The sequence below is a fragment of the Schistocerca serialis genome, chromosome 4 (assembly GCF_023864345.2).
Source record: "Schistocerca serialis cubense isolate TAMUIC-IGC-003099 chromosome 4, iqSchSeri2.2, whole genome shotgun sequence".
Taxonomy (NCBI): domain Eukaryota; kingdom Metazoa; phylum Arthropoda; class Insecta; order Orthoptera; family Acrididae; genus Schistocerca; species Schistocerca serialis.
Genome location: NC_064641.1, coordinates 135,629,134 through 135,740,572, shown reverse-complemented (window position 1 = coordinate 135,740,572; position 111,439 = coordinate 135,629,134). Strand labels below are relative to the sequence as shown.

The 111,439-nt window shown below is 42.1% G+C and overlaps 1 protein-coding gene across 2 annotated transcripts; it reads left to right on the top strand.

Moving 5' to 3' along the window:
* The first annotated feature begins 1,806 nt into the window (after nt 1-1,806).
* On the top strand, nt 1,807-59,034 carry LOC126473687 (isoaspartyl peptidase/L-asparaginase). Of its 2 annotated transcripts, XM_050100923.1 has the most exons (7): nt 1,808-2,062; nt 38,811-39,011; nt 41,458-41,535; nt 41,606-41,831; nt 52,608-52,726; nt 57,012-57,122; nt 58,474-59,034. In XM_050100923.1, the coding sequence occupies exons 1-7, from the start codon at nt 1,993-1,995 to the stop codon at nt 58,677-58,679; spliced, it is 1,011 nt and encodes a 336-aa protein (XP_049956880.1). In that variant the 5' UTR covers nt 1,808-1,992; the 3' UTR covers nt 58,680-59,034. The 2 variants fall into 2 exon arrangements, with proteins under 2 accessions (XP_049956881.1, XP_049956880.1); XM_050100924.1 differs by lacking the exon at nt 38,811-39,011 and having other exon boundaries at nt 1,807-2,062.
* The last annotated feature ends 52,405 nt before the right edge of the window (nt 59,035-111,439 follow it).

Below are 111,439 nucleotides of genomic sequence, written 5' to 3'. Positions count from 1 at the left end.
TTATCTATACAATGTCCGACGATGTGCGACCTGACTTTTCTGCGGCTCTGATGATTACTCTTACAAGTCACGCTTGCAAAATTGCTGGCAAGAATAACACAGAAGAACAGTAAAAAAGCTGAAGACGTACAGAACAAAGATCACTTGGGTTTCCTGAAGCGATAAGGCGTCAAAATAGCATTCTGACATGTGCTTAGTAATAGGAGACAGAAGAAAAATCACGATATACTCTCAGCATTTATGGATATAGAGAAGACCTTTTACAATTTTAAGCTGGAATAAGACGTTTACAGTCCTACGAAGATAGAAAGGAAAGCACAGACGCAAAATAATGATATACAGTAAGCAACTCCAAATGATAAAAGCAATGGTTCAAGGAAGACAAGTTTGTGTTCAGTAAGGTACGAGGCACGTTTGCAATTTATTGCTGCTGTTGTTCAAGCTGTACTTCTATTACTCGCAGTAACAGAAAGAAAATTTCAGAAGAGTAATTGAAGAGCAACGAAAACAGGCACCGATGGCAAGAGAACAGCATACTGCACTTCAAACAAAGATGATGATCAAGCGTAGTGGAAAGAAGAATTACCACGTATTTAACATTTTGGCAACAACGCAAAAGTGGAAGAAATAAATAAATTCTCCTCTCTTGGAAACAAGCTTACACAGGATGGTCGAAGCAAGGATATTTTCCGAAGCAGTGATATTCCGGCATAGGACAAAAGTTTTCTTCAATAAACGGCCTCTACTGGTATCAGATATCTGTATGATATCGAGGAAGAATTGCTCGAAAATATATATCTGAAATACATAATTGTTGAAGTTGGAGAGAACAGTAGAGCGAAATAACTGTAGGGACAGGCAAGGACTAGACCATTTAAAGCAGATTGTAGAATCGGGTGTAGCAGTTACGTCAAGATGAAAACATTAGTGCAAGACAGGGAAAGACGGAGGATAATCCCAAACAAGGTGCAAGATCGATGACTAGCGGAAAAAATGCTGTACGTTGAAGGTGCTTGCGAAGATGTCGCCCAGCTTAGTTTTCTTAAAAGTAAATATGACTGAAAAAGACAATATGAATTAGAATCTTTGTCTGATCTGCGTTAGCAAAACGTAACATCGAAGAAAGAAGTATCGTTCCTGAAAACGGCAATCCTCTCTCGTGCGTCAAAAATAGCTTTCTTATAAAATAAAACATTCTTAACATGAAACAGCAGATGAAGAAGTGGAACATGTGCAGACGGTAAAATTGTGTACATGGTCAGAATTTAGAAGCATCTTAGAAGAGTAACGCACTATATATACGATACACAGTTTCTGGTGTAGAAGATAAATGTATTTTCATTCAACCCACCACACCTACAACCTACTTTATTAATATTTCGTTACGTTATTATTTAAGCTTTCTGTAGAAGGTTATAAATGATAGAAGTATTTGAGCCAGCGCCTTGACAAATGTCTGCACGAGCTACACTTCTTTGGAGATTTTAGATGACAACGGTCTTTCGTCTGGACGTGTACTCGTAGGAGACTGAACGTTTAGATCATTCGGTGAAAATGTCTTACATCTGATGTAAATGTAAAACTTACGACATGCTTTTTCACCTTATTTCACGTTTCCCAGTAGGCTTTGGTGTTAAATATATCCTCTTGAGGTCTAGCTGTGAGCTAGGACGCTCGGAAAGAAAGTGCAGTGTCAGCTGCTGAGGTAAAAGAAAGTCGAAAGAGGCGGCGGAACTGACCAGTCGCTGACGTCACAACTGGCTGACCAATCACAGTGCGTTGCTGTGGAGTGGCCACCTATTGAGTGTTACGAATGCTGCGATAATGAGGTCGCGGAATCTAGAGGCAGCGATACGTTAGCTAGATAGTCGCTGTAATTGCTTGCTCGTTCACCCAGTGCCACTTTAAACTGCGGTGTTTAATTCCGTTCAGTGAATATCACGACTGTTGCATAGGATTCTAGTACAAAGAGTCTGCTGTGTGTTATTCAGCATGGAGTTAGCAAAAGTTCTTGTTCTGGTGATTATCATCTGCATCAGCCGTGTGGTCGTTGGCGACGAAAGTATGTAGCTCTAAAGCAATATCATTGTTGTAATCAGTTTTCTACCAGTCAATTATGATCTTTAGTGTGTAGTATATTTATTGTGTACATGTAAGTGGCTGTCCTATAATAGCTCAATACAGCTTACACTTAACACAAAAACAAACACAATTCATACTCTTTTTAAACTGAATATTGCGGCGCTTTTAGCGTTATGCAGTTGAGTTATTGAGGAAGGCTGGCTTTAAACGGCACATATATCGACCACCAGAAGCTTTCGACGTTCGAACTAAGCAAAAAGATCTGTTGCACGTATATCTAACATTTATAGAATAAGTTAGTGTCCTGTTCATAAATCAAAGTCGAGGTATTTTTTTCGAATAATAAGAGACACAGAAGTTTTATTGTTTTTTATATTAATTCGTCTATAAATTCATCTTTTTTCCGAAGTTTCTCGACTATAAAAGTTACGAGTGCCTTTAATAATTCCCTTCATATTACATGGGATAATTCAATAGGTAGAACACAGGACATATCAGCCGTGTAGTGTGTCCAATATTATAGTTTTATAGACCATCAAATTAAACAGCTAGGTGAAATTTTCAAAATTTCATTCGCTATGAAAATGAAGGAAAATTCTCTCTTTGTCATGACTTGAGGTTCACCGATAATTTTCCACGTGAAACAAAAAACTGTAGTAGTTTACGTACAGACCATATTTGTGCAATAAATCAGCTTAAAACAAAAGGTGGAATAAACTTCGCGAGTACGTTGTGTAATAATAGAGGTTTTTTATTATTAAGTTATATTACTTTTCTCCAGTTGCCGCTCAGTGTTATCAATACAGTCTTTGAGACTACTGTATATATTAATTCAATAGTTACTTATTAACTACAGTAACTTTATTTGCTGATAGAAAACGAGAGATGCGGTGATCGATTACTTTTTTCTGTAAATGTATGTTAAATCTGGCTCCTGCCTCCTTGCTGATACAATAATCTCGGAAGGCATAGTCCATATCAATTCAGGCAGGCTAGGAAAAAATCTTACCTCCATAGTCTCGGATGTTATTGAATTCAGCACATGTTAAAATGAAGGACTAAGTAAGGAACACGTCTTTTTTTGTTTTCTCCAAAAACATTTCTGCTCCGAGATACAGCCCTCCAAAGATGACACTGCGCATACCATTCTGAAGATGTGAATTTTGGAAAAAAATTTAAAATTCTGTATCTCTGGAACAGTTCTAGATATTTTGTTGGTTTTTTTATTTGAAAGATAATTGCTTTATCATTACAAAGTAATCCTCCATTTGGACTTATCTGTCAAAGTTCGTTTACTATAGGGTTCTGAACTATTTTTATAATTTATGGATTTTTTTTTTCAAAAATACCAATCAATAAAATTTTGATTTTTTTCTGTTGATTAGTATCATATAGTTCTACATTCCCAGAAAAGGAGAGCTTCCACTTTTAGGTTGAACAGGTTTTATAAACAATTGAAATTTTTACCATACATAAACCTGTTTTATTATTGCATTATCACAAAACAAGCCCATGAAAATCAAAACATAAGCTTATTTAACATAATTTTAGTTTTGAATGATGAGTAAGAGACTCATTTTTCACACATTTTCAGTGGTTCCAAAATGTATGTGAAAGGTCCAAAGGTTTCAACTGGCCACCCTGTTTTGTACTAAAATCAGCCAGTTAATGAACTAAAAATGTGTTCCACTGCTTCAGTATCTTCCTTTGATATAGAGTGATGCCTTCCTGTTGAACCAGTAGGAACTGGAGCACTTACAATCTTCAGAACATTGTGAACAGGAAGTAATCACTGATGGCATTGGTGCTGTCCTTCAGCTGGAAACCTATATCCAGCAGCTGGTCCATGTAGTAGCATAATGTTCACTACAGTTTCGTTTAACTCATAACTGCTGTCGATAATCTCTGCAATCCACCAGTCACAGTCATACACACACGCCACAAACATCCCCATTGTCAGGTTGTGAATCTGAGTATTATCCTGCTGTTTCTGAGGTGTTGGCCGAACGAACGAAATTTATTCTTTTTTGCTCTTTAAAGTGTGTGCAATATGAATTAGCCCATCATTTTGAGTCCAAAAATGTGTCATCTGAATTTCTTTTATAGGATTAGTTTATTTGGACCATCCTTCTTTTCTCTGCTCACGGAAATCATCGGTTTCCTCTTTGGACAAAAGAATGATGGCTGTGGCTGCGTAAGATTTCACGAATCTTGTAAAATACTCAGCATTCTGAATTGCAGCTGTATTTGGTCTGGAAGTACTATGTTTTGTAGCATGGTGCTTCAGCAGGCCTCCTACACCATCACAAGGCCCCTTCCCATGACCAGTAGCACTGTATACCGAGTCAGTTGGCACAAGCGACTTACTCATCTCAAACTGCTGGTAACGATTTTTAAAACGACTAAGAGCACCATCAGAAATAATGATGGTCATCTCTGCCCCTGTTTGTAGTTCAAGAGTTTTGCGCATTGCCAGCAAAGCATGTGCTGAGTCATGACCTGTGTCATCACTTATAACTGCAACACTTGTGGTCTTGTTTTGAAAATATGTCACTCCTGTAAAAATTGAAACCTGGTCATTACTCCAATGATACCCTTGTACTTCTTATGGGAGAATTACAAGCCAATTCTCAGCAAAACCACAGTGGAGTACTAAACATAGCTCTTCGGCCTGTATACTTCACTTCTGCAATGTATTATTGTTGCAATTTCTTCAGATGCTAGTGCGTTACTGCTTTCACTGACCATTTACCAACTTTGTCAATGAAACTGTCAAAGGCAATAGTTTTCTTAATTAGTTTATTTTCCTCCCATATCGCATAAGTAATTTCTGCAGAGTTATCTGCTACATCTTCCAGGCCAAGTGTCTGTAAAGACAGCCCTTCCTTTCCAGGGCAGTCACCACATTATAGAAACAAACAAGTCTCTCGGTTTACATCAAAGACTACAAATGACTTCACACCCCAACCAAGGTGTCATATGTCATGTGCTCCATTAAGTTCTTCAAAGTTACCACACAAAGTTCAAAATTCGTGTAGTAGACACATAAACAGACATCTCTAGGTGAGTGTGGAACTACCCACTTAGGTCGTAGTGCATAAAAATTTGATCTTTCAGTATGTGAAATTGTGTAGTTGCTCTTATAAATTGCAAAAGTTTCTTTAATACTTCGAGTCATGTACCTCTTCACATTCACAACTTTATGACCTTCAACTGTTACAGTTATAGTGTCTTTTTTGTTGGCACTCTGGCAAGAACAGTCCTATTTATCTTCCAGATAAAATGAGTGCACTATTTTAACTTGAGCTGCTTCTACAGGATGACTATAATAGGGATCTGATCTTCCAAAGACTCCTTTTACAGACCTCACATTTCTTTATTTGTCTACCGTGTACTTTGATACTGATTGAATGTGGTTTAAAATTGTTTTCTTCGAAAATGTCTCTGAAATAATAGTTAAAACTTGTACCTTTTCGCTGTAGGATGTACAATATTTAACAGGTGAATTGATATTTGTGAAAAATTCCTTCCAAGAGTGCTTTGGTTCATTTTCTTCTGAAGATGGAATTTCTTCTTTGAAGATTGTGGTCAGTTTTGCTGTAGTGTATTCATCCATAGCTTTAGTAATTTCTCTGCGCTTTCTAGATGCATAGAGCTTATGACACGACTTCACTGATCTCGGTTTCTTAACGGAGCTAACACCTACCTCTGTAGTTGACTGATTCAGGGTATTTAATTCTTCCTCTACTGATGCAAAATCTGCTTCACTATCATTGATGTTACTCTGTCAAATCATTTACAACACAAAAAGTCGTCCCTGGAAACATCTTCACTTTCAAACAGAGTCTTCAAATGAGAACACTTATTCCTAACCTGAACAAAGTCTATTTTTTTTGTCTCCTATATCACTCTTTTATGGATATTCAAATAGTCAGCACACTTCACTCTCCTGTGATCTCAGTCATAAGACATTTCAAATAGTCCTTTTCACAAAACACACTGCAACTCTGTCAACTGGCAAATTACTCACGAAAACACAGAACACACTGTATGGTCTCAGATTTCTTAGAGGCCTCTTCAGTAAACAAATTAGCAGTGAACAACTACAATACAGAAACCTGCAATGAACAACCACGACAAAAGAAACTAAAAAGAAACTACAACAAAGTGTAAGAAGTATCTGCAACAATAAAAGTGAAAAGAAACAACTGCAAAAAAGAATGTGATAAGAAATAACTGCGACAAAGACAATAGAAATAAACACTGTAAAAAAGAAAATAGTAAGAAACAACTTCAGTGAAGACATACATTACCCTTGAAAGTTAAAAAAATGATGTTTTAAAATAAAACCTTTCCAACTTAAAAGTGGAAGCTCTCCTTTACGGAAAATATAGTACTACATGGTACTAGACAACAGAAAAAAATCTAACTTTTCTGCTTTGGCATTTTTGAAAAAACAATTTTTTTCTGTATATTATAAAAAAATTCAAAAGGCGACAGTAAAAGAACTTTGACAAATTTGTCCAAACGGTAGATACCATTGTAATCATAAAGCAACTATGTTTCAAATAAAAAAAACTGTAAAAAATATCTAGTGTTACAGAGATACAGCATTTAAAAAAAATTTCCGGAATTCGCATCTTCAAAATCGTGTTCGCAGTGTCATCTTTGGGGACCTGTACCTCGGGGCAGGAATTTTTTTGGAGAAAACAAAAAAAAAATACTTTTTTCTTACTTACCCCTAAATTTTAACATATGCTGAATTCAATAACATCCTGCCTTCTTGCTGATACCATAATCACTGAAGTTACTCTCATTTTGCGTTACGCATTGGTGGATGTACACACACAGAGCAGCTAGAATTAACAGCTTGCTGCTCGATCTTTACAATATGCCTCATTACTATTTCTGTTGTTGTTTCTCTAGCTTAAAAATTGTGTCCGATTATTGTCTCATTGATCCTCGATAAATAATTCCATAATCAAAGATCGAAAGTTTATAGATGTCACATCTAGTACAAGGTGCGGGCTGTCAAATGTTTGTGGCAACATACGCCGATAAGATTCTCTTTATTGTTGCTGCTTCTTTGTTTATTACAATTCAAATGCCCGTAGCCTATCTAACTGAACATCAACTGACCGAGTTGGCGCAATGGTTAAGACACTAGACTCGCGAACAGGAGTAAAGAAAATCCGTGACACGGATATTAAGACATAAACCTTCCGTTATTACCCGAAATTCATGAAGGATGCATAGATGGTTCCTCTGAAAGAGACACGGCTGATTTCCTTCCCTAATTAGCTCTTTGTATATAGCGCTTTAAACCTTATTCTTCCTTTATTTTTCTTCTGTATTCTTCCCTAAAAATTTTGCTTTTACTGTACAGCGAAAAAAACATAACATGTGGTGCAAAAGGTGCCCTCAGTCACGTATTTTCTAGTTATTCGTTGAGAACAAATGTAGCTGTTGATTATTGTACGAGTACTTTGTCACGAGCAGTAGTTGCTAAACCTCTTCGGTGGCAACAAGCACAAAACGATCTATTAACGACTGTATTATAGTATTTGAGAGTTGTAGCATCGCGTTTTAGTACCTGAATAGTGTAAATTCGCGTAGTCATTTGTCTTCTGTTTTTGTTTTGAACGGCCAGTGTCGGTTGGTCACAGTCAGTGTGCTCCCTGCCGCCGTTGGATAAGCAGCTGCAGCAGCAAGTCGTATACTCCTAGCTCACTCATTTGTTACATAGTTTAATTCTTAATTTCTTTGCGTGTTTTTGGTACTTGCATTGTTTAATTCATAAATTTCGGGCGTATTATAGTATTTGAGAGTTGTAGCATCGCGTTTTTAGTACCTGACTAGTGTAAATTCGCGTAGTCTCCTTCCGCCGCCGAGCAGTGTCAGCAGTGCGCAAGTAGCAGCATTACTGCATTTACTAGGCAATCTTGTATTTTAATAACCGTTTAAATTTTGTCGATTTGTTTGCGCTCTCTGTAGATTAGTTCAGACGTTCTTTGCAAAACAGTTTTTAGCATGGATAGGGACTGCAACTGCTGTGTTCGGATGCGGGCTGAGTTAGCATCCCTTCGCTCCCAGCTTCAGGCAGTGTTGGCTTCGGCCACACAGCTTGAAGATGTTGCCAATGGGCATCACTGTGGGGGTCCGGATGGGGGTTTGTCGGGGACGGCCAGCTCGTCCCACGCATCCCCTGATCGGACTACGACTGTGATTGCCCGGGATACTGCCCGCATTGAGGCTGATCCCTCACCTGTGGTAGAGTGGGAGGTCGTCTCAAGGTGTGGCAGGGGGCGAAAGACATTCCGGAGGGCTGAACGGAAAGCCTCTCCAGTTTGTCTGGCAAACCGGTTTCAGGCTCTGTCTCAGGCTGATACTGATCTTCGGCCTGACATGGCTGCTTGTCCTGTTCCAGAGGTTGCCCCTCAGTCTGCAAGATCCGGGCAGTCGCAGAGGGTGGGCTTACTGGTAGTTGGGAGCTCCAACGTCAGGCGCGTAATGGGGCCCCTTAGGGAAATGGCAGCAAGAGAGGGGAAGAAAACCAATGTGCACTCCGTGTGCATACCGGGGGGAGTCATTCCAGATGTGGAAAGGGTCCTTCCGGATGCCATGAAGGGTACAGGGTGCACCCATCTGCAGGTGGTCGCTCATGTCGGCACCAATGATGTGTGTCGCTATGGATCGGAGGAAATCCTCTCTGGCTTCTGGAGGCTATCTGATTTGGTGAAGACTGCCAGTCTCTCTAGCGGGTTGAAAGCAGAGCTCACCATCTGCAGCATCGTTGACAGGACTGACTGCGGACCTTTGGTACAGAGCCGAGTGGAGGGTCTGAATCAGAGGCTGAGACGGTTCTGCGACCGTGTGGGCTGCAGATTCCTCGACTTGCGCCATAGGGTGGTGGGGTTTCGGGTTCCGCTGGATAGGTCAGGAGTCCACTACACGCAACAAGTGGCTACACGGGTAGCAGGGGTTGTGTGGCGTGGGCTGGGCGGTTTTTTAGGTTAGATGGCATTGGGCAAGTACAGAAAGGGCAACAGCCTCAACGGGTGCGGGGCAAAGTCAGGACATGCGGGGACCAAGCAGCAATCGGTATTGTAATTGTCAACTGTCGAAGCTGCGTTGGTAAAGTACCAGAACTTCAAGCGCTGATAGAAAGCACCGAAGCTGAAATAGTTATAGGTACAGAAAGCTGGCTTAAGCCAGAGATAAATTCTGCCGAAATTTTTACAAAGGTACAGACGGTGTTTAGAAAGGATAGATTGCATGCAACCGGTGGTGGAGTGTTCGTCGCTGTTAGTAGTAGTTTATCCTGTAGTGAAGTAGAAGTGGATAGTTCCTGTGAATTATTATGGGTGGAGATTACACTCAACAACCGAACTAGGTTAATAATTGGCTCCTTTTACCGACCTCCCGACTCAGCAGCATTAGTGGCAGAACAACTGAGAGAAAATTTGGAATACATTTCACATAAATTTTCTCAACATGTTATAGTCTTAGGTGGAGATTTCAATTTACCAGATATAGACTGGGACACTCAGATGTTTAGGACGGGTGGTAGGGACAGAGCATCGAGTGACATTATACTGAGTGCACTATCCGAAAATTACCTCGAGCAATTAAACAGAGAACCGACTCGTGGAGATAACATCTTGGACCTACTGATAACAAACAGACCCGAACTTTTCGACTCTGTATGTACAGAACAGGGAATCAGTGATCATAAGGCCGTTGCAGCAACCCTGAATATGGAAGTTAATAGGAATATAAAAAAAGGGAGGAAGGTTTATCTGTTTAGCAAGAGTAATAGAAGGCAGATTTCAGACTACCTAACAGATCAAAACGAAAATTTCTGTTCCGACACTGACAATGTTGAGTGTTTATGGAAAAAGTTCAAGGCAATCGTAAAATGCGTTTTAGACAGGTACGTGCCGAGTAAAACTGTGAGGGACGGGAAAAACCCACCGTGGTACAACAACAAAGTTAGGAAACTACTGCGAAAGCAAAGAGAGCTCCACTCCAAGTTTAAACGCAGCCAAAACCTCTCAGACAAACAGAAGCTAAACGATGTCAAAGTTAGCGTAAGGAGGGCTACGCGTGAAGCGTTCAGTGAATTCGAAAGTAAAATTCTATGTACCGACTTGACAGAAAATCCTAGGAAGTTCTGGTCTTACATTAAATCAGTAAGTGGCTCGAAACAGCATATCCAGACACTCCGGGATGATGATGGCATTGAAACAGAGGATGACACGCGTAAAGCTGAAATACTAAACACCTTTTTCCAAAGCTGTTTCACAGAGGAAGACCGCACTGCAGTTCCTTCTCTAAATCCTCGCACAAACGAAAAAATGGCTGACATCGAAATAAGTGTCCAAGGAATAAAAAAGCAACTGGAATCACTTAATAGAGGAAAGTCCACTGGACCTGACGGGATACCAATTCGATTCTACACAGAGTACGCGAAAGAACTTGCCCCCCTTCTAACAGCCGTGTACCGCAAGTCTCTAAAGGAACGGAGGGTTCCAAATGATTGGAAAAGAGCACAGATAGTCCCAGTCTTCAAGAAGGGTCGTCGAGCAGATGCGCAAAACTATAGACCTATATCTCTGACGTCGATCTGTTGTAGAATTTTAGAAAATGTTTTTTGCTCTAGTATCATGTCGTTTTTGGAAACCCAGAATCTACTATGTGGGAATCAACATGGATTCCGGAAACAGCGATCGTGTGAGACCCAACTCGCTTTATTTGTTCATGAGACCCAGAAAATATTAGATACAGGCTCCCAGGTAGATGCTATTTTTCTTGACTTCCGGAAGGCGTTCGATACAGTTCCGCACTGTCGCCTGATAAACAAAGTAAGAGCCTACGGAATATCAGACCAGCGGTGTGGCTGGATTGAAGAGTTTTTAGCAAACAGAACACAGCATGTTGTTATCAATGGAGAGACGTCTACAGACGTTAAAGTAACCTCTGGCGTGCCACAGGGGAGTGTTATGGGACCATTGCTTTTCACAATATATATAAATGACCTAGTAGATAGTGTCGGAAGTTCGATGCGGCTTTTCGCGGATGATGCTGTAGTATACAGAGAAGTTGCAGCATTAGAAAATTGTAGCGAAATGCAGGAAGATCTGCAGCGGATAGGCACTTGGTGCAGGGAGTGGCAACTGACCCTTAACATAGACAAATGTAATGTATTGCGAATACATAGAAAGAAGGGTCCTTTATTGTATGATTATATGATAGCGGAACAAACACTGGTAGCAGTTACTTCTGTAAAATATCTGGGAGTATGCGTGCGGAACGATTTGAAGTGGAATGATCATATAAAATTAATTGTTGGTAAGGCGGGTACCAGGTTGAGATTCATTGGGAGAGTGCTTAGAAAATGTAGTCCATCAACAAAGGAGGTGGCTTACAAAACACTCGTTCGACCTATACTTGAGTATTGCTCATCAGTGTTGGATCCGTACCAGATCGGTTTCACGGAGGAGATAGAGAAGATCCAAAGAAGAGCGGCGCGTTTCGTCACAGGGTTATTTGGTAACCGTGATAGCGTTACGGAGATGTTTAGCAAACTCAAGTGGCAGACTCTGCAAGAGAGGCGCTCTGCATCGCGGTGTAGCTTGCTCGCCAGGTTTCGAGAGGGTGCGTTTCTGGATGAGGTATCGAATATATTGCTTCCCCCTACTTATACCTCCCGAGGAGATCACGAATGTAAAATTAGAGAGATTAGAGCGCGCACGGAGGCTTTCAGACAGTCGTTCTTCCCGCGAACCATACGCGACTGGAACAGGAAAGTGAGGTAATGACAGTGGCACGTAAAGTGCCCTCCGCCACACACCGTTGGGTGGCTTGCGGAGTATAAATGTAGATGTAGATGTAGAATGGGAGGAAACGGTCGATCTTTGTGAATGTGGTCTGTCGCAAGGCGAAATTGCGTCACGTAGGGATCGTAATAGTACTACGTGGGCTGCAGAGAAATAGGTTGTTCGTGAAAAAGGCATTAGACTATGACGTTAACGTGATATGGCAGACGGAGACTGGAATGTCATAACAAGTGTTGGCAAAACGGTAGAGCTCTGCCCGTGGCTTTATGCACAGATTCCTCTCCTGTGGGTATAGCGCTTTTCCTTGTACCCCGTGAGAAAGCGTACGGTTAACAACGAAACTTCTTTTTTTTTTCCTAAACCAAGACTGACTAAGAAGAAAATCGCACCAAACAGAAACATAAAACACACCAACCAAGACACTGTAGCAAAGTAGACAGGCTAGGACAGGAGCACATGACAATAAATAAACGAAGGGAGGGGCATAACATGAAAAATTCGGCGTTGCAGATTTACTACTTTCAGTGATAATAATGCCTTCCTACAGGCAGTCAAAGCCATAAAATCAGCTCAGTGGCTGACAGCACAGTTACATTAGACAGTGGGTGGCTGAGACACCGCACATAGAAGACTGAAACGAATTCAATGACGCAATATTATGGAGAATGGACAACTGAATGAAGATACGTTTGTACAACGTCAAGAGTAATCGCGACCCTTTTGTAGAATGTAGTGACTCAGGTCTATCCAAGCACATACAGAGAGAGTCAGAGTATGTTCCCGATCTTTTCGACTTCAGTTAGCCTTCAAGGCATGACAGACTAGTAGTTATCGCAGCCACAAGATGACCCTCCCGTGTTGAAACTGCTTTTCTTAAAACTCTTCTCAGCAGATACGATAACGAAATCGATTACAAGAATCTACTTTAAGGAAGAAGAAATAAGGATCTAGTACAGGCATGCTGAAAAGCTTGCCGAATCAACAATCACCTTAAGCTGTGAACATTCTCAACTTAAGCGATTTACGTCGTCCTAAATTTAATCTTAATACGAGAACGGTAATCCAAAATCTTCTCGCTACTGCAGGTCGGTCATCATTTTCTCTGTTATATTCACAGCATACCATATTAATGATGAACAGCAGGCTTGTATTAAAAAACAATGACCATGTGCGAGGAGGACCCCCGCTGGAGGGTTAGGTGCAAAATTAATTACATATATAGACATTTCATCCATCCCGGGAGTCGAGAAACTCGATGATTTTTTTGCATTTTGTCGTCAGTAATACTGACAAGACATCGGTTTGGGGAATTCCCACACTTTCGAGAATATTTTAATTGCAAGTATAAAGTTGGTTAACAAATGAAAAAAGAAATATTTTTTCGTCTGATATTATTACAAATTCATAATTTTCGGATTTTTTCGTTTAATTGTACTGTGAAACCTTGCTTCCTGCCAAATTTTATGATTCCAGGCCAACTGAAAGTACCCTACAGGTTTTGATGAGTGGGTTTGGGAGTATCAAATTATGTGACATGAACGACCGTATCTTTTGATTGCTTTGACTTTAGAGCTTCAATTTTGTGACCGCCAAGTGACCACAGACATAAATTTCAACTTGATGTGCCTACCCGTTATTGAAAAAAAGGATTTTCTACTGCCGGACAGGCAGACGAGAGAGTGATCCTATAAGGTTTCCTTTTCACAGATTGATGTTCGGAACCCTAAAAACAATAAAGAAGATACCTACAAGGAAGTAGGATAGTGTCAACTTTCGAAAGACTGAGAAGAAATGAAAATACTTTGAAGCACTTACCAATGACAGAAGTAAAAGCGCTATGGATTGTTTAACAGAGAAGTGAAACGTGAAATATACGTAAATTCAACTGGACAACACCAACAGAGACGAATAAAATGTGAATAACTAAAGACATACTCCGAATTATTAATGACTAGAGTAAACGCAAAAATATGTATTATGAATTGATAAGCAAGCAGTATAGGTTACTAAGAAGTACGATTCATCACTGGAAATTAAAATAAAGCATAATGACGAGGGCCATTTTTAAAATAAGAACCGATAGCACATCGTGCCTGCACTTTCTGTCACGTGACGTCCATTCATTGTCGGCCACTCTTGACCAGTCTCGCACTACGCCGCCATTACGTTTCACGTCTCTGCCCGAGTTTGTTGTAGGGTTATACTGCTTCGTTTGTCGCTGTCAGTCAGTAATCCCATCGATTGTTAAGTGCACTCGGTTATTCGATTCTTAAATGCAAAACAATTTGGTCCTCCTGAAATTCACCAGCAGCTAAACGGTTTATAGTGCAGATGTTCGTCTTGCTGAAATTCACCAGCAGCTTATTGAAGTTCATGTTTTAGGTGAATAATGGAAATGTGCGTAAATGCTGTAGGCTGTTTAATGAAGGAAGGATAAAAGTTCATGATGGACAACGATCTGGACGACCTACTGCCATGAATGAAGACTTGACACAAAACGTTCATGAGGCAGTTCGCCAAAACGGTGCTTCACTATTGACGAGCTGCATCAAAATTTCACAAGTTTCAAGATCAGTAGTTTTTCTCACATTGTTACTGATAAACTTCACTACAGAAAAAAGCGGACAAGATGGGTGCGGAAAACGTTGACAGAAGAACACATAAAAAAGCGAAGGAGTGGATGAACGGTTCTAGGCGCTACAGTCTGGAGCCACGCGACTGCTACGGTCGCAGGTTCGAATCCTACGTCGAGCTTGGATGTGTGTGATGTCCTTAGGTTAGTCAGGTTTAAGTAGTTCTAAGTTCTAGGGGACTGATGACCACGCCGGCCAGGGTAGCCGAGCGGTTCTAGGCGCTACAGTCTGGAACCGCGCGACCGCTACGGTCGCAGGTTCGAATCCTGCCTCGGGCATGAATGTTTGTGATGTCCTTAAGTTAGTTAGGTTTAAGTAGTTCTAAGTTCTAGGGGACTGATGACCTCAGAAGTTAAGTCCCATAGTGCTCAGAGCCATTTGAACCATCTTTGAACTGATGACCTCAGACTTTAAGTCCCATAGGGCTCAGAGCCATTTGAACGATTTTGAACAAAGCGAATGGCACATTCTTTGTCCATTTTGGAGCACTATCACGAGGATGGTGACCAATTCTTGAGCTATAATGTGACCAGCGCTGAAACATGGATTGCGCACTACAGTCCACAGAATAAACGTCGATCCAGTGAGTAGCATTATTCAATCTCCCCAACGAAACCGCGAAAATTCAGACAAAAGTCTTCAACAAAGAAAATCATGGCAACGGTTTTTTGGGACCGGGAAGGCATTCTCCTGTTAAATTTTTTTGCCAAAATGAGTGAGAATAAACGCTGAGAGGTACTGTGAAACATTATTAAAGCTTAGGCGAGCTATTGAAAATCGCCGTTGCGTACAGCTCTACAGCGGTGGCGTTCTGCTTATGTTGCGACAAGAACAAAGACGCAACTGGTCAACTTTCACTGGGAATCACTGGATCATCCACCATACGGCCCTGACTTAGCACCATCAGAATTTCAGCTGTTTCCAAAACTGAAGGAATTTCTTGATGGAAAGCGCTTGGAAACTGATGACATGTTGAATGGAACTGTTACTAAATAGTTTAATGTTCAGGTGGCAGAGTTCTTTGATGCTGGTATCCAAAAGCTGCTGCCACGAGTTGCAAATTTTTAAATGTTCATGTTAACTATGTTGAAAAGTGAAAAAAATGTGCGTACTGTAGTTTGTGATGCAATTTACGTTCATAAAGCCCACCCGGCTAGCCGCGCGGTATAACGCGCTGCTTCCCGAGCGGGAAGGCGTGCCGGTCCCCAGCACGAATCCGCCCGGCGGATTAGTGTCGAGGTCCGGTGTGCCGGCCACCCTATGGATGGTTTTTAAGGCGGTTTTACATCTGCCTCGGCGAACGCGGGCTGGTTCCCCTTATTCGGCCCCAGTTACACTAAGTCGGCGATTGCTGCGCAAACACTGTCTCCACGTACACGTACACCGTACTTACTCTACCACGCAAACATAGGAGTTACACTCGTCTGGTATGAGATGTTCCCAGGAGGGGTCCACTGAGGGCCTAACCGCAAAATAACCCTGTGTTCGGTGTGGGGCGGCAGTGGGGTGAGTGGACTGCTGTAGCCTGTTGTGGGGTTGTGAACCACTGAGGGCTACGGCGGGGACGAAGCGCCTCCGTCGTTTCTAGGCCCCCAGTTCAATACACAATACACATACACACACACACACACACACACACACACACACACACACACACACACACACACACACACGATAGGTTCACAAATAAAGTTTCTCTTACTCCATTGCTAAACGATTCTTAATTTAAAAATGACCCTCGTAGAATTGATGAGGGAGGCAGGTAAAGGAACTGGAAATGAAGTGGTCTTGAGAAAAATTTATGCAACATACAGGAGAATTAAGACTTATTACAGAGAATAAAAACCCATCACATGCGTATGGAATCCCTCTGTTACGTATAAAACAATGACGAGGTTGGCAGCAGATGGTACGACAGAGAAGACATGTCCCAATGCTTGAAAAAAGAGACGGAGCCAGATGTGGAACAAACAGGTGCTGCGATAACACGCTGAATGTCTGATGAAGCACTTCATAATTTGAGGTCAAAGAAGCTCAATGTTTTTGAAAGTGTCACAAAGTCTTATGAGGAGGCTCTGGAGACTGTTCTGAATCAGAAAATTTCCAGACGATAGCACAAGCCTAGAGTAACTGCGAAATCAACCGATGCCTGCTATACAACGGTCTGTGTATCTTTAACGCTGTGTAGGCTGTGGCAATCCATCGAACTATGTATCGGAGGCTCGGAGGAGTTGGTGTGTATGCCAAATATCCAGCAATGTGTGGCCCGCTCAGGACTGGGCCATAAATGTGTGAAGGGATGTAGTCTTCTCGTATGAACACTGATTCAGCTTGTGTTACACTTTCTCACCTTCCAGTTTTATGTTACACATATTCAGCAAGTCGCAGCATGGCAGGATATTCTTTGTACTATCGTTAGTAGTTCCATTTTCTGTTCCACTGTTCCATTCGCAAATGGGGCCAGGGGAAAGATTGTTGTATACCTCTGTACGAGTCCTAATCTCTCTTATTTTGCCCTTGTGGACTTTGGAAGCGGTAGATCGTTCTTCAGTCTGTCGCAAATTCTAGTTGTCTAAACTTCCTCAGTAGAGTTTCGGGTAAAGATGGTCTTTTTTGCCTCCCAATATATTTATCTAAGCTCATGAACAATTTTCGTAACTCTCTCGTATCGGCAAGCCTCTGAATTACTTCGATGTCTTCCTTTAAATCGACCTGCAGGGCATCACCAACATTCGAGCAGTACTCAAGAATGGGTGGTACAGGTGTTCTGTGTGCGATCTTATTTATAGTTACGCCACACTTACCCAAACCTCTCCCAGTAAAATGTAGCCGGCCTTTCGTCTTCCCAACAAGTGATCTTATGTGCTCCTTCCATTCCAGTTTGTTTCGTAAGGTTACTTCTAGATATTTAATCGAAGTGACTTTTAATACCGTATTCGAACATTAAAGGAAATTCATTCTAGCCATCCACATTGACTTACATTTTTCCATCTTTGAAACTAGGTGTAGTGCATTGCACCAAATAGAAATTCTTGGGTGCATCCATTCTTGCTCTGCTGGATGGCGGAACAGAAATCGATATGTAAGTAATAAATATCAGAAGAACCGTAAGCTCTAAGTTCTTTTCCAGTTTATTTTGTAGGCTACCGGTTTCAGCCATAAAATACGGCATCATCAGCCCTCTATTCTAGATGGTGACTGAAAACTTCAATGACAAAACTTATGTACTTCATAAATGGAAAAAACAATCTTCGCGCCGGCTGATGTACGCACGACTGTAGCGCACGTCGACAGCCGGAACACAACTCGAAACTAAATAAAAATTTTGTCCAAGTCTTCCTAAATATCGCTACAGTCACGCAAGGAAGACACTATTCCGTATACAGCATTGTCATCTGAAAATAGTCTCAGAGTGACGCATACCCTATACAACAGATAGTTTATCTACACTGAATACAAGAGCGATCCTAGCAGACTTGCCTGAGACACTCCGGGCGTTACGTTTGACTCTGATGAACACTCGCCATCCAGGACAACGTAGTGTGCTCAATTATTCGAAACGTGTTCGAATTGGCCACTTATTTCAGAACGTATGCCGTATGCTAGAATCTTTGTCAACAGTCTGCAATGTGGCACAACGTCGAGAGCTTTCGGGAATTCTAGGAGTACAGAACCTGCCTGTTTGCCTTCATCCTTGGTTCACAGGATATCGTTTGTGATAAGGGTGAGATCTGTTTACGTGAGCGACGACGATTTCTAGATGTATGTTGATCCTGTCGATATATCTCTCTCTAAGGAACAAATTATAATCTAGCTTACTGCTGATCTACATTAAGGATGTTGGTCTACAACTTTGTGCTTCCATTCTTTTTCCTTTCTTTATATATTCAATTGAATGGAAAGTGATTGCTTGTACAGGGCAGGAAGATCTTGGAAAAGTTAAAAATGGTTCAAATGGCTCTGAGCACTATGGGACTTAACTTCTGAGGTCATCAGTCCCTATAACTTAGAACTACTTAAACCTAACTAACCTAAGGACATCACACACATCCATACCCGAGGCAGGATTCGAACCTGCGACCCTAGCGGTCTCGCGGTTCCAGACTTTGGGAAAGTGATCAAGCTGGTGAAGGTAGGCTTCTTATATGCAGAGATACCACATTGGGTGTATGCAAGGAGTTTTACGTCTTCTTTGGAGATCACAGAAATACTGTTAACGCCAAAAGCTGCATAAACCACGTACTGCAGTCAGAGGTTGTGCGACTTTACAGAGGTGCAAATGGTCCGGAGTTCCTCTTCGTGGACAAATAATGCTCATTCACATCAACTATTTGTTGAGTGAATTTCTCATGCACAAACAAAAGCACCACGTAAACTAGCCATCGAAATCTGTGGATCTGAAGCCTATACATCATATCCGTTCCAAGAGTCGGACACCAACGGTCTCATGTCAATCAGTTGCGGCGATGACACACTCTTCTACCATCACTCACACCAATGGCCAGTACAATGTCTGACTTCAATCCATCAATCTTAACTATTAAAATAATTCACTAACGGGTCGAAAATAATTGATGAACCAGATGTGTGTAGCTCCTTATTTTTGGCCTAATGTTTTAGCGTAGCAAAAACAATAGCCCCTAGAAATTGCACAATGGATTTTTGTCCGAATTTTCATAGCTAAACGAAGAACGGGAAATGAAAAAAAATTGAGCATCATATTGACAAACGTGATATCTAGTTTTGCTGAAAAGATTTAATTGCTTGAGTGGTAGCTGAGAAAAGTTTAATTAGTGATTTGAGAGAAACATTTTGTCTGAAGTTTCAAACGAAGTGTAGGAAATTGACAAATGGAGTATGAAATAGATCAGCGTAAGGTCTACTTAAAAAAAAACAGTTTTAATTGCTTGAAAGTAATAAGGGAAATTAGTGATACGAGGGAAAATTGAAATACCTCATGAACAGCTGCTATTAGCTATGTAAATAAAGTGTCAAAAATATCAAATCACAGCTGGAATTGAAACTTCTGTGCTTTCTCTCGATCTATATACCCTTAATAAAATTGAAACTTCTCTGCTTTCTCTCGATCTATATACTCTTAATAACAATACAAAGGGCAGTCAAATGGAAACGAGGCAGATGAGAAAAGAGTAAGTAAACAGTTTATTATTTCGAAAGCAGCCGCCATTACTGACAATACGTGGATTCCACTGTGAGACAAGACGGTCAATGCCTTCATAGAAAAATGTTTGCGGTTGACTACGGAACCTAGATTGTTCCTAGGCATGCACGTCTTCATCCGAAACAAATCGAAGCCCCTAATGTCTTTTGTCAGGACTCCAAAAATATGGAAATCGCGTGGGGACAACTCGGGACTGCATGAACTAAGTATAAGGATTTCACACTGAAAATTCTGCAGTGTGGTCGAAGTGTCTTAGGCAACGTGTCAGCAGACCCCGATGACATCTGGCTCATTAAATTTACTATCAGCTGAAGATTATGGAGTTGCAGTGGTTTGGAACTTGGGTGAATTTCTTATGGGTACCGTCAGTTCATATTGAGTGTAAATGAAGGTAACATAGTGCGTATAAAAAAGCGAAGGTCTCCGTTACTGCGCCGTACATTACTGATGATACATCACCGGAAACGGTAACAACCGTCAAACACCGAGGCGTAACCATCTGTTTGAGTCCTAATGGAATGGTCACATACATATTGTTGTAGGAAAATCAGATGAAAGGCTGAGATTCACTGGAAGAAGGAAACCTGCACCTCAGTTGATTTATTAGTTAAAAAAGCTCATGAATCCCAAAGACAGTCCGGCACCATAAAGTCACAAAGGCCACAGGCAGTGTCAGACGTCCCCCATGGTTCGGTATTAGGTTTATACTCTTATCATTGTATATTAATGATCTGTAATTAGTTTTGTCCTACTGTAAATATCCAATGTATGCTATGATCTCCAGTTGTGTCTAAGTAAAAAACCAATAAAATTGAGGATGTCTGTCGAGGATTTCAATACAGACCTGTGTGCACTATCAAACTGGGTACAGAATTTGGGGTTAAAGTTCAACCCATCGAAATCACGAAAGGTCCTGACTGGTCTTTCTAGGCTCATTAGCCTGAAATATCGGAAATTCCTACCATATTTAATGCTCAATGGAACAAACACAAACTTCTCTCCTTCAGCAAAGAGCCGAGGAGCAATAATACGTGGAAAACTAAATGAGGCTGAACGCAAAGCACCAGCGGCTTTCCAATGCCGTACGAAAATATAAAAAGCTATTCCCTCTTGACTGAGAAAGAAACTTGTACAAACACTTATACTTCCAGCTATTGGTTACAGCGATGTTACTCTGGAAGGCCTTTCTCAGGAAAACTCACGGCATCTGGAAGTGGTGATGAACGCCTGCGTTCGATATACACTACTGGGCTTTAAAATTGCTACGCCAAGAAGAAATGCAGATGATAAACGGGTATTCATTGGACAAATGTATTACATTAGAACTGACATGTGATTACATTTTCACGGAATTTGTGTGCATAGATCCTGAGAAATCAGTACCCAGAACAACCACCTCTGCCCGTAATAACGGCATTGATACGCCTGGGCATTGAGTCAAACAGAGCTTGGATGGCGTGTACAGGTACAGCTGCCCGTTCAGCTTCAACGCGATACCACAGTTCATCACGAGTACTGACTGGCGTATTGTGACGAGCCAGTTGCTCGGCCACCATTGACCAGACGTTTTCAGTTGGTGAGAGATCTGGAGAATGTGCTGGCCAGGGCAGCAGTCGAACATTTTCTGTATCTAGAAAGGCCCGTACAGGACCTGCAACATGCGGTCGTGCATTATCCTGCTGAAATGTAGGGTTCCGCAAGGATCGAATAAGGGTAGAGCCACGGGTCGTAACACATCTGAAATGTAACGTCCACTGTTCAAAGTGCCGTCAATGCGAACAAGAGGTGACCGAGACGTGTAACCAATGGCACCCCATTGATGCTGTAAACAGAATCTGTATTCATCCGAAAAAATGACGTTTTGCAATTCGTGCACCCAGGTTCGTCGTCGAGTACACCATCGCACGCGCTCCTGTCTCTGATGCAGCGTCAAGGGTAACCGCATCCATGGTCTCCGAGCTGATAGTCCATGCTGCTGCAAACGTCGCCGAACTGTTTGTGCAGATGGTTGTTGTCTTGTAAACGTCCCCATCTGTTGACTCAGGGATCGAGACGTGGCTGCACGATCCGTTACAGCCATGCGGATAAGATGCCTGTCATATTGACTGCTAGTGATACGAGGCCGTTGGGATCCAGCAGGGCGTTCCGTATTACCCTCCCGAACCCACCGATTCCATATTCTGCCAACAGTCATTGGATCTCGACCAACGCGAGCAGCAATGTCGCGATACGATAAACCGCAATCGCGATAGGCTACAATCCGACCTTTATCAAAGTCGGAAACGTGATGGTACGCATTTCTCCTCCTTACACGAGGCATCACAACAACGTTTCACCAGGCAACGCCGGTCAACTGCTGTTTGTGCATGAGAAATCGGTTAGAAACTCTCCTCATGTCAGCACGTTGTAGGTGTCGCCACCGGAGCCAACCTTGTGTGAATGCTCTGAAAAGCTAATCATTTGCATATCACAGCATCTTCTTCCTGTCGGTTAAATTTCGCGTTTGTAGCACGTCATCTTCGTGGTGTAGCAATTTTAATGGCCAGTAGTGTATCTGTAACGTTCGACTCTTTGATCAACGTCACAGACATAGTTCACTATTTTGTACGCAGCCGCCCTGGCTTCGTGCAGATAAGCGCAGAAATATCCATACACTCTATCTCCGCTACTGTCTTATCAACGTATACTGCCCGTCGTATCTCTCCTCGAACTTAACGCTCTTGGCTAAGCAACGTGGTAGAAACACTCGTTCCGATAAGAACAAAATTCATTCTGTCCCACGTCATCGGTCAACCGCGTTTGCGAAATCCTTTTCAGGATCAGGAATCCGACCCTGGAATACTTCCGTCATTATATCAGAAAACTGAGTAACAGCTCCAGCATTAGAAGACTGTTAGTGACATATGTACTAAAGCAGCAATAATATCTTCCTTAGTCGCTGTAAGCACTCTTTACCCCAATATATACTTCTTTCCTATTAGATCTTCCTCATTTCGCAATTCTCTTAGCTGGAGTGGTCTACCTAAATTTATCTCCCACAGAACTCACTACGTAAGAAAACATCACTTTCGTGTACCTGTTAGTACATATCGTATCGGCCGCTTCTATTATTATTATTAGCTGCAACAGTAGTTAGTCTTAACTTCATTAATTTTTATTCAGTATATTGACTCTACATACGTACTTTCAAATAATTTTAGGTCAACAGCAGTAGTATTATTTCATTACTGTCTGTCATATGAAAATTATTGTTATTTCTTAGGTAACTAAGATTTTTAAAAAAGTACTGTGTGTGAAATCCTGTTCCGATGTAAGAAAGAGGTAGAACATCCTACTGTGAATTGTTAATGAGTTAATAATTCGTCTACTAAAGAAATGACTTAAAACAGCCGTTAATAAATTCATGAACGCTGCTCATCAGTCTAGAACCCTTACGAGGGTGGTTTAGTAGAAGAGATAGAGAAGATCCAACAAAGAGCGGCACGTTTCATCGGTGTGAGAGCGTTACGGAAATGCTCAACAATCTCTAGTGGCAGACATAACAAGAGAGGCGTTGTGGATCACGGACAGATTTCCTGTTGAAATTACGAGCGCGTACGTTTCAAGAAGGATCGGGCATTATACATTCCTTCCTCCCAGACAACGACGAGAAAGTCAGAGATTTAGGTCTTCTCACGAATCATTAGCGCAAGAAACTGGAAAGGCGAAAGAACATAGTGGTGGCAAAAGAAACGCTCGGCTGTACACAGTACGATAGCATGCGGAATATAGATGTAGATGTAGATACCATCGCAAACAAATTAAAAAAGGGACGAATTCCTTAACCTCCCCATAAAGGAAGTGACGCAAGACTGGCACTTACTATTTCCGGTTACAGTTCTCCTAAACACATCCCTGAACTTAAAGCCAAGGCGAATGAGAAGAAACACAATGGGAGAAAGGCCTCCAGCACATAACCTGCAATCTTCAACTCTCTCCCTCTTTCTCGTCCCATACGTACCGAAGAAATGAAAGAGGAAGCCGCCTGGTAGAATTTTGCACAGAGCATAACTTAATCATAGCTAACACTTGGTTCAAGAACCATGAAAGAAGGCTGTATACGTGGAAGAACCCTGGAGATACTAGAAGGTTTCAGATAGATTATGTAATGGTAAGACAGAGATTTAGGAACCAGGTTTTAAATTGTAAGACATTTCCAGGGGCAGATGTGGACTCTGACGACAATCTATTGGTTATGAACTGTAGATTAAAACTGAAGAGACTGCAAAAAGGTGGGAATATAAGGAGATGGGACCTGGATAAACTGAAAGAACCAGAGGTTGTACAGATTTTCAGGGAGAACATAAGGGAACAATTGACAGGAAGGGGGGAAAGAAATACAGTAGAAGAAGAATGGGTAGCTTTGAGGGATGAAATTGTGAAGGCAGCAGAGGATCAAGTAGGTAAAAAGACGAGGGCTAGTAGCAATCCTTGGGTAACAGAAGAGATACTGAATTTAACTGATGAAAGGAGAAAGTACTAAAATACAGTAAGTGAAGCAGGCAAAAAGGAATACAAGCGTCTCAAAAATGAGATCGACAGGAAGTGCAAAATGGCTAAGCAGGGATGGCTAGAGGACAAATGTAAGGATGTAGAGGCCTATCTCACTAGGGGTAAGATATACGCCTACAGGAGAATTAAAGAGACCTTTGGAGATAAGAGAACGACTTGTATGAATATCGAGAGCTCAGATGGAAACCCAGTTCTAAGCAAAGAAGGGAAAGCAGAAAGGTGGAAGGAGTATGTAGAGGGTCTATACAGGAGTGATGTTCTTGAGGACAATATTATGGGAATGGAAGATATGATACTGCGTGAAGAGTTTGACAGAGCACTGAAAGACCTAAGTCGAAACAAGGCCCCGGGAGTAGACAACATTCCATTAGAACTACTGACAGCCTTGGGAGAGACAGTCCTGACAAAACTCTACCATCTGGTAAGCAACACGTATGAGACAGGCGAATTTCCCTCACACTTCGAGAAGAATATAATAATTCCAATCCCAAAGAAAGCAGGTGTTGACAGATGTGAAAATGACCGAACTATCAGTTTAATAAGTCACAGCTGCAAAATACTAACGCGAATTCTTTATAGACGAATGGAAAAACTGGTGGAAGCCGACCTCGGGGAAGATCAGTTTGGATTCCGTACAAATGTTGGAACACGTGAGGCAATACTGATCCTACGACTTATCTTAGAAGATAGGTTAAGGAAAGGCAAACTTACGTTTCTAGCATTTGTAGAATTAGAGAAAGCTTTTGACAATGTTGCCTGGAATACTCTCTTTCAAATTCTGAAGGTGGCACGGGTAAAATACAGGGAGCGAAATGCTATTTACAATTTGTACAGAAAGCAGATGGCAGTTATAAGAGTCGAGGGGCATGAAAGGGAAGCAGTGGTTGGGGAGGGAGTGAGACAGGGTTGTAGCCTCTCCCCGATGATATTCAATCTGTATATTTAGGAAACAAAAGAAAAGTTCGGAGTAGGTATTAAAATCCATGGAGAAGAAATAAAAACTTTGAGGTTCGCCGATGACATTGTAATTCTGTCAGAGACAGCAAAGGACTTGGAAGAACAGTTGAACGGAATGGACAGTGTCTTGAAAGGAGGGTATAAGATGAACATCAAAAAAGCAAAACGAGGATAATGGAATGTAGTCGAATTAAGTCGGGTGTTGCTGAGGGAATTAGATTAGAAAATGAGACACTTAAAGTAGTAAAGGAGTTTTGCTATTTGGGGAGCAAAATAACTGATGATGGTCGAAGTAGAGAGGATATAAAATGTAGACTGGCATTGGCAAGGAAAGCGTTTCTGAAGAAGAGAAATTTGTTAACATCGAGTATTGATTTAAGTGTCAGGAAGTCGTTTCTGAAAGTATTTGTATGGAGTGTAGCCATGTATGGAAGTGAAACATGGACGATAAATAGTTTAGACAAGCAGAAAATTGAAGCTTTCGAAATGTGGTGCTACAGAAGAATGCTGAAGGTTAGATGGGTAGATCACAGAACTAATGAGTCGGTATTGAATAGAATTGGGGAGAAGAGGAGTTTGTGGCACAACTTGACTAGAAGAAGGGATCGGTTGGTAGGACATGTTCTGAGGCATCAAGGGATCACAAATTTAGCATTGGAGGGCAGCGTGGAGGGTAAAAATCGTAGAGGGAGACCAAGAGACGAGTACACTAAGCAGATTCAGAAGGATGTAGGCTGCAGTAGGTACTGGGAGATGAAGAAGCTTGCACACCATACGTTCCAGCAGCTTACAGAGAACGTTTGTGAGGCTGATGGGCTGACAGAGATCCACATCAAGCGGATTTTTACCGGATTTTAGCTCCGGAATGATGGTGCTCTCCCACCATTGCGATGGAAAGACGCCATCGTTCCAGAGCCTGTTGAAGATGACGAGGATACATCGCTTGTAGTCAGACGAGAGATGTTTAATCACCTGACCGTGGATCCGATCCGTCCCAGGAGCTGTGTGCAAGGGCGGTGAGGAGCTGCCACTCTGTAAAGGGGCGTTGTAGGGTTCACTGTAGCGTGTAGTGAACGAGAGGACTTTCCTTTCCATCCGCCGTTTGAGGGTGCGAAAGGCTGGGTGGTAGTTCGCCGACGCAGAGGCTCGAGCATAGTGCTCAGCAAAGTGTTCGGCAATCGCGTCAGCGTCGTGGAGAGCACTCCAGGATGTTTAAAACTTCACCTGCGAGTGCTGGAAAACACAGGCCGTCACGGGAATTACTCGTCCTTGAGCTGAGACCAGTCGTCCCCGACCATTGGTCGTTTATGGGGATTAGGGAATTTTTCAGATGAACAGAAACCCCATTCCCCCTGCAAGCGGAAACATGCCGAGGTTGCACAAAGCGAAACAGGGCTAGTAGCATACAGGGAAGGTCAGCAAATGACATGGTACAAGGTTGCAGCATTAGCCATTAAAATCGAAACATCGGGAAGGATAGGAAATAACGTAGTTTAAATCATTGCGTTGATACGGTATAGTAGCAAGAACATATGGTCAAATTTGCAGGTGATTTGTTGTTCTACAGGACCCAAAATTTGGAACACAGGGCTGACAAATCCGATAGCAATAATGGCTATCGAGTGGCGTGGCATTCTGTGAGTAATTGCACCCTGAGGGGTAAGATGAAATTTTCTAAGGGGTAAAAACTTAACAATTCGATTCTGTTTCAGTCACGAAACTAAATATTTTCAAAAGATCATTACTATTATCATAATTTTGTAAGACACTAATACTAATTACATAGGTTATCAATAATTATTCTTCTCAATTGGTAGCATTAATGTAGTGGAGATTACATGTTCCTCACACAGTCCACCCACAACACACATACGTTGTGCTTTGTTCCTTATATCACTGATGATAAAAGTGGGATGTGTGTACGTAGCAAAAGCTAAATATCTGAAGAAAATACCTTCTCCAAGTTGTAGATAGGAACTGGAGTAGTCCGGAAATTGCTTCATTACTCGCTTCGAGACAGATAATTGAATTAATTGACAGCACGGCACAGCAGTAAGTACATAACGGTTACTACACTGAAGCGCCAATGAAACTGATATAGGCATCCTTATTCAAATACAGAGATATGTAAACAGTCAGAAAACGGCGCTGCGGTCGGCAACATCTTTATAAAACAGAAAGTGTCTGGTGCAGTTGTTAGATCGGTTAGTGCTGCTACAATGACAGTTTTTCAAGAGTTAAGTGAGTTTGAACGTGGTGTTGTAGTCGGCGCACGAGCGGTGGGACATAACATCTCCAAGGAAGCGATAAAGTGGGGATTTTCCCGCACGACCATTTCACGAGTGTACCGTCAATATCACGAATCCGGTAAAACATCAAATCTCCGACATCGCTGTGGCCGGAAAAAGATTCTGTAAGAACGGGACCAATGACGACTGAAGAGACTCGTTCATCGTGACAGAAGTGCAATCCTTCCGTAAATTGCTGCAGATTTCAATGCTGGGCCATCGACAAGTGCAGTGTGCGAACCATTCAACGAAACATCTTCGATATGAGCTTTCGGAGCCAAAGGCCCATTCGTGTACCCTTTCTGATTTGCACGACACAAAGCTTTACACCGATATTGGACTGTTGATGACTGGAAACATGTTGCCTGGCCGGACGAGTCTCGTTTCAAGTTGCATCGAGTGGATGAACGTGTATGGTTATGGAGACAACTTCATGAATCCATGGGCCCTGCATGTAGGCAGGGGATTGTTCAGAGGCTCTGGCTCTGTAATGGTGTGGTACGTGTGCAGTTGGAGTGATATGGGACCCCTAATACTTCTAGATGCTACTCTGACAGGTGACATGGGCGTAAGCATTCTGTCTTATCACCTGCATCTTTTCATGTCCATTCTGCATTTCGACGGACTTGGGCAATTCGAGCAGAACAATGCGCACCCAGCGCGTGCAGAATTGCAACCAGTGGCTCCAATAACACTCTTCTGAGTGTAAACACTTCCGCTGGCCACTGGACATCCCAAACATCAGCATTATTGAGCGTAGCTGGGATACATCGCAACGTGCTGTTCAGAAGAGATCTCCACCCCCTCGTTCTGTACGGATTAATGGACAGCCTTGCAGGATTCATGGTGTCCATTCCGTGTCCATTCCCTCCAGCACTACTTCAGACATTAGTCGAGTCCACACCACGTTGCGCTGCGTCACTTCTGCGTGCTCGCGGGGGCCCTACACGATATTAGGCAGGTGTACCTATTTCACTGGCTCTTCAGTGTGTATGCTATACACAGTATTATTATTATTATTATTGTTAGAGCGGCTAGACACAAAACATTAAGAACCTGAAGTCGTCAAATTTCTGCCAGACAGCAATCAAGTGATTTATAAACAGTAAGTATAGTGCACATACATGAACCTGTTTGGTTTTAAATAGGGTAGATCAGGCAAGTGTAGCAATGGAGAGGAGTAAAGCAGGGGAAGTATGTTTTGTAACAAGTGTCTTCACTGTGAATAGTTAGCTTTCTTATCCGAGAAGGAGTTGTGGGTAGCACTTGCGATCCACCACGCATTCCTTCGTCATTCACTGTAACTCGCGCCTGCGTGCTCTCTCTCTCTCTCTCTCTCTCTCTCACACACACACACACACAGACACACACAAACACACACACACACAAAGTATCATTCATCACTCTAAAAATAAAAGTGTTCCAAGAAAACAGTTTCATTCTACAGTTTAGTTAGCTGCTAAAGTAGATAATACTGCGAGTGGGGGGCAAGAGACAGCGGGGGAAAGGGGGGGGGGGGCGAGGGCACTAGCTAATGTCTGATTACACTCAGGGGTAATGCTCTAAGAAATGTTGGGAACCACTAGTCCGGAGTAAGCGTGGCCGGGACTACAGTGGAACACCCTCTGAATCGAGGTAGATCAGGACAACAGTCCCAAGAAGCGGTCTTGCGTTATCTTGCTGTAAGATGTCACGGAGACCTCAAAGACAGGACACAGCAGCCAGTTTCAACATGATAGCAATGCAGCGAGTGCTGTCCACGTTATTTGCTGTGCAAACCAGGGGTGACCCAGTTGTGAACACAGTTTCATACGCTCCAGGTGCTGGAACCGTATGACGGTGTCAAATGCAGCCTAGCACCGTTCGTTCTTCAGCGAGCTACCACACACGGATAAGCAGAAGCAGGACCTGTTTGAAAAGAAATGTGGTATCAAGCCTGTGACCAGTGTTGGCGCTAGGCACACGATTGTCGGCGCACCCCTCTATGCCACTGCGTCAAAGGAAAGCCGCAACAATGATCGCCGTTGCGACAGTCCTTGCTGCTCCCGAAATCGTCGAACTCTGCGGGTCAATACTTGTCTTTTTGCAAACAAGCCCATTTCCTGACTCGACGTACCTGATGTCGCTGCACGATCCCACACAGCAGAGCGAACATTACATCCATCCGCTCGGATACTTGTCTACATCTAAATCTGCATCTACACAGATACCCCGCAAGCCACCGTACGGTGGAGGGTGCCCCGTACCACCGCTGGTCTTTCCCCCTCCTATTCCACCCGCGAACAGAGCAAGGGAGAAACGATTGTCTATATCCCTCAGTATGACCTCTAATTCTCGTACCTTATCTTCGTGGTTCTTACGCGCAATGTATGTTGGCGGCAGTAGAATCGTTCGGCAGTCAACTTCAAATGGCGGTCCTCCAAATTTTCCCAATAGGTTTCTCGAAAAGAACGTGGCCTTCCTTCTAGGGATTCCCATTTGAGTTCCGAAGCATCTCCGTAATACTTACGTGTTGTTCTAACCTACCGGTAACAAATCTAGCAGCCCCTCTCAGAATTGCTTTGATGTCTTGCTTCAATCCAACCTGGTACCGATTCCAAATACTCGAGCAGTACTCAAAAATAGGTCGCACCAGCCTTCTATGTGCTGTTTCCTTTACACTAACCACTCTTTCCTAAAATTCTCCCAGTAATGTGAAGTCTACCTTTCGTCTTCCCTGCCACAGTTCTCACACGCTCGTTCCATCTCATACAGATTTGCAACGTTACACCCAGTCATTTAAAAGACTTGACTGTGTCAAGCAGGGCCATAGTAGTACTGTATCCGAACATTAAAGGTTTGATCTTCCTACTCATCCGCATTAAATTACATTTCTCCACATTTAGGGCTAGCTGCCATTCATCACACCAACTAGAAATTTTGTCTAAGTCGTCTTGTATCATCTACAGTTACTCAACTTCGACATCTTACCGTACACCACAGCATTATCAGCAAAGAACCGCAGATTGTTGCCCACCCTGTCCGCTAAACCATTTATGTATATAGAGAACAACAGAGGTCCTATCACACTTCCCTGCAGCACTCCTGACGATACCCTTGTCTCTGATGAACACTCCCGTCGAGGACAACATACTGGGTTTCAATTACTTAATAAGTCTCTGAGCCACTCGCATATCTGTGAACTTAATTCCATGCGCTCGTACCCGCGTTAACAGCCTGAAATGGGGCGGCGCCGTGTCAAATGCTTTCCGGAAATCTAGAAATATGGAATCTGCTTGTTGCTCTTCATCCATAGTTCGTGGTATGTCATGTGAGAAAAGGGCAAGCTGAGTAGGCACGAGCGATGCTTTCTAAAATCATGATAATTCGTGGACACAAGCTTCCCAGTCTCAAGAAAGTTTATTACACTCCTGGAAATGGAAAAAAGAACACATTGACACCGGTGTGTCAGACCCACCATACTTGCTCCGGACACTGCGAGAGGGCTGTACAAGCAATGATCACACGCACGGCACAGTGGACACACCAGGAACCGCGGTGTTGGCCGTCGAATGGCGCTAGCTGCGCAGCATTTGTGCACCGCCGCCGTCAGTGTCAGCCAGTTTGCCGTGGCATACGGAGCTCCATCGCAGTCTTTAACACTGGTAGCATGCCGCGACAGCGTGGACGTGAACCGTATGTGCAGTTGACGGACTTTGAGCGAGGGCGTATAGTGGGCATGCGGGAGGCCGGGTGGACGTACCGCCGAATTGCTCAACACGTGGGGCGTGAGGTCTCCACAGTACATCGATGTTGTCGCCAGTGGTCGGCGGAAGGTGCACGTGCCCGTCGACCAGGGACCGGACCGCAGCGACGCACGGATGCACGCCAAGACCGTAGGATCCTACGCAGTGCCGTAGGGGACCGCACCGCCACTTCCCAGCAAATTGGGGACACTGTTGCTCCTGGGGTATCGGCGAGGACCATTCGCAACCGTCTCCATGAAGCTGGGCTACGGTCCCGCACACCGTTAGGCCGTCTTCCGCTCACGCCCCAACATCGTGCAGCCCGCCTCCAGCGGTGTCGCGACAGGCGTGAATGGAGGGACGAATGGAGACGTGTCGTCTTCAGCGATGAGAGTCGCTTCTGCCTTGGTGCAAATGATGGTCGTATGCGTGTTTGGCGCCGTGCAGGTGAGCGCCACAATCAGGACTGCATACGACCGAGGCACACAGGGCCGACGCCCGGCATCATGGTGTGGGGAGCGATCTCCTACACTGGCCGTACACCACTGGTGATCGTCGAGGGGACACTGAATAGTGCACGGTACATCCAAACCGTCATCGAACCCATCGTTCTACCATTCCTAGACCGGCAAGGGAACTTGCTGTTCCAACAGGACAATGCACGTCCGCATGTATCCCGTGCTCTAGAAGGTGTAAGTCAACTACCCTGGCCAGCAAGATCTCCGGATCTGTCCCCCATTGAGCATGTTTGGGACTGGATGAAGCGTCGTCTCACGCGGTCTGCACGTCCAGCACGAACGCTGGTCCAACTGAGGCGCCAGGTGGAAATGGCATGGCAAGTCGTTCCACAGGACTACATCCAGCATCTCTACGATCGTCTCCATGGGAGAATAGCAGCCTGCATTGCTGCGAAAGGTGGATATGCACTGTACCAGTGCCGACATTGTGCATGCTCTGTTGTCTGTGTCTATGTGCCTGTGGTTCTGTCAGTGTGATCATGTGATGTATCTGACCCCAGGAATGTGTCAATAAAGTTTCGCCTTCCTGGGACAATGAATTCAAGGTGTTCTTATTTCAATTTCCAGGAGTGTATATTCGAACTGAGAGTATGTTTAAGGATTCTGCAGAAAACAGAAGTTACGGATATCGGTCCGTAAATTTACGAGTCTATTCTTTTACTCTTGTTATACACTGGAGTCACCTGCGACTTGAGAGCGTTCAAATACTTCACAACGTTGTTGGAGCCCTCCTAAACCCACAGATTCCATTTCAGCAACCGTGCCATCCCCATCACTATGAGCAGAAACATCACAGAACGATAAACTGCAATCTCAGTAGACCACGAGCCTGCCAGAATCGAAATGCAGTACGTGCTGGTAGACTTTCCTCCTCCTTACACGAGGTATAACGCAGTATTTACCCTCAGACTTCAAGAAAAATGTTTTTGACTAACATTCCAAAGAAAGTGAGCACTGAATAAGTTTTCAACTGCCAAGATAGCTATAATCATTTATTCATATAGATTACCGGTTGCGGCAATTATCTGTCGCATTTTCGGATCTGCAAAAGATGGAACAGAAAACGCTGGGATACGCCACTAACACAACGGCATACGTAATTATATCGAAGATTTCCAGTACATGCCATAACAACTTGCCCATATTTACGTCACTGCACAATCTTCTCCTTCAGCACAGTAAGTGGTGCTATGTAACGTATCTTCACATTGGTATCGTGAACTATACCAGAAGTGGGCATGTCAGTCTTAAAATAACAACTATGTATACACATGTTACTACGCCGATTACAAGTGTGCACATTCATCACTACTTTACAAATGACGGAAGATTCATAGTGATACATATGAACATCAGGTGGCATAGTTGTAGTACCATCTCACGTTAAGGCATGGATATACTATTCCATACAATTACATATGCCTAAATTGTTATCATAACATACACTGCTGACCATTAAAATTACTACACCAAGAAGAAATGCAGATGATAAATGGGTATTCATTGGACAACCATACTATACTAGAACTGACATGCAATTACATTTTCACGCAATTAGGGTGCATAGGCCCTGAGAAATCAGTACCATGAACAGTGACATCTGGGCATAACAACGGCCTTGATACGCCTGGGCATTGAGTCAAATAGAGCTTGGATGGCGTGTACAGGTACAGCTGCCCATGCAGCTTCAACACGATACCACAGTACTGGCGTATTGTGACGAGCTAGTTGCTCGGCCACCATTGACCAGACGTTTTCAATTGGCGAGACATCTGGAGAATGTGTTGACCAGGGCAGCAAAGTTCAAAATGTCGTCAATGCGAACAAGAGGTGACCGAGGCGTGTAACCAATGGCATCCCATACCATCACGCCAGGTGATATGCCAGTATGACGACGACGAATACACGCTTCCAATGTGCGTTCACCGTGATATCGTCAAACACGGATGCGACCATCATGATGCTCTAAACAGAACCTGTATTCATCCGAAAAAATGATGTTTTGCAATTCGTGCGCCCAGGTTCGTCGTTGAGTACACCATCGCAGGCGCTCCTGCCTGTGACTCAGCGTCAAGGGTAACCGCAGCCATGGTCTCCGAGCTGAAAGTCCATGCTGCTGCAAACGTCGTCGAACTGCTCGTGCTGATGGTTATTGTCTTGCAAACGTCCCCATCTGTTGACTCAGGAATCGAGACGTGGCTGCACAATCCGTTACAGCCATGCGGATAAGATGCCTGTCATCTCGACTGCTAGTGACACGAGGTCGTTGGGATCCAGCACAGCGTTCCGTATTACCCTCCTGAACCCACCGATTCCATATTCTGCTAACAGTCATTGGATCTCGACCAACGCGAGCAGCAATGTCGCGATACGATAAACCGCAATCGCGATAGGCTACAATCCGACCTTTATCAAAGTCGGAAACGTAATCGTACGCACTTCTCCTCCTTACACGAGGCATCCCAGCAACGTTTCAGCAGGCAACGCTGGTCAACTGCTGTTTGTGTATGAGAAATCTGTTGGAAACTTTCCTCATGTCAGCACGTTGTAGGTGTCGCCACCGGAGCCAACCTTTTGTAAATGCTCTGAAAAGCTAATCATTTGCATATCACAGCATCCTCTTCCTGTCGGTTAAATTTCGCGTCTGTAGCACGTCGTCTTCGTGGTGTAGCAATTTTATTGGCCAGTAGTGTATTAAGCCAAGTCAAAATTCTACAGTTGAAAAAACAGTCTATAAAATCTTATGCAGCATTAATAAAACACAATTTTTTACATACATTTTTGCATCATTTTAGAAATTTTTAAAAAAATATTTTATAAAAATTCTTAAAACGTCTTTGCCAAAATATTACTTGTACAAAATTATAAACAATATGACATATAACCACTTAAAAGATGTCTATGTACTACTAATGATATCACATGTAGGTTGATGTCAATTTGTACTATCACTGCGACGTTGTAATCTGTCAGTTGTAAATTGGTGTTGAATGTGATCATTTGTAATCGGCCGCCGGCCAGGGTGCCCGAGTGGTTCTAGGTGCTACAGTCTGGAACCGCGCGACCGCTACGGTCGCAGGTTCGAGTCCTGCCTCGGTCATGGGTGTGTGTGATGTCCTTAGGTTAGTTAAAGTAGTTCTAAGTTCTAGGGGACTGATGATCTCAGCAGTTAAGTCCCATAGTGCTCAGAGCCATTTGAACCATCAGATACGATTTTTACCCTCCACGCTGCCCTACAATACTAAATTGGTGATCCCTTGATGCCTCATAACATGTCTTACCAACCGATCCTTCTTCTAGTCAAGTTGTGCCACAAATTTCTCTTCTTCCCAATTCTATTCAATACCTCCTCATTAGGTATGTGGTCTACCTATCTAATCTTCAGCACTCTTTTGCAGTACCACATTTCGAAAGCGTCTATTCTCTTCTTGTCCTAACTATTTATCGTCCATGTTTCGCTTCCGTACATGACTACACTCTATACAAATACTTTCAGAAACGACTTCCTAACACTTAATCTATACTCAATGTTAACAAATTTCTCTTCCTCAGAAACGCTTTCCTTGCCATTGCCAGTCTACATTTTATATCCTCTCTACTTCGACCCTCATCAGTATTTTGCTCCCCAAACAGCAAATCTCATTTACTACTTTAAGTGTCTCCCTTCCTAATCTAATTCCCGACTTAATTCGACTACATTCCGTTATTCTCGTTTTGCTTTTTTTGTTATTCATCTTATATCCTCCTTTCAAGACACTGTCCATTCCGTTCAACTGTTCTTCCAAGTCCTTTGCTGTCTCTGACAGAATTACAATGTCATCGGCGAACCTCAAAGTTTTTACTGTAATAAGCTCCATTAATGCGATTTGCTTGAGTTGTTGTCTAGAGATCCGATAAAACAACTTCCTAGGCACCCTATATTAGACGAGTGGGCAGACATAACATTAATAATTTTTATTTTATTGTTATTTTATGGCCTTTGGCCATTTTCAATTACAAAAACTTGTTTGTGTGTTAAAAGGCATTGGTCTAGTACGAAGTACAAGTTCTTGTCGAGAAGGCATATCTGGACATATGGGCCAGATCTGTCATTAGCAAAAGTCAGATGTTCCCACTTTATGACCAGATATGCTTTTTCAACAAGGATTCGTATTTCATACCAGTCTGATGTCTTTTGACATACAAATAATCTTGTACTCGAAAATGGCCTAAGGCCGAAATCTGAATCATATAACAATAGAATAAAAATTATTGCAGTCGAATGGCTGCAGCATCAGTCTTGGGGTGGAGGGGTAAAACTGCGGAGGGAGACCAACAGGCGAGTACAGTAAGTAGGATGAAACGGAAGTCCATAGCAGTAGTTATTCTGAGATGTGGGGGCTTGCTGAGGATAGAGTAGTGTGGAGAGATGCATTAAACCAGTCTTTAGACTAGGACTGCTGATATTTTTACAAATATCGGGAATCCGATATATCGATATCTAAAAAAGGTATATCATAACTGTCTCCCGACATATCGAAAGTTGCTTCTGTATATTGATACATCGACAGAAAAAATATCGACGTACCTGCCTATAAAAATTGTTAACACTCGTATACTGCTAGACTTAGAGCCTATATTTTCGTAAATACATACATTTATTTATTATTAGATATTCTGTATATCAACAGACTGGCAGCCTGCCTATTTGTCTTAGAGCAAGAACTGAAAGGGGAACGATGCATGTTCACACTTGGCGATAACTACTTTGCTAACAATGGCAACTGCATGTACATAGCACAGTAGAAGGTGTTCGATGAGTATGTCATTCGGTTTCGTCACCTATCGGGTCTGTCCAAACACTTCATATCGTTTTCCCTGTTTTCTCGTGTATGCCAACGCCAGCGACTTGGCAATCGCAGCATCAAAATTGAGTGGCTAAGCTAAACGTTGCAATTCTTGTTGATGGCACCGAGCGCCGATTACGTCAGCATTTCCCCTCACACGTCTCCGCCCACCGCAAAGACCAACCTTGTCATTTAGATTCTTGTTCATCAGTTTCAGCAACTGCCGAAGAATGCCGATGTGAAAAAATAGCACAGCGTTATTTCTTCACTTAGGAAATCTTGATATTTCATTCACACTGCAATTCCCCCAATGCAATCGGACTTCTTTTGCGCTACATATAATTACTTTACATAGTGAAGGAGAAATATTGCCCGTGATGTAAGCTCAAAAAGTAGTAAGACGCCTTCACACAATGAAAGTAAAATTATGTTCTACTACAATTTCAAAAGAACAGCTTCGAATAACTACTAAAAATTGTGAAAAAATATAATATGAAATAAAAAAATCGGCACTCGAAACAGCCATTCTGATACAGAAGTATCGATGTATTGATGGTAAAAGGTCATCGATGTGTATCAATGTAATCTAGGAAAACTATCGATACGAGGGTCACTCCAAAAGAAATGCACACTATTTTTGTAAAAATGCAGTTTTAATTCTGCATTTGTAAAAGTTTTAGAGTGTGTAGATACATCCTTCTCGTTTGTTTTCAAACTTAGTCCAACCTGTTCCCGTGAGTGGCGCCGTCGCAGCATATCTTCAAGGTGGCTGCTACACTTGACGTTCGTCAGAAGCAACGTGCTGTCATAGAATTCCTGTGCTGTGAATACGAGACAGTGGGAAACATCCTTAAGAGGTTGAAAAAGGTGTATGGAGACGCTGCTGTCGATCGCAGTACAGTTAGTCGGTGGGCAAGCAGGTTACGTGATGAAAGCGGGCACGGCAATATTGAGGATTGTCCTCGCAGCGGCAGGCCTCGTATTGCCCACACTACAGACAATGTGCAGAGAGTTACCGAGTTGGTGACAGCTGACAGACGCACCACAGTGAACGATTTGTCTCGCTACGCTGGGATAGGGGAAGGAAGTGTTTGCAGAATACTGAAAGTGTCGACGTTAAAAAAGGTTTGTGCCAGGTGGGTTCCCAGGATGTAGACAGTTGCTCACAAAGAAACAAGAAAAACGGTATGCAGCGAACTTTTGGAACAGTACGAGAATGGTGGAGATGAATTTCTTGGAAGAATTGTGACAGGTGATGAAACATGGCTCCATAATTTTTACCAGAGGCGAAGAGGCAATCAATGGAGTGGCATCCTGCGAATTCACCCAAGAAAAAAAAAATTCAAAACCACGCCTTCTGCTGGAAAAGTTATGTCTACGGTGTTTTTCGATTCCGAAGGACTTTTGCTTGTGGACATCATCCAAGTGGAACCACCACAAATTTTGATGCATGTGTGACGACAGTGAAGAAACTTCAAGCTCGACTGAGTCGTGTTTGACCACATCGGCAAAAGCAGGATGTTTTGCTGTTGCATGACAATGCACGGCCACATGTCAGTCAAAAAACCATGGAAGCTATCACAAAACTCGGATGGACAACACTGAAACACCCGCCTTACAGTCCTAACCTGGCTCCATGTGACTATCATCTCTTTGGGAAACTTCGTGGAACAAGGTTTGAAGATGATGACTCCCTTGTGCACGCTGTCAAACAGTGGCTCCAACAGGCTGGTCCAGAATTTTACCGTGCGGATATACAGGCGCTGGTTCCAAGATGGCGTAAGGCAGTTGAGAGGGACGGAAATTATGTAGAGAAATGAAAATATTGTTCCCAAAGGATGTATCTACACACGGTAAACCATTCAAACATGTAGAATAAAAGATGGATTTAAAAAAAATAGCGTGCATTTCTTTTTGACCCTCGTATATCGATATTTTATGTATTGCCCTACTTCGCACTCAAGACAGCCACAACAAAAACGCGATCTTCTCACAATCAAACAACATTAAAATAAGGTTTCTGAGTGAGAAATCCGTTGAGAAATTTTTTCTTGTATACAGACGGTAGATGATGTTACGCTGGCTACTTTGCGTTGGTACACTTCGATGTTTGTTGCATGCCAGGTTCGTGGTTGTGCTGTTTTAAAGCCAAACAATGTAGAAAGGCAGTGCTGAGTAATTGCGCTGTGTTCTGTGCGGACCCGCTCAGTGTGCCCCAGGATGGTGGAGCCGGTGGTGCTGGTGCATGGCGGCGCCGGCGACATCCCAGACAGCCAGGACCAGCCCAAGCTGGAGGGCGTGAGGCGGGCCGCCAAGGCGGGCTACGCCGTGCTGGAGCAGGGCGGCAGTCTGCTGGACGCCGTGCAGGCCGCCGTCGAGGTCATGGAGGACGACGAGGCTTTCAACGCAGGTACCCGCACACCACAGCGCTCTCTCTCTCCCTCTCAAACTGGATCTTACCTAAAATGCTTTTTTATTCCAGACTCTGATCACAAACGAATTCTTTAGACGGTTTCAGTCTGTAACGACCATCCTCAGATCTTTTTTACACCATGTCCTAAAGTGATACGGCCATAATGGCATCGTCAAGACATATAAATATAATCAGCATAGCATCGTGACATAGATTTAAAATATGTGATCACAGACTGGAATAAAAAAGCATTTTACAGTACTGGGTCACTGTTTATATACGCGATTATGTCGCAGTTGGTGGATCTTACCTGCTTGCTTGCATGTTCTTCACAATGAACATCTGTAATTTTAAGGTATATTTCATGCATGATGATACAATGAAGAGCCAAAGAAACTTGCACACCTACCTAATATCGCGTAGAGCCCCACGAGCACGCAGAAGTGCCGCAACACGACATGGTATGGACTCCACTAACGCCTGAAGTAGTGCTGGAGGGAATGGACACCATGAAACCTGCAAGGCTGTCCATAAATCCGGAAGAGTACGAGGGGTTTGAGATCTCTTCTGAACAGCGTGCTTCAAGGAATCCCAGAAATGTTCAATAATGCTCATGTGCGGGGAGTGTAGTGGTCAGTGGAAGTGTTTACTCTCAGAAGAGTGTTCCTGGAGCCACCTTGTAGCAATTCTGGACGTGTGGTGTGTCGCACTGTCCTGCTGGAATTGCCCAAGTCTGTCGGAATACACAATGGACATGAATGGGTGCACGTGATCAGATAGGATGCTTACGTACGTGTCACCTGTCAGAATGGTATCTAGACGTATCAGGGGTTCGATATCACTCCAACTGCACACGCACTACACAATTACAGAGCCTCAACCACCTTGAACACTCCCCTGCTGACATGCTGGGTCCGTTGGATTCATGATGTTGTCTCCATACGCGTACACGTCCATCCACTCGATACAATTTGAATCGAGACTCGTCCGACCAGGCAACATGGTTCCAAGTGTCATGAAGGGGTGTACGTGGTCTGCAACCAGTATATGATACTGTCTTGCACGAGCTCCAGTGGACCAATGGATGTCCACATTAATGTTCCTCATAGTATAATGGAGCCCTCGCCAGCTTGTCCCCTGGAAGACGACTGATTCGCGACCTTCCATTGGCATTATGAAGAAAATATCGGGATTAAGCAGGCCATGTAACACTCTGCCACTGCCCCAACGTCTAGTGCCGATAGTCACATGCCCATGTCAGTCGTAGTTGCCGATGTTGTGGTGTTAACATGTATGGGTCATCGCAGCAGAGGCCTGACGCTAGGAGTGTTCAGTGTACTGTGCATTCAGATGCACATGTACTCTGCCAAACGTTAAAGTCTGATGTTAGTTCCTCCACAGTTCGCCATGTATCCAGTTTTACCAATCCTTACGACATCTGGATATGGTTTCACTTTGGTTTCGCCACGTGTCCAAGACACTCACTACAGCAATCCTTGAACACCGGACATGTCCTGCCGTTTCCGAAATGGTCGTGCTGAACCTGCAGGCCGTCAGAATATGCCCTTGGTCAAACTCAGACAGCTCGCGCGCCTTCCCTGTTCTAAATACTGACAGCACACTCACTGAAACTATGTTTATGCACCATGCATGTGTCTGTCTAGCAGTCATTCCTCGCCAGATGCTGCTGCTATCACCTGGACGGGTTTGTATCGATAGCAGATCGGTGGTCATAATGTTCTGGCTGATCAGTCTAAATGACGATTTATTATCGAGCATTATAACCTACACAATGTGCGACCAGCACATTACAAGTCAGAGAGCAGACTGTCATACCAAAGAGAGTCCATACGATACACTGCTACTGGGAACCAGAGAGGTATTTTTCCTTCATAGCAGCGGTGCTATTAGTCCAGTTCCCAGCAGTCCTTATGTTTTTAATATAACGTTATTAACATCACTTCTTTCCTGTCTTGAATGTTAGGTCTCCTTTTTGGCGGGAAAAAGTCGTGATAAAGAAGTGCCGCTAACTCACTAATAGTAAAGAGGTAAAGACTTTATCAACATTAATCCATTACAAAAAGTCCTCTATGTATGTTTTGTTGACAGAATCAAGGAAAGCTTTGGAGGAGACTCAACGATGAATGAGACTTGTGTTGACAATGTTTTCCAGATACATCAATCATTAAGTGGCTCACATTATTATATCACAAGACAGAGGATATTGCACCCTGTAGTGTCTTCTACACATCTATAAAGAAGTTTTCCTGCTTTCTAAGTAATTTGAGTGGTGGTTGACAGCAATGGAACTTCTATATCAATAAGAAATTTCCTCCTTGCATTGATCGGTAAATGAACTGTTCGCAATATCTCGAACAAACTATATGTGGAAAGCTTTATCATTACAATAATACCCTACTCCACATCGCTTTCTTTTTCTCAGGACATGGCTCTGTTCTTAATGCTGACGGAGAGGTTGAAATGGATGCCATCGTTATGGAAGGAACGGGACTTAATGCAGGTACAACAATTCATTTTAGTAATACAGAATACAGAGAAATTATCTGTACATTAAAGAGATTAATTTTCAGGAGCTGTTGGTGCCATCAAGAATGTATCTCACCCAGTGTATGTAGCCAGACTGGTGATGGAAAACACATCGCATGTTTTACTCGTTGGTGATGGTGCAAAACGTTTTGCTAATGATATGGGAGTTCCAGATGTACCTATGGAATCTCTGATAACGCAGAAAGCAAAAGATGCTTTGGAGAAATTTAAGAAGAGCAAAAGTAATGATCCAACTCGAACAGAACTGGGGTAATGTAAATGTCATAGTATCTTGACTGATTTTTCGCATTGTATACAAATGTATATACAGGGTGTATCCGTAAGAGCATGCAAAAATTTAGCACGACGTAGAGAATGTTCCACTGAACAATTTGAGGCAGGGAACCTGGGATCGGAGAAGCCAGCTTAAGTTTATATGGAAGTAAACTTGTCTTCCGCTTTTTCTAGTATTACTGTTTTCCGGCTTACTTACAACTAACATGCGTACAAGTTTACGTGTAATGTGCTGCTTATTTACATGTACATTCTTCATTTCCTGCAAGGTAACAAGGAGGACGAGCCTGATTACCACGAAGTCATGATGCAGGTTTTCTTTACTTTGCTTGTCCGTAAGATGGCTTTGTTGCATCGTATTTACATTGTCCCATGACAAAACGTGCTATGAATCAGTGACAGACGCATTCATTACTCAGTGCTATTCAGAGACGTACAGTACAATATGATGGAGCGGGATCGGTACTGTATTTCCTGGTCGCTGGATTGGAAGGGGAGTTCCAATTCCATGGTCTGCAAGGTCACCTGACCTGAATCCCGTCGATTATATCTAAAGTCGTTTATGAGACCCCAGTGTATACGGAGATGGAATTAGATGCCAGAATTGTAGCTGCCTGTGATGTGATTCGAAACACTTAGGGGATATTTGTCAGCATGCGTCAGAATCTTGTTCGCCGGTGTTGCATTGAGGTTGATGGCTGTCTGTTTCAGCACACATTGTAAGATACAGTACAAATCGTACGTTCATTGCGCCAATGACGGTATTTGCGGTTAATTAATGTAAATAAAAACGTACACAATAATGTGATTTTATTCCTTTTATTTCCTTAAACTGGCTTCTCCGATACCAGGTTCCCTACCTCAAATTGTTTAGTGGTGCATCCTCTATGTCCCGTTAAATTTTTGCACGCTGTTGCGCGAACACCCTGCGTATCTATGAGGCGTCTGTTCTTTTGGACATCGTTTTGAGCTGCGTGGTCCGGGGCGCCTTGCCACGGTTCGTGCTGCTCCCCCCATCGGAAGTTCGAGTCCTCCCTCCGGTGTGTGTGTGTGTGTGTGTGTTGTCCTTAGTATAAGTTAGTTTAAGTTAGATGAAGTAGTGTGGATGCCTAGGGACTTATGACCTCAGCAGTTTGGTGGCACAGGAACTTATCAGCACAACACAATTTTGATCTAGCATCCGTTATGAATTGAGGCACAAAGGAATTACAGAAATTGGCTGTGAGAAAGTAGTGATAAAAACCAAGGGGCCAAGTTGAAAATATGTGATCAGGATTCGAACCGGGTCAGACCCAAATTCTCAACTGCCACTCACACTACTAATGTAGTGCCCCTTGCCCATTATCCTCATTAAGAGCGGCATTTCGACGATTCCCACAAGAGGGCGAGCCAGGAGTGCATCTTCACTAATTAGGTCATTGGCCGTCTCGCCTCAGTTATATATATATATATATATATATACTCCTGGAAATGGAAAAAAGAACACATTGACACCGGTGTGTCAGATCCACCATACTTGCTCCGGACACTGCGAGAGGGCTGTACAAGCAATGATCACACGCACGGCACAGCGGACACACCAGGAACCGCGGTGTTGGCCGTCGAATGGCGCTAGCTGCGCAGCATTTGTGCACCGCCGCCGTCAGTGTCAGCCAGTTTGCCGTGGCATACGGAGCTCCATCGCAGTCTTTAACACTGGTAGCATGCCGCGACAGCGTGGACGTGAACCGTATGTGCAGTTGACGGACTTTGAGCGAGGGCGTATAGTGGGCATGCGGGAGGCCGGGTGGACGTACCGCCGAATTGCTCAACACGTGGGGCGTGAGGTCTCCACAGTACATCGATGTTGTCGCCAGTGGTCGGCGGAAGGTGCACGTGCCCGTCGACCTGGGACCGGATCGCAGCGACGCACGGATGCACGCCAAGACCGTAGGATCCTACGCAGTGCCGTAGGGGACCGCACCGCCACTTCCCAGCAAATTAGGGACACTGTTGCTCCTGGGGTATCGGCGACGACCATTCGCAACCGTCTCCATGAAGCTGGGCTACGGTCCCGCACACCGTTAGGCCGTCTTCCGCTCACGCCCCAACATCGTGCAGCCCGCCTCCAGTGATGTCGCGACAGGCGTGAATGGAGGGACGAATGGAGACGTGTCGTCTTCAGCGATGAGAGTCGCTTCTGCCTTGGTGCCAATGATGGTCGTATGCGTGTTTGGCGCCGTGCAGGTGAGCGCCACAATCAGGACTGCATACGACCGAGGCACACAGGGCCAACACCCGGCATCATGGTGTGGGGAGCGATCTCCTACACTGGCCGTACACCACTGGTGATCGTCGAGGGGACACTGAATAGTGCACGGTACATCCAAACCGTCATCGAACCCATCGTTCTACCATTCCTAGACCGGCAAGGGAACTTGCTGTTCCAACAGGACAATGCACGTCCGCATGTATCCCGTGCCACCCAACGTGCTCTAGAAGGTGTAAGTCAACTACCCTGGCCAGCAAGATCTCCGGATCTGTCCCCCATTGAGCATGTTTGGGACTGGATGAAGCGTCGTCTCACGCGGTCTGCACGTCCAGCACGAACGCTGGTCCAACTGAGGCGCCAGGTGGAAATGGCATGGCAAGCCGTTCCACAGGACTACATCCAGCATCTCTACGATCGTCTCCATGGGAGAATAGCAGCCTGCATTGCTGCGAAAGGTGGATATACACTGTACTAGTGCCGACGTTGTGCATGCTCTGTTACCTGTGTCTATGTGCCTGTGGTTCTGTCAGTGTGATCATGTGATGTATCTGACCCCAGGAATGTGTCAATAAAGTTTCCCCTTCCTGGGACAATGAATTCACGGTGTTCTTATTTCAATTTCCAGGAGTGTATATATATATATATAGGGTGATTATAACTAAAGCTAAACTTTCAAAACGCTGTAGAAGTAACACCACTGGTCAGAATGACGTCAAATTGAAACGGAATACTATCTGAGAAGGGGGAAAACGTGTGGCAGAAGAAAAAAAATACTGTGAAAATTGATCAATAGATGGCGTTGTATGTGTCAGAATCTGTCATGCGCATTATCCATTGAAGTTGGTATAAACACGCCGAGTACACGGCTTTTCCTCCTTCCGCGTCTGCGGCGTTCGCCATGACTGTCTCAATGCAGGATCGCGCCCTGCTTGTAAAGCTGTATTACATGAACGATGACTGTGCGCACGTCGCTCTGCAGAAGTTCCGGACACTGAAGGGTTTGAAAAAAGGCATTGGTCCGATGATTGCCGTGGGTCTGCAGAAAATGATTAGGAAATTCGAAAAGACGGGTTCTTTTGGTGTGCAACCTGGTAGAGGTTCAAAATGGCTCTGAGCACTATGGGACTTAACATCTGTGGTCATCAGTCCCCTAGAACTACTTAAACCTAACTAACCTAAGGACATCACACACATCCATGCCCGAGGCAGGATTCGAACCTGCGACCGTAGCAGTCGCGCGGTTCCGGACTGAGCGCCTAGCCTGGTAGAGGGAGGAAACGAATTGATTCGACGTCATTGGAAGCAGTGGCCACAGGAGGAGACGAGTGGTGGTGTGGAAACGTATAGTGCACGGAGAATTGCCCGAGCTTTGGACATACCCATGAGCACGGTGCGTAAAATCCTACGAAACATCCTTGTTTGCTATCCATTCAAAATCACCAGCGTGCACAAGTTTCTTCCTGTTGACCTACCAGCAAGAGAGATCTTTGCTTTAGAATTTCTTGCTTGCATGGAAGTAGACAATGATTGGCCGTGGAAGATTTTGTGGACAGACGAAGCCCACTTCCATCTCACAGGATACGCCAATACACACAATTGTCGAATATGGGCAACGGAAAATCCACACTCAAATCAACCAGTACCACTTCATCCTGAAAAGGTCACTGTGTGGTGCGGGTTTACGGCATCATTTATCACAGGGCCACATTTTTTCGAAGAGACAGGTGCTTCCTGTCCCGTTACCTGTACCGTCACTGGTAAGCGCTATGATTGTCTTTTGCGGCCGAGCCGTTCTAGGCGCTACAGTCTGGAACCGCGCGACCGCTACGGTCGCAGGTTCGAATCCTGCCTCGGTCATGGATGTGTGTGATGTCCTCAGGTTAGTTAGGTTTAAGTAGTTCTTAGTTCTAGGGGACTGATGACCTCAGAAATTAAGTCCCATAATGCTCAGAGCCATTTAAACCATTTTTGTCTTTTGCGCAACCACGTCATTCCAGCTCTCCAACAGCGTCGATGTGTGGATGGGATCATTTTTATGTAAGATGGCGCACCTCCGCACATTGCAAATCCAGTTAAGCAGCTGCTGAAGCGCCATTTCGGAAAGAATTATCAGTGGCCATTTACCTACAGCCTGGCCGTCCCGATCACTTGATCTAAATCCGTATGACTTCTGGCTGTGGGGCTATCAGAAAGATGTGTTCAATGTTCCGATCGCAGACGTAGCTGCATTGAAGGCACGCACTGCGCAACACATTCAGAACGTTACCCCAGAAACACTTCGATCAGTTGGGTAACATGCTGTTTCTCGATATCAACTTGATGCAGAAAACGGTGGACAACATAGTGAACATGTTTTGCGCCAGTCACACGGAAATTAATAATCCGATTTGATTTTGATTGATGCTTTTTATGCCGTTTTTGGCCTCGGGACTATTAAAAAGCAATTTTTCCCATCCGATGTGATACAACTTTGCCGTGGTGGATGGGCTTACGTAACAAACAGTATCACACCTGTACACCCATACACACTGAATAGTACAGTTTGTTTAACGCCAAACGTACGCCTTGGCCAGTGTTGTATGATACATTTGTCATTTGTAGTCGACCACTATTAAATTATGATGCTTACAGCGCGATCTATTGCTACGTTTTGTAACTATTTGTTTTGCATCTGCCATATGTTTTACCCCTTCTCCGATAATATTCCGTTGCAATTTGACGTCATTCTGACCAGTGGTGTTATTTCTACAGCGGTTTGAAAGTTTATCTTTAATTATGATCACCCTGTATATACACTCCTGGAAATTGAAATAAGAACACCGTGAATTCATTGTCCCAGGAAGGGGAAACTTTATTGACACATTCCTGGGGTCAGATACATCACATGATCACACTGACAGAACCACAGGCACATAGACACAGGCAACAGAGCATGCACAACGTCGGCACTAGTACAGTGTATATCCACCTTTCGCAGCAATGCAGGCTGCTATTCTCCCATGGAGACGATCGTAGAGATGCTGGATGTAGTCCTGTGGAACGGCTTGCCATGCCATTTCCACCTGGCGCCTCAGTTGGACCAGCGTTCGTGCTGGACGTGCAGACCGCGTGAGACGACGCTTCATCCAGTCCCAAACATGCTCAATGGGGGACAGATCCGGAGATCTTGCTGGCCAGGGTAGTTGACTTACACCTTCTAGAGCACGTTGGGTGGCACGGGATACATGCGGATGCGCATTGTCCTGTTGGAACAGCAAGTTTCCTTGCCGGTCTAGGAATGGTAGAACGATGGGTTCGATGACGGTTTGGATGTACCGTGCACTATTCAGTGTCCCCTCGACGATCACCAGTGGTGTACGGCCAGTGTAGGAGATCGCTCCCCACACCATGATGCCGGGTGTTGGCCCTGTGTGCCTCGGTCGTATGCAGTCCTGATTGTGGCGCTCACCTGCACGGCGCCAAACACGCATACGACCATCATTGGCACCAAGGCAGAAGCGACTCTCATCGCTGAAGACGACACGTCTCCATTCGTCCCTCCATTCACGCCTGTCACGACACCACTGGAGGCGGGCTGCACGATGTTGGGGCGTGAGCGGAAGACGGCCTAACGGTGTGCGGGACCGTAGCCCAGCTTCATGGAGACGGTTGCGAATGGTCCTCGCCGATACCCCAGGAGCAACAGTGTCCCTAATTTGCTGGGAAGTGGCGGTGCGGTCCCCTACGGCACTGCGTAGGATCCTACGGTCTTGGCGTGCATCCGTGCGTCGCTGCGATCCGGTCCCAGGTCGACGGGCACGTGCACCTTCCGCCGACCACTGGCGACAACATCGATGTACTGTGGAGACCTCACGCCCCACGTGTTGAGCAATTCGGCGGTACGTCCACCCGGCCTCCCGCATGCCCACTATACGCCCTCGCTCAAAGTCCGTCAACAGCACATACGGTTCACGTCCACGCTGTCGCGGCATGCTACCAGTGTTAAAGACTGCGATGGAGCTCCGTACGCCACGGCAAACTGGCTGACACTGAAGGCGGCGGTGCACAAATGCTGCGCAGCTAGCGCCATTCGACGGCCAACACCGCGGTTCCTGGTGTGTCCGCTGTGCCGTGCGTGTGATCATTGCTTGTATAGCCTTCTCGCAGTGTCCGGAGCAAGTATGGTGGGTCTGACACACTGGTGTCAATGTGTTCTTTTTTCCATTTCCAGCAGTGTATGTATATGCGGTGTCTATACTTTCGAACGTATATGTAATTCCTTTGTGTCTTAATTCATAAAGGCTGGGGAAGACAGCCAATGATCTCTTCACTGCAGATGCACACCAAGCTAGAACTCTTACAGGAATCGAAATGTCTTGAGTAATGATGATAATGGGCAAGGGGCACAACGTTAGTAGTGTATGGGTAAGGTGAGAGTTTAGGTCTGATGGCAGGCGTGTTAGGGCAGCCCATGCAATCACGATGACTATTGCGTCTAGATGGCTCAGCTTTCAGAGCATCTGCCTAGTTAGCAGGAGACGCAGGTTCGAATTCCGATCTGGCACAGATTTTCCACTTTCCCACTGACGGCCAATGTCTTTAATTCATTTGTGTCTGTATACAAATAACTTCAAGAGTACAAGCTAAAGTTTATTACTTAGGTTAGTTGTGTTTGGTTCATTGCCATATGACTGGAGCAAGTACACGGTATTAATTATTCTTTCTTCCTGTGAAAGACATGATTTTATCCAAGTAATAAAACTGTGTGTTTTGTGGGTGAGGATGCTGCAATTTGATATGGTATCATTTCAACAAAAGGATGCAATTTCTCTAGAGATATGTTGAGATACAGTCAGAAAATGTGGCAGTCTGGTTTAATTTGAAATGTGACAGATTGCGTTAATGCCAAGTCTGGGCATTCAGACTCCCCCTTCACTTGAGTGCATTCACACATTCCGATACGCCATCACTGTAGCAAGAAAGACAGGAGAAAGGGAGCTAATTTTCTCAAAGTGCGTTTTATATTGAGCCCTATTAATTGGTCTGAGCAGAGAAATTCATGAGATATTCCATGCAGTGGGAAGTTATTTCACATTTGTACCCAATACTGACTATCAACATAGCTCAATGAATGAACAACCGAAACTGCAGCTTCGTGCACAGGGCCTATTTAAAGATGAGGTGGAACAGTTATCATAAAATGTTAAAATACAAGTTAGTATTTTAAGATAGTTAGTTATGTGATCTATCCATCTTATCTTCAGCATTCTTCTGTAGCAAAACAGTTCAAAAGCTTCTATTCTCGTCTTGTCTAGACCGTTAATCGTCCATGATTTGTTTCCATAGAAGGCTACACTCCAGACAAATTCCTTCAGAAAAGACTTTCTAACACTTGAAACTATAATCGATGTTAACAAATTTCTCTCCTTCAGGAACGCTTTTCTTGCCATTATCATTCTACATTTCACGTCCTTTACTCTGGCCATCATCATTTAGTACTCTGTGCACTTCTTCTACTTCTTTAAGTGTCTCGTTTTCTAATCTAATTCCCTCAGCAGCATGTGATTTTAATTCGACTACATTTGATTATCCTTGTTTTGATTTTGTTGAGTATATTCTCTTTTCAAGACACTGTCCATTTCGGTCAACTGTTCTTCCAAGTCTTTTCCTGTCTCTGGTAGAATTACAACATCACAGACAAACCTCAAAGTTTATATTTTTTCTCCATGAGCTTTCATCGCGTCTCCAAATTTTTATTTGTTTACTTATACTGCCTCTTCAATCCGCAGATTGAGTAACACTGAGGATAGGCTACAACCCTCCCTTCTCAACCACTGTTTCTCTTTCATGCACGTTGACTCTTGTAACTGCCGTCTGGTTTCTTTACATAGGTAAACAGCATTTTGCTATTTTTCCCTGCTGCCTTCAGAATTTCGAAGAGCATATTCCAGTCACTATTGTCAAAAACTTTCTCTAAGTCGGTAAGTGCTATCAAGGTAGGTTTGCTATTCCTTAAGCTATCTACTTATATAAGTCGTAGGCTCAGTATTGCCTCACGTGTTCCAGCATTTCTCTGGAACCCAAACTGATCTTCTCCCAGTTCAGCTTCTACCAGTTTCTCTATTCTTCTGTAAATAATTCGTGTTAGTATTTTCCAAACATGACTTATTATACTGAAGTTCGGTAATATTCACAGATGTCAGCACCTGCTCTCTTTAGAATTGTTACGTTCTTCTTGAAATCTGTGTCACACATCTTGCACATCAGGTGGAATAGTTTTGTCTCTCCCAAGGATATCAGTAATTCTGACGGAATGAAAATACATATATGTATTTTGACTAACAATAAATTGTACATTGTTCAGATGGTAAAAGTAATATGTATTACTTTCATATGCGTCATTTTATATGCACACTTTTACTGTGGGATTTATAAAAGCCAACCAAAAATGTTCAAGAACCTCAAATTTTCTAATTGAAGATTTCATTAAATAACATGTTATTCCAGTAATACTGCACACTTTTGGAAAGAGAAAGACAGGACTACGGACTATGACGTTTTTGAAAGAATTGCATTCTGAGTTTCTAACATTCTGAAAATCAACAACTTTGATAAAGATAACTTTTTAACTTTTCAGAAAAGATCAGATGTTCTTTAGAAGGACGAGAATGAGGGCTTTTTTACAAGGTAGTTCAATCACAAAACAAACAACTGTGAGTGGGCTCTGATTTTCAGGAGCATTTATTTTTTACCACTCGTAAATTTTGAATATTTTTAAATAAAGTGTTTCTACATGAACTATTTACGTTGTGTTTATCAGCAACTTGAAAGCAAATACATTGAATAATAAGTTTTAGAATAATGCATCTTGTATAGGAATTGGTTGTAGTAAAGAGTGTCCCATAGAGAACACACTTTTAAAATGCCTGCCATTCCTGTTATAGTATGTTGACAGCAGTGATGGTTGCATGATTGACATTTGTTCTCTTTGTGGTAAGTAATAAAGCAGTACACGACATCATACTGTGTTGGCCTAGTGAAAACTTGTCGCTAATGCGGTGAAGATTGCGCAGAGACACTTCGTAAACTCCGTGGAATGTTGTCAATGTAATGCACCGAATAAGTTGACTATGATGAGTCTGACTGCTAAATTTGAGAAAAGCTGTATGGCGTCCTTGTATTAGTCGTTGTGCACAGAACGTCACCATTATGTGTAATAATATAGCTCTTGCTGACGTTCACAACAATTAGATATTCCCAGAACCAGCGTGCAACGAATTCTCAAAGGTGGTCTGTGCCTTCGGGTTCATAAAATCCAACTGGCACAAGAAGGAAATTCGAACGATCACGAAAATCGCCAAGCGTTTGCGTGTTCGGTGCTCGCGGAACAAAGAGCGGGCAAACAGTTTCATCAAAAAACTATCGTTCACTGACGAGGCGCAGTTTCTGTTGAATAGCTTCACGAACAAGCAAAACTGTAGGATTTGGGACACAGAAAACACTCGAGTAATTATGGAGAACCCATTACATCCACAACGAGTGACTGTGTGATGCAGCATTTGGGCTGAGGGTGTAATTAGGCCGTACTTCTAAGACTGCGCCAGAAACGCATAAGCGCTGGACGGTGTATTGCTACCGTAATATTTTAAGAGAGTTTCTGTGGTCCGAACAGGATCGTGTGAATACTGAACAGATTTGGTTTCAAGAATATGGCACAACCCGTCAGACATCGTTTTCAACAAAAAAATGGTTCAAATGGCTCTGAGCACTATGCGACTTAACTTCTGAGGTCATCAGTCGCCTAGAACTTAGAAGTAATTGAACCTAACTAACCTAAGGAATCACACACATCCATGCCCGAGGCAGGATTCGAACCTGCGACCGTAGCAGTCCCGTGGTTCCGGACTGAGCGCCTAGAACCGCTAGACCACCGCGGCCGGCCGTTTTCAACAGTCGACCTGCTACAAGACAGGTTCTGTGGCAGATGACATGAATTGGCCACACAGATCTTGTGATCTGACACCATGAGATTTCTTTCTGTGGGGATATTTGAAATCTTGTGTGTGCACCAACAAACTACGAGCACTTTCACAACTCAAGACCAAGATTCCGCTTGTAACTTCAAAACTAGAGGTGCAAATATGGCGAAAAGTTATGGAAAATTTCATAGAAAAAACGAGAGCTTGCCTGTAGAGTCATCGAGGGCATTTGAATTGTATGATGCAGTAATGTGAAAATTGCTTAATTTCTTCAATAAATTTCTATGTTATTATGCTCTAAGAAGTTGCTTTTATTGTGGGGACACATTTGATATGACTAACATACGAGGAAGACAGAAAAATGAAAAGAAGAAAATAATGCTCGTGTTAGGACCGGCACTATAGCAAATGGAGCTGGTACACCTTTCTGTTTCAAGATTTGTATGGATTACTTGTTACATTTACACAATAGCACATTTATATTTTATATTTTGTTTCTCATTTATTTTTTATAAAATTATAATATAATTTGGAAATCCACAGAGGTGTTGGCACTGTAGGAGCAGTAGCTGTGGATTCTGAGGGTCATGTAGTATGTGCAACCTCCACTGGTGGAACGAGTGGCAAAATGGTTGGACGTGTTGGAGACACTCCTATACCAGGTAAATTTATTTTATATTGAGCGTAGTCGAAGAAAAATTAGTGGAGAAATAATTTGCATCCACTGACTGGCTTTCAAGTTTTACTGTATGTTAGTATCTTGAAAATTCCAAAATATCACCTTTCATCAAATGATTATCAGAAAAAGCACACAAAAAATTTCCCAAAAAGTTGTGTGTACATTTTCTTCTATGTTGCCTAAAACATGTCAAAAATGTGAAACAGTTCTTAATTATACATCACAAGTAAATATACTGTTAAATATTGTGGTTTAACACACTGCTTGCGGATGTGCTATAAATGGTACTTATCACTGATGCAGCAATGATGATTAAAAACATTAATTATGGTAATTTGACGAGAACCTGAACCGTGCCACACCATTCAGTGCACAGTCTTGAACACGTCGCTTGGCAGCAAACAATCCCTACATACTCCCATATTGACCGAAATGGCATCGTCAGTTACGATTGCAGAGGGAACAATATCTTGAAGACGCAGCCGTGGATCAATCGGCACATGTCACCTGGTAACGAATAATGTTTCATGTTACACTAGTTTGATGAACGAGACCAGGCGAATGAATGCTCGAAATATACACCATGCCACGGACGCAGGCCGGTTGCTGCACGAAACATTCTCCTGGGCTTTCAAGGGACCTGTGGTAGTAATTGAAAGCACCAGGACCGCTGTGGAATAGACGAACATTATTGCTGACCACTCGCACCTTTTCATGTTTGATATCTTCATCGACAGTGATGATATTTTCCAGTAGTAAGTGTCACAAGGCTGTAATCGTGCTACAGTGAACTCACGTTGATGTCCTAGCCACCGAATTCACCTAGTTTGAATCCGATTCAACACATCTAGAGTGCTGTCGAGTGCCAGCCTTGTGTCCCAATTACTGGCATGTAATTTGCAGGAACTGTGTGACTTGTGTGCAGACAACAACCGGTTTGACGAATGAGCTCAGAGGAAGACAAGGGCATAGCTACCTTGTATGATCATATCTTAGAAACCACAGTGATGTTCACAGCAACCTTTGATAGCAGTCTCTTAAGTAAATTAGTATATTACAGTGTCACCGGCAGTGCTGCAAAATGGTTCAAATCTTACCTAACTAACAGGAAACAAAGGGCGTCCTTGTGAAACACATGTAGAGTAAGCAATCAGTCTTCATCTGATTATTTACATGTGGTGTTCCTCAAGACTCCCTCTTGGGTCCGTTGCTTTTTCTTGTCGTCATTAATGACCTCTTGTCTGTTACACTGCCATGTGCTAAGTTTGTTTTGCTTGCAAATGATACAAAGATTGCAATAAGTAGCAAGTCATGTACAGATTTAGAAATAGCTGGTAATCAAATTTTCTCTGACGTTAATAAATAATAAATAATTAATAAGCTAATTCACAGTCATTAAACTTAGACCAGACCTACTACATGCAGTTCCATCATGTGTATAACATATGAAGACATGCAGATCGAAGAGGTTGACAGTGTTAAATTTCTGGGATTACAGCTCAATAGTTAATTAAGTAGTGAAGAGCATACTACCGAATTGCTGAAACGCCTAAAGAAGTCTGTATTTGCAGTGAGAATTATGTCAGATGTAGAAGAAATAAATATAAAAAATTGCGTACTTTGCTTAGGTTCATTCTATTATGTCATTCTGGATTATATTCTGGGGTAACTCGTCAAACCAAGCAAAAGTTTCTAGTGTGCAAAAACGTGTAATAAGGCTAATTTGTGATGTAAATTCAAGAACATCATGTAGAAACCTGTTCAAGGAACTTTGTATTCTAACCACTGCTTCTCAGTATATTTATCCCTTAATAAAATTTGTTGAACGTAATATATCTCTATTTCCAACCAAAAGCTCAAAAAATAGCATCAATTCTAGGAATCAGAAGAATCTACATTAAGACCAAATATCACTATTGTGGTCCAAAAAGGGGTCTAATATTCAGGAACACACATTTTCAATAAATTGCCAGCAACCATTAAAAACTTGGTTTCAGATGAAGCACGATTTAAACAGAGTTTGAAAGACCTTTTGATAGGCAACTACTTCTACTCTATAGATGAGTATCTTACAGGGACTGTTAGACCAGCTTGAGTAAATACACTCCTTGAAATTGAAATAAGAACACCGTGAATTCATTGTCCCAGGAAGGGGAAACTTTATTGACACATTCCTGGGGTCAGATACATCACATGATCACACTGACAGAACCACAGGCACATAGACACAGGCAACAGAGCATGTACAATGTCGGCACTAGTACAGTGTATATCCACCTTTCGCAGCAATGCAGGCTGCTATTCTCCCATGGAGACGATCGTAGAGATGCTGGATGTAGTCCTGTGGAACGGCTTGCCATGCCATTTCCACCTGGCGCCTCAGTTGGACCAGCGTTCGTGCTGGACGTGCAGACCGCGTGAGACGACGCTTCATCCAGTCCCAAACATGCTCAATGGGGGACAGATCCGGAGATCTTGCTGGCCAGGGTAGTTGACTTACACCTTCTAGAGCACGTTGGGTGGCACGGGATACATGCGGACGTGCATTGTCCTGTTGGAACAGCAAGTTCCCTTGCCGGTCTAGGAATGGTAGAACGATGGGTTCGATGACGGTTTGGATGTACCGTGCACTATTCAGTGTCCCCTCGACGATCACCAGTGGTGTACGGCCAGTGTAGGAGATCGCTCCCCACACCATGATGCCGGGTGTTGGCCCTGTGTGCCTCGGTCGTATGCAGTCCTGATTGTGGCGCTCACCTACACGGCGCCAAACACGCATACGACCATCATTGGCACCAAGGCAGAAGCGACTCTCATCGCTGAAGACGACACGTCTCCATTCGTCCCTCCATTCACGCCTGTCGCGACACCACTGGAGGCGGGCTGCACGATGTTGGGGCGTGAGCGGAAGACGGCCTAACGGTGTGCGGGACCGTAGCCCAGCTTCATGGAGACGGTTGCGAATGGTCCTCGCCGATACCCCAGGAGCAACAGTGTCCCTAATTTGCTGGGAAGTGGCGGTGCGGTCCCCTACGGCACTGCGTAGGATCCTACGGTCTTGGCGTGCATCCGTGCGTCGCTGCGGTCCGGTCCCAGGTCGACGGGCACGTGCACCTTCCGCCGACCACTGGCGACAACATCGATGTAGTGTGGAGACCTCACGCCCCACGTGTTGAGCAATTCGGCGGTACGTCCACCCGGCCTCCCGCATGCCCACTATACGCCCTCGCTCAAAGTCCGTCAACTGCACATACGGTTCACGTCCACGCTGTCGCGGCATGCTACCAGTGTTAAAGACTGCGATGGAGCTCCGTATGCCACGGCAAACTGGCTGACACAGACGGCGGCGGTGCACAAATGCTGCGCAGCTAGCGCCATTCGACGGCCAACACCGCGGTTCCTGGTGTGTCTGCTGTGCCATGTGTGTGATCATTGCTTGTACAGCCCTCTCGCAGTGTCCGGAGCAAGTATGGTGGGTCTGCCACACCGGTGTCAATGTGTTCTTTTTTCCATTTCCAGGAGTGTATGTCTGTTAGGTTTCAGTTTTGACAGCACTTGGTCACAACAGTCAAGATTAGATAATTTGTGTATGATGAATTTATTAAAGGTGCATAACAATGTTTCAGTGTATTAATTCTGTAAATATTAGCAGTTCCAGTTTACTGTAATTTATTTGCCTATTTTACTATCTCCTGACAAATGATCAGGGTAATGAGTATTATACTCAAATGTTTCACGTTTTTTAAGTTATATATTGTGACTTGTTCCACACCCATGAGAATCATCTCATTTTTGGGTCTACAGAATGATAGCTGAATCTAATCTAATATAATCTTACCTTAAGTTACTAGAATGAGACATATAAGATGAAACACTGATTTCATCAACACGTACTACTCTCTTTTTAGCTCTTTTTTATGTCAGTATTATTTTCAGATATGCTTCTTACTTCACATAACGTCACCCAGCTTTTGCTATATTTCATTGTAGTGTCTTTAGATAGGTGAAATATGAATCACGCTTATCTTCACTCACGCATGAGGCAGAGAAAAATAACAGCAGTGGTGGTACAATCTTGTTTTATGAATTTCAAAAAAGGGTCTCATTCTGACTGAAATTACTACAAGTGAATGTATAGAATAATACTACATAATTGTTGAAAACTTATGTACTGAAACTGTGTTGTATTATGCTTAGTTTGTAGTATTTACATAAAGTAAAAATAATAGGGAAAGTTAAAAGAAGCTAATCCAACAAATTAACTGCAGGTTCAGGAGGATACAGTGATGATCAGATCGGCACTGTATCCACTACAGGTGTTGGTGAATCTATTATGAAAGTTAATCTGGCCCATCTCGTTTTGAATATTATGAAACAAGGTAACACATTACAATTTATTTTCTGTCTAATACGTAATTAGGTGATCAATATATTACCTTATGCATAACATAACAATAAAATTCAGATCTGTTTACCATCAAACATGGCACCTGTACAGTGCATTCCTGTTAAAATATAATTCGATTCTTACTTTCAAGTTGTCCCAGTTACAAATATGCAGGCATTCTTACCTTCCTTTTTCGATCAATATCTTTCCTAATTATAATTTATAAACATTTACCGAGTTTGGTTTCGTAAGCCTACATGGATAATATAGTATCATTTCATACCTTCGCTGTCTTGAATCTTCCTGTTGCTGAAATTGTGATAGTCTCACTGCCAATACCCCAGTCTTGTTCTAAAAGTAGAAAAACACACACAAGCAAAGGAAGTGTCACTTGTGAGAGGGTACAGTTAATCTCTCAAATTTTTAGGCTGGAATGGCTATCATGGAGCCTGTAGGTAGGTTTTATGACCACCAATGTATTGACTACACTAACAACATAGAGTACCATATTTTGGGGACACTATGGTAACAGGAGGAAAATGAGTGTTTCAATATGAAAGTCATTTGCATCATTCTTCCCAGCACAAGTGGAATTGGGATTCTGAATTGCAGTTGTCTGCTGCCAATTACTTAGCGATATTATTATATATTTTAATAGCATCTTTCCATTTTTGGATCCTATGTAAATTTTTGTTAATTTTTTTTCCTACATCTACTTAATTTTTGTTTCAGTTTCTTACTCATATTTATTTTTAGTTTATGCTGAAATTTAGCTGTCACAAACGTTTTCCAATTTTCCCATTTTCAATGTATACATCTATTTTTGACCACCATGCATACTCTATTGATGCCATCATAGTTGAACAATGTAAATAATATGCAATAGGAAAAAGTGTCACCTAGATAGTAATAAAATAGTTATTCATTGATCCCTGTTGCAGGAGGCATTTATATTCTGAATCTTAAATACTACTGTTACTCCATTCTTACATCGTAATTACATTATATGTATTATCATTATAACTGATACAAAACTCAAAGCTACTTTCCCTTCACTTCATCCATCACCTGAGCGTCTCCCTTTATTTTCTTACAAGAAAAATTTTAAGTAATTCTGAAGTCTATTGCCAAGCTTCAGTTGTTTTTGTTTTGGCACTTTTTAATAGACATTTCTTCACTTTCAAACAGTATTTTTGAATATCATAAAGTTATTTTTAGTTTATATATGATATCTCCCTATCAGAGGATATAGTAATGATATGTCAGACAAACAATGAATCAATAGTATAATAAGTTTGAAGTACCCACGAAAATGTGCCCTCATGAACTAAATTATTTTCCAGGTAAAACTGCTCAAGAAGCAACAATCGAAGCGGTTAATGAAATGACAAATAGGGTTGGTAAAACAGCAGGTGCTATAACTCTTTCTAATGCAGGAGACATTGGGATTGGGTTCAATTCAAAGAAAATGGCTTGGGCATACCAGAAAGGCAATGAAGTACATTATGGTATCAGAGATGGTGATGACTTTATAGAACAGATCAATTAAATTTTAATTTTGCCTTCCAGAATCACCAGCTTTATATCCAGTTGAGCAACATCAGAGTTATGTTAAAGTTTATTTTCCACACAACATAATTGTGTATTATGGCCACAATAAACAAAAATTAAGAACTGCAGTTACTCATATGTAGTTGCATGATGTATGAAACATCGAAACATGTAACAACACAGGCATCTTACTTCCTATTGAGCTACAGCACTTTTCTTAGTACATGTATATATTTCCTCAAATACAGTTCTACAGACACTCAGTCACACTGACTTGTGGTCACACTGCAACTGACTGTTTCTGCTTGTAACCTATTTCTCGATCAATAAAAGATCTTAATAAGTAAATCTGATTTATGTAATATTGTTTACTGTTATTATCACTGTGTAACATCTCTCCTTATATTATTGTTTACCTCAAATTATGGTATTACTTATTAACTACATTAATGATAAATTAATTGTACAAACCACTTACTGTACTTGTGGCATGCCATGTTTATGAAAAATGTGCTTAAATTATTTACAAACCATAGAAAAATTAAATACTAGTAATTGTTCAGATTTTATGTGGTGATGTGCATTTCTATGCACCTACAAATCTATTGGCTACTGATTGCTTTTCCTCAGTTTTGTTCATGTATCCATTGTCTTGTAAATTCTGTTATTAATGTAATATGCGCATTTATTTAATTTAAAATAAGCTTTTATTCTTTTTTATCATTGCATGTCACAGAGATTATGAAAACTCATATTATAAATTGCATAGAAGTTGAACAGATTCTTATAAAAATAATTTTTTTCATTAATTCTTTTGTTTTTCATTATAATACACTTATCTGAAGCTAATTACCAATAGGTAACTACACAAAGGCACTATTCTGAACCATAGTGAATTGTCATCATCCATTTTCTAAATTTCTACCATTCACATCAGTACAAAAATAATAATTCCATGAATGTGTTATAGGTTGTACACATTTATGTCAGAAATGAAGAATGCAGATGCAAGAACTGACGCAATAGAATGAATGTTGAGGATTTTTTAAGTAATACCTAAACTAAACATTATCTTTTCTTCTGAACAGTAAAGTGTCAAAATCAGAGCAAAAAATGATGCAATTACAATGTTATTGTATCAATTCAATCTCTGTTCACAAACTGTTTGTTACCTGAGACAGTGCTGTGCCAATAAAAGCATGTTTGCTTCTAGTATCGGTGTCTAAGTAGGAGTTACATCTTACCTCACAAAATACTTCTTTGCTCATCTGTATCTGGACTACACTGGTTCTCACTGGAAGACAATTCTCTTGGTTTTATCATCAGTGGGTAACTGACAATATCCTGGCATTACAACCCTCCTTACATTCATCATTTGGATGAATCAAGGTGAGAAATAGTAGCAGAGACCATCATCATAACTGGAGTATTGTGTTTCAACCACTTCATACAGTGAGCCCCGGCTGTGTCTAGTACCAGTGTTAGCCAACACTACAGTACACAGGTGTGGGGAAAATCTATCTCTTAACGGGGGTAGACCCTCCAATTGGAGTAACATGTACCACCACTGACTGCAGATTTGTACCCACAGAACAGCACTTACAGGGAACTGTCTGGAATGTGTACTATGTCAGCCAAGTCACACTACATCATTCACTGATGTAACCATTTTGGTATCTGTTCAGTGAACACTGCATTCTGCAGTAGCTCATAGAAAGCCACAGAACATTCTTGACTGTAACTACTTACTGTTAAGCCCAGCAGCGTTTTGATAGGAAGTCTTGGATCTATTCATAAATCGGGTCCAATTCTGAGTAAGCTTGTGTTTTGTTCAATAAGTGTCCAGTGTCAAGTTCAGGATGTCAGGGAATATGCCATCAACCTCATTATCATCGTCTTAGACGCTCTGGATCTCGTTCCGAGAAACGCCATAATCCATAGAGGCGTTCCGAAACTGTACAACAGATTGACTTCAACGATTAGCTGCATAGTTATCTGCATGTGTCAACCGACTCTCCTCAAAAATTTTAATGACCTGTGCTTTTTTTTCCAAACGCTAGGAATCTAATGTTGCTCCAGCGAGCCACAATAAATTTCTGGGAGAAGTGGATCAAGTTCTTTCGCATAATCTGTATAGAATTTTACAGTTATCTCGTCCATATTACACTGTTCTGTTGGTCGATTTTAGTTGATTTTCCATCCCATTACCGCTTTTCTCATCTATAAAAAACCATAATTTGCACCGTGTTTGAAGGGAGGAACTGCGTTACGATCTGCAGTGAATCACTTACAGAAGACTGAATTCAGTACTTTCTCTATCTTATCTTACGTTTTGGTGCCAGGGTGGTCATCTGAATAGATGATTCGTTTGGCCAATTTTGAGGTAATTCTTTTGCTAAAAACACAGCCAATTACGGTCCTCATCCTTTCCCAGCCCTAGTTAGTGTTCCACCTCTAATTATCTTGTGATGCACAGGACATTAAACCCTAATTTTCCTTCCTTCCTTCTGGGCCATACAAAATTCTGTCAAATTGTAGTAGGGGGAAATTCGAAATTAATATAGCGATTACAAAGGGTCATAACCATTCATTGCATAACGGTACATAAATAAGAATTACAGAGAATCTAAAAGAAAATTCTATTTTTTTTTTTACATACTTCATAGGTGGTTAGATGGCTTCCCTCATTCACACGAACAACTTCAAAGCTATGATCCACTTCACGTCATACATCCTGAAGTTTAAGTGAAGGCGCCGACGACAACACATTATAAATGCACATTTTGAATTCTGGAACTGTTTTCACTAAAGGAGGCATACACAGGGTCTTTCAAGTACCCCTATAAAAAGAAACCCATCCTGAAGTTTAAGTGAAGGCGCCGACGACAACACATTATAAATGCACATTTTGAATTCTGGAACTGTTTTCACTAAAGGAGGCATACACAGGGTCTTTCAAGTACCCCTATAAAAAGAAACCCATAGGTGTTCAAAATGGTTCAAATGGAGCACTATGGGACTTAACTTCTGAGGTCATCAGCCCCTAGAACTTAGAACTACCTAAACCTAACTAACCTAAGGACATCACACACATCCATGCCAGAGGCAGAATTCGAATCTGCGATCGTAGTGGTCGCGCGGTTCAAGACTGAAGCGCCTAGAACCGCTCGGCCATACCGGCCGGATATCCATAGGTGTCAGGTCTAGAGATCCAGATGTCCAGGAGCAGAAAACGGCGTCATCATATCCAGTACAACTGATCCAACGGTTTGGAAGATGATTTAAATATGTGCGAACTACCATATCCCAAAGGAAAGAAGCTAGTTTCACTGTCCACTTAAAGTGAAGTGACGTCAGAACTAGGTTTCACTCGATGCGACCACCAAACTCGATAGTAGTCGACCCAGTAATCGGTGACACAAGCTTCTCCTGTGTGAGTGGGCCCACGGAGATCGCGACATGGAAATAAACAGCCATATACTTGTGACAAGCAAGAATGAAGAACATAAATGTCAATGTAAGCTGTGCCCTTAGGTTCCTGCCTAACAAAACCCTCGGAAATCGTGACATATTTGGAAATAAACAACCAAATATTTGTGAAAAGCAAACATATAAATGTCGCCTTTCGTTTTTTAATCAGACCAAAGTCACAAAATTGAACAAATTCACTCCTCTGAGAGAAAGTGCTCTTGTATGTAAATAACGTCGAATATTGAAAAAAATACTTTTATTACATTAATAAGAAAGTCCCAGAATCTTTTACAAACACGAAGATATATAAAATAATATGAAAATATAGTAGGGCACGAAATTATCCCTTTTAACTCTGTAACTCCACCTCTAATCATTACACACAGAAGTTTTAACAACAGTGCCTCCTAACTTAGGATTTCCTGTAAGTTTTTGTCATCGACGTGCCATTAACTGACATTTAATTATAACAAACGGTTGCAACAGTGACGGTTGGCGATAAATGTTCAGTGCGCCGTTTCCTTGAAATGCCATACTGCCGCAACACGCGAAGTTATAATATGAAAACACAGATATATGTAATATAGCGCCTCCAGAGTTCTTCATTTGCCGACTGCTATCGAGGTTCGTGTTCGTACAACACCACCTTGATGGAAAGGCCGAACAACAGTAAGAATTGGAAACTGTGACGGCACCAAGAAACGGAGAAAGTCTACAGCTGTCTTGTGTTGCATCAACAACGTGTTCATCTACATCTACATTATACTCCGCAAGCTACCTAATAGTGTGTGGCGAAGGGTACTTTCGGTACCACTATCGGATCCCTCCAAACCTGTTCCACTCGCGAATAGTGCGTGGGAAGAACGACTGCCGGTAAGCCTCTGTATTGGCTCTAATTTCTCAAATTTTCTCCTCGCGGTCAATACGTGAGATGTATGTGGGGGGAACTAATTTGTTGCCCGACTGCTCCCGGAAAGTGCTGTCCCGAAATTTCAATAGTAATTCTCTCGGTGATTCACAACGCTTCTTATGTACCGTCTGCCAGTGGAGTCTGTTTAGCATCTCCGCAACGCTCTCTCGCCAGCTAAACGATACCGTGACGAAACTTGCCGCTCTTCGTTGGATCTTCCCTATCGCCTATATCAGCCCTGCCTGATAGGGATCCCAGATAGATGAACAGTACTTAAGGAAGGGGCAATTAAGCGCTTTATAAGCCACTTCTTTCGTGGATGATTTACATTTCCTTGAGATTCTTCCGATAAATGTAAGGCTGGTATCTGCTTTTCCCACGATCTGTTTTATGTGCTCATTCCACGTAAGGTCGGTCTGGATAGTTACGTCTAGATATTTTACGGCAGACACTGTCCCCAGCTGTTTGTCGCCAATAGTGTAGGGGTACTCTGGATATTACCTTCATATCTATCGATTTAGTTCCGTTATGAGCGACGTGTTGAGTTTTATCTGCGAGAAATTCTTGAATCCAATCGCAAGACTGCTCCGATACTCTGTAAGCTCGTATTTTTTTCATTAAACGGCAATGCGGGACGGTGTCAAATGCCTTACTAAAATAAAGGAACACAGCATCAACCTGAGCGCCGTTGTCCACTGCGCTGTGGATCTCATGGAGGGACAGAGCGAGTTGAGTTTCGCAGGATCTCTGTTTGTGAAATCCATATTGATTTTTACAGAGGAGATGTTCATTTTCCAGAAACCTCATTATTCTTGAGCATAAAGCATGTTCCATAATTCTACAAAAGATTGCCATCAACGATATAGATCTATAATTGTGTGAATCTGTCTTTCGGCCTTTCTTAGAAACGGGAATGACCGCCTTTTTTCCAGCCGTTAGGTACCTTTCGTTGCACAAGCGAGAAGAGGAGAAAGTTCTTTTATATAATCTTTATAGAATGTTGTTGGTATCTCACCTGGTCCTGACACCTTTTTACAGTTAAGCGATTGTAACTGCTTTTCAATTCCGCGAACGGTTATCTCATTACACAGGTCTACAATATTTTTTTAAAGTTGTTTGAAATTCGATAACTGACTTTCATGTACTTTTATTCACAAATCATGTTTAAACTACTTTTACAGTACACTTCAATTTCTCTTTATCTCATAAGTCCTTATAATAACGCTTTCTGTCGAAGCTTCTTTTATTGCCTTTCCGGCTGTGAACTCGTTAAGGATCATCTCTTTTTATCATCCAGCAGTAGTCCGCTATCATGTTGACGTTCCATCTTCCTTGATACTTTCTTTCCATTTCTTTGAAATCTTGGTGGAATCTTTCGCCCTGCTCTTTACTTACATCACCAACGTTTGCAGGGAAGTAGTCAAGATGTGAATGGAGAAAATGAACTTTAATGCTCATGTTACAGCCCAGCTTCTTAAAGTTGTCGAGAATGTCTGCGACGATTGTCTTGTAGTTTGGATCTCTTTTGTTTCCTTCGAAACCGGTAATAACTAATTTAAAAGTTGGAATCTGTCATTAGTTTTCTAATGTCTGGTCCGACAAAGATTCCTTCCTTTAGCTTTGCCTCGGATAAACCAGGAAACTGCCCAGAAAGATATCTGAAACACTCCCCTTCTTTTGGCAATGCCTTAACCAATTGTTTCATCAGCCCCAACTTAATGTGAAGTGATGGAAGTACCACGTTTTTGGGATCCACGAGGCTTTTTCTCTCAACATTTTTAACCCCTACCAGTAAGGTTTTTCTCAAGGGCCAAGCTTTTTTTATGTAGTGTTGCTTTTTGTCTCTACTGTTCCATTCACAGAGAAAGCAAGGGAACTTTGTATAGCCACTTTGTTGACCAAGCAGCATTGAAATCACTTTTAAATCACCACATAGTGTCCATTTGTGGTCTGAATAGCAGAGTTTGCTTAAAACCAGTTCAAGGTTTTCGTAACATTCTTTGAAGTGAACCGAGTGTCCAACTGGTATAGAAGCATACTTATTGCCATTGTGTAGAAGTACTGCTTTAAGGCTTCTTTTTGAAGAATCAATAAAAAGTCTCCACTCATCAGGAGCATATTCTATTTTGAAACGTGCCATAAGTCCAGGAGCATCATTGCAAAACACCAGGTCACTTTCTTGAGAGAAGAAAGATACAAACTCCTTTTCTCTCGATCGATACCAAGTAAAGGATGTACCCAGAGCCAACGTATGTTTATCTTTCAATGTAGATCCTAAAAACTCTGCCGAATCTTTAGAAAGGCCTAGGTCTCTTACTAAATTGTTCAGTTCAGATTGTGAGAATGGAATGGGATCGGTTGTGCCAGGATCGTAGCAATCTCTGTCTTCTTGACTATCACCTTGCTGAGCCAATGGCTCGCGATAATCTATATCATCCAAAGAATCTGGAGGAGAGGGTATTGGTACTTCAGGTCCATGAGGAACATGGCGAATGGCTGATTGAGTGTTAGGGTAAGAAATATCCTTTTTGTTTTTCAAATTGAAACCTCGTACGTTCCAAGAACAAAAGTAGCAGTCATCACTATGATTTTTGGGCTCCCTTCAAACCACTGGTATTCCAAAACGTAAGGACTGCTTTTTACGTTGAAACCATTGCCTCAGTTCTTCAACACACACTGAACAAACTTTTGTGTGGGGCCCAAGGCTTATCTTGATCGCCTAACTTTATACCAAAATAGGCGAAATATACTTTTGCAACAAAATCGGAAATGTTTCTTTGTTGCTTTTTAACGGTATAGTTACCACAAATGTAACAGAAGCAATCTGGCGAGTTTATACATCCTCTGGTAGCCATTATCCATAAAACAACTTCACAACACAAGAAAACAATCACTACTTTAAAGCACTAGTAACAACAACACGTGAACAGCACAGAGTAAAGAGGTACTGTGAACTGAAGGACAATAGTAGAAGCTCACTGCGTGATGACGGGAGAAGGGGCAGCGCGACAGACAGGAACTGACATGAAAATACTGCTGGTTTCTCCTAATTACTCTTTGTTTTACGTATATCTAGAATAAAAACGGCTAAATAACAGTTTACGAAGATCCTAAAAACCAAAATTCAAACACACTAGAGTGCTGAAATATCGAAAAAAATCTAAAACTAGATAAGCAGTTTGTGAATTAACTGTACGTGATGGCATTTTTCACTATTTTTTCCAGAAATGAGCGTTGAAAGCACTATAAACATGACTTAATAAATTTGAAACAATTTTAATGTCGCAGACCTGTGATATATCTGCCATTTCGCCGTTTGTACAACAGTTGAAATGAGGGACAGTGTTACGATCTTTCACGGTGAAACAACTTCGGAAGAACGAATTCAGTATTTCGGCCTTCTCTCTGTTATATTCCGTTTCGGTGCCGGTGTGGTCGCTGGGAGAATGAATAGATGATTTTGACCCATTTACCGATTTTACATTCGACCAAAATCTCTTAGGGTTTTTACTCAGGTCGGTTGACATCATCTTACTTTCAGAATCATCAAACGCTTCTCTCATTTCTCTCCTTACACTCATTTTCGCTGTTGGGCTTTTGTTTGTCATTAGACTTTTACTTCTCTTGAATCTGAGATGAAGTGCTCTTTGTTTACGTAGCGCTTTTCTAACACGGCTGTTAAACAATGGCGGATATTTCCCGCCGGCTGGTGTGGCCGAGCGGTTCCAGGCGCTACAGTCTGGAACCACGCGACCGCTACGGTCGCAGGTTCGAATCCTGCCTCGGGCATGGCTGTGTGTGAGGTCCTTAGGTTTAGTTAGGTTTAAGTAGTTCTAAGTTCCAGGGGACTGATGACCTCAGAAGTTAAGTCCCATAGTGCTCAGAGCCATTTGAACCATTTTTTAATATTTCCCATCCCTTAAAACCTTACTCGGAACATACTTGTCTAGAGCATATTGAACGATGCCTTTGAATTTTTTCCATTTGTACTCCACATATTCGTCCTCATCACCGAATATTTGGTGGTGACTGCTGAAATATTCTGAAATTTGTAGCCTGTCACCCTTTCCGAGCAAATATATCTTCCTGCCTTTCTTAACATCCTTGTAGAAGCCGTCGTCATAGATGCTGCCACAGCCTTATGATCACTGATACCTTCCTCTACTTTAACTTATTCGATAAGTTCAGGTCTGTTTGTCGCCAGGAGGTCGAAGATGTTACCCTCACGAGTTGTTTCTCTATCTGCTCAAGGTAATTTTCAGACGAGATATCCAGAACAGTGCCACACAAATCCCTATCTCTGGCACCAGTTTTGATGGCATAACACTCCCCAACTTTACCCGGCAAGTCGAAGTCACCCACTATTACAACGGCATGATCAGGAAAATTACTAATGATATTCTGCAAGTTCTGTCTGAAGCGCTCTAAAACTACAGATCCTGACCCAGGTGGTCTGTAAAAGCATCCGATCACCGTTTTTGACCGTTCTTTGATATTTAATTTCACGCAATTAATCACATTCGGAATCCGTGATAACCTCGCTAGATTTTATCGAATTTTTTACTGCAATAAACACGCTCCACCTTTGGAGACTAACCTATCCTTATGATAAACATTCCAGTCTGAACGTAGGACTTCGTTGTCATTGACGTCTGGTTTCAACCAGCTTTTTGTTCCCAATATTATGTGAGCATTATAACCTTCAGTAAGCGATACTAGTTCTGGGACCTTCCCTCGGATGCTCCTGCAGTTCACTAAAATCACAGTAATCTTTTCTATTTCTGATCTGTAAGGAACAAGATTCTCAGAGGTCACTGTGGCTGATTTAGCAGGCCACACGTACTCCGATACCCTAGTAGCCGCTTCCTGCGTGTAGTGCACGCCTGACCAATTAAGGGGAACCCTACAATTTTGCATCCGATAGCGGAGGTCGAGAAATTGGCATCCGATACCGTCGCAGATTCGTCTGAGCCTCTGGTTTAGACCTTCCACTCTGCTCCAAACCAGAGGATCGCGATCAACCCTGGGTAAGACGCTACAGATAGACAGCTTAGCCTGCCCCCCGCGTGCGTTGCTAGTTTCCTTAGCAAGCCGCCGAAAGGAGCCGAGGATGGCCTCAGAACCCAAGCGGTAGGCGTCATTCGTGCCGACATACAACATGCAGCCGGTTGCACCCAGTGTGCTCGATAGCCGCCGGCATGGCCTTCTCCACATCACGGATGAGACCTTCCGGCAAACATACTGAATGTATACTGGAATTCTTTCCCGCCTTCTCTTCTGTCTCTCTGAGGGGCTTCATCACCCGCCAAGCATTGGAACTCTCAATGATTGGCATACCCAACCTCTTCACTTGTCCGGACTGGGTAGGAAAATCAACCGATGGCCCAACAGGAAAGGCTTCCCGTGTTGGGTCAGAGTTATCATCAACACTGGGTAGCACCTCGTACCTGTTGCTAAGACGTAGGGAGCCAGCTACACGGCCTGCTCCCTCTTTCTCCTCCCGCCCAGTGACACGTGAACCCACCACTCTCTGCCACCCACTCTGGAGTGAGGACGGACCGGTCAGATGTTGCGTATCGGAAGCCACATAGACGCCCGGGCCAGCAGGGGAGTCCAGTGGCGCCAAAGGTGTCAGAGGTCTCGCCACTTGCAACCCGACGTCACCCAACTTTGAGCAATAGGTAGGAACTTGTCGACGGTAGCCAACGCAGCTTCCAGTTGTTTATGGACAGCGGCCATCTCTTCTTGTGTCCGCTCACAACAAGTACAGTCCGTAGCCATATCGTACTATGTATGTGTTCAGGAACCTTTTTTGCGAGGCGGGAAGATTTCAAGGCTCCCCTTACATTAGATCACAACAGCAGGAACACCGAACGTGAAAGCCGCGATAATAGTAGTTAATAAAAACCTTGTGAGTTACACAGATCGCCCAGTTTTGCTCTGAACACATCGCCACAGCAGAAATAACAGACCGACAGGATGTATGACTCATGTTGTCTATTTACGCTCAATGCACATATGATACAGAACCTTTCTTAGACAAAGTAAAAGACATAGCACAACATTCAGAAAGAAAAAGGCTGCACATTCTAACCAATATCAACGCAAAATCCCCCTTGTGAAACTCAGATAGAACTGACGACAGAGGACAACTAGTGCTTAACGTGGTAAATGACTGCATCCTCTTCATACTGGATAGGGAGGGTCAGCCACCTACCTACTGCGGAGACGCCGGTGGCTTAAGTGACATAGACCTTTGTCTAGGAAAGGTAAAATCTCTTCCACTAGTCGACACATGGAGGGTATTGGATAGAGCCACGCGCAGCGACCACAACGCAATCGACATAATCACAGACAGATTTGTCAGTACACACGTGTGAAGGAAGAGCCGACTGGTAAAAAGTTCGAGATATAGTTGATACGTCCTCACTAAACATTGTTCAAGGCAGTATAGATGACAAAACGCATGAACTGACAGTGGTCCTGCAAAGAGCACAGGAAGCAGCTATACCACGGGCAAAAACCTGGTGGGGACAGAAACAACCGTGGTCGATAGAACTGGCAAGCTAAGGGACAAAAGAAAGTACTACCAACAAGAGGAGACATCTCCTTAAAGACTTGACATGTATCATGACGCTAAACAGAAATGCAAAAAAACAACTTAAGACAACAAGGCAACACTACTGGACCAATTTCGTCAAAACCCAGTTACAGAACGACATCTGAGAACAACCCTTCAAAATATAAACAGAACGAGTTAAGGCGACGACAGTTCTGTCAACACTAAAACAAGCTGACGCCAAAATGACCAGCAGAATATCTTCTGAACAGGCTCCTCCCAGATGACGACCCCACACAAGACGAGCGACACCACGCTGTCCTAAGAGAAAGCATGAGGCAACCATGCCATTCTCACAAGAAGAGGTCGCGACGGCAATTAGCGGGCTTAAAAACCGAAAAGCACCTGGGCTAGACAAAATACTTTCAGAAACATTGAAACAAACAGTAACACGAATCACACCTTCTCTTACTAACATGTTCAACGAGGCACTACTAACAGGAAGAATTCCAAACCTCTGGAAAACTGCTAATGAAGTAATGATCAGGAAATCACAAGACAAAGAGCTAACAGATCCCAAAACATACCGACTAATCTGCTTCTTAAATACTCACGGCAAAGTACAGGAAAGGCTCCTGTGTGACCGCTTACAGTCGCACAGAAGCCTCCTCGGGCTAAAGCCCCATCAGTTCGGCTTCAGGGAAGGTACATCAATAGAAGACGCCGTCAACCAAGCACTGACAGTTACAAATAGCATCAGTGACAAATACATGGCCACCTTAAGGGAAATGAGGCTATCAGCTTCCTTCTACAATTGCCTCCTCGATTACTGCAGAGGCAGAGTGGCAGAGTGGAGGGCTGGTACACGCAAGGTTGTCAAAAGAATAACGAAGGGTTGTCCACAGGGCTTGATCTGCGGACCATTATTCTGGGATATCGCAATCGAGCCCTTTCCGAACACACTGGACGGTGACGATAGAGTAAGAGGCGTTGTGGCGTACGCAAATGACCTGCTCGTAGTGGTGTCAGCCAACTCGAGAGCAGCACTAGAGCCATAAGGCACGCAACTGCTTCAGAACATTAACACTTGGTGCAAAAAAAAAAAAAAAAAAAAAAAAAAAAAAATTTAATTAAAAATCGCTCCCAACAAAACTGAATATTTTCTGCTCTGAGGGGCACTATAGAGGAATCCAATTCTAAAATTAGACAATACAAGCATACAGAGGAAGGAAGCCACGCGTTATCTAGGACTGCATCTTACTTTTAAATATCATACCAAACTGACAATTGACAAAGCCTCCAAAATTATGCGCAAGCTAACAAGACTCAACACAACTCAATACAAATTACCTATTAAAACGATAAGGACCTACTACACTGCAATATTTGAATCCATCGCATGCTTCGACACAAGTGCGTGGGCTCACGGACTGAACATACAGACTAACAAGACAATTGCAAGACGAGGTCAACGTGGTGTACTCCTTAGAATGAGAGGAGCCTTCAACACCACATCACTAGAGGCACTTTGTGTTGTGATGTCCTATAGACATAACAATACGGTATAGAGCTGCACTTTGCTGGCTTAAGAGGGACAGGCTTGATAAAGTCACCGAAATTACAGGAACTAACATTATGAACAAAACACAAATGAAACAGTGGTGCATTCAAACATGGGAGAGAGAGTGGGACGCATTCGACAAGGGTCGCCGAGTACTCTCTTTCCTTCCGGACGTACGTGAAAGACTGCAACTGAAACATGTCGACCTAAGCCGGGTGATGGTCCATTTCCTGACAGGCCATGGGCCGTATCCGGTACATGTAAATCATATAGGACTAACTAACAATGAAATATGCATTTGCGGAAAAACTGGGACACCAGAACTACTGCTAAGCAACATGCTTGCTCAAGTGAGACCTATACAGAACGACAGTGATATCACCAGAATAATACGTAATCCCGACGATTGGAACACAATAAACAGCGTAGCCGATAATGTATCGAACACACTGCATGAAGAATATAAGCCGCAAAACCCATATGGAAGGGGGTGTAGACAAGCACAAACAACACAACAAACCACATGGGGGGACACAAGCACGACCACAGATTCCAAAACCGAGGAAGGAACTAACACACTAAGTGAACATGACTCAGAAGTGATCAACACGTTAGGGACCCAAACCAACAACGCATGACACTGAATGCCACAACAGAGTCACAAACAACACAACAGGTGGTAACAGTCATAAAACAAACAAACACTGGCACCGCATACTAAGATTCTAGTAATAACATAATGTCGCTTGGGATGAGAAGGCTCGAAGAAATTTTTTTTCTGAGGCTCCTACTCGCCAACGACATATTGCATAGTCTTTAAAGTATACTACACACAAGCAGTAACGTATTGTTCGTCTTATTATGGGTAGGTAGAAGTATATTCTCTTCTCTATCTAAAGCTACAATGAATTAATTTTCTACATCAAATGTATTTTCTGTATAAAAGATGTATAAAACTAAAAAGTAATGTATTAAGTTATTTAAGGAGTAATGCATTCAGGTAGCAGTGAACTACATTCTATTTCTACTAACAAATTTACAAACATATGTGTATTTCTCATGTAAAGCTAAAATTCATGTATTCCATGTATCAAATGCTCAGTCAGTATTTAATCTGTAAAATACCAGGTGTATGTATGTAAGGTATCATATAGAATATACCGCAACTACCAACAACAGGACAAACAGCTGCTGAATAACAAGTAGAGTCCTGACTTGCAACACTCCTAGCACTATACCAATACACACAAACACAGTAAACATACACAAGCACAAACCATTTCAAAGTAGAATAGCGCGAGGTTCTACTGAGACCTTCTCACCTGAAATAGGTAGGAATTGGCTATTACCAACCAACATGCTATACAGGCTATATTACACATCCAGACATAGTATATCACTTCCCTATACATATTGCAATTATTTTCCTCACACTCAATGTTTTACATTTTCCTTTTTCTTTGACATTTGCATTGTATAAATTATATTCTCATCAAATAGGCAGAAACAAATTATTTAGAACCATTTTAACAACTATGAAGCACTCAATTCACTGTTACCTTAGAGAAAATTTTATACGTTATGTTCTTTATATTAGTTAAAAATAGCATTAACAACTGTTTACCAATAACATTGTAATAATGAGAAGTGTTTGCTATTGGATTCCGAAGCTTCTGACACACCTTACATTTTAAGTCAGTGGGTTAATCTGTACTGTTAACTAAATAATGAAATAAATGTGTATAAAATAGAAATAAGGTCTCAAATGGCGCTACTGAGTTTGAAATGTTTTAGATTAGATTAGATTAGATTTACTTTCATTCCAATTGACCTGTAGTGAGGAGGTCCTCCAGGATGTGGAACATGTAAGAAAAACAACAATACACGACAAATATTTACAACTAAAACAAGTAAGCTAATGTACCATTCCACAGGTCCCAAGTGGAATGATCATCATTTTTTAATGAACACTAAGAGTCATTTTACAAATACTAATGCACTGAATTTAAAATAAAAAAGTTTTTTATTTATTTATAAGGTAATAAACATGTAATACAACTACTGTAATACTTATTTACAATGAACACATTACTGCACTGAAATGGTGCAGAAGTTAGATTATACTTACACACACACACACACACACACACACACACACACACACACACACACACACACACACACAAATTTTCAATGGACACATTACTGCACTGAAATTGTGCAGAAGTTATGTTGTACTTATATCCAAATCAGTTGGTTTTACTAAGAAATTCATCAATGTAGTAGAAGGAGTTGGCCACCAATAAATCCTTTAGGCTTCTCTTAAACTGAATTTCATTGGTTGTTAAGCCTTTTATAGCTGCTGGCAAGTTATTGAAAATGTGTGTTCTTGAATAATGCACACCTTTTTGTACAAGACTAAGTGACTTTAAATCCTTGTGAAGATTATTCTTATTTCTAGTATTGATTCCATGAATTGAACGGTTGGTTTGAAAAAGTGGTATAATTTTTAATGAGAAATTTCATTAAGGAATAAATATATTGGGAAGCAGTAGTTAGTATCCTTAGTTCCCTAAACAGGCTTCTGCAGGATGTTCTTGAGTTCACACCACATATAACTCTTACTGCACGTTTTTGTGCCCGGAAAACTTTAGCTTGGTTTGATGAATTACCCCAAAAAATAATCCCATATGACATTATGGAAGGAAAGTAAGCATAGTATGACAGCTTTTTCATTTTTATATCCCCTATATCTGACAAAATTCGCATTGCAAACAGAGATTTGTTAAGATGCTTCAGCAGTTCTGTGGTGTGCTCCTCCCAGTTGAATTTATTATCAAGCAGTAATCCCAAGAATTTAACACTGTCCACTTCTTCTATCATCTTGTCATCATATGTTAGACATATACTCTTGGGACACCCCTTACAAGTTCTGGACTGCATGTAGTGTGTTCTTTCAAAGTTTAGTGACAAAGAATTGGCTAGGAACCAGTGATTAATGTCCACAAATATTTTATTGGCTGATCTTTCTAAGAATACACTCGATTTGCTATTTATTGCAATGTTTGTATCATCAGCAAACAAAACAAACTTGGCATCTGGTAATGTTACTGATGAAAGGTCATTGATATACACAAGAAAAAGTAAGGGCCCCAAAATGGAACCTTGTGGGACCCTACATGTAATTAGTTCCCAGTTGGATGATGCCTGATAGCTTGATACATGTCTCTTTCCTAATAACACCCTTTGTTTCCTGCCAGAGATACAAGATTTGAACCATTTTGCAGCATTTCCCGTCACACTATAATATTCTAGTTTACTTAAAAGGATATTGTGATTTACACAGTCAAATGCCTTTGACAGATCACAAAATATACCAGTCGCCTGCAATTTTTTGTCTAATGAATTAAGCACATTTTCACTGTAAGTGTAGATAGCCTTCTCAATATCACAATCTTTTAGAAATCCAAACTGTGACTTTGACAGTATGTTATTTGAGATAAGATGGTTATAAAGACGACTGTACATTACTTTTTCGAAAATTTTTGAGAATGCTGGCAACAGTGTAATTGGTCGGAAATTTGATGCTATTTCTTTATCTCCCTTCTTAAACAGTGGCTTAACTTCAGCATATTTCAGCCACTCAGGAAATATTCCAGTGATAAACGACTGGTTACACAGATAGCTTAATATGTTACTTAGCTCAGAATCACATACTTTAATTAACTTTGTTGATATTTCATCACACCCACTAGATGTTTTTGATTTTAAAGATTTTACGATGGACATTATTTCTGTTGGGGTAGTGAGGGTCAAATTCATATTATGGAAGTTACTTGAAATCTCTGGTCTAAGGTAATCCATAGCAGCATCTACCGAACCTGACAACCCCATCTTTTCAGTAACAGTTATAAAATGTTTGTTAAAAAGTTCTGCAACACTATACACATCTGTCACCAATGAATACAAAACATACGAAAGGAGAATAAAGTAACACTAAATACTGCTGTGCAGATTACTCACTGTACTCTGAGGCCACAAACTATTAAACAGAAATAGATTTCTCAACTGAAGTTGATGTATTTACAGGTACCTGGTATTAGAAACCCTGTTTACGAAAAGTTACTGCACGTGATAAATATTCAAACTAGCATGCACTGATTTAAACTGTACACTGTCTACTTTCACACAATTAAAAATTAGTGGCGTGACGGTGTTTCTGTCGACGGGAAAGTTTACGCTAGGAAGTATAAAAGAAACCCGTTGTGTTCTGTGATGGTTACGAAATTGTCATTTAAGTACATAGGGAACATCTTGTGTCTTACTAAGCTTTGTGTGTGTGAGTTTGCGCAACATAATATCCGGTTATGCAGTTTCATCTTCAATAGGGTTATAAAGTGTTGCATACTGAAAGCTAATGGAAATTACGCAGCAGGAAACAAGGTTCATGTCTTCAAATTTCCTGAAGACGATGTGACGGAAACGGCTTCATTCAATTCTGAGGCGGGATTTCGCAGTTACTAATTATTCAGTGGTGAGTTCTGTTTTGAATGTAATTTAGTAGTGCGTCTTACAGATTGTGGTATACTTGTGCCCGCCAGATTGCTTGGCTTGAATATATTACGATTAATCTACTCCACTCCTCGTTTTTCAGGTGTGTCACAGGCATTTAGAAGCTAGCGACATTATCTGCAAAGAATCAGACACAGACGCAAAAATCGTAACTGCTTCACTTTGGAAACCACGGCTTCATTCAAGTACCGTGCGAGACATTTTTCCGATCTGTCGAGCCCACCTATCTTCAGCTGCAGAACTATACAAAGAAAGACAAGAAGGAAAAAGGAGCGCTTGGAGGCAGCAGCAGTGCAGGAAAGCATCAAGATTAGTGTAGCCAGCGATAATGATTATTTAAAAAGAAATTCATATATCAGCCGTCAGGAACTGGTAGATAAAAACTGATGTAATATCTTTACAGAAGAATATAGTGAAAATAGTGAAAGAAGAGTGTATTATTTTTGTGTGTATTGATCTATGAACATGTGCATATTGTGATTCATAATTGAAATTTCCTGGCAAATTAAAACGGTGCGCTAGACTGAGACTCGAACTCGGCACCTTTGCCTTTCGCCGGCAGGTGGTAGAGTTCGTGTTTTGGTCCGGCACACAGTTCCATATCAGCGCGTAGTCTTCTGCAGAGTGAAAATTTTATTCTGGAAACATCCCCCAGGCTGTGGTTAAGCCATGTCTCCACAATATCCTTTCTTCCCGGTGTGCTAGTTCTGAAAGTTTTGCGGGAGAGCTTCTGCGAAGTTTGGGAGGTAGGAGACGAGGTCTGGCTTTGAGGACGGATCGTGAGCCGTGCTTGGTCAGATCAGATGGGCCGGCACGGTAGCGCAGTGTATTCGCTCAGAGGTCTGGATGGCCTCCGTAATATCTATATATATATATATATATAAAACTGAGTGAAAGGATCAACAACGAACTGTAATGGATGTCATCTGACAATAACGTACAAAAATGCAAAAAAAAAGATGTTAGAGCACTTGAACGCGAATGGGAAAGGTCGCAAGTGTTACTGCGCAGTTTTATTCTGCCAGGAAGTTTCGTATCAGCGCACATTCCAATGTAGAGTGAAAATTTCATTCTATAGTTGATAAGAATTTGAAAGTGGATGTCTATTCAAAAGGAGTTCCATTAAACAGAACTCTAGTCAGTGAATGTGTACTTGAAATTTTACTGGTAACAGAAAATTGTGTAAATGCAACTGACTGTGATGTGCGTGCCTCAATGTTTTTGTATAAAAATATTATTTGAAAACATGCGTATGTTTTATTAAAGAACTACGATACATTTAAAAATGCGCCACAAGTTCCTAACAGTTCACAAACACGAAAAAACGCATTTCTTCAAAGACGTCCAGCGCATTGTTTACAAAATGTAGTAGTCATTTTGTATATGTTACGCAGGAAATTAATCACAGTTATACATTCTTAATTGTTGTTGCTTCATTTCCACCTAATCAACTATAAATGTTTCTATTTTAAGTAACATCAATCAAGTACACACGTCAAAAAAAGTTTTGTATCACTCCGGTTCCCAGAACTTCTGAAGATAGACGCTGACTGTAGATATTGTATCACAGACACAGACCCTTTGACTGTTCAGAGATGTCACTAAACCCGCCCAAAGATGTAAACAACGATGCATGAGCAGCGCCTATTAGAAGGAGGGGGTCCGACAGCCGATCAGTTCCAGTCATTCCACCAGGAAGGAAGTACACGGCTCGTGTTGTCTATAGTTCAACCAGCAAGTTTTCTGGTCCAGACTGTATACCAATTAGGTTCCTTTCGGAGTATGCCGTTGCATTAGCTCCATACTGAACAATCATACACAACCGTTCGCTCGACGAAAGATCCGTACCCAAATACTGGAAAGTTGCATAGGTCACACCAGTATTCAAGAAAGGTAGTAAGAGTAATCCACTAAATTACAGGCCCATATCGTTAATGTCGATATGCAGCAGGATTTTTGAACATATATTGTGTTAGAACATTATGAATTACCCCGAAGAAAACGGTCTATTGACACACAGTCAACATGGGTTTAGAAACATCGTTCCTGTGAAACGCTACTACCTTTTTATTCACATGATGTGTTGAGGGCTATTGACAAGGGATTTCAGATCGATTCCGTATTTCTGGATTTCCAGAAGGCTTTTGACACTATACCACACAAGCGGCTCGTAGTGAAATTGCATGCTTATGGAATATCGTCTCAGTTATGTGACTGGATTTGTGATTTCCTGTCAGAGAGGTCACAGTTCGTAGTAACTGACGGAAAGTCATCGAGTAAAACAGAAGTGATTTCTGGCGTTCCCCAAGGTAGTGTTATGGGCCCTTTGCTGTTCCTTATCTATATAAACGATTTGAGAGATAATCTGAGCAGCCGTCTTCGGTTGTTTGCAGATGACGCTGTCGTTTATCGACTAATAAAGTCATCAGAACATCAAAACAAACTGTACCCTCTGCCAGGCACTTAAATGTGATTTGCAGAGTATCCATGTAGATGCCTAGACGGTCAATACTGCGGTTCCATCGCGCTTTGTGCCAGGAAGGACTCTCAACAAGGGAAGTGCCCAGGCGTCTTGGAGTGAACCAAAGCGATGTCGTTCGGACATGGAGGAGATACAGAGAGACAGGACTACTGCTGTAGTGCATGATGAGCAACTTCACTCCTGACTTCCTTGGCGAGGTCCAATTTTGCAACCACGATACCATGCAGCGCGGTACAAATGGGCCCAATAACATGCCGAATGGACCGATCAGGATTGACATCACGTTCTCTTTACCGATGAGTGTCGCTTATGCCTTCAACCAGACAATCGTCGGAGACGTGTTTGGAAGTAACCCGGTCAGGCTCAAAGCCTTAGACACACTGTCCAGCGAGTGCATCAAGGGGGGGGGGGGGGTTTCCCTGATGCTTTGGGGTGGCAATCTCTCTGTAGTGCCTTCCAAAAAAAAAGTTAAGTACAAATGTCATACTCAGTTTTCTGTGATTATTTATCGTTGTCATTGTTGTAAATAGTTCAACAAATAATGTTACAGTCTATGTAGTAACCTAATACGGTTATGGGATTCGGCACGGCACAGACAACGAGGGGGAGAAGTTGCGATGGCTGGTGGCAGGAATCCAAAATGATCTACACATATCACATGCTGATTAATATAACTCTTTATTTCTAAAATGGAAAAAAAACATAACTTCTTGGGCCTGCTGTATCTCCTATATGCAATTACATTACTTGCTATTACTACTCACAGAACGCAGGCCAAGTAACGTCTCCCTATTACTGAGTACTGATGCTCTCGAAGTCAGCTACCAAACTGGGCCGACCAGCGATGGGCGGCTAAATAATTGGCATTGACAGGAGGTTCTGAACTCTGTCCTAATGGAGACGTGGCGCTGCCCGCTCTTTCCATTGGCACGCAGGTACGTGCCTTCTTGATGCCATTTCGCGGCGCTGCGCTGGTCGGTGTGCAGAGTCGATGCTTTAGGACTGCACAACTACTTAATTATTTCCAAGAGTAAGCAATGGAGTCCAGACAGCAGGACAGATGGGCGCAGTTTTGTTCATTCTTGATTGGTGACTAATGTCTCTTTCTATTTTTCTTTTCTTTTGGAAAGTATCTACTCTAAAAGCTGCCTGTGCTTTGTGGGCTGCATGAAATTACCTGTTCATTGGAAATCACAGTAATTCTTTTGCAAATATTAATTTGTAATTAGCTTTAGACGTTCACTACATCTTTTTCTCCCAACTAACACTGACATGAATGAACCACTCACAGAAGTGGAAATCGAGAGAGAGCTGCTTAATGTAATAGAAGAGGGCAGTGATTTGAGTGACATAGGGGACTTTTCAGGTGAGGAAGACCATTGACTTCCACAGCTGAAAAGTGATTGCGATGTACTACCAGAACTTCAAAAATGTTCATGACTGAAACTGCTTTTCTTGTGTCATGTATTTATAATACTCTATAACTAATGTATCTAAATTTAAATAAATATTTTAAAAACTTACATTTATCTCGTTACTTTCATGGTCATACGAGTGTATCATGACTAGACGCTTTGAGTACCAGTGTCTAGCTGGCTGGACATAGGAAAATCTCTGTCTCTAGGCGCTACAGTCTGGAACCGCACGATCGGTATGGTCGCAGGTTCTAATCCTGCCTGGAACATGGATGTGTGTGATGTCCTTAGGTTAGTTAGGTTTAAGTAGTTCTAAGTTCTAGGGGACTGATGAACTCAGAAGTTAAGTCCCATAGTGGTCAGAGCCATTTGAGTCATTTGATGAGCAGTAACAAAAAATTATCATTACACTGCTCATTTATAAGAGCCACACACCACACCCTTATCGAAAGATAGATAAAATGATAAAAAACTTTGATGTTATATATGGTCTGTCTGATCTTAAAAGAAAGGACTACTTTGTTCCAGATTAGGTATTGCACTTGGTGGAAGAAGCTGGTGTTTGATACTTACAGTTTGGCACTTTCATCATCTGATATGACACTACTGAGATAATTGAAACTTATTTTACACATTCAACATTCTTTCCTTCCAGTATGACGTAACAGGATGTGGGTGCTCTACTCATCTTCATTGCCACTGTCTTGCTCTTACTCACAGTCAACTTGACTTGTCTGGTCTTTTCATTCCAGTAAGCAAGTCTCCTCTGAATCTTCATTTCCGTCTCTTCCCAAATGGTGATGTCAGAAAAAGGATAAATATTGAGATCTTCGTTTTCTACTTACTTGATTTCTTTCATGGTTGTGTCTATAAGTGTAAGGAAAGTGAATTTCCTTGCTGAATACCTCTCTTTGTCTTAAACCATTTAGATCTTCCATCTCATACTTGTATACTGCTTTCACAACCTTCGTACAATATCTGAACTTTTTAAATTAATGATCAGGGACATTATGTTTTTCCAAGCATTCTCATATTTTGCCCCTTGGTACACTGTTGTATGCTTTTTCTAAGTCCAGGACTACTACTATCAGATCCTTTCCTTTGACCCAGAACTTTTCCATTAACGTTCCCCTGTTTCTTCTGAATCCATTCTGTTGTTCCTCAAATTGATGTTCTAGGATTTTTCTCAGTCTCTTTTCTACGATCTTTTTCATTACCTTTAAGGCAATGTGATAGCAGTATGATTCCTCAGTAGTTGGTGCACTTCTTTCTACTTCCTTTCCTTACCAATGGTATTATAATTTCCTTTCTCCAGTAACTCAGCTTTTTGTTCTCTTTCCATATCACCCCCAAGAACCCAATATAACGACTGTATCCCTTTGACTCCAGTTGTCTTAATCATATCCATTGACAGCTCATGTAATCCTGCCGCCTTCCCACCTTCTGTCTGTTTCAGGGCATTTTCAGTTTCTGCCCCAGGGACTGGATGCTGTTCCTCCTCTACTTCAGTGTCACTTTCTTGTTCAGTTTCTCCATTCAGTATGATTTCAGAATAATTCTTCATCACTTCCCTTATGACTTCCATGGCCCTGATAATATTTCTACCAGCTGGTGAGGAATTCATGGCACATCGCATCAAACCAGTCAGAAGACTCAAGACTTTAAAAAAATCATGAACTGAAAATGAGGTTAACAGGGAGAAAAGAAAAACAGGACAGAATGTACATCGAGCTGTCAGATGTTTTGCATTTTCTTACAGATGTAGTTGGTAACGTAAACATTAAGCATATAATTTCTGACATACAGCATAATTTTTGTCCCAGGCTCTATCTGTAAATCAAATAAATTTCTAAGTATGTTTGTGGATGGTGTGGGAAGAGGAGTAGAACCAGCTCCTCATGAGCCATCTAGAGATTTTGGAACTGGGGGTTTGTGTCCCTTTGTCCTGGTAGATTTTCCATTGCATCCCCTACATCCTTCAAATTAACTCCAATTATACGATTATTACTATTATTATCATTATTATTGTTACTGTTGGTAATTTCGCCTTCAGGAGAGCCTTAAAATACAATCAATTTCAGATCTTTCACTTTTCAGCAAGCTGTATATCAGTTTTTTATTCCCCTTGCTGTCTTCCTCTAGTTTTTGGGTGAATATTTCCCAACTCTTCTCCTTTTCTTCTTTCATAACTCTTTTTGCTTGCAGTTTCATCTATCAGCATTCCTGCTCCAGTGTTATCACCTTGCGCTCGTCTTTTGACACCAGCCCTTAGTTCTGATCTCTTTATTCAATTTCCATGTTTTTCTTTGTTACATTGCAGTCTTTCATTCTATCTTTTACTCAATTGCTCCAGCAACTGGTTTCTTTCCCATTTACCTTACCTTTTGTTTTGCCACAAACTTGCATGGCATTACTCACTATTGATGATCTAAACAAATTCCATTCTTCGACCATGCTACCAGTCTCTGTTCCTGGAAATTTTTTGTGCTACTGACCGTTGGAAACTTTCCTTATTTGCTTCTTCTTTCAGCTTCCATTCCTTCATTTTGGGTATTCTTTGTACAGCAGTCACTCTTTTAATCTTGTAATTAAGATGAGCTACTAGTAACCTGTGATCACTATTCAGACACCCACTTGATAGTTACTTTGGCGTTCTTCACTTTTCCTCCAATTAATTTGTCTGTTAAGACATAGGTGATAACTGTCTTAGATTTGCCATCCCAGCCACATCTAGTAACCTTATGGCTATCTCGTTTTTTGAAGAGTATATTCTTTGCTAAAAGCTTATTCCTTGTGCACAGATTTAGAATTTCTTCACCTTCAACATTTCTTTTTCCATATCCAAAAGGTCCCATTACTTCCTCATATCCGTTTCTAACAATGCCAGTCTGAGCAATCAAATCCCAAATTATCATAATGTTATCCTCTCCTACTTGGTCTTCCAGTTTTTCAACGAATTTTACTTTTTCATCGTCACTGCACCCAAAGTGCATACTCTTGGAGTATAGTGAAACTATTCTTTCCCATGTTCACTCTGGCTTTAACTATCCTTTCACTTATCAAGCTTACATCAGTCTGTAATGGGGTCAATGTCTTTGTGAAACACAAGGCCCACTCCATTCTTTGCCATTTTATTGTAACCATGCCAGGATAATTTATATCCACCTCTCAGCTGTTTTGAGTCATTTCCCATCCATTTAGTTTCACTCATTCCAAGGATACAAATCTTTCTGCTCTCCATCATGTTTACAATCTCTTCACTCTTTCCTGTCAACGTTACTACGTTCAATGTTCCCACACTCAGCTTGTTTTTAGTTCCAGTTTTTCGTCCTTGATCAGTGGTTCTTCCTGCATTACTAGGATTTTCTTCAGGCTGCAAAGAGCCAAGATATGGTATCGTTAGGTATTTTCAGTCTGAGGCTCGTTAGTTCATTGAAATCAATAATACGAGGGCAGTTCAATAAGTAATGCAACACTTTTTTTTTCTCGGCCAATTTTGGTTGAAAAAACCGGAAATTTCTTGTGGAATATTTTCAAACATTCCCGCTTCGTCTCGTATAGTTTCATTGACTTCCGACAGGTGACAGCGCTGTACGGAGCTGTTAAAATGGCGTCTGTAACGGATGTGCGTTGCAAACAACGGGCAGTGATCGAGTTTCTTTTGGCGGAAAACCAGGGCATCTCAGATATTCATAGGCGGTTGCAGAATGTCTACGGTGATCTGGCAGTGGACAAATGCACGGTGAGTCGTTGGGCAAAGCGTGTGTCATCATTGCCGCAAGGTCAAGCAAGACTGTCTGATCTCCCGCGTGCGGGCCGGCCATGCACAGCTGTGACTCCTGCAATGGCGGAGCGTGCGAACACACTCGTTCGAGATGATCGACGGACCACCATCAAACAACTCAGTGCTCAACTTGACATCTCTGTTGGTAGTGCTGTCACAATTGTTCACCAGTTGGGATATTCAAAGGTTTGTTCCCGCTGGGTCCCTCGTTGTCTAACCGAACACCATAAAGAGCAAAGGAGAACCATCTGTGCGGAATTGCTTGCTCGTCATGTGGCTGAGGGTGACAATTTCTTGTCAAAGATTGTTACAGGCGATGAAACATGGGTTCATCACTTCGAACCTGAAACAAAATGGCAATCAATGGAGTGGCGCCACACCCACTCCCCTACCAAGAAAAAGTTTAAAGCCATACCCTCAGCCGGTAAAGTCATGGTTACAGTCTTCTGGGATGCTGAAGGGGTTATTCTGTTCGATGTCCTTCCCCATGGCCAAACGATCAACTCTGAAGTGTATTGTGCTACTCTTCAGAAATTGAAGAAACGACTTCAGCGTGTTCGTAGGCACAAAAATCTGAACGAACTTCTCCTTCTTCATGACAATGCAAGACGTCACACAAGTCTTCGCACCCGAGAGGAGCTCACAAAACTTCAGTGGACTGTTCTTCCTCATGCACCCTACAGCCCCGATCTCGCACCGTCGGATTTCCATATGTTTGGCCCAATGAAGGACGCAATCCGTGGGAGGCACTACGCGGATGATGAAGAAGTTATTGATGCAGTACGACGTTGGCTCCGACATCGACCAGTGGAATGGTACCGTGCAGGCATACAGGCCCTCATTTCAAGGTGGCGTAAGGCCGTAGCATTGAATGGAGATTACGTTGAAAAATAGTGTTATGTAGCTAAAAGATTGGGGAATAACCTGGTGTATTTCAATGCTGAATAAAACAACCCCTGTTTCAGAAAAAAAATGTGTTGCATTACTTATTGAACTGCACTCGTATCTTTTACTCTTCTGTTGGCCTGCTAAACCTAATGCAACTGAGGATTTTCTTTCAGATCTTACTCCCTCAGCCTTTGAAGATCCTTTTTCACTACAATCTCATTTTATATCCTTCTAAAACTCGAAACCCTGATTGCAAAGACATGGTCTGCCTCCTCGCTCATTACACAACTGACTGGTTACAGCCAATTCCAACTTGATTACCATGGAATTACTGTACTGTACTGTACTGAAGTTAGTAAACAAACGTACATAACATTACGTAAGTGAAGAAAAAGAAACAGAAGTAAAAAATTTCCACTTTTGCCTTTTGGGCTCCATCAGATGCACTTTTGCCACAGTGGGGAAGCAACATAATGCCCTCCCCCCCCCCCCCCCCCATCCCAGTCTAAATGCAAAACCACTGCACTATACATTTACGTAAACAAATTATTATGATCATATTTAAATATTTTATATCATCATCATTGTTATCATCATCATCAGCCAGTTCGATGATTTGGTGATGTGGCCTGTCTGAGTCGGCGCTTAACATGCGATCCCTGCAGTTTCTTCCATTTCTGCCGATCTTGAGCTTCCTGTTGCCAATTCAATTCGGCTGTATTTCTCAAGTCTCTGTCTCATCTGTTCAGTGGTCTCCCCCTTTGTCTTTTTTGGTACACTGGGCTCCAATCTGGTACTTCTTTTGGCCATCTACCATTTGTTCTTCGAGCGACATGACCAGCCCTCTGCCATTTTAAGGAATTCACTCTTTCCATTATCTCAGTGACCTTTGTTGTCTGTCTGACATCAACTGCTTTCTTTCTGCCTTTCTTTGTGTAACTCAACTCAACTTTGCTCTACTATTAGTTTTCTAACAATGAACTTATTATTGTCCATGTCTCATGGCCACAAGTTATTATCGATGGTATACATTGGTCAAATACTTTTCTTCAACTCGACCGAACTCTTGGACTTCAAAACTGAAGAGCGGCTTCCATATGCTTGCCAGTCTAATTTAATATGCTGAAATATCTTTGGTTTTATGTCTCCTTCACATTTACCTGTTGACCCAGAAGACATATTCTGTGACCCTTTGAAGTTGCTTACCTACAACCGATATATTTCCCTCCAGTGTCTATTCATTCATCATGAGTTTGGTTATACTATAGTTAATTTTTAGACCAACTTCAGAACGGACTGACGTAAATTCACTAACCAGTATTTGAAGTTCTTTTATGCTATTCGCAAATAGTACAATATCATCAGCGAATCTCAGTTCATTTAACCTCTCTCCTACAATTTGTATACCCTTTGTTTTCCAATCTAATTTGGACATTTCTTTTTCGAGGACTTGTAACCTCCCCCTCACTTATCGACCTTAATGACAGTGAAAAATTAAACCGCGTGTACCTAATGGAAATTTGGGAAAAAGCAATCGTCACCGAAGTTAATCTGTTGGTAAAGAGGGAGGAAAGGGTTACATCTAAATGAAAGGAAAAATGCAAATGAAACTGGTGGAAATTAATTTTGAAAAGGGGTAAAGTTAATGAAGAAAGTAAATGTGCGGCCGTTACGTTAACAATTAACTAGTGGTAATTAGATATTTGAGATTTGGGGGAAATTACGGTCGCCAGTCCTAAGGACAATTACTATAGTAACTGAAAAGAAAGGTAATTACACATATAATTAGCACTAGAAGTGTGGCAACTGAAGGTTGACACGTGTAGTGTGAAAACTGAAAGTTTGTCAGAAGTAATAACTTTCGCTGCACTCTGACTTAATTTAGCGAAAGAATTAATGAAACCGGAAAACTGAAAGTTAATTTAGTGACTGAAATCAATAAGAAGCTTTCTTTCTTAAGCACATCGAAATTCAGTAAAATACGGTTAGTCTTGGACTACCTCAACAATCATTTCAAAAGCTACTTGAATCTACACAATTTAGAAATAAGAGATTTAGTTTTGAACTTGAATTAAATGATTCTGAACAATTAACAATAGTAAGATTTAGTACATACCAAGCTGAGCTGCAGTCACAGGTAAGCTAAAATACGGTAACTAAACTCACACTCTTAATTTGTGCTTGCGTAATCTAAATATTGTAGCCAGCTATGAATACTTAAACTGAACTTTGAAATTAAAGCAGTGAAATGGAATGATTGTACTTTAATGCTGACATCTGAACTTCAACGACACTCGGGTTGATTTCGGAAAAGGAAGGGACCCTGCTTGGTAATGCAATTGGGACAATGAGCAACAAAGGTTCATGCTAAGTTGCTGTAATTTTGCGAGGCAAATGGAACAATTTTAAAAGCTGAGGTCTGCCATACAGTTCTAAAACTTTACGTGCTTCCAGTCTTCCTTGTTGGTTGATTGAAGGTTTGAAGCCATCGATCGAGGAGGTGGCGACAGTCACTCATTGTCGGCCGTCGCTGTTGCAGAAGCTGGATGTTGGCGCGCCTTCTTCTCAACACGGTCACCAGACGAAACGGGCTCTTGATGTGCGCCAGCTAATGCTTCCCGTCCGCGACACCATGTCAGAAACTATTATCGCAAGTCGAGCGCAATTACATGCTGCCAAACCCCGAAAGCGCGGCAACTCGCGGGAGCTACACACAACACACCTGCTCCACTCGCTACTCCAGCCAGACTCTCTCATGCTCTGCCCGCGCTCCACGCGGCAGAGTTAACACTACCAAAGATCCTACACACTTTGATTCTTCACACGACCTATCGATGTAATCGTTCGATAGCAGTTTTCCCTAGGCAAGACCCAGCGTAAAAATACAAATAATCTTTACACAACAAACCAATTATACATCGACATAAATGCATAAATATATATATACAAATAGTAAAACAATTACAATATGTAAAGACATAGAAATATCATATATTCAGGTAGCAAAAATAAGGAAAACAAATTACAGTACAATAGATGGAAATAGGAGGATCTGCATTTCCGGCGTTACAGACTGCTGAAAATACACTCCTGGAAATGGAAAAAAGAACACATTGACACCGGTGTGTCAGACCCACCATACTTGCTCCGGACACTGCGAGAGGGCTGTACAAGCAATGATCACACGCACGGCACAGCGGACACACCAGGAACCGCGGTGTTGGCCGTCGAATGGCGCTAGCTGCGCAGCATTTTGTGCACCGCCGCCGTCAGTGTCAGCCAGTTTGCCGTGGCATACGGAGCTCCATCGCAGTCTTTAACACTGGTAGCATGCCGCGACAACGTGGACGTGAACCGTATGTGCAGTTGACGGACTTTGAGCGAGGTCATATAGTGGGCATGCGGGAGGCCGGGTGGACGTACCGCCGAATTGCTCAACACGTGGGGCGTGAGGTCTCCACAGTACATCGATGTTGTCGCCAGTGGTCGGCGGAAGGTGCACGTGCCCGTCGACCTGGGACCGGACCGCAGCGACGCACGGATGCACGCCAAGACCGTAGGATCCTACGCAGTGCCGTAGGGGACCGCACCGCCACTTCCCAGCAAATTAGGGACACTGTTGCTCCTGGGGAATCGGCGAGGACCATTCGCAACCGTCTCCATGAAGCTGGGCTACGGTCCCGCACACCATTAGGCCGTCTTCCGCTCACGCCCCAACATCGTGCAGCCCGCCTCCAGTGGTGTCGCGACAGGCGTGAATGGAGGGACGAATGGAGACGTGTCGTCTTCAGCGATGAGAGTCGCTTCTGCCTTGGTGCCAATGATGGTCGTATGCGTGTTTGGCGCCGTGCAGGTGAGCGCCACAATCAGGACTGCATACGACCGAGGCACACAGGGCCAACACCCGGCATCATGGTGTGGGGAGCGATCTCCTACACTGGCCGTACACCACTGGTGATCGTCGAGGGGACACTGAATAGTGCACGGTACATCCAAACCGTCATCGAACCCATCGTTCTACCATTCCTAGACTGGCAAGGGAACTTGCTGTTCCAACAGGACAATGCACGTCCGCATGTATCCCGTGCCACCCAACGTGCTCTAGAAGGTGTAAGTCGACTACCCTGACCAGCAAGATCTCTGGATCTGTCCCCCATTGAGCATGTTTGGGACTGGATGAAGTGTCGTCTCACGTGGTCTGCACGTCCAGCACGAACGCTGGTCCAACTGAGGCGCCAGGTGGAAATGGCATGGCAAGCCGTTCCACAGGACTACATCCAGCATCTCTACGATCGTCTCCATGGGAGAATAGCAGCCTGCATTGCTGCGAAAGGTGGATATACACTGTACTAGTGCCGACATTGTGCATGCTCTGTTGCCTGTGTCTATGTGCCTGTGGTTCTGTCAGTGTGATCATGTGATGTATCTGACCCCAGGAATGTGTCAATAAAGTTTCCCCTTCCTGGGACAATGAATTCGTGGTGTTCTTATTTCAATTTCCAGGAGTGTAGTTTCGGAGACATAGAATCACCTTGTTTTACGCTATTTGCAAGGGGAAATTCATTGGTTTCTTCAACTACACTCGCAAATGCTGTCGAGGTTTTGTGTATATTGTATAAGACATTAACATAGCCCTATTCTATTCCTTGCTGTGTTAGAGCCTCAAGCACCGCTGGATGACTGACTGAATCGAATGTTATTTAAAAATCTATGAAGGCAAGGTAAAGAGGTGGATGGTGCTCATTTTTACTACTATTTGTTCCATGTAGAGTGAGGATACGATCACTTGCATCAAACCCTGTGCAGAATCCAGCTTGCTCAATGGCTTAAGCCAGGTCAAGTGTATAGCTCAATCTGGTAGTCAAATTTCTAGTAAAAACTCTGTACAGTAATAGGGCGATAGTTCTTTATATCTTTAGTACTACCTTTCTTATGAATCAGGATTCTTTTGGCTTTATTTCCAAATTCCTTGGTTGTTTTCCACAGTGCAAGCAACCTGAAAATATTTTAGCTAAATGCTTTATGCAATCGTCATCCATTAGCTTTAAAAATATCGACTACCTGGAGTGGTCCCTTTTTTCATCTTGTCTGTAGCATGCTTGACTTCTGAGGGGAGTTTTTCTGGTATTTGGGAAACATAGGTATCCATTTAGTCTAGGACTAAGGTATCATCATTGATTTTACTGTACAGATTACTATAAAAATTAGGATGTATATGCATATATGTATGCATGCATATATGTAGGACAGCAAGACACAAAGGAATTGTAAACATTGCCTGCAAGTGTGCATTGACTGAAATCAATGAGGAAGATTGAAAATTTGTGTTGGATCAGGATTCGAACCCAGGTGTCCTGCTTTCTAGGCACATGCTTTAGCAAATGCTAAGCCATCTGGACACAGTAGTCATTGCAACAACATGGACTACCCTAGCACACCTCCCAGCAGACACAAATTCTAATGTACTGCCCCTTGTCCATTTCCTCAATACTTGTGGCATTTCGACAATTCCTGTAAGAGTTCGAGCCAGTTGTGCATCTGCCTGGAAGAGATCATTAACTGTCCTCGCCTTATATATATATATATATATATATATATATATATATATATATATATATATATATGGTGTCTGTTCTTCCCAGCAAAATGTTACCAATAATGAGGATAATGGGCAAGGAACACTGTATCAGTAGTGTGTGGATAAGCTGACAATTTGGGTCTGACAGGAAGCTTGCTAGGATACTCCATGAAGTTGCAATTGCCACTGTGTCTGGACTGCTTAGTGGTTAGTTGGCTTTTGGCCATGGCCATTTGTGGACCAGCTCCATGCACTGGGCAGTGCTCCGCTAATGTAGTTGTCTACTTCCACATCCCAGTATTTGTGTTGTATAGCATGCATGATTAAAATGACGATGAAGGAAGCTGCACTTACGTAGATCAGCAACACAAACATAGATTAAAGTTCAAATATTCTAACGGGTGTGTGAGGGAGGTCACAATAGTGTGGGGCCTACTTCTACTTCCCTTCAGACAGGCACAATGTCAGACGACAAACGGCCACATTATGACCCAGAACAACACATCTGAAAGCAGCGGTCGTCTTGAAAACGGAAGAAGCGAAGTTGAATGTCCTTCTTCATATGGCATCACAGGTAGAGGACCAGATACCAGATAGTGATTTCCTAATGTCTTGTCTGTGGAGCATGATTTCCCCTGCCTGGGATCCCATCCAACAGTGATGGATCTAATGGAGGGAGATTCCCAGATGCCACTGTGGCAGTGTCACCACTGCTAGCCCTCGATGGGCTCAACATTTGCTTACCACCGGTCTCGATCTCCTGGGCTTCGACGATGCAGCAGATTGAGACGCTGGTCCACCTGTCAGAAAGTGCCACACAGTGGCGCCCAACCCAGCTTCCACCCAGTGATTGTAGCCACAGTGGCTGCCTCAGATGTTTCACGCCACACTGGCATCTCTGCAGGACCCTCTGCGCCAACAAGGGGAGAACATCCACAACACTACCACATTGCTGCGATAAATCTGGCCCCCATTCAAACTCCACATAACGTGGCAATGTTCAGATATATCGTTTACACTTCTGATATAGACATTGTCCTCCTCCAAAAAGTGATCGCCACTGATTTTTTATGCTCCCGCTAGCTGCATGGCTCACATCTCTCATGCCTCTGACAACAGTAGCAGAGTGACTATCCACCCACAAGCAGGACTCCCCGCTGAAGATGTAGTGTACATTCCTAATACTAGGGATACGGCTCTTATACTGTTCAGCATTTGCATCCTTGGTGTATATGCACTGTCTGGCTTCAGTCGGCTTTTCACAAACGACACATCTTCTTTGCTGACGAGGTAATGGCACTTTCTGAGGGTCTCCTGGACGATCTGGCACTAAGTGAGGACTTCAGCTCTACACAAGGGTCTACTGGTCAACTCCCATGACATTCCCCATATATGGCGCTCTCTGTCATCATAGACCAACTTCTGCTGGTCGATATATGGTCCATGGTACTTATGTGGGATTAACTTATTATATGGTACACTGGTCCATTCACTTCGACTGTGTCTACCTCACATGTTTCCTTGTTGATAGTACTCAACATGCTGAAGATTGGCCTTTTGCTTTCTCTGACCACAAGGCCTGCATCTGTCATGTCACCCTCGCCCGCCAACAGGTGTGGTATAGTCATGGCCAGTGGAAATTAAACGTTTCGCACTTGAGTGCCCCTGACTGCTGGAAATCGTTGAGGACAAATGGGTCCTCTGCCCTCAATGTTGCCCCACTTACACTTGCATCCTTACCTGGTGGCTGTGCTGCACGAAACCGGGGCATTCATAGTATATGGCAAAGACATCAAGGCTTTGCACGCGAGTGCCATGGACTTTTATAATTTAATCCTATGTGACTGCACTTCGATGGCATTCTCTTCCATTTGTCAGATGGTAGAGCATCATGCTGAAGTGCATATGACTTCATTCAAGTAACGATGCTTGGAAGGGATCCTAGCCATGTCTCACACCCATGACCATATGCGTCATGAAACATCTTCAATGTGCACCTCTTCACAGGATGCTGTCTTTGTTGTCGAGCTCTCATACACAACCTCACTCATGTGGAAGGACGATGATATACTGAAACATGCGCCATTGGTCACGCTCCCCATTTCTATTTCACCCAGCTGTACACTGCCATCCCGCATCACCCACCCTTAATTGAGGATGTAGCAGCACTCACCATAAATACCATACTGGAGGACGTCGCTCAGGAACTTCAGGAACACATGACCACAGATGAAGTCCTAGACGCTATCAAGGTGGGAGCCACCAATAAATCCCCAGGACCTGATGGCCTCTCCCTCGAATTTTACAAGTGTTTTAGCTGTGTGTTGGTACATATTTGGATGTCCATCTGTCATGAACCGATATCCCCAAAAACGACGATTCCATCCACCTTCCTTGGTAGGTCACTATCCCAGTCCCTAAACTGCATAGACGATCACAGATCCGTATTACCAGCCCATCACTGTAGTCAACAGCGACATGAAAATTTTCGTGCATTTGTTGGCATCATGATTGAAGAAGGCAGTGTGAAACATCATGTCTCTTGATAGACTTCCTTGGGTCATGACACCAATATTCATATGGCCCATTGCTGTTATAGGGAGCTGATTGCACTCTCCAGGTCGCGACATCTGCATTGGCATTGCTTCACTTCAGTCAGGCATTCAACCATGTTGATCACACCTTTCTGAAGTCGGTCCTCCAGCACATGGGTTTTCCAGTTCATATAGTAACAGTGGAATATGCCTCTTGAGCGGCAAATGCATTGGCCTCCCAGTCCCATGAAACACAAGTTTGCCCAGACCATATAGCATCATGTATGGAAAGTGGTGCATGCAGGCTTTCTCGACAGCAGAGTCCAGTCTGCCTCGTATATCACCATCAATGGCAAACATGGAAACCAGTTTCGTCTGCACTACACCCACCTTATTGAAAAACCCCTATGTGTTCACTGAGATGTGGACGACACAGACGCCCACTGGTTCTCACTTGGACCGTAGTCTGATGTCTGAAGGCTCAGGAACATATCTTGGCTTTCCCTATCCGACAGACACCTGTCCAGATCACTTTCTGGAAGCTTTTATTCCCAGACTTGGTTCATTATCGTGCAACGAAAACTATCGTTGTGAATTGGATACATGGCCTTACTGTCCACAACCTTTTTGGCCCCAGATGAGAAATCAAAACTGTGTCATTGGGCGTATCTTAATGATCGACAGTGTGCACTTGTTCACAACCTCAGATACAAACAGTTCTTTTCAAATTTTTTGTGGAGCGCCTTTCATGACCTGCATTCCAGGTAGAACCGCCAGACCATAAGATGCTAATGGTAATTTCGCCGACAAGATGCTCTGAGCGAACTACAAACCGAACTTCCATAAAAATTTTGAGAAGACAAGTTTATATGTTCCACCATCTGTAGCAGCGAGCGACTGCCGGAATACTGGTACATTTTATCGCTCTCGTGTGTGTTCTTCCTCTAACTTCTTCCTTTCCTACCTTCCTTTTGGTAATAGGTTAGCTGTTTTGGGATAGGCACAGACAAGCGCCAATGCCTCAAGAGGTGCAGTTCCTTTTTCCTTATGTCACAAGTGACTGTGGCAAGCAGATCTTCTTTTTGTAGTTCCCATAACTGTCCATAGGAAACAAATTATATATACAAAAGGTGAGCAGAGTGTCTGCCTAGTAAGTAAGAGACCCAGGTTAAAATCCTGGTAAAGCATAAATTTTCCACTTTTCCCATTGATTTCAATCAATGTGCGCTGACAGCCAATGTCTGTAATTTCTTTGTATCTTAAATCAGAATGACTGCTAGATCAAAATGTTTTCTATTTTTTTGGATATATCCAAAAGAATAGGCACCACAGATATATATAGATGCGATGGCAAATAATATTTGGATGAGGTGGGGAGAGACAGTGAAAAAGTGTGACTGTCCCCAAATAAGATCCACAGATCCACTCCTGCCAGAATACTTCGCTAGATTAGAACATCTGGAAGATGAGAAAGTTTAAGAATCTGTCGAACGATTGTTCTATTAGGCATTCCCATCACAGATTAATTACGTTACTTTAGGGTTCTTCCAGTGCAACAGACTGTCATCAGCTTTTCCATCAACTCGTATAGAATAGCCGCTCCATTTTGGGGATCTCTTGACAGTCACTCCTACATGTTCCGTGCTTTCATTGTTTCTAGTGATTTATCACCAATGGCGTGATTCGACAATGATGGATCTTTCCACTTAGTTGTGAAAAAAACATTACATTTATTTATGTGGAGGATCAGTTGCCAGTCTCTGCAAAAATTGAAACTCTTTGGGTGCTTCCGTGTCGTTTTCAAACAGAACCAAAGAACTTTCGATACTATCCACTACATCATGTATGTTTATTGTAAACGAAATGACCCTACAACACTTCCTTGGGGAACTCAAAAAATGTTTAAATGTGTGTGAAATCTTATGGGACTTAACTGCTAAGGTAATCAGTCCCTAAGCTTACACACTACTTAACCTAAATTATCCTAAGGACAAACACACACCCATGCCCAAGGGAGGACTCGAACCTCCTTGGGGAACTCTTGGACTACTTTCATACATTATGTGATCAAAAGTATCCGGACACTCCCAAAAACATACATTTTTTCATACTAGGTGCATTGTACTGCCCCTACTGCCAGGTACTCCATATCAGCAACCTCAGTAGTAATTAGACCTCTGAGAGAGCAGAATGATGAGCTCCGCAGAACTAACGCACTTCTGGTCAGGTGATTGGGTGTCACACGTGTCATACGTCTGTACGCGAGGTTTCCACACTCCTAAACATCCCTAGGTCCACTGTTTCGGATGTGATAGTGAAGTGGAAACGTGAAGGGACACGTACAGCACAAAAGCGTACAGGCCGACCTCGTCTGTTGACTGACAGAGACCGACGACAGTGGAAGAGGATCTTAATGCGTAATAGGTAGACATCTATCCAGACCATCACATAGGAAATCCGAACTGCATCAGGATTCACTGCAAGTACTATTACAGTTAGGCGGGAGGTGAGAAAACTGGGATTTAATGGTCGAGCGGCTGCTCATAAGCCAACATCACGCCGGTAAATGCCAAACGACGCCTCGCTTGCTATAAGGAGTGTAACCATTGGACAATTGAACAGCGGAAAAACGTTGTGTGGAGCGACGGTACACAATGTGGCGATCCGATGGCAGGGTCCGGATATGGCGAATGCCCGGTGAATGTCATCTGTCAGCGTGTGTAGTGCCAACGGTAAAATTCGGAGGCTGTGGTATTATGGTGTGGTCATGTTTTTCATGGAGAGGGCTTGCACCCCTTGTCGTTTTGTGTGGTACTATCACAGCACAGGCCTACATTCATGTTTTAAGCAGCTTGTTGCTTCCCATTGTTGAAGAACAATTCGGGAATGGCGATTGCGTCTTTCAACACTATCGAGCTCCTGTTCATAATGCACGGCCTGTGGCGGAGTGGTTACACGACAATAACATCCCTGTGATCGACTGATCTGCACATAATCCTGACCTGAATCCTATTCGTGCCAGGCCTCACCGACAGACATCGATACGTCTTCTCTATGCAGCACTCCGTGAAGAATGGGCTGCCATTCCCCAACAAACCTTCCAGCATCTGATTGAACGTATGCCATTGAGAGTGGAAGCTATCATCAAGGCAAAGGTTGGGCCAATACCATATTGTATTCCAGTATTACCGATGGAGGCCGCCACGAACTTGTAAGTCATTATCAGCCAGGTGTCTGGATAGTTTTGGTCACATAGTGAAATCTGTCATTATCGTCCAGTGAAGACTGTGTTATGTTCTATTCGCTAAGGAGTCTTGGATCTAATTATGAACCCAATCTGTTACATGCTGACTTAAAGTTTGTTCATTAAATGACACTTCAGAACAGTATCAAAAGTCCTGTAGACGTCAGGGAACTCGGCATCAGGCCAGATACCTTTGGCTATGGTGCCCTGGATCTCATGGACCAACAGCGTCCCCTGTGTAAGGTAAGGTTTTTGCGTGTGGATAGTAGATTTTCGTTCTTGGCAAAGGTCCATGAACATAAAAGATGTTTCATAATTCTTTGATAGATTGAAGTTAGCTATGATTATGAAGATCCATTCAAGAACTATAGTACGAAGGCTTTCACGACCAGATGACATATCTTCTGGTAAACCTTCCGGGATGTAAGGTTGTGGTCCATGAAACTCTTCAGCTCCTAACGTTTCGTCCAGAGCTGCGCTGGACATCTTTGTAGAGAAGCAATAGAAGTATATAAACATAGGGATAATTTTAATTGGAAAGAAGACCATGAAACTTAGTGATATTTGGACAGTAGCACTACAGAATTGCTAGACAGTTTTATCCATGACGAGATCACGATCGATAGTTAAATTTTATCTCTGACAAAGATTATCTCTGCATATCATGTATAACTCTGGCCACGCTCACTTTCTACGATATATAAGTCGCTCTCAGACGTCCGACCCGTCAGTCGGCAAGACTCACCGGAGGAGAAACACCCCTCTGAAGATGTCTAGCGCAGCTCTGGACGAAACTTTATCAGCTGAAGAGTTTCATGGACCACGACCTTACATCCCGGAAGGTTTACCAGAAGATACATTCAAGAACTCTTATTGAAAATTAGTAAGCCAGAACTTTCCTATATCATTAAGTAACCTTCGTTGCTCGAGCGACCTGTAAGTAACTGCTGCTAGAAGGGGGACAATTTATTTCACATAGCCGCTGTAGAACAGATGCCTTTCTCTCTGTTAAGCAGTTTTGGTTGATTGTTGTGAGACAACTCTTCCCCAACGTCTGCCTCCGTAGCATTCAGATACCCTTGGTATGTGCCAGCACCCGGTGGTGCCTGAGTGTTGAACAGGAATGTGGACCCCAGGAGACCCTGTTGCTGGGTTCCTTCTTGAAGTCCGTTATTGGGAGCACTCTGCGATATAGTGTCGTCGAAACACAGTCAGTTTCTCCATCAGTAGATGGCATCGAGCAGCAGGAAGTCCATCGGGTGAAAGCCATCATATTAGTACATCTTTGGCATGTTCATATGCTGTGCTGGAGCATTTAGAACATAGATTCACTACAGAATCGCAGTCATGGAATTGAGAACTATTACTGTGAATGTCACTGTTCCCAATGGTCAACTCTTGACGAGAGCTGGAGTATTTAATGGGAGCTAGCATGAGACTATAATGCAAATCTTTGTTCATAATGACCAGATGTGTCCTACTCAGTCTGCTACATTCTTTTAACAGGCTGATGCTGATAACTACTGTGTCAGTCCCTCATTATATGCTCTTATGAAAGAGATACAGTTTCTTGCAACATGTCTTATGTTTTAACTAATATGCTTGTCTCTCTTCCTTTGGCTTTCTGTCGCAGTATCCTTTCTGCTGAATGAGTATACTTACCTGGCAGACAGTAATAACCCATTTTAACATACTGGTTTGCTTCCTTCTTGCGACTCTGTCTCCATCATGACATGACTTTGCCTGTGGCAGTTTTAATTTATGAGCTTTCCGGTCTGGTTTGTGAATATCAACCAACAAACAAATGATAATAGATAGTGATAATAGTATGTGATCAGAAGAAAAATTTCTGATGTTGCTTAATACAAACTTTGGGCGCTTGACAATGGCTTTTTGCGTAAGGTCCGTTCATTGTAAGTTTGACCATGAGTGACTCTTCTGAATATATTTATTCAGAGAGCTTCGTAGATTACATAATTCCAAAGCATTGGCTCGCGCTGGACGGTTCATAAGATTTGTAAAACGGAACCTTTAGCCATGCCAAGACGCCGTTTAATTGGAACAACAGCTTGCAACATAAATAAGACACAAGATTAAGTAGTATCATTGTATTCACAAAATATTACACTAAATTAAGTTACATAGACACTTACATCAATACTGTTGCTGTGTGTAACTGTGAGTACGCTGAGTGAGATGGTGTCCCAATAGAATGGGACAATGGTGGTGTGCCAAATAATTCTCTGCTGTGATGGCAGATATGTGTCCGATCTGGAGCACTACCAGAACAAAAAAAGATGCCGTCTTCTCAGCAAGACAACTGAAATGCGTAATTATTCTAACGTTTCAGTAGTTTCACTACACAATCGATACAACTACTTATACTAATTAATATCTTAAGTAATTCTTTGTTTATAGTCTCAACTTATACCTATGTTTTTGCTATAAATCAACACCAATCCTGCAAATGTACCTTGAAACAGTGTGAGTCAATTTTAATAATTTTTTTTCTAATTTATACCACTTACTATTCTGCGCCATAGTATTATGAATATATGTGTCACAGAAAGTTGGACAACGGTATGGAATGCTGGCAACCATGGCGGTCGAGAGTAGTGGGATGACAAATGACGGTTCACCAGCTTCAACACAGAGGCTGGAAATCAGACTGCCATCCTGGTCCCCTCATTCACACAAAAACTATGTACAATTGGAGAAGATATGTTTGATTAGCTCCCACGACCTGTGGCTAGCGCATTTTAATACATTCACTGCCCTTAGTCCTCCACCTGTATATATTTCAGCTGCAGTGACCACATCAGCTGCTCATCAAATATAAAACTGTGCTTTCAGAATTGATAACAGTTCCCTTATTTTAAGGATATGTGGGTTACAAACGAAGGTATAAATTAAAATTAACACACACACCTGTCTCACGAAAATTTAAAACCAGTGCTATCTGCCCACTCCTACAGTCGTTTTATGATCAACTGCAACTGACGATTAGTCGTTTGGGTGGCTCGGGGAGGGGAAGGAGGAAGAGGAGAAGGAAAATATGTCAAAGCCAATGTATGAACAGTGAACACTGAGGAAGAGATTTTCCTGTGAACATAATACTGTTGCTCGCTACAATACATGGAGTCAAACTTGAAACAGATCCCTGAAGGACACCGCCATACTACTCTGGTCGCTCCGAGACAGCATATTTCGTCCACCTAGTACTGGTACTGAGGAGAGGTGAATTTACCTGCTGTGGTGGGTCGTAGTTAGCTGGATGACAACGTCACGTGACCAACATGGGCGTGCCCAGGTGCAGAGACAAGTAGCGCCACCAGGAAAGGGTAAATTACAATGCTAGGAATATGAACGACTGTCGCTCGCACTCCCTTTGTGCAGGAGACAAAGCTCCAAGAAATGGGGAGTGTCCGAAAATCTTAAAGATGGCTAAGTCACAGTTCTTTGAGATTCGACAATAATTCACACCAAGTATTGATGTAGATCTGAATAGACTGGCGATCTCAGATAAATGAGGCGTATCTGAAGACATAACAGTATTTCAGTATCTTTAAAACTACATAAGTTAATAATATTTCATGCTGAATTAACATTTTCACAATGAATCTCAGAATTAACAACTTTTAATCGTTTCATGAGATTTAACACAGCATCAATACCTCACACATTGTCATACTTGTGGTTTTATTTAATGAACTGTTTACTGTTTTTCCAGTTACTGTATTTAAATGTTGATCACAAGTTCTATTAAGAAATGTGCTAATTTGAAACTGGTCAACCACATGTGTTAGCTGACACTACTGTTGAAAACAGTGTCAAAAGACGTTTCTGTCAAGCGGACATAAATAATTATTTAAACAATACTTTTGATAATCTGTAGTCCTTTAATGTGAGCCCACTTGCGAAATAAAAGTGCCTTATTTATTTATGAATCAACTATTATTTATACAGGGTGATTTTGCCGCCATGAACAAACTCTAAGGATTGATCGATGAGAATAAAAAAGGTCTAATGAACTTACGTCCAGAATTGTATGGTTTCCATGCTAGGTACCATTTATTCAACCATACATTATTACAGAGACTGCGATCTAATACGTGCTGTACCATGCAGAATGTGTTGAAAGTGGTTTCCATGTGCCTCAACGCATTCATTTGCACGTCATAGCATGTTGGGTCTCACATGTTCACATCGGCCATGCTGCATCCAAACAGTGTCAAAGGCAGCACGAATACTTTGCTCCGGTGCCTCCACATCTGGAATGGGCTCTGCATACATGATACGTTTGACATGGCCCCATATTAGAAAACGCATGGGTTGCAATCCAGTGAACAGGCAGCCCATGCAACTGGACACCCTCATCTGATCCGTCGATCACAGGAGACACGATTGAGATGCGTCTGGACATTAACAGCAAAGTGGGTTGGATCATGTAGCAGCCACATAACCATTCGAATCATCAATGGCACATCTTCCAGCAGGCGAGGCAAAATCACCAAGAAGAAATGTCAACAGTTCCAACCTGTTAGGTGACATGGAAAGAAGACTTGTCCCAAAATATGGTCGCCAGTTTTCCCAGCCTACTCATTCCAGCTTCACCGATGCTGATGATTGGCTGTCACCAGACATGAGGGCTCTGCATATTATCCCACAGATGACTGCTATGCAAGCTGAAGATAGCACTCCACATAAAGGTCGCCTCATCTGTGAATATGATGGATGACACAAATCCTGGAATCATGGTTGACTTCACAAGAAACTAGCGACAAAACTGCTCCCAATGTGCAAAGTCTGTCGCTAGTAAGCCCTACACACACCAACTGCCTGGTACTGACATGGAAATCGCCTTCCATAATGTTAATCAAATTCTCCTCCAAGTCTGGTGTCCGAACATTTCAGGTATGTCCTTCATGATTTCCTGCTTCGTGAAACGACCCTTTTTTAGACAGACATCGAAATACTGTTGCAAATATTGAATGCTGTGACTATTATCTGTGGGGATAGGTCTCCTGATGCAACCATACTGCTCGCCACTCGTTGCCATTTGCCTTTCCAGAGGTAAACACCATGTTGGGAAGCTCTCGATCCGAATATGGAACCATTGCGTACAATGCTGTTTCACATCCAGTACAAGGTGAGTCAGCAAGAGAAGTGAATTGGACACAACATTACCAATGACTATGGCAGGAGAGGGTGCTATGACATAATGTATGAGGAAGAGTACCACACTCTATGAGGAAACCATGCATGCTGTAGCTGTGGCTGCATGGTACACCATGTATTAGACCACAGTCTCTGTAACAATGTATGACTGCATAAATGATCTCTAGCATGGAAAGCTTGCATTACCCCACATAAGTACATTACACTTTCTTCTTTCTGTATCCTATCATCAATCAATCCCTAGAGTTTATTCATGGTGAAAAAATCACCCTCTATTTTTTGTAAATGACCTGAATGTAACCGAATATTTATAACACAGCTTTTATTTATATATTATTGTAATAAATTAGTTTAATGTGGGAAGGTGATCAAAATGAGTCAGATCATGTTTGTAGCACGTAAGGACAATGTACTTTTGGTGGGGATGGCCTTCAGCAAATGCAGAAGCAGACAGTAGTGGAATACTATGGGAATCAAGTGGAGATTGGGACTTTTCGAAGAAAGAGCTCAAGGGAATGATTAGGACACTTGATGTTAAGTACTGGAAGAAGAACACGGTAACTTGTTTGGTTCAAATCTATAGCTGATTGATTGTGGTTGGTGAATGGCCACTACAAGACTCTACTTTGTGTGGTGTGTGTCAGTTTGTAAATAATCACGTTGAACTCTGAACTAATTCGTGCTGGTGAATCTTTTGTGTATTATCATGAAATGGACTTAGTTTTTGCGGTCTGAAACTTAATTTTACTGGATTTGGTAATGGTATTTCCAGTCTGCGTTCTAAGTGAGTATTGTAGGCCCACTTCCCATTTATAGAGTCCGCCAGAAAAATGTATACACTCTTTGTCAAACTCTAGCAAGATATCAATGTTGTAATTCTATTTGAGTTACAAGCGTGTTGTAGTATGATCTTTGGCTCCACAGATGTTAGTACTTTCATCCCAGTATTCAGAAAACAAGATGGCTGGAGCACGCTTGACATTCGAGCTACGAATGTCTTGTGAAGCAGTTTTTCGAGCTTGATAATGCTGTTGAAGTGCAATGTCAGTGGAGTCGGGATTTTGAAACAGAACCACCAACCCACCTACCAATTAAATGCATCACTGACAAGTTTGAATTGCATGGAATGATTTGTGATATTCATAAAGGAAGACCAAGACGACTACTTACAGCTACAAGTCCTGGTTCGTCGTCTCTCGTGTTGGAAACGTTTGTTAGTTCTCCGCAGAAGTTTGCTACACAATGCACACTTGAAGTGGTGGTTAGCAGTACAAATGTACGAAGAATTCTGAAAGCTGCAAAGTGGAAAGTTTACATTTCACAATTACTGCCCACAATTAATGACGAAGCTCCTGATCGCTGGATGCAATTTTGCAGATGGGATATGGGGTATGATGAAATAACGGTATAGGGCTGTGACCCAATGCCAACCACCACAGATGATCTTTGGAACGACATGAATGCAGCGTGGATGGCTATACCACAGGACACCATTCACACCTTGTATGCATCAATGCCATCATGCATGGAACAAGTTATCAGGGACCATGGCAGACCCTGTGCCTACTAGGCAACACAACACATGCTGATCCGAGATGCCTGAAATACTAATCATTTCTGCAGAACATGTACATGTTCTTTGAATATGAATGACCTATCTCTAGTCGTTCAAGGCATTCAGTTTCTTCTGAACATGAGTGTACACACATATGTAGTTTATTTGGGGCGGTTGATGATGTCTGTGTGGAAGTACTTTTTTATTTTGATGAGCACTGCCACAAACGATGTTGCAAATGTAAAGGGTTCAAGAGTTTTGTACAACTTCTTCATCTCACCTTATGATATACACTTAGTTACTTCTGGTTCTTGAACTTTTTTGCTGCTTCAAAGAGAGTACACTTTTTGCTACACACTGTATGTTGGACTGGCAATTAACCCAGAAGCCAAGAAAGGAAAATGTTGTTCCTTCAGTTTGAGGGACATACGACACTTTCCACAATTCCACATTTTCATCCCATAGAGGTCTGCCTCAATTATTGGCACTTGAAAAACTTCATGTGGTTTCTGATGCATGGCCTTAATTTTACTATTATAAACCTAGCTTTCATATAAGCTAGCAAAACTGGAGAATGAATCATGAGTGTAACTGATCCTATTTTATCTAACGATCCATTCACTCATCTCATTACATTTTGAATTTCAGGACCATCTTCATTGCCTCCCTCCTCCTTAAGCTCTCCAGTCTCCGTATGCATGATGTCACTGCATATTACTACCTCTTTACTGTAGTTAAGTGTGGGATGCAGTTCCACTGCAATGGGGAACTTCCCCAATTTTTTTTGATTTAGTGAGGTTGGTGGCCTGCTGTGGTGTCTATACATTCTATTTTTTTTTTGTTTGGACTCTCTTTTGAGTGGCAAAATTCTTGCAAGTCTTAGATATTCTGGTAGGATAGTGACTGTTAATGATTCATCGATTATGTTGGCTAGAGCTGTTTCCAGACTGTGTACATTTTCTTCTATTACAAAATTATATATTAAAATACCCTGTAAACAATGTATTTTTCAGTTTCTGCAGTGTTGCTACTAACTCAGATTCTGTCACTGGAAAGAATGGCAAAATATTTTCATTATGATATCTTAAATTAATAATTTTCATTTACTTTTACTCTGTAGCTTCAAAGCAATACTAGAGAACTACCATTTTATAAATTTTGCTTGATTTAATTACATGGTTGTCATTATTTTGTATAATGGAAATTATAATTTAATTTATGAGTCCTGGTGTTCCTCTTTGCAATGTCCCAGATAGAATATCAATTATTTTCATCAGAGTTTTCAATAGGTTTGATGTTAGATCGTTTTTAGTAGGAAGAAATACAGTCTTGTGTACTTTTCTATACTTTATGTGGTTATGAAGAAAAATTAGAGTGATTTTTGTGTTTAATTCAAGTGATATTTTACTTGCATTTCTCACCCAGATGCATTTATTTATCTTTTTTGTACATGTCAATGCTTTGGCTCCCTTTAATTCTATTTTTCATCATGAATATGCAGCAAATACAATGAACTTTTCACTTACATTTCTACCAGCAAAAACTCCATCTAAGTTTTCAACCAAGAAGTCAACAGAGATCTCATACATTCCAGACTCCATGAACTTTCTCATGTGTGTTTTAAGTGATGGTGTATTTCACAAGTGTAACATTAATACCAGTACACCTCCAGTTCTACCACAAACCAGATTAACTAAAGACCACCTCAATAGTTCAGATGTCTGATTGCTGTCTGAAGGACCTGGGTTCGATTTCCAAAACCGTCAGGGACTTTTCCTTAATCAGACGACCAGAACAGTGTGCAGTCAGCCTTTTGTTGCACTTGAGGCGCTGCTTGAGTGTGAAGTACTGGTTCTAAGATCTGGACAGCTGACAATTGTCTACAGAGTGGTTTACTGACTTCGTACCCCTCCACACTCCATCTGACTGATTCCATTCACAAAGGATGACACCGTAGCTGCTCCATACTGAATGGCATGGCAGGATCAGTAGACAGAGCTTTATCTTTCAGTTTAACGAATATTAACTACTGCCATGTTTATATAACAGTCAAAGTGTGTAATAAATTTTCTAAATACACTCAAAGCTTGCTAGTCAAACCATTTAACAAAAAACTGCACAGCTTTTTAGTATAAAACCCATTTTACTCATTAGAAAGTCATTTAGCCACTATGAGTAAAGGTTCACAGTAATTGTTTAAGCAATATTTGACATTGCAAATTATTAATAAATTAAGAGCACTTGTAAAGTCTATTGCATGCACTTATTGCAAATGACTAATAAAGAATTTGAATCTTGCGTATTTAAGTTGCTGTGGTGAGATTAGAAGCCTAGATCTGCAATAGGTACATCACATGAGCCTCTATGTATACTTCTTATTATGTGGTCTGTTGTTGATGCTAATTTTAGTCCCTTTTTGTTGCACATAATTGAGGAGAGGATTGGTATCAGTTCTCACCCATCAACACATCATCAGTAAAGAGCAACCAGAAACTTAAAATACCGAGTTAGGGAAAAATGTTTAGGATGTTTAGAAAAAAGTTTTTGTCTTGGTTTTACATCTGTTTGTGTTACAGGTAACATTTAAAGTTATTATTACCTTTTTTGACAGTAATTATAATACAAGAGATTAAGTGATTGTCTCCCTTGCATGATCAAAACATACATCCCTATAATGGCTAGTTTCAAACTTCAAATATTGATTCAATGCAAGTACATCTACTCTAACCTGATAAGTTTCCTTATATACAAGAGCCTTCCCTTTTTAAAGCTGTCTTGCCATGGAAATGTACTAAATAATACTATAATAATTGTTTATATATAAAGTACATACTTCAACTTGTAATGAAAGTGCTTAGTAATTGAAAAACAAATTTAAATGATGAATATCATTTCTAACAAATTGCAAATTCTGGCAAAAAATCTTTGAATAATTTACATCTTTGCCTTCTGCCGTAATTCTGTATTTTAAGTTTCTGGTTGCTCTCTACTGCTGATGTGCTGAGGGATGAGAACCGATACCAACCACCACATTAATATTCCCAGTTATTCTGTCTCCACCTAGAAAAGATAGGTTAGTTTCCTTGCCTCCATTCCATGTCATAAAAATCTTCCCTGTTAGGACATGTGGGTTTCTTCAACCTAGTGGAGGTTTGCTGATTGATTATTGATGTTCTGGTAGGAACTTCTACTGGCAGCAGACCATCTCCATCATCTACTGGTGCTGTTATTATCAAGTTTACTGTGGCTGCTGTTTCTTCTTGGTAGCGCCCTGGTGCTGTTGGCTCAGTAAAAGATGTTAAAGATGTAGCTAGGTCCACCACAGATCATTTTACTGAAATTATCTTGTTACTATTTCTCGAATTTGACCAACTCAGGATCATGTGGAACAGCTGATTCATGACATCATTACATCATTCTTTTGATTTTTTGGCGTCTACATCTACATGACTACACTGAAATTCGCAAGCAAGAGCCTGGCAGAGCATTAATGGAACCACCTTTCAGGTATTTCTCTACCATTCCATTTTCGAACATCATGGGGGAGAAACGAACAGTCAGGTTTTTTTCTGTTTCAGCTCTTATTTCCCTTATTTTATTATTATGACCATTTCTTCATATGTAGGTGGGCGCCAACAGAATATTTTCACACTCGGAGGACAAATTGCAATTTCATCAGAAGATCCTGCTGCAACGAAAAAGACCTTTTTTATGATTGCCACCCCAGTTCCTGTAATATATTTGTAGCGCTCTATTTCACAATAGTACAAAACGAGCTGCGAGCTGCCCTTCTTTGAACTTTCTCGATGTGTTCTGTCAGTTATGTCTGATTGAGGTCCCACACTGCAGAGCAATACTCCAGAAGACTGCAGACAACCATAGTGCAAGAAGTCTCTTTAGCAGATCTGTTGCATTTTCTCAGTGTCCTGCCAAGAAATTGCAGCCTTCGATATGATCTCTCCGCATTATTATCTATGTGATCGTTCCAGTTTAGCTTACTCATAATTATAATTCCTAATCATGCAGCTGAATTTATAGCCTTAAGATTTGTAGTCAATAGTAGGATGGTAGGAAAAGGAAGAGAAGGAACAGTTGTAGGCGAATATGGAATGGGGATAAGGAATGAAAAAGGAAGGCTCCTGGTAGAATTTTGCACATAGCATAACTTAATCATGGCTAACACTTGGTTTAAAAATCATGACAGAAGGTTATATACGTGGAAGAGGCCTGGACACAGTGGAAGGTTTCAAATACGTTATATAATGATAAGATAGAGATTTAGGAACCAGGTTTTAAATTGTAAGACATTTCCAGGGCCAGATGTGGACTATGACCACAATCTATTGGTTTGAACTGTAGATTAAAACTGAAGTAACTGCGAAAAGGTGGAATTTTCAGGAACTCAGATCTGGATAAACTGAAAGAGCCAGAGGTTCTAGAGAGTTTCAGAGAGAGCATTAGGGAACGATTGACAGGAACAGGAGAAAGATATACAGTAGAAGAAAAATGGGTAGCTTTGAGAGATGAAATAGTGAAGGCAGCAGAAGATCAAGTATGTAAAAAGACGAGGGTTAGTAGAAATCCTTGGGTGACAGAAGACATATTGAACTTAACTGATGAAAGGAGAAAATATAAGAATGCACCAAATGAAGTAGCCGAAAAGCAATACAAACGTCTCAAAAATGAGAGCGACAGGAAGTGCAAAGTGGCTAAACAGGGGTGGCTAGAGGATAAATATAAGGATGTAGAGTCATATATCACTAGGGATAAGATAGATACTGCCTACAGGAAAACTAAAGAGACCTTTGGAAAAAAGACAACCACCTGTATGAAAGACAAGAGCTCAGATGGACATCCAGTTCTGAGGAAAGAAGGGAAAGCAAAAAGGTATAAGGTGTATTAGAGAGTCTACACAGGGCGATTTACTTAGGGGCGATATTATGGCAATGGAAGAGGAAATAAATGAAGATGAAATAGGAGATATGATACTACATGAAGAGTTTGACAGAGCACTGAAAGACATAAGTTGAAACAAGGCCCGGGAGTAGACAACATTCCATTAGAGCTACTGATAGCCTTGGAAGAGCCAGCCCTGACAAAACTCTACCATCTAGTGAGCAAGACGTATGAGACAGGTGAAATACCTTCAGACTTTAAGAAAAATATAATAATGCCAATCCAAAAGAAAGCAGGTGTCAACAGTTGTGAAAATTACTGAACTATCAGTTTAATAATTCATGGCTGCAAAATACTAACACGAATTCTTTACAGCTGAATGGAAAAACTGGTAGAAGACAACCTCAGGGAGGATCAGTTTGTATTCCGTAGAAATGTCGGAACACATGCGACAATACGGACCCTAAGACTTATCTCAGAAAATAGAGGGGCACAAAAGAGAAGCAGTGGTTGGGAAGGGAGTGAGCTGGCATTGTAGCCTATCCCTGGTGTTATTCAATCTGTATATTGAGCAAGCAGTAAAGGAAACAAAAGAAAAATTCGGAGCCGGAATCAAAATCAATGGAGAAGAAATAAAAACTTTGAGGTTTGCCGATGACATTGTAATTCTGTGAGAGACAGCAAAGGGCATGGAAGAGCAGTTGAATGGAATGGACAGTGTCTTGAAAGGAGGATATGAGATGAACATCAACACAAGCAAAATGAGGATAATAGAGTGTAGTCTAATTAAATCAGGTGATTCTGAGGGAATTAGATTAGGAAATGAGGCACTTATAGAAGAATTTTGCCATTCGGAGCAAAATAACTGATAATTATAGAAGTAGAGAGGATATAAAATGTAGACTAGCAATGGCAAGGAAATCGGGTTTGAAGAAGAGTAATTTGTTAACATCGAGTAAAGATTTAAGTGTCAGGAAGTCTTTTCTGAAAGTAGTTGTATGGAGTGTAGCCATGTATGGAAGTGAAACATGGATGATAACTGGTTTAGACACGAAGACAATAGAAGCTTTCAAATTGCTGAAGATCAGATGGGTTGATCACGTAACTAATGAGGAGGTACTAAACAGAATTGGAGAAAAGAGGCATTGTGGCATAACTTGACTAGAAGAAGGGATCGATTGGTAGGACACGTTCTGAGGCATCAAGGAATCACCTATTTAGTATTGGAGGGAAACATGGAGGGTAAAAATCGTAGAGGGAGACCAAGAGATGAATACATTAAACAGATTCAGAAGGATGTAGGTTGCAATAGTTACTTGGTGATGAAGACGTTTGCGCGGGATTGAGTAGTATGGAGGGCTCCACCAAACCAGTCTCTGGACTGAAGACCACAACAAGAACAACAGATTTGTACGTTTTATGCTATAACTTAATGCTTCTTCATTCTAGCTCTCTGCCATTCTCTTCTTTGTTGTGTCCATGAGCTTTATCTCTTCTTTCATATTTTCTTCCGAAAATCCTTGACTTTTTGTGCCTTTTCCCTGAATTCATGCCCATTTTCATTGCATCTCGTAGACTTTTTGTTATGACTGCTAAATCATCAGCAAAAGCCAAGCAGTTAGTCTCAAGGTACTCTCCCTTGCATCCATGTTTCATTTCGTTTCCTCTTCTATCGTTCATTTTTCATTCCCATGCTACTTTCTTGGGAAAAAAGCATTTAAATAGTGATAAAGACAGTCCATCCCTCCACCTGACGCCTATTTTAATTTAGAAAGGTTTTCATATTTCATCTAAAACATTTATTTTGGGTTTTGTGTTAATCTGAGTTTACTTAATGACTGCCAATGTTTCATTGCGAAACACTCTCTTATTAACCAACCATTATTGGCTAGTGGATTATAGCCTAACAGTTTAGAATAGTTTGACCATGTGCAACTGATAAAGGCTGATCAGTTAATATTTGCACAGTTGTTTTGTACCAAATCCAACAAAGCTAATTAGGATGTCAGGTAGCAATAATCGGTACATACTTTGTTGTTAATGTTCTATATCTATTGTCTAAACAGCATGAATGAGACAGTTACTCCCTTTGTCTGACAAAATAATAACGGTTAACTCATCACAAGTCGTCTATTAATGTTGTCAGACACCACTGCTCTTCAAGTAGCACTGAATGCACAGTCCTCACTGCAATCCAAATCGTGGGTGCCCAGCGCGGTTGTCACATAACCTCTGTGCACAAATGGCCACTTAAACACATTAACTTTTCACTCAGTTACTGCCATTTACGAATTTGCTGGAGGTCAGAGCCACGGCGTTGGGTGACACACACAGCCGTTAAACACTTGTAAATAAGGTCTGCTGTCCTGCCGAAATCCGCCCTCCTCGTTTAGCAGTCTACAACTTACTTGCTTGGAGTCTCAACATTGACTACTCCGGCACACTGGGCGCTTGCCTGTCGATAGTATCTACTGCGACGTGCATGACGTAAAGTTACACTGTTCTCAATTCACAAGGGGCAGTTGACCTCTTACAATTGTCAGCTCCAGATTCATCTAAGAGCAGTGTATCTCTGTTGATAGCATAACAGGCTTTATTAAAATAAAAAAGATATGTAAAGACTTGGGACTCAACGTTTCTAACACCTATTTATTTTTTTATTTAGCGTATGGCTATACATGCAACATTAATACATCAAGTGTTAGACATTAAAATCTTATAACAATCATAAATATAATTTATGTTTACATTGGTCAGTTAAAAGGTTATATCGAGGTTTGAAATCCATTCTACCACCGATGGGGATGCCTCCAGGAAGTCGGACCAGTTCCCTGCATATGCTCGCAAGGAGCATTCACCATGGATGTGTTGGATCGTCTGTCTAGGGGCACCGCAGTCGTATTCTGGTGACATCACTCTTCCCCATTTGTGTAGTGAATCTGCACGCCTGCCATGTCCAGTACGTATTCGATTTAATGCGGACCATGTTTTCCGTGTTAGTTCCATTCCAGAGATGTTGCAGTTATAGCTCTCAAACCAGGTCTGTAGTTGGTCATTTGTCTTTTGGTTCCAATCTAGTCTCCATTGTTTCATGTGATCATAGTTATTATTTTGAACCTGCTCAGCTGTGTGTATGGGTGGCTTTCTTGATTTCAATCGAGTGTGTCGCAGTTGTGAGAATTCTTCTTTAATTGGTAGTTCTGGTTTTGTCTCAGTCTTTCTAAATTCGTGCAGTAGGGTCGCTTTTCTACGCAGGTGTGGGGCTAGGATATTACATAGCACCGGTAACCAGTACACGGGCGTTGATTTAACAGTTCCAGAAATCAACCTCATCGTGTTATTTAATTGCTTGTCAATAAGTTTGGTGTGACAGCTATTAATCCAGACTGGAGCGCAGTACTCAGCCACAGAGAACACTAAGGCGATAGATGAGGTGTGTAATGTTTTTGCGTTAGCTCCCCAAGTAGTACAGCTAAGTTTTTGGATGATGTTATTCCGTGCTCCAATTTTTGCAGTGGTGTTCTCCAGATGTTTTCGGTAAGAAAGAGTGTGGTCCAATGTTATACCTAAGTACTTTGGAAACTTATTATGTTTGAGGTTGGTGTTTCCGAGTTTTATGTTAATAATTTCATTTGACATTTTGTTATTAAGATGGAATGTAGATACTTCAGTTTTGTTAGGGTTTGGCTTGAGTCTCCATTTCTTGAAATAATTGTATAGTATTTCAATGTCATTATTAACAACTTCCTCCGTATTGAAGAGATACTTGTCTCTGGTAGCCAGTGCTATGTCATCCGCATAGCAAAATTTTCTTGACTTTGTATTTGGGAGATCGGCTATATAGAGGTTAAACAGAAGAGGGGCCAATATGGAGCCTTGCGGAAGCCCGTTGTTAATAAGTTTTGTTTTGCTTGTCTTTCCATTTAGGGTGACCTGGAAGGTTCTGTTACTCAGCATATTATGTATTAAGGATGTTAGAATCTGGCAAGGAATCACTCTTAAGAGTTTGTAAATTATTCCATCTCTCCAAACAGTATCATATGCAGATGTTAAGTCTAGAAATACAGCACTTGTTTTCAATTTCTGTTGAAAGCCAGCTTCTATGTAGGATGTTAATGCCAGAACTTGGTC

Coding starts and splice junctions, on each gene's coding strand:
- LOC126473687 (XM_050100923.1), top strand. CDS start 1,993: ATGGAGTTAGCAAAAGTTCTTGTTCTGGTGATTATCATCTGCATCAGC. Junction 2,063..38,810: donor TGTGGTCGTTGGCGACGAAA/GTATGTAGCTCT, acceptor GGACCCGCTCAG/TGTGCCCCAGGATGGTGGAG. Junction 57,123..58,473: donor TTTGAATATTATGAAACAAG/GTAACACATTAC, acceptor ATTATTTTCCAG/GTAAAACTGCTCAAGAAGCA.